The 144,179-nt window shown below is 33.2% G+C and overlaps 7 protein-coding genes and 4 pseudogenes across 9 annotated transcripts; 4 read left to right on the top strand and 7 right to left on the bottom strand.

Moving 5' to 3' along the window:
* Positions 1-1,057: 1,057 nt before the first annotated feature.
* On the top strand, positions 1,058-8,652 carry LOC142626858 (homeobox protein knotted-1-like 1). Its single transcript, XM_075800565.1, has 5 exons — positions 1,058-1,503; positions 1,732-1,842; positions 2,032-2,176; positions 6,513-6,772; positions 8,074-8,652. Exons 1-5 carry the CDS (start codon positions 1,264-1,266, stop codon positions 8,269-8,271), a joined length of 954 nt encoding a protein of 317 aa, XP_075656680.1. The 5' UTR covers positions 1,058-1,263; the 3' UTR covers positions 8,272-8,652.
* Positions 8,653-15,311: 6,659 nt separating this feature from the next.
* Positions 15,312-16,199, bottom strand: LOC142627933 (nicotianamine synthase-like; annotated as a pseudogene).
* Positions 16,200-19,912: 3,713 nt separating this feature from the next.
* Positions 19,913-31,880, bottom strand: LOC142627292 (TMV resistance protein N-like; annotated as a pseudogene).
* A 1,841-nt stretch (positions 31,881-33,721) lies between these two features.
* On the top strand, positions 33,722-34,522 carry LOC142627932 (glucan endo-1,3-beta-glucosidase-like; annotated as a pseudogene).
* A 37,691-nt stretch (positions 34,523-72,213) lies between these two features.
* LOC142629664 (nicotianamine synthase-like) lies at positions 72,214-73,612 on the bottom strand (annotated as a pseudogene).
* A 4,864-nt stretch (positions 73,613-78,476) lies between these two features.
* LOC142627111 (nicotianamine synthase-like) lies at positions 78,477-79,896 on the bottom strand. Its single transcript, XM_075800909.1, has one exon. The coding sequence runs from the start codon at positions 79,819-79,821 to the stop codon at positions 78,868-78,870; it is 954 nt and encodes a 317-aa protein (XP_075657024.1). The 5' UTR covers positions 79,822-79,896; the 3' UTR covers positions 78,477-78,867.
* Positions 79,897-93,354: 13,458 nt separating this feature from the next.
* On the bottom strand, positions 93,355-97,909 carry LOC142626886 (uncharacterized). The gene is made up of 2 exons (XM_075800592.1): positions 97,675-97,909; positions 93,355-94,325 (listed from the first exon to the last, which is right to left on the bottom strand). The coding sequence occupies exons 1-2, from the start codon at positions 97,748-97,750 to the stop codon at positions 93,598-93,600; spliced, it is 804 nt and encodes a 267-aa protein (XP_075656707.1). The 5' UTR covers positions 97,751-97,909; the 3' UTR covers positions 93,355-93,597.
* A 3,534-nt stretch (positions 97,910-101,443) lies between these two features.
* On the bottom strand, positions 101,444-108,106 carry LOC142629431 (uncharacterized). Of its 3 annotated transcripts, none has more exons than XM_075803422.1 (3): positions 107,839-108,106; positions 103,540-105,658; positions 101,444-102,031 (listed from the first exon to the last, which is right to left on the bottom strand). In XM_075803422.1, the coding sequence occupies exon 2, from the start codon at positions 105,624-105,626 to the stop codon at positions 103,785-103,787; it is 1,842 nt and encodes a 613-aa protein (XP_075659537.1). In that variant the 5' UTR covers positions 105,627-105,658; positions 107,839-108,106; the 3' UTR covers positions 101,444-102,031; positions 103,540-103,784. The 3 variants fall into 3 exon arrangements, 2 of the variants coding, with proteins under 2 accessions (XP_075659537.1, XP_075659536.1); XM_075803421.1 differs by having other exon boundaries at positions 103,540-105,641; positions 107,839-107,979; XR_012843057.1 differs by lacking the exon at positions 107,839-108,106 and having other exon boundaries at positions 105,352-105,488.
* Positions 108,107-111,003: 2,897 nt separating this feature from the next.
* LOC142628277 (lon protease homolog 1, mitochondrial) lies at positions 111,004-122,764 on the top strand. The gene is made up of 20 exons (XM_075802365.1): positions 111,004-111,475; positions 112,967-113,032; positions 113,210-113,401; positions 113,525-113,590; positions 113,935-113,976; positions 114,105-114,227; positions 116,028-116,126; positions 116,366-116,431; positions 116,532-116,618; positions 116,767-116,806; positions 117,146-117,317; positions 117,598-117,722; positions 118,392-118,522; positions 118,617-118,721; positions 118,967-119,080; positions 119,774-119,941; positions 120,110-120,211; positions 120,558-120,797; positions 121,259-121,777; positions 122,215-122,764. Exons 1-20 carry the CDS (start codon positions 111,155-111,157, stop codon positions 122,398-122,400), a joined length of 2,964 nt encoding a protein of 987 aa, XP_075658480.1. The 5' UTR covers positions 111,004-111,154; the 3' UTR covers positions 122,401-122,764.
* A 14,846-nt stretch (positions 122,765-137,610) lies between these two features.
* Positions 137,611-139,386, top strand: LOC142630046 (F-box protein At2g26160-like). The gene has a single exon (XM_075804116.1). The coding sequence runs from the start codon at positions 137,767-137,769 to the stop codon at positions 138,943-138,945; it is 1,179 nt and encodes a 392-aa protein (XP_075660231.1). The 5' UTR covers positions 137,611-137,766; the 3' UTR covers positions 138,946-139,386.
* A 340-nt stretch (positions 139,387-139,726) lies between these two features.
* On the bottom strand, positions 139,727-141,373 carry LOC142629433 (uncharacterized). The gene is made up of 4 exons (XM_075803424.1): positions 141,137-141,373; positions 140,999-141,060; positions 140,738-140,861; positions 139,727-140,334 (listed from the first exon to the last, which is right to left on the bottom strand). The coding sequence occupies exons 1-4, from the start codon at positions 141,210-141,212 to the stop codon at positions 140,294-140,296; spliced, it is 303 nt and encodes a 100-aa protein (XP_075659539.1). The 5' UTR covers positions 141,213-141,373; the 3' UTR covers positions 139,727-140,293.
* Between the last annotated feature and the right edge of the window lie 2,806 nt (positions 141,374-144,179).

The raw sequence follows: 144,179 nt of genomic DNA, 5'->3' as shown, positions 1-144,179 counted from the left end.
TTGAAATTTGTGTGTATGAAAAAGTGTATAAAAATGTATGTAAAGTTGTTTAAAATGTAAAAATATGAGTTTGAGATTGTATAACATAAATATCTGAATGTTTAGATCGTCATGATTTTTAAATCCTAGGATTTGATCGGATAAAATTATATAAGGAGATAGAACTTATCACCTAGAACAGAAAAAAATATATATTTCGATGCTCATGGCAACATATTTATCACCTTGAATTTCTATAATGGGTGAAAAGTAACTTAACATGGATAACAAAAACTGCAGAAAGAGAGCAATAAGGTGTTTAGGAGAGGAGTTTTAGATGAGATTTTTGTAGTTTTTATAAATTTATATAAGTAAAAAAATATGTATAAAATTATTTAAAAAGTAAAAAAGTTTGGATAAAGATTCTGGAACCAAGAAGCCTTTCATCAGAGAGAGGGAGAGAGAGAGAGAGAGAGAGAGAAGAAAGGGTGAAAAGAACAGAATAGTGTACAGTACGAAAGGGTCTGAACTAACCATGCATGTTGCTGTTTGGGACCCACAGATTGAGACCTCTAACCAATAGGGTTTCAAAACCTGTCAAGAATGTCATGTCAGAGTAAAACCTGGCCCTATCAGATAGATGAGCCTCTATAAATACGGGCTACTCACTCCAACTTTGTCAAAACTCCCACTGTTTAAGTCTTTCACCGTATACAAAGTCTCTCAGAGTCACAGACTCACAGTTTCTTGGCTCTCTATATTTTTCTTCCCTCTCTCTCTGTATTTCCCTTATCCAAATTTTCTTGGAAAAGAACATAGGTCTAGTCTCTTTTCCTTCCGGTTTTAGTTACTGTCTTTCTTTGGTACTCTTATATCAATAGGATTCTGAAAGATTTATTTTTTGTTGTAATGGCGGCTTGTACTAATCCCAGAAAGATTTACTGTTTCTAGTTTAGCTCATTTAATTGGGTCTTCCTTGTGGCTGTTTGTCATTGACTTCAACATAAAGAAGAAGCACTTAAGAGTCATTTCCCTTTGTTCACTTTGCTTAAACCTAAACCCTGTCTTTATCTTTTATAAAGTTTCCATTTTTTTCGTGTTAAGCTTGTACTACAGGTCTACAGCAATACCCAGTAGTGGATTATTCATATATTTGCTTAAACCGCATTGTATTTGTCTCAAACATCCTCTCTTTCTCTCTCTGTGGGATTCTTCTTGAAGTTGAAGTTTCTTTAGAGGGATATATAGCATAGGGACTTGCACTATTCTTGAATTTCAGTATCTATGGAAGAGTTTTACAGGCTGAATTCTGTGTTGTCATGTTCAGATGAGATTGTTAGAGTTGACAACATTGTTGATGCCACTGCTACTACTTCAGCTGGATTTCTTTGCCCTATGGATAACATGCTTCAAGTGGCTGAGACTGAGGTCACTGAGTCAGAGATGACAGATCTAATCAAGACCCAGATTTCCAACCACCCTCTTTATCCAAATTTGGTATCTGCTTATATAGAATGCCAAAAGGTAACCCTTTCTTTTATTGGAACACTATATATATTATTATTTTATTATTTGATTAGCCTTTTAGAATTGCTTTTATTGTTTCCAAAAACATATTTTTGCTTAATGAAAAACTGAATTAGTGAATAAACAAAGTACAATTTAAGTATTTTACTGCTTACTAAGTAGTATAGTATTCAAAGATTTTTTTTTGGGGTAATTATTATTTATTAATTTTTATGGGCATGAAAGGTTGGAGCTCCACCAGAAATGGCTTCTCTTCTTGAAGAAATTTGCAGAGAAAACCACTTATTAAGCACTTGCAGTGAGATAGGAGCTGATCCAGAACTTGATGAATTCATGGTACTAGTTTTTTTCTTTGCTTTAATTTTGCTTTTTAGACATATTATAATGTTTGTTTCGCTTCCAAGAAATAATAGTAAGAAAAGAAAACTTGGAATCTGGTTACTGTTTCCTTTCTTTCTTTTAAAGTTTTCTGTTCTCCTAGTGGCAAAGGTGCATGTTACTTACTGTTCACTATTGCTTTTAAAGGAATCATACTGTGAGGCTCTACATAGATACAAGGAGGAGCTATCCAAGCCGTTTGATGAAGCCACAACATTCTTGAGCAGCATTGAATTACAGCTCAGTAACCTCTGTAAAGGAACATTGACAAGAAACTTAGATTATCGCTCTGGTATGGTTTTTTTAAATTATTTTTTTGAAACTTTTTTAAACGGTGAGAGTTATAATTTCCTGTCTGGATTTTCACCTTCAAGTCATTGCTAGAAGTTAATAAATGGGTCATGTTGTTTTGTACTGGTGTGTTGAAGCTAGTGCCACCCTAACCATTTATTTTGTCTTGGAAGTTAATATATTCTATTTGTAAAGTTTATACAATAAAATTTGTATTAATAACGCAAATTTAAAGTTAATATATTCTCGTTGAATTGAAATAAAACTTTGGAAACCTCTAAAATGAGCACTATTGACTGAGTCCATACTTAATAATTAATTTGAGGTATCTTTTAGCTCCCCACCCCACCTTACCTTATCTTATTATTGTCACACTAAACTACTGTAAAAAATTTGCTTATGTACAAACACATGTTTTCACAATACAAATCATCATGAATTCAAATGCACCTCGCTTGATTTGTTTATGTTTCTTGGACTATAATATATACTACCAGAATCAGAGCTTTAGGCTTTGCTTGTTATATTTTATTAAATCAGTCTGCTTTGTGATCATGTAACATGGGATTAGCATCGTAAATTCTTTAGAGCTCCCAGAGTAACTCCACTGTAGAGTTCTTAAAATCCTAACCCTTCATGGTTGTCATAGTGATCATTATCTCTCATGGATACCAAAAATAATGCTAGTTAATGTTAGTGTAAATGTTGATGATGCGGCAAATTTTGGACCATTTATTTAACAATGATTGATTAACATTTTTAGAGTACCCTAAAAACCTTATCAGTTATCAGATCTCAATCTTGTAAAGAGTTTTTATTTTTATTTCTTGGATGAGTAATCATGTGATGGGCTTACCACTACTATTTTTCTTTTTCTTTTTCAAATAAAACATTCAAGAAGTTTATTAAACTGTGGAAAAATCAGCTAAGATACTAAACCATATTCATGAATATGTAGATCAGAATGGATCCTTTTTGATTAACCTAGTTTATGTAATATAATTGAAACCAAGACACCCTAGTGAGACTCTAATTGAATAGTTAATATAACATATAAAGACACATTTAACCCAAGAGGCATAAGCCCAATGAGTATGAACTCATCTATGTTATGCTAATTAACCACTCATTCTTCTCATTAGTATCCAATGTTGGACTTCACTCAAGAACTTACTGTAATAGAGTTCTTGAAAGTTGACATTTATCATTTATATATACTTAGAATTTAGTTTTATACTGCTATTTTAGACAATACTATTTATATGTATAACTTTGAATTGTTTGAAATATATATTAACTTGACCATTATGGGTAATTTTTATATGGAAGAAATAAGAATACCCATAAACATTGATAAACATCTTATTTGAATGGAAAATAGACATTTTATTTTCTATAATTAATCCTATAAATCTAGGTAGTTAGTTTTAAGGTTAAAAAAAAGAAAGTAAAAAGTTTCTTTTTGGATGGAAAATAAAGTAGAAAAAAATTTAAGAGTTGTATAACTGATTCCCACAAATTGTTAGTATTTTCTATCTAGAAAATAAGAAACTTTCGTGTTTTATGAGATTTGAGATGTTGATAGAATTGTAATTCTTAAAAATATTATCAAATGAAAACTAAAATTTCAAGAATTCTGGTGAGTTAAATATTCCTGGTCAAAATCCCAACCAAAGTTAGTATTAAAGGTGATTGCTTTGCTTCATTTATTGTATCACTTGCTATCTTTAATGGTGATAGGTGACTTTAGAGTCTGATGTGGATGATTTCCAACTAAAATTTTGGGAATAACTTATTGCCTTGGGAGAGGCTCTCTTCCCATCTAATCTTCCAATTACCTCCAAATTTTAGACAGATGTGAGTAGCATTTAAAAATTCAATGCTCTTAAAAAAAATTTATGTAAACCATATAAATCATATAAATATCATGTCTCACATTTGAATAAAAATATGAGGAGAATTGGAGGATTTTAAATGGGAAGGAGTATTCCCCTGGTTAAGCTTATAGCAAAGACATAACATTGATTATTTCAAACTGTCCTGAAGAATTTCAACTGGTTAATTTCTTTTCATCTTGGCTGCAAAAGAATTAAGACCCTCTCTCTCTCTCTCTCTCTCTCTCTCTCTCTCTATATATATATATATATATATATATATATTCTGTTATGGGAACTCCCATCTTGTTCCATAACTCTTTGCTTGTTTTAGCATTAAAAACTAGCATCCTCTTTTACATGGCATTTAATTGTAAACACTTTTTGAATGGAAAATAATTTATACTAATGCCATAGAAAACCTATTTAATTTTCAATCCCAGTAGAATAGTTAATAGTTAATAAATAAACTTATTAACTATTCTACTCAGAATAGTTCATGGCTGTGGTTATTTATTTATTTTTGTTATTTAAAGTGTGCTGTATCAACATTGGTAAAAATGCAACACCAGCATTGATGAAACTTGTCTTCTAGGGAAAATAGACTTTCAAATGTGCACATCAGTGCATGCATGCACAAATCATTGTGATTGTGTATGTTTTTTTCTTGATATTTATGAACAGTTTGACTTTATTTTTTAATAAATACATGAAAAATATTAAATGTATCTTAACTCGTTAACGCCTACTCAGGGACGGATTTATATATTGACTAGGGGCAATGCCCTCCAAGTTGTTTTTTAAAAAAAAAATTAGTATATTAATAGGTACTAATTTTAGCATTTTTGTTCAATAAAATTACATTTTGCCCCCCTTAATAATGCCATCAATTCTTTTAAGAGTATTGTTATAGTCACACTTTTTTACAACATTTTCTACAAAATATTGAGGTAGTAAATTTTTATTGGTTCGCACACTTGCATCACTTTTTATTTATCAATAACCACTCACTGTATTAGCAAATTTGTAAAAATTTTGTAGTTTTAGCATTTTCCACCTTTTAAAGGCCTAAAAAATTAATAGATTAAATCTAAAGCAAAATATACAAGTCCAAAAAAATTAGCCCAACAAAAAAATTATCATTAATAAAGCTAAAGAAATTAAGCCCAATCAATCTATTTTACCCAAAACAAACAACATAGCCATTAAAAAATTTGAAACAAAAATCCTTAGTGATAAAGTAGCAGAGTCAAAGGCCGGAGCTGCCGCATACAGCTAGCAGCAAAGCTGCCCTCCTGACTCCAAGTCCTGACTTTGTCCCTGCACCTATTGGTTATATTTTGCTCCTTAGAGCTAACATTGGTACCAGTAGTGAACGCATACCAAAATACCACCCAGAAAACTAACAAATGTGGAAAAGTTAAATATTTCGTCTGATTGTGTTTGAGTGCTTCCTCCTCCTGAGGGCCTGAACTGTTTGAATGGTAATGCTGTAGTGAAGTGTGTCATGTCTGTGAACCGTCTTAATTTGTTTATATAAAGTTGGAACTGAAGATGAAATTTCATTGTTCACTAGCCACTCTTAGCATGTTCAGAACTTAGTGCTAAACAAAATAGGCAAATAGAAAAAAATGGCAGTTTTAACTTCTGGAGGCAGTGTTTCTTTATGAAATATCCCTATTAGGTTATACATGAAGTTAAGGATTTAAAATCAAGATATTTGAAGAACATTTATTGGTATAAATTTCTTGACATGAACTCTAACATGATGTAATATTATTTAAGGATTTTTCTGTAACAAAAGTACTTTTGTTAAGCAGTTAATAATAACATCTTCCGCTTAATCATTTCAAATTTACAAATTAATGTCTCACATTTATTCATGTATAGAAAAAAAATTGCACTTTTCATACTTTATTTAAACTAAAAACTGAAATCCAATATCTCTTCAAATATTTAATCCGAATGAACCATTAGGGCTTTTAGTTGATGTATTAATTAATGTGGTGTAAGTAGAGACAAAACGACTAAAATTAGCCAGATGCTGCATAGCATTATTGAAAGTCATTTTTAATTGTTTCTACATGCAAATTCTTTTAGAGTTTCAACTTTAAATCATTTTTCTTTTTTCTACCCTCTTTAATGGATCACTGCTGAAGTTAAACTTCCAATAATTTGTATATAGATTGAATAATTTCTATTTATCTGTCATATATATCAAAACCCTGTGCCTGAGTCCACTGTAATTGATCTAGATAGATAGTACAAGTGGAATTAGGATGTTACTTTGCTTGCACTACAAGTCAGTCCTAGTACATTGAATATTTGAATCTAAACTTGTTACAATTTCAACGAGCTGTGACCATAAGTCTTGATATCTCTGACGACCTAATTGGGGTATGGATGTATTTGAACCTTTTTTCGATTACCATGTAACTTTTCTTTCTTTCTATGTCTATTCAGATGAAGGTGCAGTTGGGACTTCAGAGGAGGAATTAAGCTGTGGGGAGGTGGATGCACCCGAAAGTCAAGAGTACTCTTCTGGTGCTGGAACTTCAGGTGAGCAGGACCTTAAAGGAATGCTCCTTCGTAAGTACAGTGGCTATCTTAGCAGCTTGAGGAAAGAGTTTCTAAAGAAAAGAAAGAAAGGAAAGTTACCAAAGGATGCAAGAACTACATTGATGGACTGGTGGAATACTCATTATAGATGGCCATATCCTACGGTAATTTCAACACACACACACACACATATATGATCTCATGGGTGTTAACTTATCCTTAATTAGTTCTTCTTTTTCCCTCATATTTTCACAGATCAGTACTGGCTATATATATGATCTCATGGGTGTTATCTTATCCTTAATTAATTAATTTCTTCTTTTTCCCTTCATATTTTCACAGATCAGTACTGGCTTTTCTTAAAACTATAACATTGTACAATAAGTTTCCTGGCTGACTGAGAGTGCAAAAAAGTATATATATATATGGAAAAAATTGGAAATGAAAAATTAACTTACCAATAATCTTTTGACAATACTTGGTACAACAAAGGTATTCTTAAAACTAAAGACACCAGAAGAGAAGTACTTTGAAGCTTAAATGTTTCTGGTCCTGTGACTCATGAAACAAAGTTCACAAAACTAGGGAAACAAGGTTGTTTTATAAACAATAGAGGCTAATCCTTGTGCTAATGTTTTATAGGAATGAAATTTCAACTCGACTCAATGAATATAATAGCAATATTTTAGTTCTTAATTTAATATGCAAGATTTCAATTGCAGTTAAACAAGGAAGAATTACTTGAATTCAAGTTCTAATACCATTTTGATAAAATTTATGGCCATTGCTCTTACGGAACTAATTAAGTGGCTTTGGATTAGTCAAATTAGTATTGGACGATTGAAGTCTTAATCCATCCATGTGCTGTCAAAGAAGTTCCAAATATCTATGTTATAGAAATATGGGTTCGGGTTCAGGTTCAGCCAATTGTATAGTCCATATAATGTATCCTTAGGGTTAGTCTTATTATAAATACTAAGCAATGTACAGTAGTTTAATGCAATAATTTGCTCTGGGTTCAAGGCCAAAACCCATTGTACCATATTTCCTAGTTTGTACTATCTAAATTCTAGTTATACTAGTAGCCAGAATTGTGATACTCTGAATTATGCTTTATGCGTGAGTGTGCTGAGTCTCAAATTGATTGTCTATTAGGTCGATCTAAACTATATGAGCAATAACAAGGAGCTTTAATTATTACTTAATCAGCATATTTAGGGTATAGCGTAGATGTGGTACATCTACTTTACGATGTGTATTGTAACCTTGCACATTTTCAGTGAAATTAGCTCCAAGATTTATGTGTTCTTTTTATGCAGAAGATGTTTGAAATAAAACATAATGCTCAAAATAAAAATAACCTGTTGGACTTGGTACTGTCATCATATAATTTCAAAGAGACAAAGGTTATGCATTTTTGTTGTTTTCCCTTTTTCAAATCATAAAAGAATGGTTGATGTTTCAGGAGGAGGAGAAATTGAAGCTATCAGAGGCTACTGGATTAGACCAAAAACAGATCAACAATTGGTTCATAAATCAGAGAAAGCGGCATTGGAAACCGTCTGAAGACATGAGATTTGCTCTCATGGAGGGTGTTACAAGCAGTGCTAGTGAACCTATGTACCTTGATACTGAAGGTGGAACAGGAGGTGATGATATTTGATTTGATCTAACAATTTGGATGTAGTCCAAGCTTAATTATCTGGTTTGGGAAAAGCTAAAACTATCAAAATTTACTACATAAAACTTACAAACTAATGTGGCAATCAATGTGATTGGTGGGATTCAACCACCTTGCAATTGAATGTTTGAACTGTTTTTTGGCGATTGGTGACACATAAGTTTGTTAGATATATGTAGTAAAATTTGTAGTGTCTCTAGCATTATTCTACAAGTGAAGGTGCATAGCTCTTCTTTTCCTTCTTTCTTCTTTTTAGTTTTCCTTTTCTAGTAGATTTTATTGCTTATAGTGGCTATGTCAATTACCAATCATTTACTTTTACAAATGTAAAGAATGCAAGATCAGATTATAGTTATCTATCCACCACTGTTGTTTCTTTACCATCAATTATGAATCGATGTTCATTGTGATCATGAGTTATATCATTGATAGCAGGCAGCCCGTGTAGCGGGGTGTTGGACTTCGGGGTAGTAATATTTTGTTTTAGACTAAAGTTTACTTTTGGCCCATATTTGAAATTACTTTCATATTGGTCCATAGTGTTTCAAAAGTTTCATTTTGACCCTTAAGGTTTGGTTCCTGTTTTTAAGTGCCATATAGCACCTGCCACGTGGCACATATCATCCTTACATGTCAAAAAATGTTACATCACCATCTCTTCTGCAAAAAAAATAAAAAATAACATTTAGCCCCCAAAAAATACAAGTACTACTCATCTCTTTCAATCACAAAACCCTTAAACCCTGGCTTCCTCCATTACCTTCACATTCCTGGGTATTTCTTAAGCGTCTTATTCTTACTTGTGGAGTGTTTGTACAGCTCCATAACACTCACCGGATTGCACACCATGTCCTCACAGCCATGAACTATAATAAGCTTAGGCACCTCCACCTCTTCAAACCTCCCCTGCAGCTCAATCAATACATATCCTGATCAGCACACGGGCCAGCAAGTTGTGGTTGAAACATTTACAAGTCTTTCTGCAGGTTGAGCAAAAAAAGCAAAGTTGAGAACATATGGCATCAGCAAGTTTTGGTTCTAGCATTCATTTACCAGTTTTTATGGCGACAAAAATCAACTTATGAAGCTCTTGCCCTAACAAAACTTATTTTTAACCCGGCAATATTACTTAAGCTCCTGCAAATGTTATTAAAAAAAAAAAAAACGGCAATATTACGTTATGAATGAGAATGAGCAGTGTCAAGGCAAAATGTGCCCCTATGAAGAGTCCAGTAGTAACGTCTATGAGTTCCAACCCTAAAAAAACCTCCTAAATGCTTAAATCCTTGAACTCTTTTAACTCAGAAATTTCTTTTGAGTGTAGTACATTTGAAAAGGGTGACCATACAAAGTGCCTTTAGTGTGAGTGTGACCCTACAAAAGAAGCCTCAACTTCAGAAGTGCACCCTTTTCAGTAGAAAACCTACTTTTTTTTGCCTCAAAATTGGATTTCAAAGTTTTGGTTAAAACTTGATACTTCTTGGCCTCTCATTTTCATACGGACACCAATGAAGTCAGTAAAAGTTCTTATAATGGAAAGTATAGCAGTACACACTTGTAGGACGTGAAATTCTTCCCATACTAGGCTTTTTTGTATGATTATGTATGGTGCAAATGAACCAAACCCAAGTCGTTTATAAGCAACCTGCATGATTCATTTACAGCTCTAATTTTTGGATGGAAAACAAGTTACAATATGTGCCCAAATCTATTACTATAGTTAAGAGTCTTGTAACTCAACTAATTGACATCTTCTAATATTTTCAAAATATTCAGGGTTCAAATATTCCTCTCCTATTGTAATTATCAAATTATATAAAAAAAATCGTCATTATAATTTTAAAGTTTGTTGTGACTATTGAAAAAAATTATGGCATTTTTTGTTATCTGATTTTAATTTAAACTTTTTTGGTCCCATTATTTTCTCATTTTGGTCAAATACAAGTCTTAAGAGCATTCATATCCAACTATTCGAAAGTGGAAAAAGAGAGTTCTATACACAAAATCATTTCAAGTCGTTATCGTGAGGTTTCGTGTACTAAGAAATATGACTTTAATCATTTAAGTGTTAGAATTATGGTTACGTAATTAAAATCACAATATTCCAAAAGCTTAATTATGATGGTTAATCTAGCCACAAGGCAGCTTAAGACCAAAATCAACAATGAGGTTCTTACAAGGCAACAAATGTGATCTCATGACTACTCTAATTCAATCATATGTTTTGGCGGCAAATGATATGTGATATATATTATAGATTTTTTTTAATGAAAATTATTATAAAATGAATAGTGGAATGTATTATAAAAATGGATGACTAAACTAAAAAAGTGATTTTTATTAAAAAATTTGACCAAATTTTAGCATATTGGATGTGAATGCTTTTATAATAGAAATATTAACACAATGAATTTGAATAAGATTATACTCTCTAGATATGGGTACCAATGTGGGTCAGTACCAAGTAAAATTTACTTGCCATTTTTTCCGATTGTCCTCCCAAGGTGATTAAAGATATGAGACACTCAAAAGTATTGTGATTCTTTTTTTGAAATATAAAAGTCTTGTAACTTAATGGCATTGCTTGTTCTCCTTCATTTATTGTTGTAACTATGGAATCACAAAAGAAAATATATGAAACAAAATTTCGAGGTTTTTTTTTCTTAAAAAAGAAAAGTTTATAAGGTTTTTTTTTTTCTTTTTTCCCTCTTACTACCCTATAGAAAACACAAAAACCTTGAAAGCAATGTGTTTTAATTTTTAATCTTGCGTTAATAAATTAGATTTATCTTGGAGGTTGGAGTAACTTTTTTTGAGGTATGTTGAGAACAATCTCATCCAACTTTGTTGTTAGGTTAGTATACAAAAGTAAGTCTGTGCACTTAGGCCCACGCATTAGACCATCATTCAAACACTAACTTTTCTCTAGTAATTTCAATGTCACAACTTTATGCTACCCGTATTCTATGGGAATTGTAGTTGTGTAATATGGCTTGCTTTATAACTTGTCGTGAAACAAGCATCGTGTGCGTGGAACCCCTTGTTTCCAAATCTAAGAGGCATAACAAGATAGCTTAGAAAAGTGACTTCCCTTCAATCATGTTTTAAATCTTTCCAACTCACCTTTCTTTAGTAGTACATTTTGCAATCAAACTGATAGAAAAGTGAGCATAAATGAGGGATAAACACATAATGCTTTCATGAAACATGGATGAGTAGTAGATATGTGTGACTTGATTTTCATAGTAGAATGCTTTCAAAACAAATAAGCGAGCGATATTAGAAACACAAAATTTTATTTTGTTGCACAACTTATTGAGGTTGCAAATTGTGATTGATAATTTGATATATTACAATTATCGCATCATTGATATCATTTTTATTATATATTAATAATAATATGTCACCTTAATAATATTTTTTTAAAGAAAATTATCTTACTAGACTTATTGATATTTTTTTGAGCTTCATAGAGAATTGGTTTTCATTTATTAGAAGCCGAGATATCTTTGAAGCATGGTCAAGGATTAGAACATGAAACCAATTCTTGGCCCACATGAATTTGGAGTGCAGTAAGTTGTTTGGGCCTAGAAGTTGATTCTTAAGGTATTTATGCCATATAGAAGTTAAAAGGGCTCTCCTTGTGCAATGGGCTCCTTGACAAAGGCAAGAGGATGCTTGGGATTCCAAAGTAGAGTGCTCTAGCTTAAACTGGGCCTTAAGAAGATGCATTACGCAAACACTGATAGTGTTTGAAGCCTTGTGCATGAGCAAATCACTAAACCCCTTCCCAATCAATAATGATCTCATACACTTGTATCAAAAAAATAAAAATAAAATAATGATCTTGTATCAAAAAAAATAAAATAAAATAATGATCTCATACACTTGTATCAAAAAAAAAAAAAAAAATGATCTCATACACATGGTGTTTGACTGTATGTATGTATCATCTCTTTTACAACATATGAGCTCTACATAATTATAAAATCCATTTATCCACATAATATGTGAAAGATATAATATATTCGTCGGATATACAAGATATCTTTGCTAACTATCAATTTCGAAGATACAAATAGCAAAGGTCAAATTTTTTTATACTTTGGTTGGGAGTCGGTTCTTTTAATGTGTTTTAATTTATTTATCAATCTTATGTTGATCATTTTAGCAGTGTCAGGCATTTTTTTTTCATATCCTACAAGCTTATTTGACAAGCTCGATGAATGACAACAATTTTTTCATGAATATTACGAAAAGCATAACTTTGATTAATGCTAAATTTGACACTGACGATGCTAGCTAGGTATTCATGTCTAATTCAAAAAAATATATAACAGTTCTAATTGAGGATATAAATAATTTCAAGTCTACGCTATCAACTAACACAAGAAATAATAGCAATCACAAAATTCTTAATATTTTACTTTATCCATTTCTAACTAGTCAAGTTCATTAGATTAATCCCTCAAAAAAAAGTTCATTAGATTTAGTGTAACATAAATTTAAATTAATCATAACCCTTAATCACATCACCCAATTTGATATTGAAACCTGTAATTAGGTATCGTAATTTGATATTTGCACATTCAATTTGACATGAAAACATTAAGAACACCAGAATTCAAAAATCTAACCTTAATGACTTTAAATCTTTGATTATTCCCAAATCCATAGTATTTTTCTCCAAATTTTGTTATCAAACACTAATTTAGTGTCCCAATTACATATTATTTCATCCAGTTTATTTAAACCTTTACCATATTGCAAAATTCCTAATTTTCATAATAAACTTAATACCTTAAAAACCCATTTTGTTAGATCCCTTCACTCTGGTCAAAATATGACCAAATTGGGATTTCAATTTTTTAATTTGGATCCTAAATTACATTTTGAGCAATAAATTTAATATATTGAAAGTCAATACAAAATGACTAATTTAAGCATAAAACCCTAACCCTAATATATGAGATCTCTAATAATATGTTAACCAACCATTGTTTTGATTAACTGGTGGTTGTTTAAATCTTCAATTCAGGTCCTCAATTTCACTATTTCATGATCAATTGAAAGAAAATACAACTGAAACATAGAAATTCCTAAATAAGCACTAATAACCCTAACTTTAGGATTTCTCTAATTCCAACAAAAGCAATAGAATTTTAGGAAAATTGACATCAAAGATAGAAAGAACAAGCTTGATTTCTTGAAAATGATCTGCGTGATGGAATGAAATATGTGAAGGAACAAAAATAGGTAAAAAAAAGGGTGATTTTTTAAGAGTTTTTTTTTGCAAGGTTTGCCAAATCTTGATAACATTGACACTAGGGAGGATAGGGGAAGGCTAGGTTGAGGTCAAGGAAGGCCAAACAGCCTTTGTGAGTTCTTATTTTGGTATAGAAGGGCTTGATTTAAAGTGTTTTGGTTGTTAGAAAAGTTGTCAATAACAATTTGTCATGTTTTCCAAATTTCCAATAACTTATCCGGGAGAATAGGCTTCATAATTTTTTAATAGCAAGTGTAATTATGAGCTTATATATCTTCTAAGATGGTTAAGGAGATGGGGGAATATATATATATATATATATATATATATATATATATATATATATATATGAATTAATTTTGAAAATTTAAACTTAATTATTTGTATCTATTTTATTTATATTATTTTAATTTTAACATGTATATTGCATGTAAACTTTTGGGTTAAGTGGTATAACAATATTTGATCTTGAAGCATCAATCAGAATCTTCCCAAAGTGGAATCTTTTCGATAAATTGGTATTAGAGGTGATGATGCCATGATGATGTGCAACATGATAACAAGGTCATCAATATTTCTTTCGCGTTGGAGTAGGAATATGGTGCATATACGTGGAACATTATTAACAAGTGTGCATCCCATAAGACAAGCCCACAAATGCTTTCGTAAAATTCCAACAAAGTAATATTGGCCAATTGTGTTAGATCAAAGAAGAACGATGATGACGCAACATGAGGTTCCTACGGATTGAGGTGGACATATGGGGTGGTTTTGTGGAGATAAGCATGTGGGGTAGACATATGGTTCTTACAAACAACATTTAATGAGGGAAAGATTATTGAATATACATGTACAAGTGAATTCCAAATGGAAAAAGAGTAAAAGGTTTGAAAATTGATATAAGGAAAAGTAAAAGGATACTCTAAGAGTATTGGTTTAAAAATGATTTTTTAGAAACTTTTTATAAGAAAAAAAACTAACTTTTTTGAAAGCTTATTATTTTTTTTATGAAAGTGATATTAAAACTTTTTAAAAATTTTTTATTAACAAATTCTCTAAAAACACCTATTAGGACCCATTAATATAAGATGATTAGGCCCAAATTTATAGACTCAAACATTTGATTTAGTAGTATCACAATATGTTATATTAAGGTCGCAATTAGATTTTCTTGAAACTATCCCAATAAATTTAACTATTTGTAAACTCATATGTTTTTCTTTTAGTAAGATTATAGACTAATATGTTAGTATCATAACTCATAAGATGTGGTAAGTTTCCTAAAAATACGCTGAATTACATAGCTTCTCCATTTATCTTATATTAATTAATGTGTTACTTCAATGATAATAGGGTGAAATGTTATGCGTAGATTTTAATTGATCCATGCTGTCCCATACTGATATGTCTAGCAGAACATTTCTAGAAGTTAACTTCAGGAACATGTACACACGTAGGCAGCATTAGAATTGAGAACATGAGTAACCAAATCCAATTAATATCCAATTGGGGCTTACAAACTCCTAAGCTCATTTCAGTACCAACTAGTAATTCATTGATTACCTTTAAAAACAAAACATTAGAAATTGTCATAATGCTAGGAGAGGTGTTTATTACGCATATAACCCTAATCTACACTGTTTTGCAGTTTGCACACACGCCTCCAGAAACAATAGAAGTTGTGACTTGAAGTCATGATTTCGGACAAAGCTGTGTGGATTAACAGTCTATGTGCAACAACATATATCCAATATGATTACGTGTTAGACAGCATAATGGGGCCAAGACCTTGCTCAAGTGAGTTTGCAGGCAATGCAGATTTACGTGCAATGACAACCGAGTTAATAACCTCATTGGTGGGATGAAACACTGAAAGAACCTCGAATCCACGAAGATCACAAGGATCAAGCACTGGATAGAGAAAAGCACGAGCCCTATCTGCGCTTCTCAGCATCAAAGGAGCTCCTGGAGCCATGTACTTAGCCAAATGATCAACAAATTTAACCTTGTCCTCCTTGTCCATGCCAACTAGAGCTGCCAAGAAAAAAACTTCATAATCTTTTAGAGCATTGGTTACATTCATTATATTATTGGTATGGAAGAACATTCTTTTGGATAAGTCTGAATCAGATGAAAATAAGCCAATAGCCTGTGAATTGGCTAAAGGGTTAATATCATAGTTGTAAAAGGTGGTATTGGTAAGGTGTTTGGAGGCCAAGATAATTGAGGTAAGAGGAAGGGGACCTGAGCCCACAAAGGCAATTTTGCTAGGGGCATGGGTGTAGTGTTGGCTAAGGATATTGAATTCAAGGAGGCTAAGCTTGAGGTAATTAGAAATTTAGAATAGTAAGGAAAAATATCAAGATGGTCCAGTGGGTTTTCGTATGAGCCTAAAATGGTAGAGTAATGACTCTCCAAAAGTCCCTCAGCCTCACCACAAAACCTAATGAGCTTTGACCTCATTTCTTGCACCTTTTTGCACAGCTTGGTTACATCAATAGGGTTTGGTGGCATGCATATTTGCACAAGTTTTGTGAAGATAGTGTTGACATCTTTGGAAGGCTTGAGGCTGTCAAGGCTTGAGATTTGCTTATACAACTCGCAGACCTTGTGAACCAAATTAAGGCTCATCCTGGTAATACATGTCAGGTAATTGGCAGACTCTCCAAGGGAAGGTATTGAATTGAATGATAGAAAATTCAAGAGCTAGTTGCAGCTTCCAGTCCTCCAAGGGGGTCAGTATTTAAGGGTACTTCTTGGGCCTACATGGCACAGAAGGTTGGCCTGTTCTTACATATTTTTAATAGAATATTTTAACTATTTTCTTTCTTTCCATTTATTTTTTCTGAATAAAGTTATATGGAGCTGTGTTACGTGCATGTGTCAAGAAAGAAACTCATTTCGTGAATTTGACATGCCAAGTTAACCTACTTGATGTTATGCGTAATGTGCGATGTATTTTAAAATATTTTGTAAGAAATAATATCATATCTTATGTATAATACTTTCTATGTGCTATAATATTTGGAGAAACTTGGTGTAAGGACACAATTCGAGCCCCTAACCCACAATCTGAAGGCAAAGGGCCTGGAAGGCCTTTTTACAATAAATTTGTAAAGAGTGAGTTTGAAGTCTAGGTTCTAAAGATTGTTAAATAACAAAGAAAGATGGACTTTGGGCCCTATGACACAAATAAGGAGTTGTTTATATGAATATGAATAAAAAAACTCCTCATTGGACACAATCCGAGAATAGTTTATAATACTGCTTCTCAAGATAGATTATAATTGTGAATAGTCAAGTCTACGATCTCCTCTCTCTTCTTTTCTTTTTTCCCTCCTATTACCGAAGGCCCCTTCTTTCTTTTATACTCCCTCCTTGTTTCCCTTCTCATCTTCCACCTCATGGTTAGACCGCTGGTTTAGATACTTGTTCCATCCATTTTCCCTGAAATCTCTAGAGACAGGGGCCAAGTTTCAAACCTGATGTTCAGGTCCCATTTCTCCATTAATGTGGCTAGAATATCAGTTGCAGAGTTTTTAATGCGGGGCGGTGGTAGCAGCTTTATCTTAAATATTCCATCGCACTTTCTCTTATTCTTCACGTGTACCGTGTCTTCCCTAAATTATAGGAATTTCTATAACATAGTCTGGAGATATCAAACAACCCTTCTCTTACCTCGGCTTCACTAGCTGAGGACACAATCTTCCTCGAACATATTTATTCAAACATTATCACTTCTTCACCTAGTATTTTCTTATGGGTTAGCCTTCATACACCCTCGGACCATCCTGTGTCTTCAGATTGGGCTTTTAGCTCGAAGAATACTCTTTGGGCCAACCCAAATATATTCCTGGGCCCAATGGCCCTACACTTGGCATGTCAAATTCACACATTAATACATTGACATAAATGCAAAATATTTGATACGGTGGAAGGTTAAATGAATAGAAGTTTCATGAGGGGAAAATCAAATATTTATTTATGAGGTATTTAAAGTCCATCAATCATATTTATTGTCACATCAGTTTGTAAACTTTATATAGTAAAACTTGTAATATTCTTTGAGTAATGCTAGAGATATAAATTTTTTTAAAAAAAAATTCTACATCGCACATTACGCATAACATCAAGTAGGTTAACTTGGCATGTCAAATTCACGAAATGAGTTTCTTTCTTGACACATGCACGTAATTGCTCCATATAATTGATCTTATAACTTGGCAAGTGAAATAATTGAAGACAGATTTAACACTTAGGGTATGTTTGTGATTCACTTATTTTGCTGAAATTGAAAACTTTTTGCTGAAAGTACTATAGATAAACGTAAAAATTAGTTGAAATTGTACAATGAGACTCATGAATAGTACCAAAAAGTGCAGTGAAGTCAATGAATAGTAGGAAAAATATGCTAAATAGTAAAATAAGCTGGCAAAAAATAAGCTATCCAAACGGAAACTTAATAAAATAAATGGACAAGTGACATGTTTTTATTTGTGGAGTATATAGTAAAGCAGAAAGAGAGGGATGAAAGATTTGGACTCATGCTAAAAGTAAGTTTATGCAAGTAGCAAGTGATTGACATATACAATATCTAATACACAATTAAAATAAATTATGCTATCATTTAAATGCTTCTTTCCTTTTGTTTTTTTTTTTTACTTGAATGCTTCTTTCCTTTCAATCCCATACATCTTTTAATTTTAGCTACTGTAATTAGGATATTAGTTCAATACAGTTTATTAATTAACTTGAACTGTTCTCTATGATTTTAGGATTTTGCTTTTCTTTTTAACATTTTAGTGATTACACATAACTAATTTTAGCCTTGTAAATCCTAACTAAATCAAAATTGTTGAATAGATAACACCTTGGAGAGGGGTCAATTGAGAGCTAAATATATTACATTGGTTCAAATGTTATATATTATGGCCTCAAATGACCTCTCCCCAATGTGTTATCTTCTCAACAAGTAATATTAAAGATAATGGAGGTGAGTAGCGACTGGCCTAGATTATCATGATCTCTTTCATAGTTGGAGTAGGAGCATGTCTTCTTCACTGTTGGAGTAAGAATGGGGGTGCATATAGTTGCAGCCTAATAAGCGCTTAGCTTATTAACATTGTAGCGTTGCCCATTGATAAGCATGTGAGTTTGAAACGTGATTCCATGAATGATGTATAAAACGCCCATAGATGACATGCAAGGGAAGGAAAAAATCCATAGACAAAGAGAAGCTTAATTTATTCATGATCCATAAAGAGGTCTTAAAATCTATACATCAATAATTAATAAAACATATAAGGACTTAACCCAAAAATTTAAGTTTATGAATTTGGGCCTCAATATGCTATGTTAATTTCTCAAGTCATTTTTTTTCTTCATATTAAAATTCCACTCACATTTGTGTATACCCAATGAAAAGTAGAGTTTAGTGCTTCTTAACATACACACAGTTTTATTATCATTTTTTGATAGTTCAATAATTATAATGGGAAAAGGGATTTAAATTCTAGATGTCTCTGTTAAAAACAATAATAGGACCGAATAAGAACAAATGGACCAAATAGGACTGAAGTGGACAAAATGGACAGAACGTGACCAATTGGACCGAATAGGACCGAAGTGGACATACTGGAACGAAGTGGACCGAATAAGATTGAAGTGGATAGAATGGACTGAATAAGATCAAATTAGACCGAATAGGACGAAAGTGGACTGAATAGAACCAAAGTAGACGAAATGGGCTGAATAGAACCAAGATGGCCGAATGGCCCGAATAGAACAAAAGTGGATAAAAGTGGACGAAATAGACCGAAAAGGACTAATGTAAACGAAATAGGATCAAATAGAACCAAAGTCAATAGAATGGACCGAAAAGGAGTAAAGTGGACAGAATGGACAAATAAGACCTTAGTGGACAGAATAGGACCAATGTAGACCGAATAAGGATAATGTGGACTGAATGGACCGAAATGGACTGAATAAGACTGAATGAGCCGAATTAGACCGAATATAACTTTAGTGGACAGAATGGACTAAATAGGACCGAATAGGACTAAAGAGGACAGAATGGACCAAATAAGACTTTTGAAGATTTGTCAAAACAAGCTTCCTTGTTTAACAATAAAATGATATTATGCTTCCCAGATGATGGAATTTCCCATTTTACGTACCTTGATTTCTGTTCAAATCAATCTTCTACTGACTGTATCAATCATGTAATGTGATGTGTTCTTTCTATTGAAATTAATCTTCTACTGAGTATATCAATCATGTAATTTATTGCAATGTCGTCTTTAATGTTTACCAAGAAAAAGGGAAAAAACCTGTCATTGATTAATCACTATAAGTGGCTGAATAATTAACATAGTAACTTGATTGAAAAAAGTAATAAATGTTGACAAAATTCAGTTAATGCAATTACAAGCTGGTTTAAGCTTAACTAGAATCACTAAATACAACAGACTTTAGTGAGCTATAGTTTCTGTTAAAAGAGAGCTATTTTTCAAGAAAACTTTCCAAATTTTCTTATTAATCAAAAACTCGAATTTACAATAGGTCAGCTCTGTGTCTACACACACACACACATTAAAACAGAGCATGTGATGGTTCTGTATGGCTCCATCAGCTTGTAATCTCCACCAGACAGATGCAACCAGTAAAAGTTCCTAGATAAAATGCCATGGTCTGAAGTAGACTGGCTTTGCATTTTTAGACTTCGGCTGATACTTCATCTCAACAATCGGCACTATGCAGAGCCGGCTGAATGCTAGAGCAAAAAATGCGGTCACCTAAGGCCCCAAGCAAAAAAAAAAAGTCCCCCAAATTTTAACCAATAGAGTTATTTATAATCAATAAATAAAATAATATTTTTTTTACCAAATGAAAAACAAATAAAAAAGAGAGAAAAATACAACGTTCACAATATTTTTCACAACACTTTTACAACTAATGTTAAGTAGTAGGTTGTTATTGATGGCAAAAAAATAATTATAGTGATATTTTCAAATAGAAAACAAAAAACAACTTAAAACCTAGAATTTGTTATAAAAAAATATTGTGAATATTATATTTCTAAAAAATAAAATAAAAGTTGAGTTAGTAAACTTTTACTAGTTCTCATTTAAGTCTATCACTTACACCGTTTTTTTACTTACCACTATCAATCTGCCATATCAACAAGTATGAAAAATTTTGTCAAACTTTTTCTATATATAAAATTTCTAAAAAAAAAGAAAATTTTTTACGTAATTTATATTAATTAGTAGTAATTTTGCATTTAATACAAGATAATTAATTTTCACCTTAGGCCTCCAAATGCATCAAGCCGCCGCTGACACACAGTCTTTTTTTGTCTGGGGCAGAGAGTTTCTAGAAAACTTTGTAGTACGAACAGGCACCTCATAGATCCCAGACTGAAGCTTCAACAGTTATGTTGGATTGTTCCTCTGATGTAGTATTGACAACCTGCTTATGAAAGGATCGGAAAACAATTGCACAATTACGTATCATCTCTAGATTGGGTAACTTTAATAGCATAAAGTATGAAGAATGTCTTCCAGTTAGGTGCGTTAGTTTCATATGTCCTCTTCTGAAACATTAATTTGGTTTAAGAAACACAAAAGAAAATCAACTGAGTATAATTGCCAGATTTTTTTTTTTATTATTAATCTTTGTATTTGTTCTTATTAAATATATAATCTGTCCGAACAAAATTCAGTTTCATTTATTGAACTCGAGCGATTTGTCCAGCTCAATATGTGTTCTATGAAAATACCCCATCAAATAAATAAATAATAATTTTTTTATTGTTTATCAAGCAAATCATATATTCTATATATTTATCATAAAATGTGCAACGTGCCTTTAACTATTATAAATTATAAAGATCCAAATTAGTGTGAGGTAGATAAAATGTTTTCTAACTGTACTGATAAATAAATAAATAAATATATATATATATATATATATATATATATATATATATATATATATAGAGAGAGAGAGAGAGAGAGAGAGAGAGAGAGACGCAATACTAGCATAATTTATGAACTTCTATTAATTAATATTGGGAAAAGATGAGCGTGGTAATTACTTCAACCAAATGATGTACCTCACCCTAATAATAAATGTCGTATGGAGATTTTTCTACTTTCTATTTTTAGGCTTGTTAATTATTGTGGAAAAGCCTGCTAAGTGGTATTATATGTTCTCTTTTATAAGGAGAATCAAGTTTCTAATCCTCTCTCTTGTTGCTTTTCTATTACTATTATTTTTGGAAGTATGATATTGTAACTATAATTTTTTTTCCCATTAAAATGAAAACTATTATGGAAAAGATCAAAGAATATATACAACTGACCATGAGGATTTATAATCATTCTCGACCCCAAGGGGTTGGCTATGTGGTTCTTAAAGCCTCACGATATTTAAGGACTTTTGTGTTCAAAATCTCTTGTCAGCATCTTGGGGACTACCCTCATATGAGATTCTTCAATGTAATAACTTGGTGTGTATGTGAGACAAAAGAACTGCAAAAAAATAATCAATCTCAAAACTTTGGGATTAAGGAATTGTTGTTATTTCAGAAACAAAGTTACAAGAATGGAAATCAAAATCAAAGTACGTGAAAGCAATTATCTCAAACTTACCAACGTAAAGGGAGCTTCCTAACGTAGTTCATGCAATTGGATTTGGATGTGTAGCGATATGGTTGGAACAATTGCCATTGGAAATAGAGGGATTTAAATTCATCGTCTCCTAGCAATGCGACAGTTACTTCTTACGCTAGAGTCCAATAACTTGCACCAAGTAACACAAAACTCCTGAAATAAAATGGCCTCAGACACATATCAAAAAGGAAAAGAAATGCAAGTACATATATAACTACCAACTGGATCTGTAAGATGGAGAAAAATGCAGCTTATAGTCTAGCAAAATTTGCTGCTGCTCATAGGTCTTCCTTTTGTTGTAATAAGTATCTTCTTCCTGCAGCAGTTGTGGATGCTCGCAGGAAGGATACCTATTATGTTTCTCTCGTTTGAATAATACTCTCTTTTATTACCAAAAAAAAAAAAAAAAAAAAAACTATGGAGAAAGATGGTGACTTACAAAAGTTTATTAGACTTCCAAATTCATCAAAGCTCCGACTTTCACACGGATTCCTGACAATCGGAGTCATCACAACGAAATAAATCCTGAAACCAATTCCCCAAACGCAGCATTAGACTTCCAATTTGATTAAGGTTCCATATCCTCTCTGTGCCTGTCATGACCTTAGAGCTACCCTCTCCACTATGTCCAGGCTCATCACTGAAGCTACCTTCACTACAATCTCTGAAGCTACCTTCTCCACTAGGTCCAGCCTCATCACTAAAGCTACATTCACTACAATCTCTGAAGCTACCTTCTCCACTAGGTCCAGCCTCATCACTAAAGCTACCTTCACTACAATCTCTGAAGCTACCTTCTCCACTAGGTCCAGCCTCATCACTAAAGCTACCTTCTCCATCAGAAAAGAAATCCATCTCATTTGTTTGGCTGAGATCTTCAATGTCTTGCTTAAATACAAAATGGACCCCGCATTTGTTAATCTTAAAGCCTGTACCTTCTGTTTTAAATTCAGTCTGACAATCAAATTCATTCTCCTCAATTTCGGGCAACCCATTTGAATGTACATAGCTCGTACCTTCTGTTTCAAAATCAATCTGATGAGCAAATCCATTCTCCTCAATGTCGCTCAACCCATTTGAATGTACAGAGCTCGTACCTTCTGTTTCAAAATCAATCTGATGATCAAATCCGTTCTCCTCAATTTCACTCAACCCATTTGAATGTACAGAGCTCGTACCTTCGGTTTCAGAATCAATCTGATGATCAAATCCATTCTCCTCAATTTCGTGCAACCCATTTGAATGTACATAGCTCGTACCTTCTGTTTCATAATCATTCAGGGAATGCAATTGACTCCACCTAAATTTGGGCAACACATTTGAATGTTCATAGCCTGTACCTTCTGTTCCATAATAATTCAGGAAATCCAATTCACTCATCCCAATTTCGCGCAGCCGTTTTGAATGTACAGACCCGATAACTTTTGTTAAATCATTCGGATGACCAAATCCATTCTCCACAATTTCGTGCAACCCATTTGAATGTACATAGCGCATATCTCTTTTTTTGCCAGGTATAGTAAATGGACGATCAATTTTTTTTTTAGCTACAATTGGATGATCAAATTTAATCTCCTTAAATTTGTCCAACCCATATGAATATAAAGAGCCTGTACCTTCTGTGTTAAAATCAATCTGAAGATCAAATTTAATCTCCAGAGTTCTGTGGAACATGGGTATGAACTTAGGGAAGTATTCTCTACGCAAATAAATCAGCCAAACGTGACTTCGTATAGCGTGACCCATTTTTTCGGGAAGGGGAAATGATACGCACTCTTTCAAGGAAGTTGAGCTGTCAAGTCCACCATTTGGATAGAACGTAATGGAACAAACAAGCATATGTCTCCTTCTACCAAACAAACCACCTAGGCCAGAAGGAAGATACTCAAAAGCAGCGTACAATCCGATTGCCAAAAAATTCTCAAAATTGGGAGGCAGTTGCAGAGTCACTGAAGCCCCCGCACTTTGATAGCTAAACCATTTTGGGAATTTTCTTCCAGGAGCAACGAGGTCAAATCTACTTGTACTTGAGACGTCACTATAACAGAGATCCTGAAACATAAAAAACTTGATGAGAGAGAGAGAGAGAGAGAGAGAGTACCTGAAAGTGAAGTACTATCATTTTTAAAAACTTGTCACTGAAGCCTTGATTGTCAACCAACTTGAAGCAATTGAGAAGATAGATGGTCGGCGCAAAATAATGTCCCTGTTTTAATTGATTAGGAAATGTTTCCAGTGAGGTACAACCATTTGCCCAAATACTTCGAGTAGATAATGGAATTTGTGGCAAAGATAGCAGACTAGTGCAATTCTCAATATATATATCTCTCAACTGAGATAGCCGAATGATACTTTTGGGAAGACAAACAAAATCATTTTGGCTTAGATTTAGTTTTTCTAAGAGATGCAAGTTGTCAATATCATTAGGTATTGCACGAAGATTGCAATCCCTTAATTCCAGCTTGACTAAAGAACTCAAACAAGATAGGGAAGGCAATTCCCAAGGCACAGGATTTGGACTCTGCTTACACAATGTCCCTTCACATCCATAAAAACATAGTACTTCGAGATTTTTCATGAGAAAGATGGAGGAAGGTGGCTCTCTAATAGCAGTTCCAATAATTTCTAGCTTCTTTAGGCCTATGAGATTCCCAATGTTCTCCGGCAAATCTTCAAGTTTTGGGCAGCCAGATAGAGTGAGAGTTTTAATATTTATCATATTACAAATGGCATTTGGAATACTCAGAAGTTCCTTACAATCGCTTAGGCTCAATGAAGTAAGATTAGATAAATGCTCCACTGATGATGGTAGTTCTCTTATGGAAGTTTTATTCACATCTAGCTCCTTCAATCCTGTGAGATTCCCCAACTTCTTTGGTAATCTGTCAAATGATGAGCAACCAGAAAGAGTGAGCGCTTTTAGATTTGTCATACTACAAATGGTATCTGGCTCAAAAGGTCCTTGCAATCACTTATAGATTTAATGAAGTCGGGCCAATTAAATGCTCCAATGATGATGGCAGTTCTCTTATGGCAGATTTATTCACAAGTAGCACCTTCAAGCCTGTGAGATTCCCCAACTTCTTTGGCAATCTGTCAAGCGATGAGCAACCAGAAAGAGTGAGCGCTTTTAGATTTGTCATACTACAAATGGTATCTGGGAGACTCAAAAGGTCCTTGCAATCACTTAGATCTAATGAAGTCAGGCCAATTAAATGCTCCAATGATGATGGCAGTTCTCTTATGCCAGATTTATTCACAAGTAGCACCTTCAAGCCTGTGAGATTCCCCAACTTCTTTGGCAATCTGTCAAGCGATGAGCAACCAGAAAGAGTGAGCGTTTTTAGATTTGTCATACTACAAATGGTATCTGGGAGACTCAAAAGGTCTTTGCAATCACTTAGATTCAATGAAGTCAGGCTAGTTAAACGCTCCACTGATGATGGTAGTTCACTTATAGCAATTCCAATCACTTCCAGCTTCTCTAGGTATTCAAGATTTCCTAGATTCGTTGGCAATTTTTTAAGTGTTGAGCAACCAGATAGAGTGAGCGTTTTTAGAGATGTCAAACAACAAATGGAATCAGGAAGACTTAAAAGGGATTTGCAGTCTCTCAAATTCAATAGAGTAAGACCAATTAAATGCTCTATTGATGATGGCAGTCCTTCTATAGTAGTCCCAGCCAAATTAAGGTCTAGTAAGCGTGACATATTTCCCACAATCTCTGGAAACTTCTTCAACCTCAAACAACCGTTAAGACCAAAACTTTTAAGAGATTCCAAGCTAATCTTGCATGGAAGACTTTCAAGACATACACAACCATTCAGATCCAATGAAATGAGTTTTTTAAGATTTCCAAGTGATGGATGAATCTTAGACAAACTTGTACAATCTTTAAGAATTAGCTTCTCAAGATTTGGGATTTCAGTGGTGTCAGGGATCATGATCAAATCCTTGGAGTAACTGAGATCGATGTGTTTTAACGTCTTTGAACTCTGTTAAATATATATATATATATATATATATATATATATATATATAAAGTAAATAAAGAATATTAGATCATTTTGAACATAATATTTATTTTAAGAAAAAAAAGCACATTGTTGCATTAGTGAAAATCTTACCTTAATTCCCTTCCATAGTTGCTTTAAACTACTGGCACGCATAATGAGTTCAATGAGTTTATTTGGATGGAAACTTTCTGGCAAGGATTCCAAAGGATATTTTTCCCAGTTCATAAAACATAATTCATCAGAAAGATAATCTAGACCTCGGGGAAGGTGGACATGATTGATTTGAAGCAATCTTAAGTTTATCATCTTTGAGAAGACTTCAGCCTTCAGTTGTTCCTTTTCTTCTAAAAAGGATGAGCTAAGGAATATGCCTTTAACTTTTTGTGTTCCCTAGTAACAAAAGAGAGAGATAGAGAGAATAAGCATATTGTTAGATAAGAAACACTTAGCTGTATTGCCTAAATATATAAGATAAGAAAACTTAAAAATTGGTATGGTGAACTTACTATATTATGTTTCAGTACATGAAAGATATCATTACTAAGCCACAACCTACTTTGTTGTCCGAGCTCATAAAGGGATTCACGGCGAACAATTTCCCTACCAAAATCTTGTAGTATATCATGCATCCACAACGTTCCAAAACGTGAGATGTTTATGAGAGATTTTTCCTTAAGACTATCTATTTCTATGCTTATTTGTAGTATGCTTGCTACCCAACCTTTGTTCTTCCCTTTGAAGAAACAAGCGATATCTAAAAACAAGTTTTTCTCTTTGGAATCTAAGCCATTATAACTGATTTCAAAAGCAGTCATAAATTTTTTTGGAGGATCTTCTTTCAACTTAGCTAGGATATGTTTCCAAACAACCAGTTCTCTTTTCATTAAGCTAGCACCCAAAACTTTGAGAGCTAAAGGAAGTCCACCAGCATAACGAATAACATTTGCAGATAGCTCCTTGAAATCTTCTGGAGGGTAGTCCTTCTTGAAGACTTCCCTACTAAAGAGTTTTAGAGCTTCAATAGAATCTAGTTTATTAACCTCATATATTTCAGCTTCAGTCATATCATGTGTAATCAATAGACGTTGATCTCTGGTTGTTATAATGATTCTACTCCCTCGACCAAACCAGTCTCTCTTTCTTGCTAATGCTTCTAATTGTTCACGTTCATCTACATCATCAAGAATGATAAGAACCTTTTTTTTTTTATGTAATCTATCCTTTATCATATTCATTCCCCGCTGAATGTCCCGTATTTGGATATTGCTTTCAATCAAGATATCATCAAGAAGTTGTTTTTGTAGAGAAATTAGACCGTTTTTACAACTTTCTTCTCTAACGTTGCCAATAAAGCTACTGGCATCAAAATGATAATGAATCCTTTGATGCAGGACTCGTGCTAGGGTTGTTTTACCCATTCCACCCATTCCCCAAATTCCTATAAAACGTACATCTTCCAACCCAATGCCTAAATATGAATTTTTTATTTCTGTCACACGAGAGTCCAGTCCAACACAATCCTCGTGAACATTTGAGTATATAGAATTCAACTGACCATATATCTTCCTGACAATCTCTTCAATAACTGGTGACTCGCTCCTACAAAGAGGAATATTGAACAAAAAATTTATTGAGTCAGGAAAAGAGGCAAAAGGCTCAGAAAAAAAATACTTCATAAATTTCAATTAAATTACTATAGAAAAGGGAATTCTGTTCTCAAAAAAGGAAAAAAAAAAAAGGAATTCTAAATTTCAATATAGGAAGAAAGAAAGAAAGAAAAATAAAGATCAAACAAATAGACCAAACAAAATTTGCTCTACATAGTTGGGCATCTGGACTTATCATTTGCTTGAATACTTTAGCTTCGATTACTAAAGCCGTACTAGAGAAAACATAAGTTAGTGCCGTTGTGGAAGGCAGGAAAAAAAAAGTCGTAATTTGGTGAAAGTGATATGCGAAGTGGTTACTTGCCCAAAAATAGAAAAGGAGAAGGAAAAAAGATCTGCATAGTGGCCTTTGTTTGGAATGATTGAAAAGAAACAATTGTCTTTTTGAATCTGAAATTTACAGCCTTCAATAAAGCTTCGCATGGCTAGCATTATTTCAGTTTTAATATGATTCATAATTTTTTTGTAACTATTTCTAGTTCTTTTCTTTGTAGCATGTCATATTATATTAAATATAGGCTTGAAGCTTCACTATTTTTCTAATTCAGCTTTAGGAATTCTTTAAGCTTTCGTTGCTGCGAGAATTTTTTCTCTACAAAAAAATTGAGCTGTAAGTGATGACGAAGATGATGCCAATAATTTATTTATATGTGAAAGGAAAAAAAGAGGGGCAAATTTCACTATAAAGATTATCGAGTTCATTCGTAAGTGATGACAATTGAGAAAGATGATGCCAATCATTTATTTAAATGGAAAAAGGAAAATGATGGAAAAAAGGGGGCAAATTTCACTTTGAACCCTATAAATTAGGGAGAGTTCAAATTAAATCATATATTATCAAAAGTATCAAATTAAACATTAAACTTTTGAAAGTAAACAAATTTATTTAATTTTGAAAAACAAGTAACAAGTAACAGACACTTATCTTCCCCACAAGTATAAGAGTTTGTGGGGTGACCATCATGCTAAGGGTGTGTGGGTGGTTTTTTTCACATATTTTATATAAGAAAAAATAGAAATAATAAAGTATAAAAAGACATTAAACTTACAATTAATCTTTCAAGTATTTTAGCTATAAGGAGAATTGAGCTGTATATTAGTCATAATGATAAATGCTAATTATTTTATTATAATAAAAACTAATATAAAATTCTGATAAATTTTTTTTATTTTATTTTATTGGTAGGTATCATAAACGATTTAAATAGAGCTAATTAATTCTTAAAAATGTATTTAGATCCACTAGTTTTCCATTCCTAACAAAAACCAAGCATTTAGCCATCATATTGGACAATTAAAGGAAACTTATGGGCCCGTAAGTTTCCTTTAATTGTCCGATATGACAACCACCCGGGTGGGGGTTCCAACTCTTGAGCTAGTTCCCAATTAATTCAGTTAGATCTCTGGCTTTCAAAACTATGGTTATTTTCCCAACCAAACCAAATATAACATACTTCTCTCTCTGCATAGACTCCATTTTTCTGTTTTTATACCAAAGAGAGTAAATTTAACTCTATTAGAATTTGAACCTTAAAAGATCAGTTCATACAAGATCCAAGGACGGGTATGTCAGAAATTGTCTCAAATTCCTAATTTGGTTTGGTTTGGGTTTCTTTGGTGTGAAAAGAAAGTCTATTCCTTGTTCACCAATGATGGTATTCCTTGTCCACCAACAAAAGTATTCCTTGTCGAAGGTCTTCCATATTTAATTATTTACCAATACATAGGTGTTGTAGTCTTATAGATAGAAAATACTACAAAAAATGTTGTGACTGTGGCCCAAGGGTCCTCGCACATGGGGAGAAAGGCCTTGTATTGGAATAAGATTTGTATGGTAAAGATCTAAATCACAAGTCCTTGTAAAATCATAAATCCTAGTTCATGGTCAATGGTGAAATTAGGCATTTCATTCATGAAGACTATAACATTTCAATTTGATGATTTGTCTTGATCACAAAAGTGTAAACTTTTGATTGATATGTTCGTGTCTAAAGTGTGTAAGCATATTTAACTGAACCGCTGTGAGATTTATTGTTCTATTAACTATTGTCACCTATATTAAACTATAAATTCCATAACTGCTATTTACATAGAATCTCAATTCTAAGAGGATGGTGAACTCAAATATGAAATGTTGGTTGCTTTGATAGATACCAGAGTGCGATATTGCACGGTCAAAACCTTTGCATGTTAGGTAATCGTATGTAGTTTTGTGGGAACACACATTCTCAAGATAAAATCTGTAATCTCTTTCTAAAGACATTAAATATCCTCTTGAGATAAGTTTAATGGAAATTGTCCATTCAAAGTGTTTGGCCCAACCAATTCAGTAAAGAGTTACTAAAGTTTATATTTAATGAAATTAGATTTTATAAATATATGAATAATTGAAATATTTAACTTGGAACTCAAGGAAATAAGATGTAGTGATTTACAAAGTGACAGTAACTTTTATAATTTTGTTTCGCTATAGGTGATTATATAAAGGGGTCGAATATTAATAATAGAGCCTTGGGATAAATATTTTATTAATAATCTAGAGTGCAATTATATTTTAGTAGTTGAATAAAATATAAATAGTAAGTCTGAGCTTGTCAAGAGTTGACTAAAGCTCCAAAGCTCATTAAAGCTAGTGATTTCTAGCATCATGGAAGTAGATCTTGTTTTGTATGAGATACAGACGGTTTTCTAGCAAATATAACGAACAATGCCATAATAAATTATTAAGACTTTTTTTATTAGAAAAAATAATATATAACTATGGTACCTTATTAAAATTATATAGGAAAATATGAAGGTAAAAATAAAAAAGGCAAAAAAAAAAAAGAAAAAAGAAAAGATAGAGAGCATAGAAAAAACAAATGGAATTAATTAACGTGGGTCAGCCATAATATTCCAAGGCGGAAAGGCCTAAATGGTTATAATATATGCTTACTAAGTTACTATTGAGTTGAAGACATTGAATTGTATTGTATGTATACTAAATCCTGATCTAATCCATGTGTATACTAAATCTTGAAGTAATCCAGAGTTCTAATATTCGCAATACAAGTAAAATAAAGAATTCTTTACTTACACTTCAAGCAAAATAAGAATTATTTGCTAGAATTAGGACTGGATCTTGGTATCCTTTTAATTGTAACACTTTTCTATCTAAATGAATGGAGATATCAAGTTACCCACTTGACAAAAGTTGCCTATTTGAGCTTATTATATTTCTATCTAATATACATGGGAAATTAATTGAAGAATTCTCCAATTCGACTAGAAAATTATAGAAAGAAATGTGCAAACAAGTAACCATAAATTACGACCATTAACATCATTCTCCAAAAGTTTTCAGAAGAAATTCTTACCTATCACGTAAATCCCATCCAGCAATATTGGTAACTTCTACTAAAGCAGCTCTCCAGTTGTTCACTTCATCTATCTTATCCTTAAAACGAACACTAAGTTCAGCAAAGGGTCCTTCAAAAACCCCCCTCAAATGTTTCACATGACTCGGATCCACTTCATGAAAAACAGGCAACACCGTTAGCCCTGTCGTTTTCATACACTCAATAATTTTTGCTAGTTCAATCAAGCACCAGCTTGATGAAGCATAGTCTTTTGATAGAATTACAACAGCAAATCTGGATACTTTTATCGCGTCCAAGAGTCCAGACTTAATGGTTGTTCCTCGTTGAAGTTTTTCGTCGTCTTTAAAGGTACGTATGCCTTTATTAACTAAAGCAGTATATAGATGGCCTGCAAAATTATTACGGGTATCCTCGCCTCTAAAACTGAGAAAGACATCATATGTGTATCCAAAGTTAGAAGATGGAAAAGATGAAGAGGTGCTTCCCGTGCCAGAATCCATCAGAAATATATATTGGTAAATCTGGAAACACAATAATGATATGTATCAGAAATATATTCAAACAAATGATGATGAAAAAACAAAAAACACAAAGAAAATAAATTAAGAAAGAAAAGATTTGATGTGATTTTTTTTTTTTGTTGTTGTTAATTTCAAAAAGGAGAAGAGATAAGATCTGCTCGAAAATTAACTCTTACATGTTTAGGAAACTGCAGAAGTGAACTGAAAAGCTCAAGAAGTCTCTTGAAAAAAACGGAATTCAGTTTCTATATTGCGTCCCTTTAAAAGGAATGAATGGATACTGTTGTTTGTAAGTGAGAGAGGAAAAGGCAATCACACGGCTTCTGCTTGAAACCAGATCAACCAGGAATTCAGTTTCTATTGTGTCTGCGTCTATGGCTGGCTGAATGTAATGTAATTGTAATGGTGAAGTGCTGTACAGCTGTACATCATTTCAAATATAATATAAAATTCTATAATAATTTTGTTTTTATTTTGTAGGTTTTTTGTTTTTATTTTTGGTTAATTTACGGTTTTAACCTCATCTCTAATGTTTTTAGAATAAGGATAAACTAATTAAATTAAGAGTATTTTTAAAAGTTACAATGACAATAATTAACTTTTTGAATTCTTTTAATATATTGAGATAAAGAATGCTGAGTTTTTTTTTTTGTTTTGAGAAACTGGATACTGAGTAGTGGTTTGACATCTTTTTATATTTTCCATAAAAATTATATCAAAATTTTCTTAAAATAGTTTGTTAACAAATACTCTAAAGGCACCCATTAATAGAATAATAGTTTATTAAGTGTGTATATATATTCCATGAAACTAAGTTCCAAAATATGGTAAAAAGAGGTGTTTCCCTGACTCTATCACCCAGTCAATATTGTTCTGCTTAATCCCAATTTCATGGCCACATATCTTTCTGGCTAAGGAATGATAAATCCAAATTTTGTTTCATTCAAGGAAAAGTCATCTTTTTTTCAACAATGTCTGTCATTTGATTCAATAGCATTCCGTTACATATTGATATTTTATAATTGGAGGTTTTGAGATAGCAAAAGCTGTTTTTGGTTAGCATAAAAGTAATTTTAACAGTAAGTTCATATTTAAACTAAATATAATTTACTACATAAAATTTATTGTAAAAATATTGTAAAATGTAACATTACTCAGTGAGATAAGTTACATAGAGGCAAGGAACTCTGGATGTGACATGAAGAGAGAAAATGCCACCCGGCCCCGCCAAAACAAAAAAGCAACTTCCTGGCAAAACAACTTTAAATTATTGAACCTTATTGGTTGTTACAAAGGAAAATGAAGTGAAAGAGAGAAATTATATTTTGTTCCAAGTCTTTCGTGGGGTTTCAGGTCAACAAATCTTATAACCTGAGTAGGTGCAACTTTACCTCCCCTTCTTCCTGGTAGGTTGGTACCTCCCTAACAAAACGACTAAAAATGATTTGTTTTAAAATCCACTGAATCATGGCTAAAAGTATCCAAGGCGTTAAATCTTAAACACAATTAATTGTTATGGAAGTTTGAGTATAAACCAATTTTTCTGTCTCCTGACTGTGCTCACAGTGATTTGAACACTATGCAAGCCATTAACAACCTAACTCAAAAGGATTTTTTGAGATAATGCACAAGTTGACAATGAGAACAACGGAACACAATAGTTATTTCATTGATAACAAAAGGGGTAATTACACGTAACTTACCTGTGATTTGGGCGAAAATCACTTTGCCTACCCGTGGTTTAAAAAGTATCACTTAACCCACCTGTGGTATGTTTCATTTGTTTTCCGTAATCCACCTCTATTAAAATCAGGGGTAAATAGATATTTTTGCTCAAATTTTATGTCTTTCTCCTCCAAAAAAAAAAATAGCACAAAAATACAAGAGAAAGAAAATCAAAAAGGGAGAGTTTTGTGAAATTAATAGTTATGGAAAAACTTTCAAAATCACAACCCAAACTTCTCCCAATTCTCATCTTCCTATCCTTGTTCTCACTCCACCACTCTTCTGCCGCCACATTATCCCTCGACGTCAACTATGGAACAGCAACCAAGAACCTCTTACCACTTTCCCAAGTCGCCCACTTCCTGGAAACCCAAACCATCATCGACCGCATCAAGATCTTGGACGTCAACCCTGACATCCTCAAAGCCTTCGCCTACACCAACATCTCCGTCACCATCATTGTCGAAAACGGCAACATTCCAACTGTAGCTGAACTCCCCGCCGCCAAGTCTTGGGTCGCCAATAACATCCTCCCATTTCACCCACAAACCAAAATCATTCTCATCACCGTCGGTCACAAAATCCTCGCCACAGAAAATGACACCTTGATCAATCAACTTTTGCCCACCATGAAAGCTTTGAAGTCAGCCTTGGACTCAGCAAATGTGATTGATATTCACGTCTCCACGCCACACTCTCTTAGGATTTTAGCAAATTCAGAGCCACTGAGTTCGGAACATTTCAGACGTGGGTACGACAAGGTTATATTTCGCACCAATTCTTGACTTCCACAGGAAAACCAAGTCACCCTTCATGATCAACTCGTACCTGTTCTTCGAATACACAGATAAAACTCTGGACTACACGCCGTTCAAGCCAAACGACGGCGTTCTGGACAAAGTCACGGGCTTGACCTACACCAACATGTTCTATGCATAGCTCGACGCTATTTACTCGGTGACTTGGACATTGTCGTTGCTAAAACTGGTTGTGGTTATGGTTGAACAAGTGTAATCTCTGAGTGAAGAGATAATGTGAGAGGATGATGAGTTTTGTTTGGAGAAGGAGTGATAGGAGGCGGGTTTGTCTTCGTCGTCTACAAAGCTTAGGAGTTTCTTTGGTTTTGGTTTAGGTTAGGTTTAGGGGAACAGGCAGTTGTGGTTGTGGTGGTGTTGGTGTTGGGGACATTAGTGTTATTTTTCACAAAACCTTCCCTTTTGATCTTGTTTCTCTAACATTTTTGTGCTATTTTTCGTTTGAGGAGGAGAGAGACATAAAATTTGAATAAAAATACCTATTTACCCATGATTTTAACAGATGTGAGTTACGGAAAACAAATGGAACATACCACAGGTAGGTTAAGTGCTACTTTTTGAACTACAGGTAGGCAAAGTGATTTTCGCCAAAACCACAGGTGGGTTATGTGTAATTACCCTATAACAAAATCTACAATTAAATACTTAAGTTAATTTCACAACCCTATTCTTAGTTTATGTGAATCATTGACGCACTTAAAAACATAGATGTAATAACCTCAATATTCCGGGAATGAGAGAATTAATGTCTCTATTATGAAAGAATTTTTGTATTTATACATGTATTTTAATAGTTATTAATATCTCTTTGCTATTTGCATGTCGCAATATAATAATGCTTGGCTGTCAAAGTTGGATATAATCATATAATATTTCGAATCGGACGTTAGAACTTCTGAACTTTTTAGGATAAAAGTTGGAAGCTGTAAAAGTTATTTTTGTTAGAGATACCAAACATTGCCTCATTCTCGCTGATCTGAAAAAGCAGATTCAAAATCAATTATTCAGTCCAAGTGATCAAAACCAAACCTTCGTCGAAAAAGCCAAGGTCCAATCACAATTATTATAATAGTCTCATACGTACGAAAAGGAATATAGGATGTAATTGTCTACGTTTAGGTGTGAACATGGTGACATCTTTCTCAACATTATACTACGATGACTATTGAAGGGTTTGTTTAGATAGAACTTATTGCTGAAAACTGAAAACTGAAGAGAAAAAATGCCCCCCCCCCCCTTCCAAAAAAGCAACTTCCTAGCAAAACAATTTTAAATTATTGAACCTTATTGGTTGTTACAAAGGAAAATGAAATGAAAGAGAGAAATTATATTTTGTTCCAAGTCTTTCGTGGGGTTTCAGATCAACAAATCTTTTAACCTGAGTAGGTGCAACTTTACCTCCCCTTCTTCCTGGTAGCTAGGCTGGTACCTTCCTAACAAAACGACTAAAAATTATTTGTTTTAAATTCCACTGAATCATGGCTAAAAGTATCCAAGGGGTTAAATCTTAAACACATTAATTGTTATGGAAGTTTGAGTATAAACCTATTTTTGTCTCCTGACTGTGCTCACAGTGATAGGCATTAACAACCTGACTCAACAGGATTTTTTGAGATAATGCACAAGTTGACACTGACAACAACGAAATACCATAGTTATTTCATTGATAACAAATCCTACAATTACAATACTTAAGTTCACAACCCTATTCTTAGTTTATACGAATCATTGACGCACTTACAAACATAGATGTAATAACCTCAATATTCCGGGAATGAGAGAATTCATGTCTCTATTATGAAAGAATTTTTGTATCTATACATATATTTTAATAGTAATTAATATCTCTTTGCCATTTGCATGTCGCAATATAATAATTCTTGGCTGTAGAAGTTGGGATATATGATTTCGAAACGTACGTTAGAACTTCTGAACTTATTGGGATAAAAGTTGGAAGCTGTATAAGTTATTTTTGTTAGAGATACCAAACATTGCCTCATACTCGCTGATCTGAAAATGCAGATTTAAAATCAATTGTTCAGTCCAAGTGATAAATTCCAAACCTTCGTCGAAAAAGCCAAGATCCAATCACAATTATTTTAATGGTCTCATACGAAAAGGAATATAGGAGTCTACGTTTTAGTGTGAACATGGTGACATCTTTCTCAACATTATATAATATGATGACTATTGAAGACTATCTCAAATAAAGCAAGTGCGCTGTTATCTTTTTCCTAAATAATTCCGAAGGCAGACAAGCAATTGAATCAAAAGTCATAAAGTGAAGCAAAAATCACGAATGGGAAAATTGTGAAGATTCTTCTGTCCATGTAAGTCCATTTGGGAATGAAAATTACAAGAGGGAAGGCACGATGAAAAAGCAAAGTGATAACAACAGAATAAGAAAGATAAGGCTAGTCATTCTCAAGTGAAAGACACAATGGAGAAAAACCATCTTGATTTTTTTTTTTTCCTCATTTGCAATCCCCTCTATTTCTATTTCTTTATAACCTTTAATTGTATGTTCTATTCAAGTGTAATTTTCAAGTTTATGTTTTAAAATATTTCACCACTTTATTTAAAATTAGAATTATGGGTAAGCGACATCTATAATCGAATAGACCCTAGTTGAGTGTGCCTTACTCTGATACCACTTATTGGATTATAGATTGATCACAAATAATTAATCCAATTACCCAAGTTGATTAATTATTCAATATTACATGAAAATCAAATTAAGGCATAATTAAATCACCAAATTAAATTAGAGTACAGGGAAAAATAAATTTGACATGGTGATTTGATCACGATAGAGAAAACCCTCGCAAAGCAAAAACCCTATCAAATGAATTTCAGGTTATCACTCCTGAAGAATCTATTAATCAAGAATTAAGTGGTTACAAGTTCAAAGAATCCCACCCCTACTCGACTATCACAAAGTATCTACTCACCGTAGAACTTAATTGGATTTGTTCTTGTAGATACTTCTTACTTGCATGAATTTCAGTACGTGACTAACACTACAACAATTGCATTGTAGTTTTGTAGAGTTCTAAATATGACAAAGGAGAGACATTTAAAGAAAGGTACGGAAAGAAGAACACAAAAAAATTATTGAAGCTCTAAATACGTCGGCTGGATTGCTTAAAAACTTGATTGTATTTTATTTTTTATTGGGAATTTATAAACCACAAACGGATATACATTTAATCGAAAACAGAGTAATACATCTGCAAAGCAAACGGATTGTTGTTTTCCACATTTGTGAGAAAATAGTGCCCCACGTGCCTTGTACGTGCCGCATAATTAGTGTTCTTTACTGATGATGCCGAAAAAATCACCAGTGAGTTGCAAGCACTCCTCAAACCAAAGCAATACCTGCGAAAAGAAAATAGAGAACCTAATAGAGAGCACTGGTGTGGTGCCGGCCAAAAACCCTCCAAAGGTCAAGTTAGAATCTTGTTTCTTCAACCCTAGAATGCCAGAGTTAAGAATATTGTGCGTACCTTTCTTTGTGAGGGTTTTGGAGTATATATAGTAGCGTAGGGCCAAAATTCTCGCCTTGGTCAAGAAATCATTTCCTTCTAGGAGAGTGACTCGTGGAATTTTGTATCTCTTAGAGTTCTTTTCCTTATATGAATCTTCAATCAAGGCTAACGTGTAGTGCAAGAATTCTTCATATACACGTTGGCGTGTATTACAATCAAGGCCACGTCAGCCCCAATCATATAGTGTGATTTGAGGTAACTCGGAGAACGACGGGAGAAATTATGTGCATGCATTCTACCTGTCCGTCCACTACGCATCCGTCCTCATTGGTCGTATAACCCGTCACACTATCGTAGCCATTTCGTGGTGGTACCGTCATATTGGTTTTATCCCCGATCAGTTGCCCCCTCATTCCATGATACCGTCACCTCTCCCAAGCGGTTTCATGGAATGACGGTTAGAATTTTTGACGGTCAGGCTGGAACGCTGTCATAAATGCTCAAGGACACGTGGGGGGATTTTAATGGTTGTTTGCTGGAATCGAGGCGTCCCTTCGTTTATCGCGCCGTTCCCTCTATATATATATCACCCACCGTATTCACTTTTACACTTTTTAGAAAATCTTCTGTTCAGAGCGCAACCGTCAACCTTTTTCAGAGAGTAACCGTCTCCTTTGGAAATCGGAAAACAACGTGCTGATAATTTCTCCGTCGTGCGCTTCTCGCCGTCTGCTTGTAAGTTTTTCTCACCGTCTGCTTTTAAGCTATTCTTATACAATGTTTTATTCCTTGCTTTTCTTGTTGGTCCCGTCGTCGGTACAAATCTAGAGCCTTAGGCTTCCTTTACCCGTCATATGTAGGTGTTAGATGTCTAGTGAGGCGTCAAGTAGTCAGTCTTATGCCCGCGAGGGAACGGGTTACGAAGAAGTGTTCCCGTCAGGTCAAGCAGACCAAGACACCTCTAGCGGGGAAAAGGAACCGTCATCTAGCTCTCCTTCCCATGAGGAAGATGAAGGGCAGGATAGGGACGGGTCAGAGTATGACTCGACTGACAACCTAGATGGTGTCGACCCCCCGGTTCAATCCGTCATAGGCCCTGACGGCTTCAGGGAGTTCGTCCTGCTCCCTTTGTGGAAGGTGAATGACTTTGTGTCAACCATCAAGCCAGCGCACTTCAACACGCTGAGGCAAAAGTACCAAATACCAGACACCATATCCATCCGTCTACCATTCAAAACAGAAAAATGCTATTACTACGGTCTCGAAGACGTCGGGGTCTACGAGCAAATGCTAAAAGCTGGTCTCCGTTTCCCCCTAAGTGCATTGCATCATCGTCTCCTCCAATACTTGGGTCTGGCCGTCACCCAGATATCTCCGAACGCATGGAGGGTTTTCCTGAGCGTCGAAGTATTGTACGGTGTGATGTCCGACGGGGCCAGACGGTTAACGGTGGAGGAATTTTTCCATTGTTACCGTCCGTCTGAAATTACAAAGTCAAAGGGCATGTACAGCTTTGTGCCAAGGAGTCCGGTACTTAGGCTGGTGTCCGAGACCCCGGACTCAAATCGTAACTGGAAGGGTCGTTATTTCTTCCTTCGAGGGGATAACTGGATGTGTCGTCTAGGTGACGACGACTACATGCCGGTAGATAAAACGTGGGGGATAATGCCCCCGTCTGGTACGAGTCCATCCACTTAACAATCGTCATCCATGTTTTATGAGTTTACTCTTAACAATCTTTTTTTATTTTTTATTTTTTATTTATTTTATTTTTTTTTTGCAGCGAGGGACCGTCCACCTATCTCAACCGAACAGTTCGGCTTTCTGGAGAAAATTTTTCAAAAGACTAAGTTATCTGAAAGGACTTGGTCTAAGCTCGTCACATTGGATACGTTACATTGGTACTGTGATGGTCCTGAACCTACATCCGTTGCCTGCCGATACGACGCAGGTGTACGCAAACGTAAGTTCTGGAATCCTTCCGTCGATTTTTGGCTTTATGCAGTTCCTTTTTTAACCGTCTTCTTTTGTAGAGATGGACGACGCCAGGAGACGGGCTATCATTAAACAGCAGGCGGCAAAAAAGAAACAAGGGGGCGACGCTTCAAAGGTGGATCCGTCACAGACGGCCCCAAAGAGACCATCTTCTGAGAGATGGGACCGTCACTCCAAAAAACAGAAACTTGTGACGGGTCTACCTGCCGGTCAGGGGTCCGGCATGGTGAAACCGCCTCCCAAGCTTGGGATCGGCAAGGGTAAGGGCCTGATGACCAACCCGAACCCCGTGAAGGAGAAGCCCCCCGTCCTGCTTCGTGAAGACCCCCAATACGCTCTCCGTCGTATTGGTTCCATCATAACCGACGACGATTATGAAGATCTGGGAAATCATGCCACCGAGGCCATGGGGGAGACATGCCTCTTCAGCTTAACTCAGGTTAGTGACCATCGTATGCACATTCCGTCAGTTTAATTCCGTCTCGTTCTTTTCCGTCCTGTGCTTATTTCTATCCGAACTGTACAGGGTGTGTTAATGGCCAAGGGTTTGTCAGACCGTTGCTTGGCCCAAGAAAGAGCCCTTGAGCGAGTACTCGCTAAGGCAAAGGCGACGGCAGAAGAACTGGACGAGTTGAAGTTATGGAGGGTCCGTCATGAGCAGAAGCTGATGCTTTCCGAGCAGGCTCGCGAGAACTTGGAAAAAGAGGTGGAGCTGCTCAGGAAGACGGTGAAAGCCCACGACGACAATATCCTTCAAGCAAAAGCTGATGCCATCAGAGAGTATCGAGACTCCGACGCACTATTGATGGAACTTGGTTCTTCCTTTAGCGACGGGTTCGATGACTGCATCCGTCAGGTGAAGGCGTCATTCCCTGACTTGGACTTAGCTCATATAAATATAGATGCTGAGGCCCAAACCCCTGCTCACCCCGTCGAGTCTGAAGGGACGGAGGAACTCTTTGGCGAGGTTCCAAGTGATGACGGGGTCGCTAAAGCTGCAGAAGAAACTATCGTCGCTGATTCTCTCCAGCCGTTGCCTGAAGGCCCCGAAGAACCCGTCACAATTAAAGACTAATGCAATTTGTAGTGATAGGGAACAATTTTACTTTCTGTATTTTGTTCAACTCTTTTGGACTTTTTAATATTGAACTCTATTGTATCAGTATGTTTCGGACTATCCGTCCGCTTTCATCGAATTTACGCTTTTTTATTCGGCCTATTTATGTAGCTCTTAGTTGATCCGTCCATGGTATGGACTTAGCGCATTTCGATGTTCTTTCTGTGATCTGTCCACTTTGTGGACGTATAACTTTCACCTTTGGGGTGATCCGTCCACTTGGTGGACTTGGGATTTTCACCCTTTGGGAAGATCCGTCCACTTTGTGGACTTCGTAGATCTTTCATCCTTTGGATGATCCGTCCATTTTGTGGACTGGGAAGAACTTTCATCCTTTGGATGATCTGTCCACTTTGTGGACTGGGTAGGACTTTCATCCTTTGGATGATCCGTCCACTTTGTGGACTTTGTAGGACTTTCATCCTTTGGATGATCCGTCCACTTTGTGGACTTTGTAGAACTTTCATCCTTTGGATGATCCGTCCATTTTGTGGACTTGGTAGAACTTTCATCCTTTGGATGATCCGTCCACTTTGTGGACTTGGTAGGACTTTCATCTTTTGGATGATCCGTCCACTTTGTGGACTTTGTAGGACTTTCATCCTTTGGATGATCCGTCCACTTTGTGGACTTCGTAGAACCGTCATCCTTTGGATGATCCGTCCACTTTGTGGACTTGTAAAGTTTTCATCTCTTGGATAATCCGTCCACTTTTGGACTTCGTAGAATTTTAACACCATGCATTTCATATTTTCTAAATAGAAATTCCTCTCATTATATCAGTTTAACAGACCAAATTGTTCATGAAAAAGAAAACTTGAGTTTTAATAAGCAAAAACTATGACTGTTTAAAATTAAACTGAAAAAAAAAAGTAAGGAGGTAGATATTGTCTTATGACTGCTGCACTACTGGTAGTACTTTTTCAGGTGCTCCTTGTTCCAGGGATGGCCCAATTTCCTCCCGTCTAATGTCTCCAAGTAGTACGTTCCTTTCCTATGCCATGAGATAATTCTGTACGGGCCTTCCCAGTTAGGACCTAACTTTCCCAGGGATGCATCCTTCGTAGCGCCAAGCACTTTTCGTAATACCAGATCTCCCACCTTGAAGTCCCGGTGCCGGACCTTGGAATTGTAGTGTTTTGCCATCATGTCTTGGTACCGTGCCAGTCTCTATGCTGCTGCTGCCCTGAGCTCATCTACAAGGTCAAGCTCTAGACGCAATGCTTCATTATTCTCGCTCTCGTCATAGCTTTCCACGCGGTAGCTAGTTAATCCCACTTCTGCCGGTATGAGGGCCTCAGTACCATACGCCAACCGAAACGGTGTCTCTCCTGTTGGCATTCTTGCTGTTGTTCGGTACGCCCACAGAACACTTGGCAGTATGTCCGGCCATATACCCTTTGCCCCCTCGAGCCGGGTCTTGATAATCTTTAACAAGGACCGGTTCGTGACCTCAACTTGTTCGTTGGCCTGTGGGTGGGCGGGTGACGAGTAGTGATTTTTTATTCCTAGCTGAGAACAGAAGTCCCGGAATGCATCGTTGTCGAATTGCTTCCCGTTGTCTGAAACGAGCACTCTTGGAATCCCATATCGGAAAATTATACTTCTCCATACAAAGCTGCGAATGTTTTTCTCCGTGATAGTAGCAAGAGCTTCTGCTTTCACCCACTTGGTGAAGTAGTCAATTCCAGCCACTAAGAACTTCAGTTGTCTTGCTGCTATTGGAAATGGACCCATGATGTCCAATCCCCATTGTGCGAACGGCCACGGAGCCGTCATAGGTGTGAGCTCCTCCGTTGGCCGTCTAATGAGATTACCAAACCGTTGACACTTATCGCAGGCTCTAACGTACACATGGGCATCCTTTTGCATTGTCGGCCAGTAATATCCTGTTCGGAGTAGCTTGTGCACCAGAGACCTTGATCCCGAGTGGTTTCCACAAATTCCTTCATGAACTTCCCTCATCACGTAGTCAGCTTCCTCACGGCCAAGGCATCTTAGATATGGTCGGGAGAATCCTCTTTTGTAGAGGACGCCTTTAATCAGGATGAATCGGGCAGCCTTGACCTTCAATTTCCTTGCGTCTTCTTTGCTATTGGGCAGCTTGCCGTCCTTGAGGTACGCCTCAACTGGAACCGTCCAATCGTCTTTAGTGCTTACTTCCTGCACTCGAACATTATCTATTAGCGATGAATGTTGGACGAAGGACAATACCTGTATGGTCGGGAGAATCCTCTTTTGTAGAGGACGCCTTTAATCAGGATGAATCGGGCAGCCTTGACCTTCAATTTCCTTGCGTCTTCTTTGCTGTTGGGCAGCTTGCCGTCCTTGAGGTACGCCTCAACTGGAACCGTCCAATCGTCTTTAGTGCTTACTTCCTGCACTCGAACATTATCTATTAGCGATGAATGTTGGACGAAGGACAATACCTGTTCTGGGACGATCATAGGTTCGGCCGAAGCAGCCTTTGCGAGTCGATCTGCCTCTTGGTTCTCTTCTCTTGGGATCTGAACTATTGTGAATTGGAGGTCGCTCGTTCGACCCTTCACTTTCCCGAGGTACTTTCTCATTCGTTCATTCCTACAATCATAGCTCCCATCAATTTGACTGGCTACGATTTGAGAATCAGAATAGACTACCGCCTTTCTAGCCCCAGCCGCTATCGCAAGCTCCAATCCTGCCACCAGGGCCTCATACTCTGCTTCGTTATTTGTAGTGGTGAATTCCAGACGGATCATGCATTCGATCTTATCTCCTTCCGGGGTGTGGAGTACAACCCCGATTCCTCCCGCATACTTGTTGGAAGATCCATCTGTGTGAATTCTCCATGTGGGCGTCTCTTCTGCCCCCTGCTCCTCAGGTGTAGTGAATTCTGCAAGGAAATCTGCCAGTACTTGTCCTTTCACAGCCGTTCGTGGCTGGTATTGGATATCGTACTCACTCAGCTCGATAGCCCATAAAGCCATCCGTCCAGCAGTTTCAGGATTGTTCATTACTCTCTGCAACGGCTGATCTGTCAAGACTTTTATGGTATGTGCTTGAAAATAGGGCTTGAGTTTTCGAGCTGCAGTTACAAGAGCGAAAGCGAGTTTCTCCATCCATGGGTATCTCTCCTCTGCGCCTCTTAGCACCCGGTTGATGAAGTACACTAGCTTCTGTATCTTCCCTTCCTCTCTGATGAGAGCTGCACTTACCGCTGCTGATGAGACGGCAAGGTACAGGAACAATTCCTCCCCCGGCATGGACGGGCTAAGCAATGGCGGGGCAGAGAGATATGCCTTCAATTCTTCAAATGCCCTTTGGCATTCGTCCGTCCACTCGAAAGATCTCCTTAGCGTTCTGAAGAAAGGGAGACACTTGTCCGTTGCTCTCGATACGAACCTATTTAAGGCTGCTATCTTCCCTGTTAGGCTTTGCACTTCCTTCACCGTCCTCGGAGGAGATAGCTCCATAATCGCTTTCACTTTCTCTGGGTTGACTTCAATGCCCCGCTGGGACACCATGAATCCTAAGAATTTTCCAGCAGTAACTCCGAATGCGCATTTGCTTGGATTCAGCTTCATTTTATACGTCCGAAGAGTGTCGAATGTCTCCTGGAGGTCCCTCAGATGATCGGACACCTTTGCGCTTTTCACCAACATATCATCCACGTAGACTTGGACATTTCTGCCAATTTGGTGCGCGAACATTTTGTTCATTAATCGTTGATACGTGGCTCCCGCGTTCTTGAGCCCGAACAGCATCACCTTGTAGCAAAAAAACCCCTAGCTTGTCACAAATGATGTTTTCTCTTGATCAACTTTATCCAATTTAATTTGATTATACCCCGAGAAGGCGTCCATGAAGCTCAACAATTCATGTCTCGCGGTGGAGTCTACTAAGGTGTCAATGCGCGGGAGTGGGTAACTGTCTTTAGGGCATGCTCTGTTCAGATCCATGAAGTCAACACACATTCTCCACTTCCCGTTTGATTTCTTGATCATTACCACGTTGGCCAGCCAATCAGGGTAATACACCTCCCTTATGAAGTTTGCTTCTCGTAGCTTATGTACTTCCTCTGCCACGGCTCGATCCCGTTCGGGGGCGAACACACACTTCTTTTGTCGAACTGGAGGGAAAGAAGGTGATACGTTCAACTTGTGAACTATGATTGTTGGATCTATTCCCGGCATGTCATCATGGCTCCATGCAAACACGTCTTGGTTCTCTTTGAGGAATAACAGGAGCGCATGTCGGACCGTTTGGTCGACTGAGGTTCCTATCCGAGTGGTCCGGTCGGATCTCGAATCATCCAGTCGTACCTCCTCCAATTCCTCCACAGGTTCTGCTACTGTTCTCTGTTCCTCAATGTTCATTGCCTGTACATGGTCATCCATCTCCATCATGGCCACGTAACATTCCCGTGCAGCCACCTGATTTCCGTGTAGTTCTCCAACTCCGTGTTCAGTGGGAAACTTGATCATCAGATGGTAGGTAGTAGTAACGGCCTTCCATGCGTTGAGAGTGGGTCGTCCGAGTATGGCATTATACGCCGAGGAGCAATCAACCACTAGAAAGGAAACATCCTTGGTTATTTGCTGCGGGTAGTCTCCTAAAGGATGGACCCGGGTTCCTCCAAAGCCAACGAGGGGCGTGCATGCCGGGATCAGGCGCTCTTTAGCAATCCCCATCTGCTGGAATGCGGGGTAGTAAAGGATGTCTGCTGAGCTCCCGTTGTCCACTAGAACTCGGTGGACGTTGAAGTCTCCTACCTGTATACTAACCACAAGCGCGTCGTCATGGGGTGGTGAAGGCGTCGGGCCTCTTCTTCAGAAAACTCAATACTGGAGTCGTTCCATCGTGTTCTTTCTAGTGAAGAGCCCGTCGACTGGACACTTTGTACCGTCCGTAAATAGGTCTTTCTGGCCTTTTTAGACGACCCCGTTGAAGTACTGCCCCCTATTATCATCCGTATGTCTGCTACCGGTGGTCTGGGACGTTCGTTTTCCCATCTAGGATTCTGCTCCTAGGGTTGATCCGTTCTCTCCTTCCTCACGAACCTCTGCAACCTTCCTTGCCTGATAAGGGCTTCGATCTGTTGCTTCAGGTCGTAACAGTCCGTCGTATCATGGCCGTGGTCACGATGAAAACGGCAGTATCTATCTCTTGGCCTCTTGTTCGGATCTCCCTTCAACTTGCCCGGGAACGTCAAGCTTCCTTCATCTTTGATTTGCATTAACACTTGGTCAATTGGGGCTGTGAGGGGGGTGAAACTTGTAAACCTCCCCGAAGGTGGTTTGGATCTCCGGTCTTCTCGTCGATCTCTGGTTCTTGCCATTTTTCGTCCGTTATCTGGTTTCGTATCTTCCTGTCTTTCCCTTTTTCTTGGCTTATAGTCGTCTCTGGCCAGCAAGGCATCCTCCGCGTTCATATACTTCGTCGCCCTGTAATATACATCGGACATAGTCTTTGGGTCATTCTTGCATAGAGAGAACAAGAACTTACCCTCTCGTAGCCCGTTCGTGAATGCTGCCACAAGTATCTTGTCATCTGCCTTGTCTATCGAGAGGGATTCCTTGTTAAAGCGGGCTATATAAGATCTTAATGTCTCGTCTTCTCGTTGCTTAATACTCAGTATACATGCAATGGACCTCTTGTGTCGATGACTTCCAATAAAGTGTGATACGAACTGTGCGCCTAGTTCCTTAAAAGTGCCGATGGAATTAGGTGTCAGCCTACTGTACCAATCCCTCGCAGGCCCTTTCAAGGTGGTGAGAAAAGCCCTGCACATGATTTCATCTGATACACCCTGAAGATGCATTAGGGTTTTGAAAGACTCCAGGTGATCCAACGGGTCTTTGGATCCGTCGTAGTTTTCCACATGGGGCATGCGAAACTTTGGAGGAACGGGGCATGAATTCACCAACGCTGTGAAAGGCGAATCCGTTCTATGGACTAGGTCGTCTAGGTTGCTGGATACCCGTCCTCTAAGGGCGTTCATCATCACATCCATGCGTTCTCTCATCTCCTGCATTTCGGCTGCTATGTGAGTCGACAAAGTGTCTGAGACAGATGGTCGATTGGTTTCTTGTCGCTCGGGTCTAGTTGGAGCGTTGCTGCCCTCAGGTCTTTCTGCGTTCCTTCCTTCCGGACTAGCGCCCTCCTGGTCTTCCTCTGGTGCACTTGGGTGTGCGGTGCTTTGTTGCAATTGTTCTTCCAGATCATGATTCTGCTTGGTGAGGCGCTCAACTGCCGCCGCAAGTGTTTGGACCTGCCTCTCTAGAGCTGTGGCGTGCGGTTCGTTGCCTTGATTGTTGTTTGTTGCCATCGATCGAGTGAGTACCATGCAACTCTTTGTCTCAGGAATAGAGCGAGGCTGAAATAATCGAAAGATTTTCTTCCCACAGACGGCGCCAACTGATGATGCCGAAAAAATCACCAGTGAGTTGCAAGCACTCCTCAAACCAAAGCAATACCTGCGAAAAGAAAATAGAGAACCTAAAAGAGAGCACCGGTGTGGTACCGGCCAAAAACCCTCCGAAGGTCAAGTTAAAATCTTGTTTCTTCAACCCTAGAATGCCAGAGTTAAAAATATTGTGCGTACCTTGCTTTGTGAGGGTTTTGGAGTATATATAGTAGCGTAGGGTTGAAATTCTCGCCTTGGTCAAGAAATCCTTTCCTTCTAGGAGAGTGGCTCGTGGAATTTTGTATCTCTTAGAGTTCTTTTCCTTATATGAATCTTCAATCAAGGCTAACGTGTAGTGCAAGAATTCTTCATATACACGTTGGCGTGTATTACAATCAAGGCCACGTCAGCCCCAATCATATAGTGTGATTTGAGGTAACTCGGAGAACGATGGGAGAAATTATGTGCATGCATTCTACCTGTCCGTCCACTACGCATCCGTCCTCATTGGTGGTATAACCCGTCACACTATCGTAGCCATTTCGTGGTGGTACCGTCATGTTGGTTTTATCCCCGATCATTTACATTTCTTAATTACTCGTGCTTCTCCTTCTATCTTCACTAGGTTCAATTGTGGAAATCCGGAATTGGGCCGGTTGAATTGGTTTTGTAGAATTTGTTCAAAATGATTCTTGTTGTAGCAAAAAAACAAAAAGTTGATTTTTTTTTTTTCCAAATCCAGCCTGAAAAGCCATAAGAATGATGATCCAAGACCATGGGAAGGCAAAAAAACTCCATGGAAAGAGAGAGGGGTAAAGAACAAAAGATTAAAATGTGATCCTTGATTATTTTTTAGATAAATTACCTTGACAACATCAATTTACTGAACTTTTTTTATTTTGTAGCAATGAGACATGAGAGATCTAAAAAGTGAAACTGTGAGAGACTTTAAAGTGATAAGTTTGAAAGGAGAGACTTACAGCTCGAGTGTTAATGAGTGCTCTTTTTTTCTTTCTTTTTTTCTCTCTTTTTCTGTCTTGTCTGATGTCTCTCCTCCTAGAGCCTCGTTACAACTTCTTGAAAGAAGAGACTTACAACATTCACATCAGTCAATGTAAAAATTTTCATCTATTTTAGCTAATAACCTACTTTTTCTATTTTTAGTCAACCACTTTTCCAAAACACTCAAATTTGTTAATCTATTTTAGAAGATATTTCAATAAAATATTCATTTTTCATTAATTTTTTATTATTTTCTCTAATGGTCATACTTTTTTTTAATTAAAACTTATATTTCAATCAAACTACCAAAACCAATGGCTCACCCAATGGAGCCACTTATGCTAGAGGTCTGGTGGCCGAACCGTCGAAATAATGACTCCGACGATCACTTCTAGATGGGTGTCTTCGCCCACTGTGCCGCCAGCACCAGTGGCCAGATTGCTGAAATAGTGGCTCTGACGATTGTTGGTAGATTGGTGTCTTCGACAATTGTATTGCCATCACTAGTGAGTGAACAGCCGGAATAATGGCTCCAGCAAATGTTGTTGAATTGATGGTGAATGATATAAAATTTTAATTAAAAAAAAAATAAGTACTGCTTTAAATTAATGAATTTAATATAGACTTTTAATAAAATTCCAAATAAAATTATCAGTTTAGTTTGAAAAAAAAAAAAAAAAAACTCAAATTCTAGTTCTTTTGTAAATAAACTATATTGTACAAATCTAATACTATATATAAAAGCAGAAGTTTTTCCCTATAATTTAGGTGGTTGCGATATGTAGGAAAAAAGACCACTAAAATTTTTGCCATATTTACAATTAAAATGCCAAAAGTCACAGTGTTTCACTAAAGCACTACACAATCTAAAAATTGAAACCCAAAACACTACATCGATTGGCCATAAGAGATCAAAAAGTTTAAAAACATGATTTTGCAAACCCAAAACCTAGACTTTCGGTAAACAAAGAAGGCATGGAGTGGGGACTGGGGAGAGAGAAAAATCCGAGACCGCCAACTGCTTCAAGCTGTAAGACAGTTCAGCCCACCACCAGACCCTCTACCTTCTCATTTGGCCGATTAAGCAAACTGCTTCACTATTTTTTATATTGTTTTGTCACCACATCGAAACCTTTACCGGTAAGGTTTTTTGTTTTGTTTTAAAATTATATCATTTAAATATGATTTAGGCTTGGCTATTTCAATTGAATTGATTTTGATTTAGGCTTAGGTTTGGGTATGTGATTTTTTGAATGCGAAATTCTTTAAAAAAATATCATGTTTAAGGTTTCAAATATGCTCTTGATTTTTTATTTGTTCTTCACAACGTTGTTTTGTTAATCATCTTATAGGTTCTAAACATAACTCTGTTGGAGATAGTTATATTTACATTGTTTAAATTTGAGACAAAATTAAGAGATAAGAGAACCTAAGGTTCATAGAGAAATCTGAGGGTCACCCCTACGAAAGCCGCCACCCACTATCATTAAACCATTCCGTCACTGTCAGATTTCTAAAACCGCTACCGGTAATTTAAATAAATTAATTAATTAAGTAATAATTGTGTTTTATATAGGTTTTGGTTGGCTTAGTTTTGATATAGGTATCTGGGTTAATATTAGGCTTTGAATCAGGATTTTTTTTGCAGAAGAACATAAATTCATGCCATTCTTTTATGTTTTTTTAATTTAAATAATAGATAATTCCCTCTTCTTTATGTTTTGGTTTCCTACGTTCTTTTTTGTGGTTGTCAAATTATTTAAGCTCTCTCTCTCTCTCTCTCTCTCTCTCTCTCTCTCAACTAAGCTTTTCTTGCAGTTGTGATATAAATGACAAAGATTTCACATCTCTCTCTCTCTCTCTCTCTCTCTCTCTCTCTCTCAATTAAGCTTTTCTTGCAGTTGTGATATAAATGACAAAGACTTTCACATATCATATTGTTTGAGGCAAGTAATTTCTTTACAATGAGTATCAGCAAATTAACAACAAGCTTTTCAAATTCCCCCTTTTATATTATTTTCAGCATAATCATTTTGTGCGCTGCACAATGAACCAGATTAACAGCTTTTTTAAGACTCACCCAATCTTATATATCTCAAGGTCAAGGCATTTTTTCCTTTTTATGTTCTTTTCTCCTTATTCTTTGAATGGTTTTCTTGTTGTCTACTTGAATATTAGAAGGGTATAGAATCTCTAGAAAACCACCCCATTCTCCCTCTCTCAGATTTTGCCTTTTGTTATATGCAAGCAAAGTATTTAATAAAAGAGAAGTGTTACATTCATAACATTTTTACAATATTTTCACAACAAATGATAAAATAACTTCATTTTTTTCCCCTTTTAACTTCAATGGACTTTAATATAACTATATGAAAAGTTTGTTGAAGATTGTTGTCCTCTTGGTTCACTTTTTTATTTCTTTTGTAAATTTTATATTATTAAGTAGATTATAAATATTTAAAATAGTAATTAGTATTTAAAGTACTGTGGACTGTGGAGTAATTTATTTTTATCTTTTTTATTTTCTTTTCTTTTTGTATGGTACTTTAGTAATTAGTATTTAGTATTTATTTTTGTATGGTACTTTATTTTTCCACTTTTTTTTCCTTTTAAGTGGATTATAAATACTTAAGATAATAATTAGTTTTTAGAGTGTGGACCCTGGAGTAATTTATCTTTATCATTTTGTTTTCTTTTTTTATGGTGCTTTACTTTCAAGAAATTAAATACTAGGTAATTTTTTTTTCACTTTATTTTTTTGTAAATTTTATATTATTAAATGGATTATAAATATTTAAGATAGTAATTACTTTTTAGAGTATCGACCGTGAAGTGATTTATCTTTATCTTTTTGTTTTCTTTTTCTTTTTATGTGGTACTTTACTTTCAAAAAATTAAGTACTGGGTAATTTTTTTTTCACTTTTTATTTTTTATTGTAAATTTTATATTATTAAGTAGATTATAAACATTTAAGATAATAATTAGTATTTGGAGTGTGGACCGTGGAGTGATTTACCTTTATTTTTTCTTTTTCTTTTTCTTTTTGTATGGTACTTTACTTTCAAAAAATCAAGTACTGTGTAAATTTTTTTTTTTAACTTTTCTTTTGTAAATTTTATATTATTAAGTGGATTATAAATATTTAAGATAATAATTAGTTTTTAGAGTGTGGACCGAGGAATGATTTATCTTTATCTTTTTGTTTTCTTTTTCTTTTTGTATGATACTTTACTTTTAAAAAATCAAGTACTGAGTTAATTTTTTTTTCTCTACTTTTTTTTGTAAATTTTATATTATTAAGTGGATTATAAATATTTAAGATACTAATTAGTTTTTAGAGTGTGGACGGTGGAGTGATATATCTTTCTCTTTTTCTTTTCGTATGGTACTTTACTTTCAAGAAATAAAGTACTAGGTAAATTTTTTCTCACTTTTAATTTTTTTTTGTAAATTTTATATTATTAAGTGGATATTTTCTATTTGTATGGTACTTTACTTTCAAAAAATCAAGTACTGTGTAAAAAAATTTTAAATTCTTTTTCATAAATTTTATATTATTTAGTGGATTATAAAGATTTAAGATAGTAATTAGTTTTTAGAGTGTGGACGATGGAGTGATATATCTTTTTCTTTTTCTTTTTGTATGGTACTTTACTTTCAAGAAATAAAGTACTAGGTAAATTTTTTTCTCACTTTTAATTTTCTTTTGTAAATTTTATATTATTAAGTGGATTTTTTCTATTTGTATAGTACTTTACTTTCAAAAAATCAAGTACTGTGTAAAAAAAATATTAACTTTTTTTTCTTGTAAATTTTATATTATTAAGTGGATTATAAATATTTAAGATAATAATTAGTTTTTAGAGTATGGACCGTGAAGTGATTTATATTTATCTTTTTGTTTTCTTTTTCTTTTTGTGTGGTACTTTACTTTCAAGAAATTAAGTACTGGGTAAATTTTTTTTTCACTTTTTATTTTCTTTTGTAAATTTTATATTATTAAGTGGATTATAAATATTTAAGATAACAATTAGTATTTGGAGTCTGGACCGTGGAGTAATTTATCTTTTTCTTTTCTGTTTCTTTTTCTTTTTCTTTTTCTTTTTGTATGTTACTTTACTTTCAGCAAATCAAGTACTGTATAAATTTTTTAAAATTTTTTTTGTAAATTTTATATCATTAAGTAGATTATAAATATTTAAGATAGTAATTAGTTTTTAAAGTGTGGACAGTGAAGTGATATATCTTTTTCTTTTTCTTTTTGAATGGTACTTTACTTTCAAGGAATAAAGTACTAGATAAATTTTTTTCTCACTTTTAATTTTCTTTTGTAAATTTTATATTATTAAGTGGATTTTTTCTTTTTGTATAGTAGTTTACTCTCAAAAAATCAAGTACTATGTAAAAAAAAACTTTTAACTGTATATTTTGAAAATTTTATATTATTAAGTGTAGTATAAATATTAAAGATAGTAATTAGTTTTTAGAGTGTGGACCATGGAGTAATTTACCTTTATCATTTCTTTTTCTTTTCTTTTTATATGGTACTTTACTTTCAAAAAATCAAGTATTGTGTAAAAAAAAAATTTTTTAACTTTTCATTTGAAAATTTTATATTTTTAAGTGGATTATAAATATTTAAGATAATAATTATTTTTTAGAGTGTGGACCGAGGAGTGATTTATCTTTATCTTTTTGTTTTCTTTTTCTTTTTGTATGATACTTTACTTTTAAGAAATCAAGTACTGAACTTTTTTTTTTCTCCACTTTTTTTTTTTTGTAAATTTTATATTATTAAGTGGATTACAAATATTTAAGATAGTAATTAGTTTTTAGAGTGTGGACAGTGGAGTGATATATCTTTTTCTTTTTCATTTTGCATGGTACTTTACTTTCAAGAAATAAAGTACTAGGTAAATTTTTTTCTCATTTTTAATTTTCTTTCGTAAATTTTATATTTTTAACTGGATTTTTTCTATTTGTATAGTACTTTAATTCCAAAAACTCAAGTATTGTGTAAAAAAAATTTTAACTTTTTTCTTTGTAAATTTTATATTATTAAGTAGATTATAAATATTTAAGATAATAATTAGTTTTTAGAGTGTGAACCGTGGGATAATTTACCTTTATCTTTTCTTTTTCTTTTTGTACGGTACTTTACATTCAAAAAATCAAATACTGTGTAAATTTTTTCTTTCTTACTTTTGTAAATTTTATATTATTAAGTGGATTATAAATATTTAAGATAATAATTAGTTTTTAGAGTATGGACCGTGAAGAGATTTAACTTTATCTTTTTGTTTTCTTTTTCATTTTGTGTGGTACTTTACTTTCAAAAAATCAAGTACTGGGTAAATTTCTTTTTCACTTTTAATTTTCTTTTGTAAAGTTTGTATTTTTAACTGGTTTTTTTCTATTTGTATAGTAATTTACTTTAAAAAAAATCAAGTACTATGTAAAAAAAATTTTAACTTTTTTTTTGTAAATTTTATATTATTAAGTAGATTATAAATATTTAAGATAGTAATTAGTTTTTAGAGTGTGGACCGTGGAGTAATTTCCCTTTAACTTTTCTTTTTCTTTTTCTTTTTGTATGGTACTTTACTTTCAAAAAATCAAATACTATGTAAATTTTTTCTTTAACTTTTCTTTTGTAAATTTCATATTATTAAGTGGATTATAAATATTTAAGATAATAATTAGTTTTTAGAGTGTGGACCGTGGAGTAATTTAACTTCATCTTTTCTTTTTCTTTTTCTTTTTGTATGGTACTTTACTTTAAAAAAATCAAGTACTGTTGAATTTTTTTTAAAACTTTTCTTTTGTAAATTTTATATTATTAAGTGGATTATAAATATTTAAGATAATAATCAGTTTTCAGAGTATGGAACGTGGAGTGATTTATCTTTATCTTTTTGTTTCTATTTTCTTTTTATGTGATACTTTACTTTCAAGAAATCAAGTACAGGATAAAAAAAAAAATTCACATTTTATTTTCTTTTGTAAATTTTATGTTATTTAGTGGATTATAAATATTTAAGATAGTAATTAGTATTTGGAGTGTGGACCGTGGAGTAATTTATCTTTATAATTTCTTTTTCTTTTTCTTTTTGTATGGTACTTTACTTTCAAGTACTGTGTAAAAAATTTTAACTTTTTTTTTTGTAAATTTTGTATTATTAAGTGGATTATAAATATTTAAAATAGTAATTAGTTTTTAGAGTGTGGACCGTAGAGAGATTTATCTTTATCTTTTTGTTTGGTACTTTACTTTCAAAAAATCAAGTAATGGGCAAATATTGTTTTTCACTTTTTATTTTCTATTGTAAATTTTATATTATTAAGTAGATTATAAATATTTAAGATAGTAATTAGTATTTGGAGTGTGGACCGTGGAGAAATTTACCTTTCTCTTTTCTTTTTTTTTTCTTTTTTTTTTATGGTACTTTACTTTCAAAAAATCAAGTACTGTATAAATTTTTTTTTTGATCTATTCTTTTGTAAATTTTATGTTATTAAGTGGATTATAAATATTTAAGATAATAATTAGTTTTTAGAGTGTGAACCGTGAAGTGATTTACGTTTATCTTTTTATTTTCTTTTTCATTTTGTGTGGTACTTTACTTTCAAGGAATCAAGTACTGGGTAATTTATATACTATTAAGTGGATCAGAAATATTTAAGATAGTAATTTGTATTTAGATTGTGGACCGTCGTGTGATTTACCTTTATTTTTTCTTTACCTTTTTTTTTTATACGATACTTTACTTTCAAAAAATCAAGTACTGGGTAATTTGTTTTTTACTTTTTTTTTAAAATTTTATATTATTAAGTGGATTATAAATATTTCAGATAGTAATTAGTTTTTAGAGTCTGGGCCGTGGAGTGTTTTATCTTTATCTTTCTGTTTTCTTTTTCTTTTTGTGTGGTACTTTACTTTTAAGAAATCAAGTACTGAGTAAAAAAAAATTTCACTTTTTATTTTCTTTTGTAATTTTTGTATTATTAAGTGGATTGCGAATATTTAAGATAGTAATTTTTATTTGGATTGCGGACCGTGGAGTGATTTATCTTTATCTCTTCTTTTTCTTTTTCTTTTTATATGGTACTTTATTTTAAAAAATCAAGTACTGTGTAAATTTGTTTTTAACATTTTTTTTTTTTTGCAAATTTTATATTATGAAGTGGATTCTATATAATTAAGATTGTAATTAGTTTTTAGAGCGTAGACCGTGGAGTGATTTATCTTTATCTTTTTGTTTTCTTTTTCTTTTTGTGTGGTACTTTACTTTCAAGAAATCAAGTACAGAGTAAATTTTTTTTTCACTTTTTATTTTCTTTTGTAAATTGTATATGATTATGTGGATTGTAAATATTTAAGATAGTAATTCTTATTTGGAGTGTGGATCGTGGAGTGATTTATCTATATCTTTCTGTTTTCTTTTTCTTTTTGTGCGGTATTTTACTTTCACGAAATCAAGTACAGGGTAAATTTTGTTTTCACTTTTTATTTTCTTTTGTAAATTATATATTATTAAGTGGATTTTAAATATTTAAGATAGTAATTATTATTTGAAGTGTGGACCGTGGAATGATTTATCTTTATCTCTTCTTTTTCTTTTTCTTTTTGTTTTTGTATGGTACTTTACTTTTAAAAAATCAAGAAATGTGTAGATTTGTTTTTAACATTTTTTTTTTGCAAATTTTATATTATGAAGTGGATTCTAAATAATTAAGATTGTAATTGGTTTTTAGAGCGTAGACCGTGGAGTGATTTATTTTTATCTTTCTGTTTTCATTTTCTTTTTGCGTGGTACTTTACTTTCAATAAATTAAGTACTCAGTAATTTTTTTTTTAAATTTTTTTATTTCTTTTGTAAATTTTATACTATTAAGTGGATCAGAAATATTTAAGATAGTAATTTGTATTTAGATTGTGGATCGTCATGTGATTTACCTTTATTTTTTCTTTACCTTTTCTTTTTATATGGTACTTTACTTTCAAAAAATCAAGTACTGGGTAATTTGTTTTTCACTTTTTAAAAAAAAAATTTATATTATTAAGTGGATTATAAATATTTCAAATAGTAATTAGTTTTTTGAGTCTGGACCGTGGAGTGTTTTATCTTTATCTTTCTGTTTTCTTTTTCTTTTTGTGTGGTACTTTACTTTTAAGAAATTAAGTACTAAGTAAGATTTTTTTCACTTTTTATTTTTATTTTTTGTAATTTTTATATTTTTAAGTGGATTGTGAATATTTAAGATAGTAATTTTTATTTGAAGTGTGGATCGTGGAGTGATTTATCTTTATCTTTCTGTTTTCTTTTTCTTTTTATGTGGTATTTTATTTTCAAGAAATCCAGTACAGGGTAAATTTTTTTTTTCGCTTTTTATTTTCTCTGTAAATTTTATATTATTAAGTGAATTGTAAATATTTAATATAGTAATTATTATTTGGAGTATGGACCGTGGAGTGACTTATCATTATCTTTTCCTTTTCTTTTTTTTTATGTATGGTACTTTACTTTCAAGAAATTAAGTACCGAGTTAATTTTTTTCTTCACTTTTTTTCGTAAATTTTATATTATTAAGTGGATTATAAATATTTAAGATATTAATTAGTTTTTAGAGAATGGATGGTCGAGTGATATATATTTCTCTTTCTCTTTATCTTTTTCTTTTATTATGGTACATTACTTTCAAGAAATAAAGTGCCAGGTATATTTTTTTTTCACTTTCTATTTTCTTTTGTAAATTTTAAATTATTATGTGGATTATAAATATTTAAGATAGTAATTAGTATTTGTAGCGTGGACCGTATAGTGATTTTTCCTTATCTTTTCTTTTTCTTTTTCTTTTTCTTTTTCTTTTTGTATGGTACTTTACTTTCAAAAAATCAAGCACTGTGTAAATTGGTTTTTAACTTTTTTTTTTTTGCAAATTTTATATTTTGAAGTGGATTATAAATATTTAAGATTGTAATTAGTTTTTAGAGCGTAGAACATGGAGTTATTTATCTTTATCTTTCTGTTTTATTTTTCTTTTTGCTTGGTACTTTACTTTCAAGAAATCAAGTACTGAGTAAATTATTTTTTTCACTGTTTATTTTTTTGAAAATTTTATATTATTAAGTGCATCATGAATATTTAAAATAGTAATTGGTATTAGGATTGTGGACCATGGTGTGATTTACTTTTATTTTTTCTTTATCTTTATCTTTTTGTATGGTACTTTACTTTCAAAAAATCAAGTACTGGGTAATTTTTTTTTTTTTTACTTTTTTTTATAAATTTTATATTATTAAGTAGATTATAAATATTTCTGATAGTAATTAGTTTTTAGAGAATAGACTGTGGAGTGATTTATCTTTATCTTTCTCTTCTTTTTTTTGTGGTACTTTACTTTCTATAAATCAAGTACTGAGTAAATTTTTTTTTCACTCTTTATTTTCTTTTGTAAATTTTATACTATTAAGTGGATTGTAAATATTTAAGATAGTAATTATTATATTGAGTGTGAACCGTGGAGTGATTTATATTTATCTTTCTATTTTCTTTTTCTTTTTGTGCGGTACTTTACTTTCAAGTAATCAAGTACAGAGTAAATTTTTTTTCACTTTTTATTTTCTTTTGTAAATTGTATATTATTAAGTGGATTGTAAATATTTAAGATAGTAATTCTTATTTGGAGTGTGAATCGTGGAGTGATTTATCTTTATCTTTCTGGTTTCTTTTTCTTTTTGTGCGGTATTTTACTTTCAAGAAATCAAGTACAGGGTAAATTTTGTTTTCACTTTTAATTTTCTTTTGTAAATTTTATATTATTATGTGGATTTTAAATATTTAAGATAGTAATTATTATTTGGAGTGTGGACCGTGGAGTGATTTATCTTTATCTCTTCTTTTTCTTTTTCTTTTTCTTTTTCTATGGTACTTTATTTTCAAAAAATCAAGTACTGTGTAAATTTGTTTTTAACATTTTTTTTTTTTGCAAATTTTATATTATGAAGTGGATTCTAAATAATTAAGATTGTAATTAGTTTTTAGAGCGTAGACCGTGGAGTGATTTAATTTTATCTTTCTGCTTTCATTTTGTTTTTGCGTGGTACTTTACTTTCAATAAATCAAGTTGTAAATGCACAATTTGTACCTGGTCCAATCACTAGACGGACTCAGGCCCAAAGAGTCTTATACAATGAAATTTGTAGAGTGTGGGCTTGAAATCTAAGTTACGGATATTGGACAAAAAGTAAACAGACTAGATTGCCGTTACCCACGTATTCAATAGTTAAAAATAGCAGTGAAACTCTCCTCGGACGTAAGCCTAGGACCACTTGTATTGCCTTTCTTTCTTTAGGCAAAATATTACAATTGCAGTTCAAATCCCCTTTTTTTCTCCCCCCCCCCCCTCGTCATGCCTCTTTCGTCTTCTTATATTCATCTTCTTATTTCCTCTCTCTTCCACGTGTAGCCCAGATCTTTCAAATAGATACTTGTCCCATCCACCACCTTCTTGAAGTCTTCAAGCAATAGTTGAAAGGCTGAATTTTACTGTTCAGAGGTCATTTCTCCATTAATGCGGTCAGGGAGGTAGGTGCAGGATCTTTAATGCGGTGGTAGCAGCCTTTTCCCTCTGATACTTCTCATATGCCCTTCATTCCAATAACCATGTGGAACACGCCTTTACCCAACGGATCTTCCGAATTTCTCTCTCCAAACGCCCTGATGTGTCCCATGACTTTTACCTGACGCAACCGAGGAGACATTCCTCCTCAGACAACTTCCCCAATCCTAGTAGCAAGAGCTAACTTGTGGGCCATAAGGACCCTGCTCAGGTTGGCTTATCCTACCAAGTCAGGCCCAAGACCCAAATGCGTATTTTGACCACTCTACCCCCACACAAGTATTGAGTAGTTTTTTTTTTTTTTTTTTCTTTTGTAAATTTTATAATATTAAGTGGATCAGAAATATTTTAGATAATAATTTGTATTTAGATTGTGAACCGTGGTGTGATTTACCTTTATTTTTTCTTTTTGTATAGTACTTTACTTTCAAAAAATTAAGTACTGGGTAATTTGTTTTTTACTTTTTTTTTTTGTAAATTTTATATTATTAATTGGATTATAAATATTTCAGATAGTAATTAGTTTTTAGAGTCTGGACCGTGGAGTGTTTTAGCTTTATCTTTTTGTTTTCTTTTACTTTTTGTATGGTACTTTACTTTTAAGAAATCAAGTACTGAGTAAAAAAAATTTTCACTTTTTTTTTTCTTTTGTAATTTTTATATTATTAAGTGGATTGTAAATATTTAAGATAGTAATTTTTATTTGGAGTGTGGACCGTGGAGTGATTTATCTTTATCTTTCTGTTTTCTTTTTCTTTTTGTGTGGTATTTTACTTTCAAGAAATCAAGTATAAGGTAAATTTTTTTTTCGCCTTTTATTTTCTCCTGTAAATTTTATATTATTAAGTGGATTATAAATATTTAATATAGTAATTATTATTTGGAGTGTGGACCGTGGAGTGACTTATCATTATCTTTTCCTTTTCTTTTTCTTTTTGTACGGTACTTTACTTTCAAGAAATTAAGTACTGAGTTAATTTTTTTCTTCACTTTTTTACGTAAATTTTATATTATTAAGTGGACTATAAATATTTAAGATCTTAATTAGTTTTTAGAGATTGGATGGTGGAGTGATATATCTTTTTCTTTTTCTTTTATTATGGTACTTTATTTTCAAGAAATAAAATGCTAGGTATATTTTTTTTTCACTTTCTATATTCTTTTGTAAATTTTAAATTAATAAGTGGATTATAAATATTTAAGATAGTAATTAGTATTTGTAGTGTGGACCGTACAGTGATTTTTCATTATCTTTTCTTTTTCTTTTTCTTTTTGTATGGTACTTTACTTTCAAAAAATCAAGCACTGTGTAAATTTGTGTTTAACTTTCTTTCTTTTTTTTTTTTTTGCAAATTTAATATTCTGAAGTGGATTATAAATATTTAAGATTGTAATTAGTTTTTAGAGCGTAGAACGTGGAGTGATTTATCTTTTTCTTTTTGTGTGGTACTTTACTTTTAAAAAATCAAGTACTGAGTAAATTGTTTTTTTCACTTTTTATTTTTTTTGAAAATTTTATATTATTAAGTGCATCATAAATATTTAAGATAGTAATTAGTATTTGGATTGTGGACCATGGTATGATTTACCTTTATTTTTTCTTTTTCTTTATCTTTATCTTTTTGTATGGTACTTTATTTTCAAAAAATCAAGTACTGAGTAATTTTTTTTATTTTACTTTTATTTGTAAATTTTATATTATTAAGTGGATTATAAATATTTCTGATAGCAATTAGTTTTTAGAGTATGGACTATGGAGTGATTTATCTTTATCTTTATCTTTTCTTTTTTTATGGTACTTTACTTTCTAGAAATCAAGTATTGTGCAATTTTTTTTTTCACTTTTTATTTTCTTTTGTAAATTTTATGCTATTAAGTGGATTGTAAATATTTAAGATAGTAATTATCATTTGGAGTGTGAACCGTAGAGTGATTGATCTTTATCTTTCTGTTTTCTTTTTCTTTTTGTGTGGTACTTTACTTTCAGGAAATCAAGTACAGAGTAAATTTTTCTCACTTTTTATTTTCTTTTGTAAATTGTATATTATTAAGTGGATTGTAAATATTTAAGATAGTAATTCTTATTTGGAGTGTGGATCGTGGAGTGATTTATCTTTATCTTTCTGTTTTCTTTTTCTTTTTGTGCGGTATTTTACTTTCAAGAAATCAAGTACAGGGTAAATTTTTTTCCCTTTTTTATTTTCATTTGTAAATTTTTTATTATTAAGTGGATTGTAAATATTTAAGATAGTAATTATTATTTGGAGTGTGAACCGTGGAGTGATTGATCTTTATCTTTCTGTTTTCTTTTTCTTTTTGTGTGGTACTTTACTTTCAGGAAATCAAGTACAGAGTAAATTTTTCTCACTTTTTATTTTCTTTTGTAAATTGTATCTTATTAAGTAGATTGTAAATATTTAAGATAGTAATTCTTATTTGGAGTGTGGATCGTGGAGTGATTTATCTTTATCTTTCTGTTTTTTTTTTTCTTTTTGTGCAGTATTTTACTTTCAAGAAATCAAGTACAAGGTAAATTTTTTTTCCTTTTTCATTTTCATTTGTAAATTTTTTTATTATTAAGTGGATTGTAAATATTTAAGATAGTAATTATTATTTGGAGTGTGGACCATAGAGTGATTGACCATTATCTTTTCTTTTTCTTTTTCTTTTTCTATGGTACTTTACTTTCTAGAAATTAAGTACTGAGTTAATTTTTTTTCTTCACTTTGTTTTGCAAATTTTATATTTTTAAGTGGATTATAAATATTTAAGATATTAATTGGTTTTTAGAGTGTGGATGGTGGGGTCATACATCTTTCTCTTTTTCTTTTTCTTTTTCTTTTTGTATGGTACTTTACAATCTTTTTCTTTTTGTGTGATATTTTACTTTTAAAAAATCAAGTACTGGGCAATTTTTTTTTTTACTTTTATTTTTGTAAATTTTATGTTCTTAAGTGGATTATAAATATTTCGGATAGTAATTAGTTTCTAGAGTATGGACCGTGGAGTGATTTATCTTTATCTTTCTGTTTTCTTTTTCTTTTTGTGTGGTACTTTACTTTCAAGAATTCAAGTACTGAGTAAATTTTTTTTTCAATTTATATTTTCTTTTGTAAATTGCATATTATTAAGTGGATTGTAAATATTTAAGATAGTAATTATTATTTGGAGTGTGGACTGTGGAGTGATTTATCATTATCTTTTCTGGTTTTTTTTTTTTTTGTATGGTACTTTACTTTCATGAAATCAAGTACAAAGTAAATTTTTTTTTTTCATTTTTTCTTATGTTAATTTTATATTATTAAGTGGATCTTAAATATTTAAGATAGTAATTAGTTTTTAAAGTGTGAACCGTGGAATGATTTATCTTTTGCCTTTTGTTTTCTTTTTCTTTTTGTATGCTACTTTACTTTCAAGAAATCAAGTACTGTGTTAATTTTTTTCTTCATTTTTTTTAAATTTTATATTATTAAGTGGATTGTAAATACTTAAGATAGTAATTAGTATTTGGAGCGTGGCTCGTGGTGTGATTTATCTTTATCTTGTCTTTTTTTTTTCTTCTTCTTTTTCATTTTTTATGGTATTTTACTTTCAAAAAATTAAGAACTGTGTTAATTTGTTTTTAACTTTTTTTTTTTTGCAAATTTTATATTATGTAGTGGTTTAGAAAAATTTAAGATTGTAATTAGTTTTTAGAGCATAGAACATGGAGTGATTTATCTTTATCTTTATGTTTTCTTTTTCTTTTTGCGTGGTACTTTACTTTAAAGAAATCAAGTACTGAGTAAATTTTTTTTTTCACTTTTTATTTCTTTTGTAAATTTAATATTTTTAAGTGGATCATAAATATTTAAGATTGTAATTAGTATTTCTATTGTGGACTGTGGTGTGATTTACTTTTATTTTTTCTTTATCTTTTTCTTTTTGTATGGTACTTTACTTTTAAAAAAATCAAGTATTGGGTAATTTTTTTATACTTTTTTTTTTGTAAATTTTATATTGTTAAGTGGACTATAAATATTTCAGATAGTAATTAGTTATTAGAGTATGGACCGTGGAGTGATTTAACTTTATCTTTTTGTTTTCTTTTTCTTTTTGTGTTGTACTTTACTTTCAAGAAATCCAATACTGGGTAAAATTTTTTTTCACTTTTTATTTTCTTTTGTAAATTTTATATTATTAAGTGGATTGTAAATATTTCAGATAGTAATTATTATTTGGAGTGTCGACCGTGGAGTGATTTATCTTCATCTCTTCTTTTTCTTTTTCTTTTTGTATGATACTTTTCTGTCAAAAAATCAAGTAATGTGTACTTTGTTTTTTACTTTTTTTTTTTTGTAAATTTGATATTATTAAGTGGATTATAAATATTTCAAATAGTAATTAGTTTTTAGAGTCTGGACCGTGGAGTGTTTTATCTTTATCTTTCAGATTTCTTTTTCTTTTTGTGTGGTATTTTACTTTTAGGAAATCAAGTACTGGGTAATTAGTTTTTTACTCTTTTTTTTTTGTAAATTTTATATTATTAAGTGGATTATAAATATTTCAAATAGTAATAAGTTTTTAGAGTTTGGACCGTTGAGTGATTTATTTTTATTTTTTTCTTCTTCTTTTTCCTTTTTGTATGGTATTTTGCTTTCAAGAAATCAAGTATAGAGTAAATTTTTTTTCACTTTTTATTTCTTTTGTAAATTCTATAATATTAAGTGGATTATAAATATTTAAGAAAGTTATTAGTATTTGGAGTGTGGACTGTGAAGTGATTTGTCTTTACCTTTTTTTTTTCTTTTTGTATGGTACTTTACTTTCAAGAAATAAAGTACTGTGTAAATTGTTTTAAACTTTTATTTTGTAAATTTTATTTTATTAAGTGGATAAAAATATTTAAGATAGTAATTAATTTTTAGAGTGTGGACTGTGGACTGATTTATCTTTATCTTTCTGTTTTCTTTTTCTTTTTGTGTGGTACTTTACGTTCAAGAAATTAAGTACTGGGTAAATTTTTTTTTTCACTTTTTAATGTTTTTGTGAATTATATATTATTAAGTGGATTATAAATATTTAAGATAGTAATTAGTATTTGGAATATGGACCGTAGTGTGATTTATCTTTATATTTTCTTTTTCTTTTTCTTTTTGTATGATACTTTACTTTCAAAAATTCAAGTACTGTGTTAAATTTTTTTAACTGTTTTTTTTTTTGTAAATTTTATATTATTAAGTGAAATATAAATATTTAAGACAGTAATTAGTTTTTTGAGTGTGGACCATGTAGTAATTTATCTTTATCTTTTTGTTTTCTTTTTCTTTTTTAATGGTACTTTGCTTTCGAGAAATCAAATACTGTGTTAATTTTTTTCTTCATTTTTTTTTAAATTTTATATTATTAAGTTGATTATAAATATTCAAGATAGTAATTAGTATTTGGAGTATGAACCGTGGAGTGATTTATCTTTATCTTTTCTTTTTCTTTTTCTTTTTGTCTGGTACTTTACTTTCAAAAGATCAAGTACTGTATAGTTTTTTTTTTTTTTTTTTGAAAATTTTATATTATGAAGTGCACTATAAATATTTAAGATAGTAATTAGTTTTTAGAGCGTGGACCGTGGAGTTATTTATCTTTATCTTTCTGTTTTCTTTTTCTTTTTGTGTAGTACTTTACTTTCGAGAAATAAAGTACTAGGTAATTTTTTTTTTTCACTTTTTATTTTCTTTTGTAAATTTTATCTTATCAACTGGATTATAAATATTTAAGATAGTAATTAGTATTTGGAGTGTGGACCGTGGAGTGATTTATCTTTATCCTTTCTTTTTCTTTTTCTTTTTGTATGGTCCTTTTGTTTCAAAAAATCACGTTCAATGTAAATTTTTCTTTAACTTTTTTTTTTGTAAATTTTATATTATTAACTGGATTATAAATATTTAAGATAGTAATTAGTTTTTAGAGTATGGACTATGGAGTGATTTATCTTTATCTTTCTGTTTTCTTTTCCTTTTTGTGTGGTAGTTTACTTTCATGAAATCAAGTACTGTGTAAAAAAAATTTCATGTTTTTTTTTCTTGTGTAAATTTTATATTATTAAGTGGATTATAAATATTTAAAATAGTAATTAGTATTTGAAGCGTAGACCATGGAGTGATTTATCTTTATCTTTTCTTTTTTCTTTTTTTATGGTACTTTACTCGTAAAAAATCAAGTACTGTGTAAATTGTTTTTAACTTTTTTTTTTGTAAATTTTATATTATTCAATGGATTATAATTATTTAAGATAATAATTAGTTTTTTAAGTGTGGACCATGGTATAATTTATCTTTATCTTTTTGTTTTCTTTTTCTTTTTGTATGGTACTTTACTTTTATGAAATCAAGTACTGGGTAAATTTTTTTCTTCACTTTTTTTTTTGTAAATTTTATATTACTAAGTGGATTATAAATATTTATGATAGTAATTATTATTTAAAGTGTGAACCGTGAAGTGATTTATCTTTATCTTTTCTTTTTCTTTTTGTATGGTACTTTACTTTCAAAAAAATCAAGTCTTGTGTAAATTTTTTTTAACTGTTTTTGTTCGTAAATTTTGTATTATTAACTGGATTATTAATATTTATGATAGTAATTAGTTTTTAGAGTGTGGACCACAGAGTGATTTGTCTTTATCTTTTTGTTTTCTTTTTGTATGTTACTTTACTTTCGAGAAATCAAGTACTAGGTAAACTTTTTTTTCACTTTTTTTTTTTTTGTAAATTTTATATTATTAAGTAGATTATAAATATTTAAGATGGTAATCTGTTTTTGGAGTGTGAACCATGGAGAGATTTATCTTTATCTTTTTGTTTTCTTTTTCTTTTTGTATGCTACTTTACTTTCAAGAAATTAAGTACTGAGTTAATTTTTTTCTTCACTTTTTTTTTTGTAAATTTTATACTATTAAGTGGATTATAAATATTTAAGATAGTAATTAGTTTTTAGAGTATGGACCATGGAGTGATTTATTTTTATCTTTTTCTTCTTCTTTTTCTTTTTATATGTTATTTTGCTTTCAAGAAATTTGGTAATGCGTAAATTTTTTTTTCACTTTTTTTTTTTTTTTGTAAATTTTATATTATTAAGTGGATTATAAATATTTAAGATAGTAATTAGTATTTGGAATGTGGACCATGACTTGATTTATTTATTTATTTTATATGTTACTTTACTTTTAAAAAATCAATTACTATGTTAATTATTTTTAACTTTTTTTTTTAATTTTATATTATAAAGTGGATTATAAATATTTAATACTGTAATTAGTTTTTAGAGCATGGAGTTATTTATCTTTATCTTTTTGTTTTCTTTTTTCTTTTTATGTTGTACTTTACTTTCAAGAAATGAAGTACTAGGTAAATTTTTTTTTCACTTTTTTTTTCTTTTGTAAATTTTTTATTATTAAGTGGATTATAAATATTTAAAATAGTAATTAGTATTTAGAGTGTGGACCATGGAGTGATTTTGTCTTTATCTTTTCTTTTCTTTTTTTCTTTTTTTATGGTACTTTACTTTCGAAAAATCAAGTACTGTGTAAGTTGTTTTTAACTTTTTTATTATAAATTTTATATTATTAAGTAGATTATAAATATTTATGATAATAATTAGTTTTTAGAGTGTAGACCGTGGAGTGATTTATCTCTATCTTTATCTTTTTGTTTTCTTTTTATTTTTGTGTGGTACTTTACTTTCAAGAAATCAAGTACTGGATAATTTTTTTTTTCACTTTTTTTTTATTTTTTTTTTTATCTTTTGTATTATGTAGTGAATTATAAATATTTAAGATAGTATTTAGTATTTGGAGTGTGGACCGTGGAATGATTTATCTTTTTTTTTTTTCTTTTTCTTTTTGTATAGTATTTTAGTTTCAAGAAATCAAGTACAAGGTAAATTATTTTTTTCACTTTTTTTTCCTTTTGTAAATTTTATATTATTAAATGGATTATAAATATTTAAGATAGTAATTAGTATTTTGAGTGTGGACTATTGTTAGGAATGCTTTAAGCATATAGATAATAATTGTTGTATTGAGATTTAGTTAACTAGTTAGTTAGTTAGTTACAATTCCAAGCATGTTAATCACATTTAGTACATGTTGAAATTATTAATACACATGGAGAATAATAGAACCAATGTTAATCACATTTAGCACATGTTGGAATTATTAATGCACATGGGGAATAATAGTTACAATAAGATAAGGCCATATGGGCCAATGAGATTAGAGCTAGTCTCCTATAAATATATGATTGTAATCCAATATGAGATATCAATTGAAGAATAAACCAACTTCTTAGTGCATTAGTGCATCTCTCTCTCTCTCTCTCTCTCTCTCTCTCTCTTAATCTCTAATTCTCTATGGAGGGTGACTATCTCGAATCAAGTCAATTTCCCTACAATGCCCATCAATACCCCTATAATTCATACTCATCCCCATTAGGAATCTCTAGGTTCCTAACAATTGGTATCAGAGCCGTCAATCTTGAGACGGATGAATATGACCGGCAAGAAATCTTGAAAGATTTACGACAAATGGTGAATGAAGTTTCAGAGAAGGTAAAGGCCTTGACAGAATCTAGTGAGACTATTTCAAAGAAATTCAAGACCTTGGCTGAATCTAACAAGGCCATGAATGAAGAGCTCTCAAGATTGCAAGAGGTTTTTGAGAATTTGACAAAAGAGGAGCTACAATCTCTTGATTCGATCGACCAAGAATCCATAATACATGAACCTATTGCTGTTGGTGTGGAGCAAGAACACACTGTTGGTGCGAATACAAGTGATCCAATGGGGTTTGATGTTGGCCAAACTCATGCTTCAACAAATGGGGCTACTCATATAATTATGAACGAAGGCATGGACTTAACAGTCATGCATATTGGTGGCAATTCCATTAGATTTGGACTTTGCTATGGGGGCCACATCTTGCTCATTAGTGGCTATCACAAAGCCAAGGAATTAGATGCTTCTTTTCTTGGTGGTAGTTGTGGGATAAATGATGGATTCCATAGCCGAGATGATCACAATTTTTATAAGAAATTGGGTTCTATATTGCTGAAGGTTAAGTTCAATACAACTGCTTTGCGTTATGCTCCTATGTCATAGGCTGTGATTAATTGCTTTGGAGCTATTCGTGTAATCAACGGTCAAGATGCTTTGGCGTATTGGGTTAGTGGCTGGTTTCCCCTAATGAATGTGTCATTTTACAACAACACCTTGTGGGCAAGGTGTTTTCAAGGGGAGGAAAATGTTAGGAATGCTATAAGCATATAGATAATAATTATTGTATTGAGATTTAGTTAGTTAGTTAGTTACAATTCTAAGCATGTTAATCACATTTAGCACATGTTGGAATTATTAATATACATGGGGAATAATAGAACCAATGTTAATCATATTTAGCACATGTTGGAATTATTAATGCACATGGGGAATAATAGTTACAATAGGATAAGGCCATGTGGGCCAATGAGATTAGAGCTAATCTCCTATAAATATATGATTGTAATCCAATATGAGATATCAATTGAAGAATAAACCAACTTCTTAGTGCATTGGTGCATCTCTCTCTCTCTCTCTCTCTCTCTCTCTCTCTTAATCTCTAATTCTCTATGGAGGGTGACTACCTCGAATTTAGTCAATTTTCCTACAATGCTCATCAATACCCCTATAATTCATACCCATCCTCATTAGGAACCTCTCTAGGTTCCTAACAACTATGGAGTGAATTATCTTTATCTTTATTATTTCTTTTTCTTTTTATATGGTACTTTACTTTCAAGAAATCAAGTACTAGGTAAATTATTTTTTTTCACTTTTTTTTTTCTTTTGTAAATTTTATATCATTAAGTGGATTATAAATATTTAAGATAGTAATTAGTTTTTAGAGTATGGACCCTGGACTGATTTATCTTTTTCTTTTTGTTTTTTTTTTATATGGTATTTTTCTTTTAAGAAATCAAGTACTGGGTAAATTTTTTTCACTTTTTTTCCTTTGTAAATTTTATATTATTAAGTGGATTATAAATATTTAAGATAGTAATTAGTTTTTTGAGTCTGAACCGTGAAGTGATTTACCTTTTTTTCTATTTTTTTTATGGTACTTTACTTTCAAGAAATCAAGTAAATTTTTTTTTTCACTTTTTTTTTTCTTTTGTAAATTTTATATTATTAAGTGGATTATAAATATTTAAAATGGTAATTAGTATTTGAAGTGCAATTCGTAGAGTAATTTATCTTTATTTTTTTCTTTTTCCTTTTATATGGTACTTTAGTTTCAAAAAATTAAGTACAGGGTAAATTATTATTTTTTTACTTTTTTTTCCTTTTGTAATTTTTATATTATTTAGTGGATTATAAATATTTAAGATAGTAATTAGTATTTAGAGTATGAACTATGAAATGATTTGTCTTTATCTTTTTATTTTCTTTTTATTTTTGAATGATACTTTACTTTTAAGAAATAATGTATTGGGTAAATTTTTTGTTTTCTTTTGTAACTTTTATGTTCTTAAGTGGATAATAAGTATTTAAGATAGTTATTAGTATTTAAAGTTTGGACTGTAAAGAATTAAAGTGGTGTTACAATAATTTATTTTCGAGCCTCAATTAGAATCTTCCTAATGTAGAATCGTCCCAACAAAGTGGTATTTAAGGTGATAATGGTGTGTGTGGCAAGATAGCAGCGTCATCATGATTCCTTTTACGGTTAAAGTAGGGATATAGTGCATGTACTTGGAACACGAACAAGTGTACATCCCATAATACAAACTCACGTAATAAAATATCCAACAAAGTTTAATTATTGGTCAATTGTGTTAGGTCAAAGAAGAACAACGGCGATGCAAATTAAGTTCCATTGGATCAACGGAAAGATACTGGGTTTCGTGGAGAAGAGCATGTGGGGCAGATTCTTCGTTCCTGCGGACAACGTTCAATGAAAGAAAGATTGTCAAGTATACATGTGAGTGAAAATTCCACATGAAAAAGGGATTTTATTTTGTTTTAAAAAAATTAAAAATTAATATATATAACATGATTTAGCCCAAATCTGCAACATTTTGTTTTAAGTAGTATCACAATATATTATATTAAGGTCAGAATTAAAGTTTCCTCAAAATGTTGTCTTTCCAAAAAATATAATGGTTTGTATACTTATATGTTAGCATCATAAGATGGGGTACGTTTCCTAAAATTAGGCTGAGATACAATGGTTCGCCATTCGTCTCATATATTAATTCATGCGTTACTTAAATCGTAATAGGATGAAATATTATATGCATAGATTTTAATTGATCCATGCTTCTTATTCACCTTGTCCCATACTGATATCTAGCAGAAAATTTCTGAAAGTCAACTTCAGGAGCATATATACACGTGTAGGCAGCAGCAGGAATTGAGAATATGGGCACCAAATCCAATTAATGAGTATCCAATTGGCCTTCTATCCCTGGCTAACAAACTCCTAAGCTCATTTCAGTACTAACTAGGAATGCGTTGAATAACTTTGAAAACAAAGCATTAGAAGCTTTTGTCATAGTGCTAAGAATTATAATTTATATGCATTACTAAGGGTGAGATTACTAGAGCTTCAAGACCCAGCCAACAATTCTTTTTCAGATAAAGATCATTACTTTTTCCACTCTAATTCTACTTTTCGAGGGAGAGTATTGGAATGTCGGTTAAATGATTAAGTTTATCATTTATTAATAGTAAAGATTTTGGAATAAGTGATAGTTTTATCAATGGAGTTAACCATGCAAGGCAATATGTCTATATATATAGTAGCCCACTTGAACAATCAGCAGGAAGATTTCTTGTAGAATGAAGATCCAGCTTGACTCTAAGGACGAGGCAACTCAAAATGGGAGTTAGCGACTCCGATTTTTATGATCGTATACGATTGACCAGGCCTTCGCCGCAAGCGGGTGCAAACTATCAGGTATCATGTACAGTTGCCCCGATGAACGGTGGACGTAACTATAACGGTCCTAAAGTAGCGAAATTTCTTGTCTGGTAAGTTCCGACCCGCACAAAAGGCGTAACAATCTGAGCACTGTCTCGGATATATATACCCAATTTTATTTCAAACCCATCTATTTTTGGTCATATGATCTAAGCAAGAAAGTGAAACGTTAGGTTTTAAATATTTAGCATTAAATGTTTAGGAACTAAATTTATTATATGTTGGCAAACCGAGTACAAAAACTAGTCTAATATAAGATCTTAATGTCTTTGAAGAGTTTTAAACATTATTCAAGTTGATACAAGTCAAGATTTAAGAACATACAAGTTGCAGAAAGAAGAATTCAAAAACTGCAAGGCACAACCGATTGAGTGCATTCTTCGACCAATTGAGACATGAATTCTGTAGATTTTAAAGAATGTCCAAAAGCCCGCAAAATGTTTAGGGTTTGATTCCAACACTACTAGGTATAGAAGCAAAACCCTAATACACGTTTTTCAAGTCATGTGAGTTACATCTGTGAGATCTGTGAGATTCTATAAGCTTCTAACTCAACAAGCATCTACTGAAGATTAGATTGATATTGCATCTACCGGTGGAGATAAGTTGCTATAACAAGATCAACCATAGTTGATGATCTAAACCTTTGAGTGGTGTGTGCAACAGATTCATAATAGAAGAGTTTGTGGGTTCGGAGCTGCATGTGATCATGTGAGTAAGTACTACAAGAGGTAGCATTAGATTTAAGGTTAAATCTATTGTAAAAACTTATATTCTATTAGTAAATTGTTGCCTTGTGGATTGTTTAGGTAAAATCCTCTATAAGTTTTTTACCTTAAAACTGGATTGTTTCATTAGTTTTTCTAAGTCACCATACTGTTTGCGTTCTTTACTTTTCTGCTATTTGTAATATGATTAATATTTGTTTAACCTAGATTTGTTTAATTGAACTAAGTAACAACTTAGCTATAAATTAGGTTGAACAATCTGTGTTTACAGGGGTCTAAACATTAACATGAAATATTAAGGCTCTAATAGCATATATGAAGATGAAGGAACCTGTAATGGAAGAGCGCTGTCATTGCATGCAAAATCAATAGATGAAACAAAAATTAGTAGGAGGAAATTAATTTCTGAAACTCATTGAAGAGGTTCTTCTTATTGCTTGAAGGTGAGGATGCAAACACAAAGATCTTTCAAGTAGTACACATAAAAGCAATGAAGGATCCAATTTCTACTTAATTTATGAGTGAAATTTAAGATGCCAGCATATATACATGAAAGTAGTAAACAAATGAATAATACATGAAGGAAAAGCAATAGGATGATCCAGTCCAATAGTCCACTGAACCTTGGCTGAAGGGATTGAGGGGTTAAATCTCAAACACATTGTTATAGGGCCTAGAACTGCATAGGTTCTGAATATTTGCGCGCAATGATTATTGAGTTAATAACCTCATCCATGGGACCATGGTACGTACGATACACAGCAAGAAGCTCAAAACCTAGAAGTTCACAATGAACAATAACAGGATAGAGAAAAGCGCGAGCACCATGTGCACTCCTCAGAGCATTAAAAGAGCTCCTAGAGCTATGTACTTGGTCAAATGATGACAACTTGCACCTTCTCCTCTCCTCGTCTATGCCCACATACAAGAGCTGACAAGAAAGCAATTTCATAATGTCCTGCTTGGTTAACAAACATCGAGTTTGGAGTCGGGGCAGCATGAAAGCGTTTGTAACATTCGTTATGTCCTTGGTATAGAAAAGCATTCGTTTTGATAAGTCAGGATTAGATGAAACAAAGTAAACAGCCTTTGAGTTGGCTAGAGGCTCACGATCATAATTGTGAGAGATGGTCTTGGTCAGGTGATTGGAGGCCAGGACAATTGAAGTAAGTGGAAGGGGACCTGAGCCAACAAAGGCAATTTTTTTGGGGACATGGGTGTAGTGTTGGCTAAGGATGGTGAACTCGAGGCTAAGCTTGAGGTAATTGGAATAGTAAGGGAAAATATTGAGATGGTCAAGTGGACTTTCATATGAGCCCAAGATGGTAGAGTACTTAATGGTTCTCCAAAAGGCTTAAACCTCTTTTCTTGCACCCCTTTTACACAACTTGATTACATCAGTGGGACTTAGTGGCATGCATATATGAGCACAAGTTGGGTTAAGAGCATGTTGATAACTTTGCAGGGCTCAAGGCTCGTTTAGTCATACGACTCACAGACTTTTTGCACCAAAAGCCCAGCCCATGTTGACATGAGGTAATAGGGCTTCCAAACAAGACAACAACACCAAGCCTTTCCAGGGAATGGTCTTGTTAGACACACCATTCAGGACTAACTTAGAGACAATATATTGCCCTCGAAAGGTCCATTATTCAATTGCATTTGTGGGCCCAATTTTACGCACAAAAGAATAACTTCGTTCATGTTCGTTATTTAACTGCATTTGTGGCCCAATCATACGAAGAGAAGATCATTCATTCGTAATTATTAAAAACACAACATTCAAGGTTAACTTAGAGACATTCTATTGCCCTCAAAAGGTCCATTATTTAGTACTCTTAGGTCTTGTCTTTTTATTTTGGTCAAGAGCGATTGTCTTTTTAATTGGGTCTTGTAATACAGTCGCTCACGTCATTACAAAGCTCTCCATTAATATTGTTCAGTCCTTTTTGTTTCAATAAACACACCAGTTGTCCTCATAGATGCTTCTAAGGTAGATTGCCGTGCTCTTTCTTCTTGATTATATAACATTGACGTTTATAAATAAAATATATAAAAAAGTCCATTATTTAAAGGCATATGTGGGCCTAATCATATGCATAGAAGATTAACTTCTTTCATGCGTAATTATATGTGTATAAATTGTGAATCTGACTTTGTCTGACTTAGCAAACTTTAGATTATGTGATTATTTTTTAATTGAATACACACATAAAAGATTAACTTCTTTCATACGTAATTATATATATAGAAATTGTGGATCTAACTTTGTATGAATCACCAAACTTTAGATTATGTGGTTGTTTTTAAATTGAATACAATATTGTTAAAGCCTTTGAAATAGTGAAAGTGTATACGTGCACTTAATAATGTCTGTTAAATATTAATCATCCTAAGGTTTCTATTTTGTTATCTTATCATCGTTTTGTTTCCCTTTTTGTTTGGGAGGAAGCTGGCAGCAGGGCTTACTTAACCGGTTATAAAGAATTGGGGTCTCTCCAGCTTGTATTGTGGACGCTAAAATCTTAGCATGTCCAAAATGATGGATCTCTAAATTCAAGAAGGAAAGTGTATAATGGATTCAGAGAAGAATGGCACTTTCTAATGTTTCCCCACCACTAACCCTTCTTTACTTCCAATTCATCCTAGAAAATTAAACTGCGATTAATGGACATTTTCTTATAACCAAAAAAAAAAAAAATCTATGCATTCAGTATGGGAGCTTCAAGATTTTTGACAGCAATGTTACAGATTGAATGTGATAGGAAAAAACAATAGGGGTAGAGTTTGGACTCTACACTTTGTGCCATCCATCTCTTGGATATAGTCACAGATGGACAACATGAAACCAAGAATTGTTGCTTTCCCATATAACTTAGATATTAACAGACGAAGATAGAAAGCCAATGATACAAGTTATGATTACCCTAGTAATAACTGGGAAATCATGACTGCAAAAGCCAACCAAAAAGAACCACCACCACCACCCCTCTCTTTGACAGCAATGTTACAGATTGAATGTGATAGGAAAAAACAGTAGGGGTAGAGTTTGGACTCTACACTTTGTGCCATCCAACTCTTGGATATAGTCACAGATGGACAACATGACAACCAAGAATTGTTGCTTTCCCATATAACTTAGATATTAACAGACGAAGATAGAAAGCCAATGATACAAGTTATGATTACCCTAGTAATAACTGGGAAATCATGACTGCAAAAGCCAACCAAAAAGGACCACCAACACCACCCCTCTCTTCTCTCTTGCAATACTATGACAACAAGACATGTTATCCAAAATGACATAAAAGAAACATTGAATTCGAATGAAAAATATAAAAGATAGAGGGCATGCTATCAACTAAACAATTGGACCAGCCACGCGTCAGCACTGATGACATATTGAGGATTATAGACCCTTTCTTCTAAACTTAATTAAAGTCTTGAAATTGGAAGTCAAAATATAAATTTCTTGCTAGGCATGCCAATTTAGCTGTCAAGCCTATGTAAGCGTTGGAAAATTTTTACAAAACCTTTCTTTTAAGGGACAATGAAAATTGACAATAGGACCTTAGCAAGAGGATGAAACAAGCTAAAGAACATGCTTGCACGCATATATGTGCACGATGTCATGGTACATGTGAACTTTTTTCTAGATGCACAGATTACTAAGTTAACCAGATAGAGAAAATTTGTGAAAAAAAAAGATTGAACCCTTTTTATGTCATAAAATTATAGCAGCAAGAAGATCCAAAAAAAAAAAGAAATGTTTTGGAGTGGGTGAACAAGTTAGACATGCATGAACAAATCAAAGAAGTAATTTTCATGACCCTATTCTCATGTAGAGAGCATCACAAAAAGACATAATTGATGAGAGTTGCACTTCAATGGCCAGTTCATGATCCTCAAACATGTTCCCATGGTTGAGATCACTGAAGCCTTGGATTTAAGAGCTCTTGTCACTAAGCAGTAACATGGGACCAAGGCATTGAATATTTTGGCAAAGTAACAACTGAGTTAAGAAGTAATAACCTCATCATCAGTGGGACGAAAATGAAACACCAAAAGAACCTCAACCAAAGAAGATCACAAAAGAATCAATAAAACCACCCCCCATGAGCATCAAAAAAAGATCCAGGAGCCATGTAATTAGCCAAATGGATAACATTCATTATATAACTATATTATGGAAGAACATAATGAATTTGAGATGAGGTTATGGTGAGTTCAAGTTCAAGGATGCAAAACTTGAGAGAACTGAAATAGCAAGGGAAAATACTGAGATTTTGGTCAAGTGGGTTTTCATTTCAACTTAAGAAATGCCTCTCCATATTTAAAAGCAATCTGCACAGGTTGTACAAAGAGTATGTCGACATCTTTGCACCCTATGTCGACACTATGAGGTTATGGAGGAGACTGACAAAGAGTATGTCGACATCTTTGCACCCATTGGCAACAAGAACTTCTATGGAATGTTATTGCGAACATTCACACTAGTGAGGCTTACTATTCTTTATTATTATGATTATTATTATTATTTTGTCATTAAGATCGATGTCTTAAGCTCTTAGAGCACTTTACTATAATATACAAGCACAAATAATTCTCTTATTTTAGACCATTTCGAGGTAAATCTTTAGGATAATTATTAAATGATAGAGTAAACTCAGAGACAATTTTTAGTTCTAAACAGAGATACATTTTTCAGGATATACACTTTTTTTCTGTTATAAAGATGATCTCAAAAAAAATTAATATGATTTTTTTTTTTTTAATTTGGTGTCCATCATAAAGTTTTGGAATTAAAGTTTTGTAACCTTGTTCAACTTGCCAAAATCTGAACAGTTTTATTATTATTATTATTTTAATGTAATAGTTGGGTAAGGAAGAATTTGAACTATAAACATATTCAATTAAAAAAAAATATCCAATATATATCCATGTGATATAATGCTTTTATTAATGTCGATTGACTATTTAAAAAAAATTAAAAGGAAAATAAAAAGAAGAGCTTTTTTTAATATATAAAATATTCATTAAAATAATAATTATAAAGAATATAGACACTCTAAACTCTTCTTATAGTTTTCTAATATCTTGGTCAAATTAATTTTAAACTTTCTACGGCCAATATTTCTCAAAGTTCTAAATCACTTAAATTCATTGAGGGACTTGGCAAACTAGATGTGACTTGTAGCCAAATAGTAAACCATAATGATAAACAATAAATGTACACTTTTGCCTCCTTTCTCGAATACAAATCCAAGTTAATAGAACTTTTTTTGTATTTTTTTTTTTAATTAGAACTTGATACAGATTAGTTGATGCAATTATTACAACCATTCCCTGTACTAGTTTTAAGTTTAGACTCACCATATGTCCCGTAGTGAGCTATGGACGCACCCAAAAAAAAAAGCTTTTTGACTAGGTCACTGGGCACCACAGATAAATCTTGAGGATGTGTAATGTTTAAAAAATTTCTACGTGAGGTTGCTATTCTTTTGCCCTCCTTGTAGAAAAGTATTTAGGATCCTTTTCAGCTATTACAAATTTTACTTATGATTTGGACCTCATGGTGGTATGAGTTTGAGTCTATAAAAACGAGTCTTTTGACCACTAAACTGGTAGTCAATCGTTAGGTGAAAGTTTGCAAACATGAAGGTCAGAAATTCAAAGCCCAATGGTGCAGCAATTGTACTTCTGCGAATTACCTGGCTACTTATCACCAAAAATCCCAAAAATAAAAAAATAAAACATTAAAACTTAGGTATGGTTATTTAGTGTTATACAATAGGTTATTTAATTAAATTCAATTATGTGTCTACATTAATAAATGAATTAAGATAACATATTTTGCAATGTGTTGGTCATTGTAGTCACATAGTTGCATTTAATTGGAGAACTTAAATTGCCATACTTAAAAGGCATTATCATTTTATGTGTGTTAGCAAATGTTGAGTGATAAAGCTTAAGCTTTTGAAACACGGCAACGCATCGAGACATCAAGAGTGATTGGACTTGAGTTCAAAACAAAATATTTCTAATTTTATTGTTAAGTGTTTTCTTGAGAGTAAACTAAAGTTTCCATAGTTTTCATTTATCATGTATTACTTCAATTTCACTGTTACAATCTAACATGCCAAGTCCAAAATAATTGGTATAATTTATTCTTCGGTCATATTATACGCAAAAACAGGCAGAACCTTGATATCAAGTTTGTTAAATAGCTTTCCTCAGCAAATAAAAATAGTTTGTTAAATAGAATGTGTCCCTGTAGTTTTAGTTTTAGGGTGTAAGAATTTGGACACTAACCAAATAGTATTAACCATTCACCTCTTGGAGCTACTGACACTCAAAAATGAATAGAAAGCACTGTTGTTTCACAAACAACTTACTATCGGATTAACAGAAAAAGATGGGCACAATGATACATGTTATTGCACTTGCAATAACTCAAAAGATATAATTGCCTAGCCCAACCAAAAAAAGGGTCTCTCTCAATTGGCCTTTGTGTCTACTTTCCTTTCGCTGATAACCTCCACTCACTGATATCACCACAAAATATGCTATCCTCATTTAGACATCAAAGGAGAGAAACGTAACATTGAATTACCTAGAATGAGAAGATGTAGATAAAAGGCATGATATCAGCTAAATATGTCTTTTCAGGCCAATTGTCAGCATAGACACAGTGGTGAATTAGACCTTTTCTTCTTAACTAATTGGGGCCAAAGAATTGAGGTCAAAGTAAACATTGTGCAAGGCACTTGTACGCTTATTTAGAAGTCTTCAAATCGAAAGCAAGGAACTATGAAATTAGAGAAAGCAAGAATATATAACAATCAAATAAGTAAAACTCTTTCTTCATACAAATGCATTTTTTAGCTGCCATAGCATGTGAACTTTTTTTCTAGATAATACATGGAAAACTAATAAATGAAACACAGATTGGAGTTGAACCCTTCTTATTTGGAGATGTTTTCTAGAAGCCCTTTCTCACAACAAACTGGTATCGATCAGAGCTTCCGTTTCAACAATAGAAGATGCCAGAACACAAAATAGAAACATCTTTGTAGGAGGTAAACAAGTTAGACATGCACCAACATAATGAAAAAAGAAAAAAAGAAGAGCACTTTCATGACTCGATTACCATGTGCAGCAACATATATAGATAGACATCTTGAAGAAAGAAAGATGAATAATGAGTTTATGAGATTTTGTCCTCAATGGCCAATTCCTCAATCATATTGCCTTGGTTGAAGTGATTGAAGGCTTGGATTTCAGCACACTTGTTAGGCAGTATAATGGGGCCAAGACCTTTCTCAAGTGAGTGTGGAGGCATTGCATACTTACGTGCAATGACAACTGAGTTAACAACCTCATCAGTGGGATGAAACACTGAGAGAAACTCGAATCCACGAAGATCGCGAGGATCAATCACTGGATAGAGAAAAGCGCGAGCCCCATGTGCACTTCTCAGCATCAAAAGAGCTCCTGGAGCCATGTACTTAGCCAAATGATCAACGACTTTAATCTTGTCCTCTTTGTCCATGCCAACTAGAGCTGCCAAGAAAACAACTTCATAGTCTTTTAATTCATTGGTTACATTCATTATATCATTGGTATGGAAGAACATTCTTTTGGATAAGTCAGAATCAGATGAAAATAAGCCAATAGCCTGTGAATTGGCTAAAGGGTCAATATCATAGTTGTGAAAGGTGGTATGGGTAAGGTGTTTGGAGGCCAAGACAATTGAGGTAAGAGGAAGGGGACCTGAGCCCACAAAGGCAATTTTGCTAGGGACATGGGTGTAGTGTTGGCTAAGGATATTGAATTCAAGGAGGCTAAGCTTGAGGTAATTAGAATAGTAAGGAAAAATATTGAGATGGTCAAGTGGGTTTTCATATGAGCCTAAAATGGTAGAGTAATGACTCTCCAAATGTCCCTCAGCCTCACCACAAAGCCTAATGAGCTTTGACCTCATTTCTTGCACCTTTTTGCACAGCTTGGTTACATCAATTGGATTTGGTGGCATGCATGTGAGAACAAGTTTTGTGAAGATCATGTTGACATCTTTGGAAGGTTTGAGGTTCTCAAGGCTTGTGATTTGCTCATACAACTCCCAGACTTTTTGTACCAAAGGCTCATCCTGGCAACCCATGTCGACACTATGAGGTAATTGGCAGACTCTCCAAGGAAGGGTATTTTGAATTGGATGATAGAAAATTCAAGAGCTAGTTACAACTTCCAATCTCCAAAGGGGTCATTATTTATGGGCACTTGTTGGGCCCCACATGGCACAGAGGGTTGCCTTGTTCTAACATATTTTTAATAGAATATTTTGATTATTTTCTTTCTTTCCTTTTTTTTTTTTCTAAATAAAATTTTATGTGTAAAGATAGAAACTCATTTCGTTCATTTGACATGCCAAGTTAACCTACTAGTTGATTTCCTGCATGATGTGCGAGTATTATAAAATATTTTGTAAGAAATAATATCATATCTCATGTATAGTACTTATTATGTGCCTGCAATAATTTGGGAATCAACTTCAATTATATTACATGTTATTAGAAGGAAATGATAGTAAAACTATGAACCAATTGTTTAATTAAATTGACAAATATTTAATTATTTTCACTAATTCCCTTCAAAAAAAATTTATTTTCACTAATTTAAGCTTAATTATAATTATATTTTTTATTCTTGATTATAATTAAGTATTCCAAATAAATTTTTTTCTATATAAATTTTATAAAAACAACCATATAAATTATTTTTATATAAGCAATTATTGCCCAATTATGAACAATTAATACATGAAAAAAATGTATTTACTTCAATTAATACATGAAAATTAATTAATACATTGACATAAATGCAAAATACTTGATGAGGTGGAAGGTTAAATGAATAGAAGTTTCAAAAAAGGGAATTCAAATATTTATTTATGAGGTAGTTGAAGTCTATCAATTATATTCATTGTCACGTCAATTCATAAACTATATATATAAGACTTGTAATGCTTGTAATAATTTTAGCATTTTTTTTTTTTATAGAAATCTCATTCCTTCTCAAGGAATGGGCACATGAAAAAACCTTTGAAATAATAAATATATGAAAATAAATTAATTTACCCTATTGATACTCTGTTTAATTACATTGTACAAAATGTTCAAGTGATAACCTTGTGCTAATGGCTTCCTTTGTGGTGCCCATGTTTGGATAATTTAAAATATGAATATATTACATTAGTAAATTAAAAAATATTTAATTATTTCAAATTATTTAAACATAAAATTATTTTATATTTTTATTGGATGTGTTATTAAATTTTCTTTTGACTTTTGATTGTTTTTGTTTCAATTGTTGTCAAATGTATAATTATAGAATATTTTAAGAGTATAATAAATACGTACTTACTCTCACATAATTGTGAGTCTCAATAATTAAATTCATCATAAAACGCTTTATTCATATGCAAGTGAAGAGTACACATTTTATTATACTTTCAGTGTATTCTATAATTTTCTTTGTTGAAGCAACTAAACATAAGGTTAAATGTCATATTATTTAGACTAAATTGTTTCTCATTCAAATTCTATAAAAACAAACATTTAAATTCTTTTTTTATTAAAAAAAAAACATATAACTTCTTTTATATGAGTAATTAGCATCATATATGGATAATTAATACATGGAAATAAATTCAATTTTCAATAAATACATGACAATTAATACATGAATGGGTCATGCTAACGGGTGCCCTTAGGCCAATGGTTAACAATCCATTTTAGGAAAGTTTTGACACAATTTTTATGAGAAATGGAAAAAAGTTATCAAAACATTAATTACTTTTTTTTATTTTCCCATAAAAACTTTCTTTAAATGGATTATTAATAGTTGTCCTAAGGACATCTGTTAGTATTTCCCTACATGAATAGCATATCTCTTTCCTCCTAAAGGATGCGCCTCTTGGAAGTAGTTGGAACAACAGACCTCAGAACACTATGACTGAAATTCTTGCTTTTTATGTCTACTAGCCGATGTCCCCTAACCGATGTCCGCGCATGATATGCAATGGTATTTTGAAATATTTTGTAGAAAATTATCTTATGATCTATGTATATTACTTTATATGTGTTATGAACTTATGATGATATAATAAGGAATCAACTAGTAAAGTCTCAACTAGTAAATCTCTGATGGTTGAATAAAAGATTTTGGAGTTTAATCTCCGCCTACACCAAAAATTAATTGGTGTTTTGGTTTAATGATAAAGAAGAAAAACTCTCTCCAAAAAATAAAAACTTCCTTTATATTACATTAAATTAGATTTTCTTTAAAAGAAGGATATTTTATTAGAAAGAGAGGAAATGAAAATTGTCAAAAACAAAATAATTAAGAATAAAAATTTGTTACGTAATTTTTTATTTTAACTGATACCTTGGGGTATCTTGGCCCAAGCCCTTACCACTAGGCCAAATTGGTAATTTGCTACTTAATTGAGTGAATTAAAAATATTTAATTATTTTTATTAACTTAAGTGCACTATTTTTTTTTTTTATATTCTTGAATGCATGTTAGTAATTTTGCTTTATCTTTTGTAAGACTTTGTTTCAATTGCTGTTAAAGCAGCTACATTTGAGCAAGAATTTTATATTTCAAGTTAATTGTTTCTTTTTTATTTATATATGCACGATATGTTATACATAGACCAATAATAAAGCTACAATCTTTTTTCTTTTGTTTTTGGAGAATCAATGAAGCTTTAAATAAATCATTAATCAATACAGCTTCCACTGAGTGCATTTGACATGCGAAGTTAGTAAATATGTACGTTAGTTATACATAGACCAATAATAAAGATGCAATTGTCTCTGTCTGAGTCATATAAAACCTTCATCTACTCTATCCAGAAAACAAAAACAAAAACAAAAAAACCTTTCATCTACGTTCTTATCTTGCCCAATTTTCAAATCCGGCAATTATAATATTAATTTCAACAAAAGCCAAATGTGATATGCGAAAAGTAAGTTTACTATGCATGCATGTAGCAAGTGATTGCCATACAATATCTAAAGCAAAATTAAAATAAATTATGCAATTATTTAAATGTCTCTTCCCTTTCAACCTAGATTGTTCTGTTAAAGGCCTTATAACTGAATTGATATCTTCCCATGTATAAAACGCATAAAGTCTAAGAAAAAAAGATTTAAACTATAGGGGTTAGCAACATGCTGAAATTATCTCAAAAAAAGAAGAAGACATGAACTGCCCTCTATGATATGAGACTGAAACATTAACATTGATAACATAGACTCACTGTTGAAAGTTGTGGTGGAACTTTTTCTATCAAAAGAACCTGTAATATGTAAAGTATTTTTAACAAAATTATGAGTTACAAAGTTGCCTTCACGACGAATATGAAGAAAAAAAGACTTATAAACCTAAAAGCCTATAGAATCGTTTTAGCATCTTTTACCAAATAACCAATCGAGACCATAGAAAGAGACTCCATTGCTAGAGGATAAATAGAAATTTTCATATATTAGATAAAGTAATCAACTCATTCATCTGTTTGTCATCCCAAAAAAAGAGAAAAAAAAATACAAAATATTTAATAAAGTTTGCTCGTGCAATAGCAGCAACAGACCTCGCATGTTTCATGCCTTAAAAACTTTGGAAGTATATACGTGTCTATACGACACTAGGGTTAAAAACTTTGATCCTAACGACAATATTTAGGGCATCAAGCTCATTGTTTTATATAATAATTAATGGTACCTTAATGTAGTTATAGTTTTTAATAATTTAATTAGTTCTTTCATTTACTTTTTTTAAAATGCAAACTATATAATAGAAGCTTATATTTATAATTTGTATATACTTATAACACGTTGAAAACTATTCCTCTCAAAAAAGAAATAATAAAAAGGTTGAAAACTAGATTTACATCCTCAACTTCTCTCTCAAAAAAAAAAAAAAATTATATCCTCGAAAAGATGAAAAATATCGTTAAACTATAATTTTTCAATATAAGTACTAACTTAAACCTATTTAATATGATTAGTAGTTTCAATATATATTACAATTTTTTTGGTTTTTACTTTTTATCCATGTATTTCATAATCAAAATTTTATTTTATTTGGATCTAACTGCCTATAAAGTATTATGTCATTTAAAATTTTAAATAATATTATACTAGGTACTTTATTATCCTTACATCTTTAGATTGTAATATTTAGTTTAAGATATGGATTGAATTCTTAGAGATCTAGCCGAGGTTAGTAATGTGACTTGCATGCCTCATTGTGTTTGAGTTAATGAACGAATACTTTAGCCAAAAAAAAAAAGTCTTAGAGATACATATCCATTCAAAAATCAAAATTAATAGAACATAAAAAATAGGATAGATAATTTATATTGCTCCCTCCTCCTCGTGTATAGTAAAAGAATTAAAAATTAAAAATTAAAATAAAAGTCAAAAAATAAAAAAGAAGAAATATTTGAGGGGCAAGATTTGAGCCTTACATAAAAGCTTGTTAAGAAAAGATTCCCTCACTCCTCATTCTTTTCACACGCTTTTATAATTCTCATCTCTGATGTTTTACAAACCCACCAATAGATTTATGCTGCAAGTTACATCATTGCTTGTAACATTCAAGAATCATAAAATAATTAAGTCTCCTTTGACAAGGAAATCAACCATTTATTGATTTTCTTTAGCATTTTTAATCATCGGTATCACTCAGTTCACACTAGCTGTCCAAATAAAAACATAAACCCAGCTTGTCTTATCCTATTATCCAAGACATGAAGTTGGGTCCATTGCCACCCCAAGTAATAATTTTCTGACTGCAACTTCAACTAGACTGATTTGTTATTGGATTATACTTTGGGATAAACTTAGCAAAAGGATTAGCTTTCGGGTCAAATAGTTTTGGATAAACTACTTGATAATCGGGACAAACAGTCCAGTTTTGGATAAACAGGTAAAATGATTTTGGATAAACTTAGCAAAAGGATGAAAAGACTAATTTCGTTAATTTCAGTAAATTGGCCCTTTTTTTTTCTTTTTTGAAGAAGAAATCTATTATATTTATATGTTGAAATACAATGACTGAAATGTATATAAACTAACAAGGCTAAAGGGTGGCAAAACAATTTTGGGTCATATTTTGGTTAACACAACTGACTAGTTTAATAAACGAGTTGTATTCAAGTTCAACATGTAAACATGTTTGACCCATTTAGCTTATAAAGATATTAACTTCTGTTATTATTGCTTAATATGGTTGTAATTGTATTTTAATTTTAGATATATAAGAATTTATAATAGGTTATTCAAGTCAAGCATGACCTATTAATCAAATAGGTTATTAAATGAGTCGTTTATATCGATATTTATATGACTTGTTAATTAAACAGGCTAAATATATCATGTTAGGTCGATCTATTTAGTAAACAGGTCGTGTTAGGGTTGAAGATTTTTGGCCCATTTACTAAACAGGTTGGATTTGGGTCAACCCATATAGCCGAATACTCATGGCTCAACATGGCACGAACCCAACCCGCGAACACGAATTACCACCCCCAAAACTAACCTGATTAGTTTGTTGAGATTAAAACTTATTTATTGTTGTTGTATTTTTTAACTATATATTCATTGAACATTTAATATTCTTTAATTTGTGTCCTTAAAAGAAAATTCCTAACAAAATATTATTGGAGAGATAACACGTTAGAGAGGGGTCAATTGAGAGCTCTATATAATATAATGGTTCTAATGTTATATTATGGCCTCAAATGACCTCTCCCCAATGTTTTATTTCCTCAAAAAATAGTATTAAAGCTAATGGTGGTGAGTAGTGACCTGCCTAGATTATCAAGATCTCTTTCATAGTTGGCGTAGGGACAGGTCTTTTTTGCAGTTGGAGTAAGAACGTGATACATATATATACTTAGAGCCCAATAAATATACATCACATAAGGTAAGTCCACACAAATGATCTTGGAGAAATAAAGATCAACATTGTAGTGTTGCCAATAGTACTAAATGAAGAATGGCATATAGGTTTCCCATTGATGAGCATGTGAGTTTGACACTTGATCCCATGGATGACATGCAAGAGAAGGAAAAAACACATAGACAAAAATGAGTTATTAAGACTTGTTTGTGATCCATAGAAAAATCTTGAAACCCATTAAGAGAGAGAGGCAATAACTTACACTTTTTTTTTTTTTTTTGAGAAGGGGCAATAACTTACACTTGAAGGGGGAGATTACCAAGTATACAATATTTAATTTACTAAATAGAAACTTAATCTAAAAGTTTAAGCTTACAGATTTGGACCTCAAAATGCTATATTAAAAGTCCTATATATATAAAATGCTCACACGAGTATATCCAACTGATGTCAAACCTTCTACTTCTAAAAGGAGAAATATATAGCTACATGCATGACAAAACACTTGTTCAAACTAACAAATAAATCTAAACAGCTTACGTACGTACCTTGTGTGCTGCTCACTTAATGTCACGCCATCCCTTGATTCCTTTCATACTATCTTTTATTATTCTTGATATGTTCATTTAATATTATTAGCCATGAATTCTTGTAGGTTTAAAGCTACAAAATGCTCACTTTTATTTTTACTTTTTTAATAATTAAAGGCTCACCTTTATCCAAATAGAATATCTAAATAAGAACTTTAGATATTATTCTAAAACCAATGATTCAGTCTTGAAACAAAAATATAAGATGATGATCAATCTGTGATGATATAAACATATGAATACAATGTGGACCATAGTATTAATGTGGGGTTCATACAAATCTGTGCCACTGAGAAGTTGTCTTTTCAAAAGCTGGAAGGTCCATGACTTCCATAGTTTTGACACTTCAATATCTTAAGGATTCTTTTTTTTTTTTCAAACTTCAACTTCCTAAAATTTTTAGAGAGTAGTGTGTATTATATTAGTTTTATTCCTTTTTGAGCCTTTTCCTTCAACTTCAACGGTTCAAATGAGAAATCATCATTGTCTTTCGATAGTGCGAACAACAATTAATTGGATACTTTCTACCTTTGGAGATTATTCTAAAACTTTGAATAGATTAAGTTAATCTTACCAAAAAATAAAAAGAATAGAATAAGTTAATGAACCTTTGATCAATATTATCAACTCGAAATAAAATGCAACTATAAGAGAGATAGATCGAGAACTACATAAAATGGAAAATTGAGAAGGGGGGTTGAGGTGCGTTTGGATTAAGCTTTTAGTGAAAGTTTATCAGCAGAAAATTGATAAAGATACAGTTGTAGTTAAGAAAAAAATGAATTTTTAAACTACACATTACACACATGTACTAGAGCAAAGATATTAGACTGGTGCAAAAGAAAGATAAATGTGTTCATTAAATATAGATGAAATCGCCAAAATCATCTTGTTAGAAAGTATTACATTTGGCTCTAGTGGTTAAAGTAGTATGGATTAAAGGAGACCATTGAAGACTACCTTTGAATTTTGATACCATGTTAGAAATGATGAAATATGATACTATGTTAGAAAGGCGAGAAATAACTGTGACATCATAATAAAAGTATATGAGACACTACGAAGAAGAAAATAAAAGAAGGTAGGAGAAATTACCGTGGTTTAGCCTCAAAGGGTTACTTTTACATTAGAAAGCATTTGATAGCTAAATCTTTATTATTTAGGTCTTTTATTACAATGAATCCATTGAAAAGTATTTATAATAGGTCAAATCATAAACTAATATATATATATATATATATAGGATTACTATACCTGCACTACAAGTATGATTAAGATTACTTTACTTACATTTCAAGTAAGATTAAAACTACTATGCTTACATGATTATTCTGTTTGCATTCCAAATAAGATTAAATACAATGAATCTAGACAATAGACTTGATATTTTTAACAAATTCATCAAAATTTATAACCTAATTCCCATAATTCAAATAGAGTAGGGAAATGAATGAAAATCATTGATGTTGACATTAAGCCTCCATTTGGATACCACTTAAAAATGAAAATTATTTCACTATTCAACTTATTTTTACTACTATTTATGAATCTCACTACACTTTTTGGTACTATTTATGAGTCTCATTATACTATTTCAACTAACTTTTACTCTTATTTAAAGTACTTTCAACAATAAGTTTTCAGTTTCAACAAAACAAACGGATATTTCACAAGATGTCAATACAAAAGTACCAAGCATAGGCCACAAGATATCAAAAATTCAAATGTCATTCAAGTAATCGTTGTCATCACCTAAATTATTACTGTATTAGAATTAACTATATAGAAGTTATTGATCGTTTTTTTAGGCTAACTACGACCTAGTTAACATTAAATTTCCATTTAAATTAGAAAAACACTAATGTGATGGGTGCAAATTAGGAAGTATGTTTCAAAGGTAATAACTTAGCTTGACTTGTTGGCAACAACTTCCAATTTGGATAGCTCATTACTCAGTTTGTTTGCATCTGATCAATTGAAGTGTAATTTTCTGTCCAAAAAAGGTAATAACTTAGCTAGACTTGTTGGCAACAACTTCCAAATTTGGATACCTCATTACTTAGTTTGTTTGCATCTGATCAATTGAAGTGTAATTTTCTGTCCAAACATGCAAAGAAAGTAATGCCAACATAGTGCAAACGAGGCTTGTTTGCATCTTTTGTATCTGCTTGTTTGATCATGGATGCTATCGTTTAAAACTCTGCATTCAATGATTCAAATATATCACATTCCATGTCAAAAAAGGTGCCTAACTTGCAAGTTCTGTCACCATCTCCATCCAAACAAACCCTAAGAGTATATTTTAGTAAATTATGACAATATTTGTTATGGTAGTTAAAGAGAAGCATGATACATCCAATTTGAATAAATTAGAAAGCTACCTGCCACTCCACTACCAACAAAGAAGACTAATGCGACTACTCGACGTTGAAGTTGGGTTTTCTTTTTTGAATGATGCCGAATTTCAAAAGTGTGGGGTTTAGAAACAAAGGAAAATGACATATATATGGTTGAAAATGCGTAAAGCAAATCATTATTTGTTCACCATGATTCCCACCGTAAGTTTACACCATTGGCCATTGTAAAAGACACTTTTTCACTTTCCTAAAGAAATGTTCTTCCTCTTAACTTGTTAAATTTTTTATCGGGAATAAGTGACATGCAATTGAATTTCTACTACACAAAAATGAAATTTATTAATATCTTAACTTAATAGTAAAGAATAATTACCATGCAACGGATCTTATAAATTTATATCATGTCGTTTTAATATATAAAAAATTTCATAGAGATCTATTGTATTACCTAACTTTATTAGGTTCATAGTCAACCTTAAGTTACTTTTAAGTTTTAACATATCTAGCACTTTTTCATTTTATTTATTTTTTCAACCTATCATAAAGTCTTTCACCAATGCAATTTGTATTCCAAAGTTTGAAGCTCATGCCATGGTACCAAAGAAAATGTAGTAAAGGAAAGGCTTTCTTCCTTTACAAGAAATAGATGGAGGAGTGTTGGGACAGCCATCAAAATCAAAATTGGGACCATATTGATTTAACCATATTCGTTGGCTATCAATGAAAGTCAAATTCACTGTGCCATTTGGAAAATGAGAGTGTGGCAACCACACGATACCATGTGCCACACACTTACCCCTGAGAGTGATGGGCCTCCTGTAGTCTGTACACAAGTCTTTGACAACACCTCTAGAAGTCATCAACCTTGGGACCCGAGAGTTGGGCCCCTTGCTCCTCCTTTATCTTCTATTTTGTGTGCGCGATCACTTTGCTGTCCCATTCTAACAAAAACAAAATGTCCAATGACATCCCCCTTTTTTTCTCAATAATGCAATTTGGAAAACTATTTGATCATGAGATGTTTCTGTTTTTGATGAAGAGATGTTTCAAACTTACATACAAAGATATTTTATTTAAGGTCAGTTTTACATCAATCCATGAACTTAAAATTATTTAACATGAAACTCCTTGAAAAGTCGGATTTCAAAAATGTAGTTTTCAACACAAATTCGAATCAACTGTATCTAGCCATATAATTCACTGGGGCGGGTGAAGAACTGTTATTAAACAAAAACTAAACTAAAAAATAAAACATATTATTAAAAAAGTATGTTTTTTGGAACATAGATATCACTAATTATTTTAAGAAAATGTATGATTTCAAAAATGAATGGGATTGATCCACCTCTTATTAAAGGATCATCATAATTTGAAAATTCTTTTGATTTTTTAGATACAATATCCTTCCCATTCTTGTTGGAGATTCAAAATCACGATATATGAATTAAACCCTATGTAGGTATTAGTGCTCTCAAGTTATTACCCATGACATAAAGGAAAAAGTTAATAGATACCTTAAGAGCAATGACTTAGAAAATATTTTTAGAAATATTTTATAGGTAAAGAAAAAAAAAAACCTAATCTTTTTTACTATTTTTTTTTATATTTTTCATGAAATTAGTATCTGAACTTTCTTAAGATAACTTTTTTAAAACTTTCCTAAAATAAGTCCTTAACTCATTAACAGAACCCTAACATAAAAAACCATTCCAATGGGCATCATTAGGCAGTATATCTCTATTGGGCAATTACATTGCTGCCTGTTTTCTTAAAATCTCTCTCTAGTTGATTCAACAAAGTCATTTGGGTATCTTTTTGAGAGAAATGGGTATTGGTCACTTACACTTTGCAGTCTCAAAATCTACAGGCCCCCTATTAAGTCTTCAGGTAACATAATTTCCTGATGAACCAACAGAAAAACTCTATTTTCTTGTCATTTTTTGGAGTTGTAGACAAAATTAAAGAACTAGCATGCTAGTGTAATGTGTAATTCTTCTTTATTGACTAAAAATGGAACCCGTTGCCGGTTGTGTTCTAAGAAATCCAAATCAAAATTGGCAGAAGATCTGATATCATTAGGCCTAAGTTATGGAGGCTCAAGAATAATTTCACTTGTATCCACAAGCAGATATACAAGCCATCTTAATTCATCTCATATTCTAGTGTGTGTGACACACAAGCCATCTTAATTCATCTAATATTCTAGTGTATGTGACATAGACATAATACATGTTTAAAAATGATCATGTGCCACTCACGTGTTCAATTCAGTATACCACATATCACTCTAGTGTTCCGTTAGTGCACAAAACTTTGCTCTTTAATGTATGTTAAATATAAAAAACTTTCATTATCAGTCTTCAGTCTTTACTTGAACTCTATCAATCAAAAAAAAAATTATGAATTTGAAACCCAATTTCACATTCAATGACAGCCTGAGCAGTGATCAGTTTCTAATTTGAAACTGATGTTTAACTCCTCAATTGTTGAAGCCCCTCAGCCCACCAATGATATTAGAAGCCGTCAGCTCTTTTCATGAAACAGCTCAGAAAGACTTTACCATCTGATAATGAAAATTTTCTTGAGGGGCATGAGGACAACTCTATCTCTATATGATCCAAGATGAGCTCTTCAGCCATCATTGCTCAGACCAGTGAAGCTATTAACTCACCAGCATTCTACATTCCTTTTGTGTGCCACTAACCCCATAAACAAATGGTGTCTTTCTTCCTTCTTGAGTACAACCCTTAACAGAGGAGAGAGAAAGTTTTGGGAGGGAATACTTCCCTCCTAAAACCAACCCAATATAGCAAAGGACCAACAAATAAGCAATTTGACGTACAAAGACTAAACACCAAACTCACCTATGATAAACAAATAGATTTATACAATATGGGGAGGGTCAAGGGGGTTGGAGTACTAAAATTTGTAGAACTCATGAGTGTGGTTTGTGGCGAAGTATTAATGAAGGGTGGGAAAGCTTCCCTAAGCATTTTTCCTTTGTTGTGGGTGATGGTACCTGGATTCATTTCTGGCATGGTAGATGGGTTGGGGTTGATCCCCTTAAAACCATCTACCCTGAGTTATATGTGATTTCAATGAATAAGAAAGCTTGTATTTCTAATGTTGTGTGTCATCAAGAGGGGGATGATGTAAGATTTTGGAACCTAAGATTTTATAGGGATTTCGAAGACTGGGAGCTTGCTGCTTATTTTTATCTTTTTGATTTTATTCAAGCTCATCTTCCACGAGGAGTAGGCAGTGATTTTTTGTGTTGGGGTCTTAATGGAAATGGTAAGTTTGATATCCGTTCCTTTTACAATGAGTTAAGAACAACTCCCAACTCTATCTTCCCTTGGAAAGGCCTTTGGAAAGCAAAAATTCCCAAAAGAGTGGCTTTTTTTTCCATGGATGGCAGCTCATGATCGTATTTCTATATTGGATAATCTCATGATTAGAGGTCATCCTTTGGCAAATTGGTGTTGTCTGTGCCAATGCGGGAATATGTGGATCATCTCCTTATTCACTGTCATGTGGCAAATTCTTTATGAGTTTTTATGCTTCAGGCTTTTGATATTCAGTGGGTCTTGCCTAGCTCTATGGTGGAATTATTATTTTGTTGGAATCATTAGCTTGGGAAACATAATTCAGATATTTGAAATTTTACAGGATGTTTGATGTGGACTGTATGGATAGAGCGTAATCGTTGGTCCTTTGAAGATTCTGAGAAATCTTTAGTTGAGTTAATAGGCCTATGCCAGAGAAGTCTTTTTATTGGTCTCGGTGCTGGAGTTTTATAGAATGTTCTTCTATTGCTCGATTTTTTTTCTTCTCTTAGTTTAGTCTCTTGATTGGTTCTGTCGTGTTCTGTTTTGTTCTTTGCTGTGTTCATTCTCATGAACACATTGCATGTTTCTTTTTCCATTTTCATCAATAATAATTCTTATATTACCTATCAAAAAAAAAAAATTACCGTCTTAACTGCCAGTGCTTGGATTAGGACTAAACTAAAATCAGGTTATGACTCAGCCTACTTGAGGGGGTGTATGGACTCCCTTACCACATAAGCCTCACAAGCATTGGTTTTTCACTACCATCTCTACAACCAGGTAAGGTTCGACACATCCCTCCCCACCATTTTTGTTACAGAAAATAAAATGATTTATCCAATTAAGCTTGAAACCCAACTCTATTTTTCTTTTTCTTTTTTTTGTCACAACTCTCCATTGCTAATATAAATGAAGTTCCCTCTGTTACTCTGTATGATCTTAATGAAGATCATCCACTAAATAATTACTCGGCGTCATTAAATGAAGTTCCCTCTGTTACTCTGTATGATCTTAATGAAGCATCTTCCACTAAATAATTACGCGGCGTAGAACAACAAGCTCTAATACCAAAACTGATGTAGCGCAAATTCTCAGCACCCAGGCTGAGAATTTACCCATGAATCATCACCTAGACTTGCTTTAAATCACCGTCAAATAAAAGGGAAAAAAATATTAGGAATTCAGCATCTAGGCTTAGTTGCTTTAGATGAATTCAACATCAGATCATTGAAAATTTTCCAATTAAAATTTTATTCATCATAAACTTGTCTTTGTAAGAGTATAACAGCCTGCACATATGATATCTAAAATACTCATTTATATATATATATAAGCCCAATTATTGAATTATGAAAAGAATTGATCGTAGAAAATTAAATATAGGTATAGCACAAAATAAAATACTAATAACCTAAGCAACTAACAAGACCTAATATGAAATCCAAAGGACCAATAATAAAAATACAATTAAATTCAAAATAAAAATAAATTGTCTTCATGCTCCTTCCATCAACTCCCACACATAATTTTATGGTGACATTTATCAAGTATGACTACATGCAGTTGTAGAACGTGACTATTCGTAGATTTATACACAAATTTTGAATAAGTTAGTATAACACAGCTTATAATGTATCTATAATCAATAGAATTTCAAGAAAAAGAAAATCATAAAAGTAACCTAATGTATTCACCTAAATTCAGAATCTTCATATGATTCAGAGCTCTCATAAGCAGGAGTTTCATAAGCATTGGAATCTTCAGATGCCTCAGAACTCATATATGAAGGAGGAGCCTCATAAGTAGTTGTATCCTCAGAAGATTCAAATTTTTCATAAGCCGGTGTTTCACGAAGAATACTTTCTGCAGTTTGAACAAGCTGAAGCCAGTAATGCACTCCATTAGCCACATCATATACCATAAGTCCAAACCTACCTCCAACCCAACTGCCCAATTGACTTCCCACAAGATAGCCAAACCTCCCAAACCTTTGCTCTCCAAAAAAACCACCAGCATAAGTGCCAAACAATGTTCCAGTGCCTCTGAGGAACCCTTCTGTCATGGTACCACCATAGTAAATTGCTTCAAAAAAGTCCCATCCAGAGGAGATAATGGGGCCTATAATGCGCTTGGCTTTCCGGGTTGCCAACTTTGCGGCCTTTGCCCCTTCTTTCTGTGCTAGTTTGGCTGCATCTTTAGCAGCCAACCCCTGTGACAATGCGTCAACTAAGGCATTCTCAACTGCAATATTCCTTGCTTTTTCAACATGAGCAGCTCTAAAGTTGTAGAAGTACAGCTTCACGCCCTCTTTCACACCACATGCTACAGTTCCAGAGCCCATGTCGAAACAGTTCAAGAAAGTAAACTTCCCACTTTGAGATGAAGCCTCTTCCCCAACCAGCTGCCGACATTTTTCAGCTATAAAAAGTAAAAGCAAGGTAAAGTTTGTATATTTCTATTAGAACGAAATGCATAACAAAACAACCAAGTGAAGATTCGTAAACATATACAATATAAAATCACAAAACCAATTTAAAGATACAATCAAACACCATTTCTACATATTCTATTCAAAATTATTAGTTAAACACCTTTTGGTTGACAGCTTGGCCCTCTTTCCAGAAACAAAAATTGCCAATAAGGATTCAAAAAACTTTAAATCTTCCTCACAATCCCCTACTTTGCCAAAAGATATGTCACCATAAAGTAAATGTAAGAACTTACTAAAAATTTCTTCAGTTATATATATATAAAATAAACACCATCATGAAGTATTCCTAAAGGGATGAAAATATGGGAAGGGTCATGGTTGTCCCAAAACAGTTAAATGGAAAATAAGTATACAAGAAAATGTACAGGATTTTGGTAACAACTGGTGCTACTTCATTCAGAAAGATAAGGAAAACGAAACCAGTTGGATCCAAAAAATGTTCAAATTGCAATAGCTCATCTAGAGTAAAGTCCAACAAACCTATTGTCCAGAGATTATGAAATGGAAGTACGATCAGAGGTGCTGGTATACAATCAACTGTATGGTAGAACAATCAATGTAATCATGTTTTTTTTTTTTTTTCAGTAAATGACAATTTATAACCACTCACTACGTTATACCAAAATGATGAAAACATATATTGGCTCCACATAAAGTGCCACAGTGTAGCCATCCAACAGCGTTGGGAAAACGCCATGAGTGATTCTATGGAAAAATCTCACACACAATAAGCACATGTCCAAGAATGGGAGATTATTATTAAACTCCAAAAGATGAAAGAGACTTGTGATGCTTAAGACCTCATCGAAAAATCAAAATTTCTATCCCACAAACTTGAGCTCTCTACAACTCATTCTATTCCTAAACATAAACATCACTCCAAGAATACCTACTCAATGCACACCGATTGAGACCAGAAAGCCAAACTAACATAAGAAATAAAGATTCAGAATTTTTTCTTCATTCTTTACTTTCTTTCAATCATTTTCCTCAACATACATGCCTGCATAAAGTATGTAGCATCTTCCATGCTTTCCAAAACAGAGTAGCGTCTTAAAATTGAAATCAAGTAATAACCATCAACCATAGCTCAAATTATTGGCATAGTTTGTGATCCATCTTTCACCATTTCTCCCTAGTTTATACATATACACCTCCAACAATAATAAAGCTTAATATCCTTCAAAGCTCATAATTAAGCCTTTCATTGCAGTTGGTTATAAGCCTATTAATGCATGAGATTTCGATTATAATCCAATCCAATCATAATCCTCATGGTCAGAGTAGGAAGGTTTTGATCTATGTACTTAATTAGAGTTCAAATTTGTCCCAGAAATTGATATGACAAGTAATATATAGTCACATAAAATATGCATATATAAGCCAATCTGATATTCAAATCAAATAGGCTTTTGGAGATGAAGACATTAAGTGGAATTCAAATTGGAATTAACTTTCCACTTAATAAACCAGACTAGGGTCAGCCTCAATCCGGTTAAAATCCAATCCATTTGCAGGCCTAGGTGCCTAGGTGGTGATTCCTGCCTACATCACTAGCCGAAACCATTTCAGACCAGTGGGCCTAACTTTAAAACCATTAGCCAGGAATTTTGCAAACTCTTACACAATGTCATAGTTGTTGCCACTATCTTCCTTGGCCACGGTGACTTTTCCCCAATGCCTAGGTGTAATAGAGTATAAACTTTCTAGTTACACACGTGGTCCAAAAGCATTTCTACAAACTATGAAGGGGTCCCTAAGAATAGAGTAGATGGGGAGGTTGTAGATTCAAAATCCATTGGGTAATTGCAAAACTTACCAACAAAAAACCCTCTGCCAAATGCCTAGTTATAGAGTTCAATGTTCAAGCCCCAAAGTTATGAAAAACTGCTCCAACATGGACCACAAACAACATTATTAATAAATAATAACTCTAGCAGCCTAGCTATAGTGAGAAAAGGTTTAATAAATAAATAAAAAAATTCTAGGAGCCAGAATTACCTAAATTTATGAAATTTTACAACTTACAAAACTTCTGAACCATAAGAGACTTTATATATATATATAAAATTTCTGATCATACAACTCTGAAGAAGTAACTATGTAACACAATGACTTCCCAAGTTCCTTACTTTAGTTATTGCCCTTCATTTTCTCATATTTTCTCAGCAACCAAACAGGTGCACAACTCAAGACACAACAATACAACAAAGAAATCAAAACCCAAAATTATGAACTTTTAGAACTTACCATTAATAAATCATAAGAGCATTATATATATATCCCAAAACTATTGTAGAAGTACCCATTTTCTCAGCAAACAAATGGGCGCATAACAAAATACAACAAAGAAAGCAAACAACTTTTGCAGAAATACCCATGTAACACAACGATTTCTCAAGTTCCTTATTTTAGTCATTTCACTTCACTTTCTCCCATTTTCTTAGCAACCAAATAGGTGCATAACAAAATACAAAAAAGGAAGCAAGCAACTTTTGCAGAATCACCCATACATACATGCATATACACAACTTTTGGAGAAGTACCCATGCATTTGCTTCAAGTGCAGTGAGTTTACTATCTTAAACACATTTTAATTTTCTTATCAATAAAACTTTTATTAACTATCAACAAAAAAAAAAAAAAAAGTTCCTTACTTTAGTTAACTCCCCTTAACTTTCTCCCATTTTCTCAGCAACCGAATAGGTGCAAAACAAAATACAACAAAGAAAGAAAATTTTTACAGAAGCACCCATACATACATACATACATACATACATGCATGCATGCATGCATATACACAATTTTGGAGAAGTACCCATGTAACACAATGTCATCCCAAGTTCCTTACTTTAGTTAATTCCCCTTAACTTTCTCCCATTTTCTCAGCAACCAAATAGGTTCATAACAAAATACAACAAAGAAAGCAATTTGCATACATACATACATACATACATACATATACACAACTTTTGAAGAAGTACCCATGTAACACAATGACATCCCAAGTTCCTTACTTTAGTTAATTCCCCTTAACTTTCTCTCTTTTTCTCAGCAACCAAATAGGCGCATAACAAAATACAACAAAGAAAGCAAGCAACTTTTGCAGAAGTACCCATACATACAAGCATATACACAACTTTCAAAGAAGTACCCATGTCACACAATGACATACCAAGTTCATAACTTTAGTCAATTCCCCTTAACTTTCTCCCATTTTCTCAGCACCCAAACAGGTGCATAAGCATAACACACACACACACACACATAAAATACCTGTGATGCTGAGAGCGATGATACCGACGATGGTGAGCAGAACCTGAACGCGGTTACTCTGGAAATCGAAATCCATTACTTCCAGAAAAGCACTCAAAAGCAAAAATCCCCAACCCTAACCCTAATTTCACCAAATCAAAATTTAGCCAATTTTGAATGTGAATGTGTATATAAATAAAAATCATCAGAGAGAGAGAGAGAGAGAGAGAGAGAGAGAGAGACCCAAAGCTTGACCAAAGAGAGACTGCAAAGCTCAAAAGCTTGACTCACACGAGTCCACGGAAGAAACGCTGCGTTTTGAATTGAGCTCAAACGTCGCCGTTTAAAAACCAATTGGAATGTTAAGTCAACGGTTCAATTTTTTTTTCCCACCCAAATATTCTAAAAATAATGTTGTATTATATTTTGATAATATTGTACTTAATTAGATTATATCTTGTTGTGTTTCCCCTCAAAAATAAAATAAGGGGTAAGGTTTCTTTTTCTTGAATAAGAGATTTAGCTTGCATTTGGGTAATACGTTTTGCAGCGTTAGGTACTGTTTACGCGTTTTAAGCGTGAGATACACGGAACTATTGCAAACAAATGAAGAAAAACAAAGACCCACGGTACAATGTGAACAGTATTTTGCTATTTAAAAAATATTTTGTTACAGTATTTTCAGTAATAAGTTTCAGTTTTCAGCAAAATAAACGGTATCTAAACAGAAGCTTAGGGATGAAGCTACCTCTTAAAAAAAAATTTATCTTCCCAAAAAAAAAAAAACTTTATTCAATTCTTTGTCCTTAAAATATAAAATTTTCTATATCCATCGTTTACAGATTTAAAATATTGTACATTTTATTCTTTAGTCCACACTTGTTAAGTTTAAGGCACAAAAATATAGTTTCAAGAAAAAAAATATAACCTAAATAATATCATTTTTTTATCCAAAACTATAATTTAGGTTCTATTTTTCCATCTAGAAAATATGTATTATGTTACATTTTAGTGACGAAAATAGGAGGTATATTATATTTTTACCTCCTATATTTTAAGAATGAAAATAATATTTATACCTTTATTTTTTTTTTTTTACTTTACAAAGTTCAAAATTTTATAATTTTAGGTATTCAATAAATCTCACAAAATATTAAAATAAGTATAAATAAAGAAGATGAATTTGCTATCTTTTAAAGTTAGCCACCTATCTTATATAAATAAAAAGGGTTAGCCACCCAAGTCAACCAATGTGGTTAAGGAAATGGATTGGCTCACTCTTTAGCTAGATGCGCTAAATTTTCCTCAAATTTGTGAGTTTTTTTTGGAAGAGGTTCTACAAGATGTTGAGTTTGTATTACAAGCCGATTTGGCTAATCTTTGGTAATGAAAAGTATGTTTTTCCCTCCTTAAACAATTCTTTTTTTAAATAAAAGATAGGAAGAAGAAGAAGAAGAAGAAAAAAAAATATATAAAAAGGAAAAGGGACGCTTTTGTTTTAACTTCATATCACTGTGAAAGAATGACCACATTAACAGTAATTCACTAATTCTAAAGTGGGATAGTGATAATTGCAAATGTTGATACATAAGGGACTAGAATGATAGCCTAAATGTTAAAGGTAATTTTAACTTTAAGTAAACCTTTTTTTTTTTCTTGTTGGGTCCTCCCCAAAATATTGTTCTTCATCACCTTCATATGTAAGCCTTTATTTATTTATTTAATAAGTAATGGATATTTTATTCAAATTATAAATTTATAAAAAAAGGAACTTCATATGCAAGCCTGTTTCTTCTTTTAAACACCCCCCCCCCCTTCCCCTACTTGTGTTAAATTTTTATTCAAAAGGAAAAGGTTATAGAATCTATTTGACCTAATCTTGAAGAAAACTTTTTTTTTATTAAAAAATAGGGGAAATTACACTTTATCACCCTAAACTATGCATTGAATTACACTTTGCACCCTAAACTATCCGACTGCACACTTTGCACCCTAAACTATCACATTTTGCACCTCGGTGTTATTTTTGGTGTTATATTTAACAAAATCTTGGTTCATGTGACAATCACATGCTTCTTGCTTAGGTGGAATAAAGTTAAAAGACTAAAATACCCATCCTCAAAATCAATTAAAACAAAACCCAATTTTTTTTTCTTATTTCTCTCCCTCTCTCGTGCTTGCAAACTCTTCCAAAAATCCAAATTTTTATAAACCCTAAATCCCCAATTCAAAAATTACTTTGGCTCTACCACCGCTCCACCGTCCATTTTTTTTCCTTGAATTTTTGCATTCAATGATTGTAATTTTTGTTTTGGTTTTGGTTTTTATGTTCAAATTATTGGACGGTGTTGAAGGAGATCTGAGATTTGTGTAGGAATTCTTTGTTGGCTCTGTCAGTTTTGAGTTATACACAGGGACAGGCTGATAGTTTTGCTGGGAATTTTAATATCCAGAAAATGATTTCTTAGAAGTTCCTTGTGGATTCTTGAAGAAATTACCCATTAGTAATTACAGATAGTTTTGTACCATAATTCTCAGGAATTCTTTTTTTTTTTTTTCCTCTCTTTTCCTATTAGCTGAATCTGTTTGAATTGTGCTCAATTCATGGAACACAACTCATAGAAAAAATTCTATTTTTTCTTGATATAACTTATACAAGTCTGTTTGAGTTGTGTTTTTTGTGTCAAATTTAGATCAAGTTGAGATGGAAAACTGTAATGGATAGTGGTAGTCTCAGCAATCTTCAATGACCACGGCAAAATAGTGTACTTTTTTTGAAGAATGCTGAAAGTGCTAATTGTTTTTGTTTTAATTTATTAGTCCCATATATGGCTGAAAAAAATTGAGTTTGTTTTAATTGATTTTGAAGAAGGGTGTTTTAGTCTTTTAACTTTGTTCCACTTAAGCAAGAAGCATGTAATTGTCACATGCACCAAGATTCCGTTAAATATAACAGCAAAAATAACACCGAGGAGCAAAGTGTGATAAGTACGATAGTTTAGGGTGTAAAGTGTAATTTAGTACATAGTTTATGGTGGTAAAGTGTAATTTCTCCTGAAAAATAAAACACACACTCATTCATTTAGGGATTGAGTAATGCATACTCATATTATCACAGTTGTATCATTTTTCTGTCACTCATTTATGTTTAACTTTAGTCATAAACTTATCAAATTCCTCATGGTATACAGCACCTAGATTCAAACTCAATTCCCTCTTCAAATGAGAAAGTTGGTAAGAATTCACAAAGCATAATTGTTGGCTGCTAAGCAAATTTTTTATATTCATCATTAATATAAATAATGAACAAGTTGTACTGAATTTTTATGGTTTAGCCAACATGGTAAACAAATCCTCAACACAAAGTTTGGCCTCAACTTGGTATTAGAATTTAAAAATTATTAAAGAACAAAAAGAGACTATATTCATGAAGACCCAACATTCAAAGCTGACATGATAGATTGTGATTAGTGTAATAGTCAATCAACACTCAATGAAGGATCAAAGACAATAGAAACGTCCACGTCAAACTGATTATTTGCAAAGCCTTGATTGTGATTGGCACAATAGTCAACCAACACTCAAGCTTGGTTTGGATACAACTTATAGTGTCCACGTCTTGAGTTTTCTGCGTCTTTTTTTTTTTTTTTTTTCCTTCCTCTGCTGCTGCACGGGTTAGGGGGGACAAAGACTACTGTTCATGTTACTGTGCATGAATAGTAGCCGCATTTTGCTGACTTTCAGCACATCTATGGGTCCGTGTACTGTTCACGAGACCCACAAACTTCACTTTACAGAATTTTTTTTATTAAAAATGGGTCACACGGTACTATTCACACATTTAAAAATTATTTTGCTACAGTGTTTTCAGTTTTCAGCTGTATCCAAACGGATCCTCAATGAAGGATCAAAGATAATGTAAATGTCCACGTCAAACTGATTATTTGCAAAGTCGTGATTGTAATTGGCACAAAAGCCACCCAGCATTCGACAAAGGATCAAATGGGGAAGGGAATGTCCCCAGCTATTAACCATATTCTACCAAAGTTCACGAAGGATAATAGGTTGGTAGAGGAAGCAGACCAACATTCAGCAGCAGATTATAATCTTTGGTACTATAAACAGTTAACCGATATAATCCTTCAGATTGTACAATTTACGCTTTTATAGATGGCAACCTCGTTTGCAACTCGACCTTCTTCTAAGCCACAAGCAAATGATGCTATACATATGATTGACATAGCATAGCATGTTGCCATTTGGTCCCAACTCATCTCACTGATTGAGTTTTGCAACCAGCTGACATCATTTCTCAGATCCTCTATGATCTTCTCCTTGTTCATTCTTGATCGCTAACAATTTCACCTTTGGAAAGCACCTGCAAAAAGATGAAAAATTATTAACGCAAATGTAAGTGAAACCAAACTGTTAAACAAAATTAACATTAATGCAGGCCTCTCTTTCTGATCTGGTTCTAACTTTCTTCTTACTAGTTGAAAGCTTAATACAGGTGGGCCTGCCCTTGAGTTTCGTAAAAATGGAACTATGAGAATAATGAATTAGGGACCATTAAAATCATCAATAATTTGATTCAGGATTGTAATTTAGGGGTGAAGCATCAGATACTTATACAGAATTGAGAACTGTGGATTGGGGTCCTCACAGATGGAGTTCATATGAATATGAAACATAAACCAAACAACCCAGAAGAAAACAGTGTTTTCTTTTTCGACCTTGGGTCTGTTTGGATAGAACTTATTACTGAAAACTGAAAACACTGTAGCAAAATAATTTTTAAACGTGTAAATAGTGTCGTGAGACCCATTTTTAATGAAAAAAGTGCTGAAATGTGAAGTTTGTGGGTCTCATGAACAGTGCACGGGTGGACTGTTCACAGGAGAATTGGTCAACAACTACGGCTGAAAAAAGAAGAAGAAGAAGAAGAAGCTGAAAACGCGCTAGAGCTGAAAACGTGGACGTGTATCCAAATGGATACTAAGTGGAAATTATGACTTTAGTCACACCACACTCATAATTCAAACAAAAATTCTAGTTACATAATTTGTTTCATAGTCTGCAGTCATTTTTTCCAATTATTTTTGGAAGTACTGCTGCTCAGTTCCAATGTCATTCTAGCAGAAACTATGGCATGAAATGAGCAACCCATTCCAAGAACAGCATTGAAAAACGTAGGCATGAATCACACAATATGCCCCATGTAACAGCTACATGATTTGATTTCATAACAAGGAAAAACAAAAAGCCCATGGCTTACAAGTTACATCAAACTAAATGATAAACTTTCCAATAGACACCAACACAAACTCACTAATCAAAGAGAGATAGAACAAAATGAAAAGAAGAAATTAACACATTCAATGTGTATCCTCTCCCAATGAGATTATCACATCACAAGCTTCTCCTCATGCTACCATCTAAAAAAATTAGTTCAAGAAACTAGATACCAACAACAATGATGATGATGAAAAAGTCTAAATCACAAAACTTTGGGGGTTGGTTATGGATCCTCAAGAGGTTAATTGGGGTTGGGCCACATGTATTCTTTTCCACCATTCTACCCTATACAAAAACATGCTCTCTGTAGTTCCCTAAATTAAAAATAATACAATCCTCTCTTTCTGATCAGTTCTAATTTTCCTTTTATAAGTTGAAAGTAATTGATATTGATAGCCACCGTTGACTGGCATAAAAATGAAAGGAATTTTTTTTTGATATGTAATTAGAAAACTTTTATAAATGATAGAAAAAAGAGGAATACAAGGAGTTCATGATGATGTCCAATTCTGAATCATCAAGAAATTGATTCAGAATTTTACTTATGATCTACATTACACAGGAATTTCAGCTAGAAGTTTAGAAATACACCTGAATTGGACAGGCATGACAAGCTCCAAAAACTTGAACGGTGTGGGAAAATGTTCCTTGTGAGAAAAATGAAGCACATATACTGTGGTCAAGTTGTCTAAAACTGCAACAATCTTAACACATCAGATGCAATTAAGACTTGTATAACTTGTGACAGTGAGGATGCATTCTGCCATTTTGATGTACCAGTGTGCCCCATGATACATTGGTACTAGTGATAACAATTCAATTTGTCATTTCAATGTTCAGGTGCCGACAGAGACATTATAAAGATGCCCTTCTATGTCTGGAACAAAACCTTTCTCCATCATTTCCTCTCTTACTACTTCATAAGTAGTCCGATTTGGGTTCAAACCTCTTTCTAGCATCTCATTAAGAAGCCTGTTTGCATCTTCCAGCTTGCCCTTCTTACAAAAACCTTTAATCAACACGTTGTAGGTTACCACATTTGCCTGCCTCCCTTCCTTCTCCATCCGTGTTTTTACATTCACTGCTGCCTTGAGGTTACCTTCCATACAATAGCCATCCATCAAAGTATTGTATGTCACGTGAGTTGGGCTCAAACCCACCTTAAATATCTCATTCAAGAGCCTTGCTGCCTTTCTTGATTCCCCTTCCTTGCACAGTGCATCTATAATTATATTATATGTTACCAGATCAGCTCTCAATCCCTTACCCTCCATATCAGTTATAAGTTTCCTGGCTGCTTCTATATCCCCCTTTCTACACAACCCAGCAATTAAGCAATTATAGGTTGAAACATCAGGCAAAATCCCCTTCTCTAACATTGAACTTTGCAGCACAATGGCTTCCTCCATTATCCCATTCTTACAACAAGCATCAATCAATGTATTATACGTTATAGCATTAGGAGCCAACCCTTGATTCCTTATATCATCAAACAACTCTCTAGCTTCCTTAATCATTTTCTTCTTACAAAACCCATTTATAAGCACATTAAAAGTAACAACATTCGGCTTCACACCCAAGCCCAACATTTCATTCCGCAAACTAGTAGCCTCATCAAGCTTCCCATCACAACACAGGCCATTAATCAATGAGTTATACGTGATCATATTGGCTCTTAAACCCTGCCTTTGCATTTCCTCAAACACCTTTTTTGCAGCTGACACATTCTCATCCTTACAAAACCCGTCAATCAAAATATTATAAGTCACCTCATTCGGGCAAACTTGATTCGCCACCATGTCCTTCAAAATGGATTCAGCCTTATACATTTTTCCCACCCTACCCATCTTGCAATACCCATCAATGAGAGTATTATACGTAACCACATTAGGCGAAAACCCCCACGCCTTCATGTCCTCAATAACATCCCCAGCCTTATTCAACTTCCCAACCTTACACAACCCATTAACCACAACATTAAATGTAATCACATCAGGCTCAATCTTCCTCCTCCTAATCTCCTTATACACATATTCCACATCCCCAATTGCACTCTCCTTCACCAAACCGCTTAACAATGGATTACATGAAAACACAGACAACCTAAACCCATAATCCCCAGCTCTCTTAAACGCCTCCAATCCCAGATGGGTCTTCCTATTTCTCACATATGCTAACACTAACATATCAACTATCATTGAATTAGCACAAAAACTATTGCCACACATTGAAACCACATGTAAAATCAAAGAATTGGAATGAAAGTTCTCAACTTTAACAAAATTATCTAATAAAGCTCTCATCTTTGAGTACTTTTTGGCATTGGCAAGTGAATGTAAGAGTCTAAAAGACAGTTCAAGAGAGTGTGAGAGTCTGAACTCTTTCTGGGACCAGTTGAAGTACCTGAGAGTGAGCTCTGGGTCAGTCTCTGAGCTGAGCAAGTGGTGGAGAAGTGTGGTGGGGCTTGTGGGGTTGAGTTTGAGATGGGTCTTCAGCTCTGACCAGTGTTGCTTTGATATGAGGTCTGAGAGAGATGGGATGTTGAGAGATTGTGAGGTGGGGATTGTTGCAGTGGAGTCTGAAGAGCAGAAAGGCCTGGAACACTGTTTGTTTCTCGTGAAAATGGAAACTTTCCAATGTAGACAGTTGCCTTGGTAAAGCTTTGATCTTGGATTCATAGGGATATTCTGAAACTGTGGCAGAGAGATGACTGAGAAAAATGAATAGAAGCCGATAATTGAGAAGTTTTTTTTTTTTTTTGATAAGTATTGAGAAGTTAAGAAACAATGGAACTCCCATCCTTTTTAAAAAAAATAAATAATTAAAACAAAAAAATATATAAATGATGAAATGACAAAAATGACCTCAAGAGGTGAACTTTTACCCAAAGTGCCCTAAAGCTCATTCAATGTATAGCAATCCGTTTTTATTTGAATAATGATAATTGAATTTCATTGCTTTGGTGGTATTGAGTAATATTGATTATTGAGGCTACCTATATCTCTAGGCACATTTCTAATAAACTTTTGTGATAAGGGTAAGAATTGGGTCCAATGTTCAATTGCTTTGGATTCGTTGAGATAATAACACGTGGTTAAAAGTGGACACGTGTTACTATCTCAACGAGTTCAATACATTAGATGTACTTACCTAACCCAAGTCCTTATTAATACATAGTTTCTGTCGTTAAGTGACTTCCCACTACTTTACTTCTTTACTGTTGTTTTATCTTTTTTTTTTTTTTTGACAAGTAAGAAGAGAATAATATTAATAAAAGAAAAGCAAGAACATTACAAGGAGTTCACGGTAGTGAACGAAGAAAAGGGAACAAAAAGATAGAAACAGCCCCTAATCTATTCTAATAGAAGAAAGAAAATCCATAAGAGTAAAACAATCTGAGAAACTCCAACAACAAGACCAGTCAAAGAGGGTCTGTTAGCAAAGCTCTAATAACTGAACCACAATTTTGTTTTATCTCTCACATTAGGCTTATATTTTGCACAAGCATTCCATGTGCCAACTTTATCTCTCATATTGTTTTTTTACTAAAACAATTTCTCAATCATTATGATAGCAAATAATCATCTAGTGTACTTTGCGTGCCAAAAATCAAGGATTAATGGGCTCACAATCTATTTGTATTGTGGGCTTTTGGGTTTCCTACTATGGGCGGTCCTATGCTCAGTGGCCCAAATATTCTCCTATTTCTACGAACCCTTCTCTCACAGTGTCACTTTCCTTTCTTAATCTGATCGACTCTTTTTACCAGTTCTCTCTCTCTCCTTCTCCAGAATTGCCAACCCCTATCTCTCATTTCATTCTCCTATTTATAGCCTTAGATTAGTGAAAGTACCATGATTAAGCCCCCTTACTAGTGCTATTGAGGGTCCAATACTATCATCTTTAGGTGGGTTTCAAGTGGGAAAGTGGTAGTGGCATTGGAACTGATTCTCACCTCTAAAACCCTGCCTGGCAGCGATATCCCCAAAGGCACCACCGGGCAACCGGGCATAGGATATCTCCGAGCAACAATACCCCTAACCAGGTTAAAAAACGATTCCCCGGTGGGGGGGGGGGGGTTGAATGGCTTGGGGTATTCAGGCTGGCAAAGTCCTATTTCAACTTTGGGGCACAAATTGGGCCCCAGGGCGCTCGGATTGAGGCCAAAGGACCAAAAATGGGGGTAGGGTCAAATAACACGTCGTGAGGCTTGGGCCCGAATGGGGCTGGGGCCCAGCCCCACACAGTAACAATAATATTTTGTTTTTAACCCCAAATTATATATATACAAATTTATCTTTTAACTAAAAAAAAATTCTCAATCGTCATGATAGCCTATTATCGTCTAGTATAACAACATTATTTTTTTAAAAAAACATTACTTTAAGTCATACACTTGCTTGCATTAATCCTGACCCTTGTCAACTACCCTGACCCCTTGCAATCAAAAGACATTCCTTAAAATTGAGTATATAACCATAAAACTTTAAACTGAGTGCCTAAATTTCCCCCTTTACCAGCATTTTCTCAGCAGCCAACCAAAATGTTTAAACTAACTAAACATTTTGATAAAAGTAAAACCCCATCCAAAAAAGTTCAAATTACACCGAAGTTCCCCCAACATACCCATTTGATTCACATGCAATTAAGTGACTTAAAGCCTCACAAACGAAGAGAACACAACCAAATCACAAGGATCCCATTACAGAACAGAGTGATACCAGACCATTTTAATCACGAATTTAACAAATACCCAAATCACTACTCAAAATCTCAGATACCACAAAACCACATACCTTAACTCGTAATAAGTCTTAATAACCACAAATCATATCGCAAAAATCATTATAAAAAATAAAAAATAAGAAGAGAGAAAGAATAGAGTGATACCTGAGATCGGCGGAAAACCAAAGCAATGGGCTGAGGAAGGCAGCGGCGGCGGCTTCGGCAGAGATGAGCTGGGCTTCGAAGTGGATGAATCGGGTCGGCGATGGTGCGTCAGCTTCGGTGGCGGCGGTGAGGAGGTTGATGAATCGGTGAGAGTTTGTGGATGAGAATGATGGGACTCGGTGAAGCTAAAGCCTTTGTGGAGGATGAGAGGAGAGTTTGGGCGCTGTGAGAGCTGAGAGCTTGAGAAGGAGTTGTGCCTTTTTGTCTTTGTGTGATAAACGGAAGAAAGAAAATAAATAGAAAAAGAATTAAATAAAGAAAGAGAAGAAATAGGACTCAAATCCTCTAGAATTTCTAGGGTATTCTATCAAGTAGAGTTCATTAAATTCTAACTACTCTTTAATAAATTAATGGTCTAGATTCTGTCATGTCAGCATTTCATTAACAATCATCTTAATTGTTTTGTTTACAATATTATTTTATTATTTTAAGAATATTATTAATGAAATGCTGACATGGCAGAATTTAAACCATTAAATCATTAAAGAGTGGTTAGGATTTAATGAACTCTACTTGGTAGAGTACCTAGAAACTCTAGAGAATCTGAATCCGAAGAAATATTATTTCAATACTAGTGGGAATAAAAAAAAATAAAAAAAAATTCTGATTAGCTTCAGCCAAAAGTAGGGTAAAAAACTTGTGCGGTTAATAATATTGTTTATATATTTTTGAAAATATATATGAACGGAAAAGTGTGTAAAAATATGTGTAATACTTTTTAAAAATTAAAAATATATGTTTAACCACATAACCAAACAGGCTAAAATATTTAGATATACCTTTATTTTTGTATAACACTTTTTATATTTTGGTAAAGCTAAAATAACTCACTAGTGCTACTGCTCTAAATCTGACAAACAATGGAACTCCCAACCTTTTTTTTTTTAATAATAATTAAAACAAAAAGAAATCTAAAATGCTGAAATGACAAAAATGACCTCAAGAGGTGAGCTTATTACCCAAAGTGCCCTAAAGCTCATTCAATATGTAGCAATCCGTTTTTATTTTCCCTGGTTAATAATGATAATTTAATTTCATTGCTTTGGTGGCATTGAGTAGTATTGATTATTGAGGCTAACTATATCGCTCGGTACATCTCTAATAAACTTTTATGTTAAGGGTAAGGATTAGAGAATTCAAATCTTCTATCTCACTTTTCTTACTTCACTCTATACTCTACTAATAAAAACTTGTCACATGTTCACCTAATTAATTAAATACTATCATTATTGACTTATTAATGCTACTTTTATTAATTAATAGCAGTATTTAATTAATTAGGTAAACACGTAGCAAGTTTTTATTGGTAAAATATAAAGTGGAGTAGGAAAAGTGGGACAGAAGATTTGGACCCAAGGATTAGGTCTAGTGTTCAATTGTATTGAATTTATTAAGATAATGACATGTGGTTAAAAGTGAACACATGTTATTATCTTAACAGGTGCAGTACATTAGATGCAGTGACCTAACCCCTTATACTAACAGTCAAGGTTTTTTTTTTTTTGATGGGAACAGTCAAGTTTTTTATTTGCATATTTACACCAGAAATTTTAAAACGTAGTTTCTTTCTTTAGGTGACTTCCCACTACTCTACTTCTTTACGGTTGTTTTATCTCTCACATTAAGCTTATATTTTGCACAAACATTACATGTGCCAACTTTTTGTTTTGGGATTAAATCTAATATTTTTGCTTTCTTGATGTTGCCTTGTTAACCAAGAAAACACAAGGTTCTACTAGAAAGATCTGCTTAAATTTCGTTCTAGAATGTATAAAGTTGCAAAGAAGCTTATAGAAGTTCCAGAGTTACCTTCATTTGTTTAATACGTAGCTACAAGGAGGGTCCACAACTCCTTATGCCATCGTTACCCTTTGAAATTTGATTCTCATGCCAGTTTGAGAAGATGGTAGATTGTTTTTTTTTTTTTTTGGGTAAACAAAGATGGTAGAAATTCATATACCAATATATTAGTCCGTCTTCATACGTGAGTCTCTAAGGATTCATATCCCATGCAATACCTAGAGTATTGCACGGGGTGCAATTCATTTTTCACATTTTTAACTTTCATTTTTTGCTTCTTTAAATTTTTTCTTAACTTTTTTGAATCAATGGTTGAGATTGAAAGTTACTTTTTGCAACTATCAATCCCAACCAATCAAAGGAATTGCAACTAGGGTATTGCACCTGATATGCATTCGAGTCTCTAATTAATAAATCGATTGGAAATATTTGTGGTTAACCAAAACTATTTTTTCCTCTTTGCTGGTCAAGTGGGCAATTCTAAATATTGAAGATTCTTATTAAGAATTGAGGCAAAAAAAAAAAAAAATTATGCCTTTTTATTTTTAATTTGTTTGAAGTTCAATTTTCGTCCTTAAATTATCAAACATTCTTCTTTATGCTAAATTCTAAAAAATATTTATACTTTTATCATTGCATCCACTTCATGTAATTCTTCTATTCTATGAGTCTAACATGCCTAGATGACACTATTAACTAATTATTTCACATTAGTTAATTTTATCTAATATGCACTAACTTTTTTTAATAAATTACACCAATCGCATTTGAAATTTATCAAAATAACCCTCTTCCCTCTAAAAAATTCAATAAACAATACAACGATATAAATCTTTTTGTAACACAAGGAATATTTAGTGTGAAAGACCTTGTTGTAATGATCTGAAGGAAGCACATAATTATAATTAGGGACTTATATACATTACACAACACAATTTATATAAACATACACACATATATATACACCCATAGAGAAAATCTTAATAAGAAGTCTCTTTTATACAAACAATTCGAGAGTGTCATATTAATAAACTTCTCTTTGTTTCTCTTAATAAGAAGTCTTCGAGGGAGTGTCAAATTGATAAACTTCCTTTTGTTTCTCTCCGTTAAAAATACTTGGAAGTGTGACTTGAATTACAAGACTTTTGACATTAATTGTTGTAAATATAATCTTAGATAATTTACCTAAAATGAAAATAAAAAATAAAAATGAAAGGACAAAACCGTAATTATGTAAAAACAAGAGGAGATTTTCGTGAATTTCTCAGTAACATATACATTCACAAAGGGGTTTATGTAGGGCTTTAAGAAACACAGAAAACCTCGTAATGCTTCTTCTTCTGCTTCATCATCATCTTCATCTTCATCTTCATCTTCTCCAATAGGTCACACACAATCCTTCAAAATTACAACTTTACCCTTCACTCCCCACCCTATTTACCTCCACAACCCACCAATGTTGAAGCTCCACACCAGGCTCCACTCGCTAACCCCATCACTCTCCTCGAGTCTCCGACTCGGACCCACCTCCGACTCGGCGAGCCCAGTACTCAGGGCGGCGCTGAGTTCGCTCAGGAGCTTGACTCGGAGGAGTAGAAGCTCTGATTTGGTGGGTCACAGAGCGTTTTTCTGCTCCGATTCGGACTCTTCCGGTGATGGGTCGGATCGGGTTGTCCATGTTGAGAGTAAAGCTGTGGACTCAGAGGGTGAAGAGGCTGAGTCCAAGTCTTCATCGGCAATTGTGCCCACTAATCCTAGGCCTGAGGACTATCTCACTGTTAGTGTTTTTTTTTTTTTTTTTGAAGTTTTGGTTTTTGTTTTTGTTTTTGAAAATGGTGTTTGAATTTTGAGGAAATTTTATGCAATGCAATGATGATATTAACCATTCATGTATAGTTAGGAAAACAAGCTGGTTAGCCTAAATAGATGGTTAGGAATAGGAGCTGAGGAACCCAAATGTTGAATTCTTGTTATTAGAGTAATGCCAGAGAATATAGAGACACAAATAAATTTTGTAGCTTGCTGAGTCAGCAAATCATGAATCACTTTCACATAACCACGACTGACATAACTTTTATTGTACGCCAATCACAACAAGTGTAATTAACTGTGCAATGGGCTCTAGCTCAAACGGCACCTCCTCCCACGACCCTCAGTAAGAAAGGTTTGAGGGTAAAATTGCGAGTTCAATACCCATTGGCTGCATGTGTTAACTTAACAATAAAAAAATAGCATGTGTAATTAATAATTATACACACACACAATACACAAGGAAGTTTGAATTGAACTAATTCAAATGGTTGGAGTGGCATGAAAGGTTGTATATAGTGCACAAAACTCCCGTTTCTATGGGTTTTATGAGAGGTGATTGGTAGGCAATACCTTAATTTTGGAGAGGTTGATTCATGAACTCGAATTTGTGACATATTGTTTGGGCAGAGGGTTAGAAGTAAAAGAAATTTTTTGTTGCTTTTGTTTTTTTTTTAGAGTTGGTTTTGTTGGGGAATTAAACAAAGTCAAATTTGGGGAATTTAGCACATGTAACAAAGATTGGTTGGTTTATGCTTTGTAAATTGGTTGAGTTTTGGTAGTAATTGTGGGTATTGGTGTTGAAGCTGGTGACTTTGTGTGCTTTGCTTTAAATCAAGTATCTCAAATAGTACTTCAAGCTGGATGCTTTTTAGTTTGATAGTCAAATGATTATTTTTAGAAATGGTTTCATTAAGGTGTGCTCAAGGAAATAGGTGGGTCGAGACTTGAATATAATTATGGATTCATTTCTTTTAGCAGTGCAGGAGTAAAACTCCCAGGCTATTATGTGGATTGCAGAAAGTTTGATTATAGCTTCACATTTAAATCTTAAGGCGAACAAATTTATAGGAGGGTTGATTACATATTTGATATTTATCTGGCTGATCTAGGTCAAAGTCTCAAGACAGATAAAATGTTTACAATTACCTACACTAGCATGCTTATATCAGATGATTGCATGATTGGACATAAGGGGCGCCATACTAGTTTAGGAAGGTATAATTCATAAGGTCATCTAGTTGTTAATAGCATGATGGTGTATTGCTGTCCTGCATGCTGATTGTTTAAATATTATCAATTCAATAATGGGTTCTGCTATATTTTTGAATGTTTTTTTTTTGTTTAGAAATTTTCTTTCTGTAATATTTGTTTTTTTTTCTTTGGTTTCTATGCAATTTAGGTTTATGAAAATTAATTAAATCCCTCCTTTAGAATGAAGCAAACTTTTTGGTTGCAGGTTTTGGCCTTACCACTGCCACACAGACCACTTTTTCCAGGATTCTATATGCCAATTTATGTTAAGGTATGGCAGGCTTCTGAACTAAGAATAAATTGCTCTTTGGATCCTTGTTTTCTGAAGCTGAAGCATATCATAGATATTTTGCTCTCACCTGTATATAATGGTATAAACTTTTGCTAGAAAAGGAACTTAGAAGTTGGAACTGTTGGTTCCCTAACACATTTAATAACTTGTATGCAGGATCCTAAATTATTAGCAGCTTTACAAGAAAGCCGCAAACGGCAAGCCCCATATGCTGGTGCTTTCCTTGTTAAAGATGAGCCAGGTACTGATCCTAGTTCAGTATCTGGTTCTGAGTCAGAGAAAAACATATATGATTTTAAAGGAAAAGAGTTATTGAATCGTCTTCATGAAGTTGGTACACTTGCCCAGGTAATTTCTTGGTTGGAATTTTTGGTATAATTCCCTAAAAAAGTTTAGATTTACCTGAAATGTATCTATTAGAAAAACCTATATCAGTGATAATTCTGTTTTAATTTTATCTTGATGTACCAGATTTCAAGTATCCAAGGAGACCAAGTGGTCCTTATTGGTCATAGACGACTTCAAATCACAGAGATGGTAAGTATGAAGGAACCATATTCACTACAAATTTTATTGCCCAGATGCCTTAACAGAGATTTTAATGAACTCATGAAAACATTTCAAGACTTCATGAAGTCACCCTGTCATTCATAAGATTAAACTTAAAAAAAAAAAAATTAATTATATCCTTAAGCTTTTCCTTTTGCATTTTTTAAAAACATAATATGTGAATATTTTTTGAACTTCGAAAAAAATTATGGGTAAGGCAACCTACCAATCACCTCTATTAGAGCTCACAAAAGTGGGAGCTTTGTGCACTGAGTATGACCTTTTTATGTGAAGAATTTCCTGAACTGAATAATATATTGGCTTTTGTGCAGGTTAGCGAGGAACCACTTACTGTAAAAGTTGATCATCTCAAGGCAAGCTGTCTATATCGTAAATTTTTCTCAATTCTTCGATAAATTTATTTGTAGGGTTAAAGGTTCCACATCCATTATATATACATTTTTTTATCTTTCATTTCAGTGGGTTATATTTTATATTGCAGGATAAACCATATAACAAGGATGATGATGTCATTAAGGCAACATCATTTGAGGTTATATCAACCCTAAGAGATGTTCTCAAGACTAGTTCCCTTTGGAGAGATCATGTTCAAACTTATACTCAGGTTTGTTCCTTTACTTATTTTCTGGTTTGGCCCCCAAGAGTTCTTTGTTCTGTTGTATGCTAATAAGCTTCAATATTGATATTGTCCTTTTAATGACTCTAAGAAAGCTTGTATCTATTTATAAATTGTACTATTTATAATAGTTCCGTAGGCTTTGTATTATTGTTACATTTGCTCCTATGGCCTCCTCATCCTTTCCATCCAAATGCTCCTTGTTTGGTACCTAGGTTATAGTGCCTTTTGGTTTAGTCCCTCTGTGGCTTCGTAAATTCCAAAATTTTGATCACATCCGACCTTTGTAATAATTGTATCACCGGTCTACATATAGAGGAAGAAGGAATGGAAGAGGAAGGGGGAAATGTAGGTAAAGTTTGGGTAAGTTTTGTGGTTGGTTAATGATTTTATTGACTACAAATGACAAAAATGTGTTGGCAATCCTGGGTTTGATTTAAAACAAAAAAAGAAGAAGACAAAATCAGCTTTTTCGCCCTCTCTGATAATATAGTTGAAAACTTTATCCTCCATGAAATATAACAATTAATTTTTTTTTCTTTCTAACATAATCTTTAATGCTTAAACTATTTCAACAAGTGTTTCTCTATTTTAGCATCTAGAAAAAGCACTTGTGGAGTTTGTAAGTGACTTTAACCTAGTGATGATACATATTTCTTCTGGCTACTTCATCTCTTTAATGAAGTAGTCTTTTCTCAATACAATTTTTCTTACTTATCAAAAAAAAAAAAAAAACACCTAGTGACAATACGGATCACCCTCTCTCCTCAATGCAGGCTGACAATGTTGTATTTCAAGTGTACAATACTGAAAGCCACAGAACTCAATCTACTTTAATCAGCTTGCAGAATAATGTTGCTAATAACATGAGCCAACGAACTATGTCTTCAACAATAATGGTGTGTTTATTCATTGTCAACCTGAAAAGAAATTGTTTTGAAGCTAGATATCAAATAGTGTGTAGTTCTGCCTACAGTGCTAGTTGTCCTTTGAGTAATCACTTCCTCGATTAATATTTTGGTTGAAATTTCTACCCTTCTTAAGAACTGCTGATTATGTTCTCATGGTCTTCTACCCTAAACATAAAAGGAGGTGAAGGATAAGGTTACAATTTCAATCCCTTCTGGTGAAGGGCTCATATATATAAAGAATTGCATGAAACTGCCAATAATGTCCTGTTTGCAGCATACTCTACCATTTATGTTCTATCAAAGAACATGGTAATTAAAGACTAACTCAGCAGATGATTTTTGGGTCTGAAATGTCTTTTCCTCCTTTGCTTAAGTTTACGAAAAGAAGATATGGGGGCCTATCACCTACCTAGTTTGTATAAAGCAACTTTATCATCATAATCATTCACATTGATGATAAATGTGGCTACCTTTATATCTGTTTCTTATTTCTCATCATCTTGGCATTGATTCTGATATAGCCTGTATGAATCAATCACTTCCAAATTGAATTGGTAATTGCCTCTGAATAACTGAAGTAAAATAAAACTCTTATTTTTATTGGCTCCATTTGTGGGCCATCTGTTATGATCCATAAAAGCTAATACTTGTATGATGGAGAAAGACCCCCCCCCTTCCCCCCTTTTCCTTTGTTTTGACCAAGATTGTGCTGTCTTAATAATATTTTCACAACAATGACTGATGTAGTTTGATACTATTTTCTGTAAATGTCTTCTCTTATTGATATTCTTTGTCACTGCATTTTGTATTCGATTCAATCACATTGCTTTTATAATTTGAATGTGTTAACTTTTCTCCTTTCTCTTTGAATCTGCAGCATATAGGAGATTTTAATTTTCCAAGGTTAGCAGATTTTGGAGCTGCAATCTCTGGTGCTAACAAATTACAATGCCAGCAAGTGCTTGAAGAGCTAGATGTATGTAGAAATTGACACTTCTTAGTTTTAGTTACTGATCTTGAAGAGTTTGGTATTAAAACAGACTAACAGAGTATAATTTGGAAACATTCCCAAACAGGTGTTTGTATATTGTAAAAGATGTAAACATCCAAAACCTCTTGCTATCTAGCATCCATGAAACATGCACTTTTGAATCCTGAAATTTGAGATTGCTTCATCCAAACTGCTTTTGTGAAACTCTGTTATTTCTCATTCAGGTGTATAAACGTTTGAAACTTACACTTGAATTAGTGAAGAAAGAAATGGAAATTAGCAAGATTCAGGTACTTCATTCCATTGTTTATGCGTTGATCATATGTGTTAAATTTTTTAATCATAATTGTATTCTAACTCAATCTTTTCCTCTATGGGGTTATACTTAAGGAATCAATTGCAAAAGCAATTGAAGAAAAGATTAGTGGTGAGCAGCGCCGCTACTTGTTGAATGAACAGCTCAAGGCCATAAAGAAGGTACTTTCCCCACTACTATATATCTATTACACATGCGATGTATCTTAGTTCTTATTTGTGGTCACATTGCTGCATCTTTAGAGAGTATCAATTTGCTCTGTTTGAACCTTGGCCAATCTTCTAATTTTCATGGCTCGTCTTGATTCAGGAATTGGGGTTGGAGACAGATGACAAAACAGCACTTTCTGGTTAGTTCTGTTTTTCTTTCCTTTGAAATAGTAAGTAGGTTGTTTCCCAATCCAAAAGATACACTTGATAACTAAGACAGAAGGTCGATTGGGAATTGAAAACTTTATATTCAAGGTCTGGCATATTTAGTTCCCAAGGATGTATTTGTAGAAACTGAAGGTCATACTTTGTTCTAATTGGATGATCTTAACTTTTCTTATTTGAATCAAGAGTTATACAGATCCAATTAAGCATCTGTGCAATCTGTTGGTGGAAAAAGAGAAATGATATGTTGGTTCAATTTGTAATTTGTTTATTTCATCATTTTGACTTGGTATCACTCTGCTACTGTGCTGCAGCCAAATTTAGGGAGAGGCTTGAACCAAACAGGGATCAGATCCCACCTCATGTTTTGCAAGTTATAGAAGAAGAGCTTACAAAGTTGCAGCTGTTAGAAGCCAGTTCAAGTGAATTTAATGTAACTCGTAACTATCTAGATTGGTTGACTGCTCTTCCCTGGGGAAATTATAGGTTTGTTGACTTGTTCAATTTCGTTGTTCTTAACTTTTTAATGAATAATAATTCTTAAAATGCTTTTGAGATTTCAAAATTTCCATGCTCATATCTATGCCAAGGCTGATGAAGGATTTAATAATTTGTTGGCATTTAGTTTCAACTACAATTTGAAATGGAGAACTGTGTACTAACCCCCATTGAAAGATATTCCTAAAGTTTTTTGTCCAGCCTTCTAAAACGGATTTTATCTAATTATATAATAAACATTTATTCTATTTGCCACTGCCAAATGCAGCGATGAGAACTTTGATGTTCTTCATGCACAACAAATTCTTGATGAAGACCATTATGGTTTAGCTGATGTAAAGGAAAGAATATTAGAATTCATTGCTGTTGGAAAACTAAGAGGAACTTCACAAGGTTGGTAACTATCTTCTCTTATGATTGTTTCTAGAACTTAATTTAAATGTTTTAAGTGTCTCCCTATTGCTGCCAATGGGTTATATGGCTCAAATGGCACTTCCTCCTCCCATAGTAATAGGATGGAGGGTGAGGTTGTGGGTTTAAGACCCACTGACTGAGTTACTACCTGTTGCCATATTTCCTGAGTAGTAATGGGTTTTTTTTGTCCCTTTCACATTCAGCAAATATAAAATATTTCTCATTATGTAATTGTCATGTTCAAAATAAATACAAAATGTACGTGGCAGGATTACTTGCTCTTCTTCTGTTTGTGGTTCAAGGGTGATTTATTGAGTGTGAGTAGAGCGGGGATTAAAAATGTAGAAATAAATTTGTTTTGATTTGTAACGTCAATCTTGGGCATAATATTTTCATTTTGTAAGGCTCATTGCTTTGTCAGTACTGCCCCATTTCTTCAGTATTAATTACACTAAATTCTACAAACTGGCTGGTAGCTTTCCTTTATTCTTTAACCCAAAAAAAAAAAAAAAAGCTTTCCTTTCTTTTCAGATACTGATCTCTGCATTAATTTTGAACGTACTCCTTTTAAGGTTGTGATTTTTTTTTTCATATTTCTTTTAATCAAAGTTAGTACATCATAATTGATATTTTTCTACTGCATCATAGGAAAAATAATATGTCTCTCTGGCCCACCTGGGGTGGGCAAAACGAGCATAGGTCGTTCAATTGCCCGTGCCTTGAATCGTAAGTTCTTCCGGTTTTCTGTTGGAGGATTATCAGATGTTGCTGAAATCAAGGTAATTAAACATTTATTAATGCTAAAACAAAAGTTTATGCGCTGTATTGTGACATTATGCTTCTTGTATCATTAACTCCTAAACTTATTTTCAGGGGCATCGACGAACCTATATTGGTGCTATGCCAGGAAAAATGGTGCAGTGCCTAAAAAATGTGGGAACATCTAACCCTCTTGTTCTGATTGATGAGGTTGACAAGGTAAATATATGGCTGGCTGGCTTAATTAATCTTAGTTCTAAGTAATTTTGTTTTCTGGCTTCTTTTTATAGGACAATATGACTAGTTTTTACTTGTTTGTTAGCACATGGATGGTGTATTATGATAACAATCAAATTCCTTTTGTTTTTTTCTTTTTAAAAAAATCTGTTTGCAACAGTATACTCCCCCCTCCCTCTAAATAATGAAATGGTTTTAATCTTCAAATCTGCTGTTTTTTATGGCAGTTGGGAAGGGGGCATGCTGGTGATCCAGCAAGTGCAATGTTGGAGCTTCTTGATCCTGAACAAAATGCTAATTTTCTAGACCACTATCTTGATGTTCCAATTGACCTATCAAAGGTTAGTTATTGTGATTATGCGTAGACATTTGAGTTTGTATTTCTGCAAGAATTTTCTTATAATTAGGTGTTCTATATTATAATATTAGATTGGTACTGTCCTTCTTAAATGGACTTGGATGCAAGAGTATGTGGTGGCAGTATTATTAAAGTATCCAAATTTGTCATTCTCTACCTTATTTGTGAAATGAAGAGTGTCTTAAACGGCATGCACAACATCGCAACTCTACCCAATTTATAATGTGCATGCAACAAAGAAGCTGAGTGAGGAGTAGATGAGCGAACTTGTGAATTTGTGACATTTTAGGGCATGTTCCTCTCTTTGTTGTACCTGTGCCGTGTCAGACAATTGGCCATCATGAAGGGGAGGCCACTACTTCGAATTCCCCTTCTCTCTTACATATAGGCCCTCATCAAGGGTAGGCCACTACTTCGAATTCCCCTTCCCTTTTCCATTGGGACCAAATCTTACTAAGCTACAAAAAAGTGTCTGAAAATAGGCATATGTTGAAAAATATCTTGTACTACATTTGTGCCTAGAAGGGTTCCTCATACATTTTTGATTGTCCATGTAATTCATTCTCAACATAAATTGTGAGGATAGTCTTAATACTAGCTGTATATTTTGAGTTTACATATCATTTGGATGATGTTGGTGCTGCTGAACATCTTCTTATCTTGTGTCACATTGCAGGTTCTGTTTGTGTGCACTGCAAATGTTGTGGAAAATATACCCAATCCTCTCTTGGACAGAATGGAGGTCATTGCTATTGCTGGATATATTACTGATGAGAAAATGCACATTGCAAGAGACTATTTGGAGAAGAGCACACGTGAAGCGTGTGGAATCAAACCTGAAGAGGTGTTTTATCTCTCTCTTACGCTCATAACCTGCATGCATGTATTGTCATTGAAAATAATGGAGCAGCAGACACATGTTTGTGTAACTTACAAATAATAATAATAATAATAATGGAGCACACCCAAATTTTTTTCCTCACTGAAAGTAAAAATCTAAATCTATTTCTAGGTTGAAGTGACCGATGCAGCTCTTCTTGGTCTAATAGAAAGTTACTGCCGAGAAGCAGGAGTTCGGAATCTCCAGAAGCACATAGAAAAGATTTATCGCAAGGTTTGTTCAACCATCCACTTTTATATTTTGATTACGAAGTGGGGGAACTTTATAATAGTGAAATTACAAATAAGAGATGATGGCCCATAACAAGATGTTATGAATACATGATTTAAAACCCATGCTTCAATTAGTTTGTTTTTAAATATCAAATTGGGATGAGCAATATAGCTATAATGAATTATAATAGTTTATAGTTGTGTAATTTATACCCCTTTCCCTTTGTGTTGCTTCTGTGTGGGGGTCAATTGGATGGGATATAGGATACACAGCTTAAAATCTTGCTGGTTTGCTTAAATGTATAAAGATTGTCTGAAGCTATCAATTTTCTGCTATGGACTGCCAGATAGCTCTCCAACTTGTAAGACAAGGAGCGTCAAATGAACCTGCAATTGCTGAAGCTCAAGTTATTGAACCTGAGGAAACTCTAGTGGGATGTGCTGATGAATCTAGTCAAAAATTGGTTGAAAGTGAGACTGGAGCTGAACCAGTAGAGGATAGCAGTCATGAACAAACTGCTGAAACCTCTTTAGAGGCTGATGCAGTGCCAACTGACCTCCCAGTTGATCAACCTTCAGATTCAAAGGTATCAAAGAAATTAGGGATCTTTTGGAACCGGGTAACAATAAAAGATATATCGCATTTTGAATTTAATAGGGTTGAACTAAAAAAAAATATGTTTGTAGAAAGTTGTGTTCCGACCTGAATTTGTTTTTATCCTATATGGATTTGTTTTTTCTTTTTTGGGTCAATATCTGGAATTCATTACAAGAAAGCTTTGCAAACCCCCTACCTGGAACACCTAGAAAGCTTTAAGGATACCTTTACTTTTACTTTTATAGTGAATAAAGTGAAAAGGTTCAATACTAAGGACCAAAAATTTTGATAGTAACCACGGGAGGTTTGCAAGTCCCATGTATTTTTTCATGTTTACCTGTTAAACTGCACTTTGTGACTTTTTCTACTGTGGTTAAATACCTTTGAAGCTAGATTCATTTTTTATTCACTTTGTTCAATCATTGCAAACCTTTGGCAATCTCTTCCCAGGATGTGACAAATACCAAGACGATCCAGGAAAGTGAACCAACTAAGACAGTTGAAAAAGTTGTGGTTGACACATCAAACCTAGCTGATTTTGTTGGAAAACCGGTTTTCCATGCTGAGCGCATCTACGATCGGACTCCAGTTGGAGTAGTTATGGGTCTTGCTTGGACTGCCATGGGGGGGTCCACCCTGTACATAGAGACCTCTCAAATTGAGCAAGGAGAGGGGAAAGGGGCCCTCAATCTCACCGGCCAACTTGGGGATGTTATGAAAGAAAGTGCTCAGATCGCTCACATAGTTGCAAGATCAATATTGCTTGAGAAGGAGCCTGATAACCCTTATTTTGCAAATTCCAAGCTTCATCTTCATGTTCCTGCGGGGGCCACCCCTAAGGATGGGCCTAGTGCTGGTTGCACCATGATCACATCCTTGCTGTCCCTTTCCATGAAGAAGCCTGTCAGGAAGGATCTAGCAATGACTGGGGAAGTTACTCTAACGGGGAAGATTCTTCCAATTGGTGGGGTAAGATAAAGAAACCACTGCATGCATATCATTTCATCTGTCATTTACATTCTGCCATCCTAAATAAATTCTTTACTCATAAAACTTTTGTTGTTTTACATAATGGTGCATTTCCTTAACGGTCTTTTGAACATTTTACCCAAGTGGGAGGGATGTTTATTCTTAAGTTTAGTCTGATTGTTTTATTTCATGTATATATTTGGCATAAATCTGATATTCATGGCAAGCATGGATTTTTTATTTTTGCGGCTTTCCTGACTTTTCTGAAATCAAATTCAAAGAAAATAATTATTACTTTAACTCATTAAATGGAGACTTGTGGGTCCTCTGGATTTCTGATCATTTTGTGACCCATTACTGATTGACATGCTTCAATGGTGTGCACATTTTGGTTCATCTCAACTCACGAAACTTTCATTCTTTGTGGACAAAATCAGGTTAAGGAGAAAACTATAGCAGCCAGAAGGAGTGAAGTAAAGACCATCATATTCCCTGCAGCCAACAAGAGGGATTTTGATGAACTTGCAACAAATGTGAAAGAAGGCCTTGATGTTCACTTTGTAGATGACTACCGTCAGATATTCGATATAGCTTTTGATGATGACCAGAAGACAGGAAAATAAGCTTTCCATGCCCACCAGCTTACGACTCCATTTTTTCAGGATTCTGGGCGGGTTCTTTTTGTGAACCAAGCTAGGAACCTACCCAGATTTGTAATATATCAATTTTTCATCCAGATGATCTAGGGATGCAATAGAGCTGAGATTTGTTCATTGCTTGGGTGTCACATGATGCACCTTTATTTACTTCTTTTCATTCGTGTACATTGGAATCACCCATTAGAAAGAAGTATAATATTGAAGTGACATCTGTGGCAGCTGAAAAAGAAATAAGTTACTGACATTGATTTTTTTGTTGAATCAAACTTACACTCCCATTTTTTTTGGGGAACATAGCATGAGTGAAAAACATTAGTCACTGATAAAACATCTGAAGTACTTCTAATTGTTGAACTAGGGGGAATACAACCCCTTTATCCCAAGTTATCTAAAGTCCTATTTGGGTTGGGGGGACCTCATTCATTGAGGTTCTTTGTTCCAAGTTAATCCACTCTGAACATTTCGTTTAGTAACAATGATTTCACAAGAACCGTACTATTCATTTACCAAATTTGTTGGTGTGTGTGTGGTTTTTTTTTATATTTTTTTTAATTTTTTTTTTCAGAATGCTTATCTTTAGGTCCAAGTGCGTTAACAATTTCTGTTAATTCATAATGACTCTTTTTTATATGTTCCGTAAGTTTTTTTTTTTTCTATGCTTTGTAAATAATAATAATAATTGTACAAGACATTTATTTCCTTCATTTTAATGACTGTTAATAAATAAACCAATATGATACTCAGTACATTTTTTGTGCATTGCAGGGGTTAGAGACTAGTCTATATCTATATATATACTATATATATACTAGCTTGTAATTCCATGTATATGCATAAATATACTTAATTAAAAGATATATATTAAAATGCATGGTATAATTCTTACATATATAATTTAAATATTATTTATGGTCATTCATTTTTTTAACTCTTTAAAAAGTCTTGTAAGAATATTATTAGGTAGAAAATGTATATTGTCCATTTTTTTAATTTTTTTTTTAATTTCATTAATTTTAGACTCCTTGGTTTTTGTACGCAATAACTTACTTGGATGGATATTTATGATGTGATTTCACATTTGACTCTAAAATTAAGAAATAAAACTTTCTCTAAAATAAATAATTTAGGACACATGACACAAAATTAGTCTTCAATTGTAGAATCCAATTAAATTCTAAATCATATATATATATATATATATATATATATATATATATATATAATGAGAAACCTATATTAGTTTATTTAGAAAGAAGTGAAAAATTAATATTAAGATATGTATAATGAGTTTGGAGAGAAGTGAAAAATTAAGGTATACAGTAGTGGTCCAATATGAGACATGTTATTATTAAGATATATATACTGAGTTTATTTACAAAGTACATGTCGAAGCCTATAAATGAGTCTATAGTCAGATTGTTTTGTATCAAGCTTTATAACTCACAAGCTTGTTCAAGAACATTTTTGCTTGGGCTCGGCTTGTTTACTAAACAAGCTTAAAACTAAAGCTCAAACTTGGCTTATTTATAAACAAACAAACATGAATGAGCTTTTTATTGAGTCGAGCCCAAATTGTTTATGAACAGCTTGGATCATTTATAGCCTTACGAATTATTGTGATTATTTTTAATTGTACCGTGCATATGCATGACGCTACACATTAGTATATATTAATAGGTAAAGGTCAAAAAAAATTCTATTACTAGAATCCAATTTTGTGCTATGTGTCCAAATTTATGTGTGGGTCATACTATAATTATCAACTTAAGTTTGTACCATATATCTACTTAAGTTTTTAATCTTTGTGTCAAGTGAGTTAATGAGTGCAAAATACTAAGAATCTAATATTAATGAACTATAATTTTTTTATAAAAAAAAACCCAATCACATATACTCAATTAAAATCACCATGCAACAAAGATCATCACATGTTCTATTTTATAGAAAAAAGAAAAAAAAAATCATAAGTAGTACTAAAATTAGGTAAGAATTTTAACATGTGACTAATTACGTTTACTATAAAAAAAAATTTGACTAATTATTTATATTGTTATGATAAAAATTGTGTTCAATTTTAAATATATCTATATGTATGCATGTGTCACATGCTATTTTTTAAAATAATTTAACTAATTATTTATATTTTTATAATAAAAAGTGTTATCATCCTTGCAACAAATTTGTTCCTCCTTGGAAGGGAAAAAGAAAACTCAACAGACACTATCTAGAGAGAGGGCGTAAAGAGAGAGAGAGAGAGAGAGAGAGAGAGAGGAAAATGTAGCAAAATTGTATTTGACTTTCTCGAATATGTTGAGGAGTTTGTAGCTCTATTGATATTGACAACAGAGTATAACATATTACATTTGTTTTAAGTATATACTCATATACATCTAAACGTTATCAATTGTCACTCAAATCCTTATCATTATTTTGGGTCATGATCAACTGTGAGATTGGCTAGGACTCTTGATTTCTGTTCTTATCTTTATCTCGATAATCTTAATGTTGGTTGAGCATTCCCATTGGCAATTGCAAATGGGAAATGTAGGGGAAAAATAATTGTATTAGCTATACGTAACATACTATTACGCCACACTACCTCTTTAGCATTGCCACTTGAATGATTGTCTTGTTCATAAGCCATCATCCCTTTCTTAGCCTCCTGTGTCCAACATTTCAAAATGTGTTGGCTTGGAAGTTTAGTCAAATTTTTTAAATTGAAGACCCGCAATGCATGACAACAAAAAATTCCCAATGACTCAAATTTCTTGTAAGAACAAGAAATATTGTTATTGAACTGATCAAGATGTACAATGCGTACTCTTTCACTATCTTCTTCTTTCACCTCAAAGACATCAATTGTATCTTGACAATCAACTTGCTTCCACTCTATTGCAAGACTATTAAGGAATTCATATTCAAATAATCTGAATATCTTACATGTGTAAACTTGAGCTGCATGACCCAAAATACCACTCTTCTTAACTGTTCTTTGCCGGGCGTCTTGCTTGCATCGAAAATCTTCATTAAACTCTGAAAAATGCATACCTGCCAACACACTTTCATATTTAATTACAAAGTTAGTGACGCTTATTGTTGTATCTGCTATATTATTCAAAACATGGTTTGTGCTTTCACTCCTCGAAGAAGCTTTAAATTCAGCTGTGAAGCTATCCTTAGTGAATGCAGTGCTCCATTTATGTCGAATTTTGTACATCATATTAAGCTAGTGATAATCTTCAAGATTAAACTTATGCATCATTTTATCCCATGTGTTTTGAAATTCCAATTCTGAATCACAATATTTTTGACACTTGTTCCACAAGGACTGAAACTCCGAATTAGAATTGAACTCTCCAAAGTAGGAAGGTGCATTTTTTGAAATATGCCACAAACATAGTCGATGATGTGTGTTCAAAAACACATCCTCAATAGCATTTGACATGGCTTGATCTTGGTCAGTAAAAATTGTTATTGGAGATCGATTCTCCATTGAGTCTAAGAATGACTTGAACAACCATTTGAAAGAAGTAGTAGTTTCATCCAAAAGAAATGCACATCCAAATATTACATTCTGCCAATGGTGATTAACACCTACAAATGGAGCACAAATAAAATTATATCTATTGGTGCAGTAAGTAGTGTCAAATACCACAACATCTCCAAAAACAATCATAATCAACCCTTGATCTCCCATTTCTCCAAAAAAAATTTGACATGCGATTTTCTTGATCTACTTGAATCGTGTAAAAAAACATGGGATCTTCTATCTGCCTAGACTTTGAGCATCTCCAGCACTAATCGTTGACATCTTTTTTCTGTTCACATGATTATGACAATCATTTTCAGTGAAGCTCACATTCTCACTCCTTCCAACTTCTTCTGTTATATACAAATAAGTATTCTTTGTACTTATACCAACATTCACCATGGAATCAGTTAAACCTGCCTTAGGTTTTGAAATAAGACCACCAGATTTTAACAAATGTCTCTTTGATGGTAGTGCAAGTCCATGATTATGCTCTGGATTAAATGCAGTAACCCTTCACACATCATTTTCAACTGTGAAACAAATAAATGCTTTACAGCCAGTTCTAGTCTTTAGTTTCTTCCAATTTTTCTCTTCACAAGGATCTTCATCTATTTTAAAACTCTCCTTAGAACATAGAAATTCACGTTGCCTTATGTTCTTTGTCCCATTTAAATATCTAGGCTTTCCTTTCCGTATTCTAAAACCTGTTCGTAATGCATAATTATTGTACAAATTGTATGCTTCAACCTCAATATATGCCACCTTATCCAACAAATTGTCATCACTATTTTCTAGTCGTTCAACAAACAAATAATCTTCAATTCCTTCAATATCACTTGAATTGCAAATAACTATAATAATTTTTATGAAAAATATAAATGTTAGAAATAAAATATTAAGGAATTTACAATACAATAATTATCTCATGTGTTCTTAAAGGCCTAAGGTATGCTTTATTACAAAGCTTCCCCACTTTTAGGCACAAATATAATTAGAAATTAGACATAGTTACCAATATAAAGATGAATATATTATTTATTCCTATCATATTATATGTGTATATATATATATATACACACACACACACATTATATATAGATATATATTTATATACACACATGTAAATTTAGAATATAATAAATAAATAAAAACATATATCACTACACATATTTATTTGGGAGCAAACACCTTTATATATTTTATTTGGGAGCAAACTTATCACAACAAAGCAATAAATTCATACCTCAATACACTTTTATATATTTTATTTGGGAACAAACATACCACAACAAAGCATTAAATTTTTCACCAAAAAAATGCATTAAATTCATACCTCAATACATTTTTATATGTTTTATTTGGGAGCAAACATATCACAACAAAGCATTAAATTTTTCACCAAAAAAAAAAGCATTAAATTCATACTTCATTACATTTCTATATATTTTATTTAGGAGCAAACATGTCACAACAAATTATAATACATTCTTTAAAAAATGAAACAAAACACAACAAGACAAAATAAATTATACCTCCATTACTTTGAAAATTGGGTTCTTCCATGCTTATGTGACAAGATTTTGTCTCTTTACACTAGAACTTTTCACTTAATTTCACTAAAAATCACTCATAAGTAACATTTGTTTGTGGTCACACTTGTGTACCTGTTTTTTGTCAGCACTAAGGAGTAAGACTTATGGCTTTTGTTCACAAGAGTGAGAACCCTAAAAGGTTCTCTTTGTCCTGAGTCCCAATTGGAAAATAGCTAGCTAGCTAGCTCTCTTTTTTATATTTTATTCTTTTAATAATGTTAATGTTAATTGGCTGTCTAACGTTGGGGACTTTTATTTTTTATTTTTTTGAGAATTAACGTTGGGGACTTCGAGAGTGTGCTGCTATTGTTGATGAGCTGTACCATGTAAATGATGTCAGCATTTTCACCTTACATGTTTTGTTCTTATTGGCTGGGACTATAAGATCAGCTTGGTGACCTTGTAGTCCGGGACTAGGTAAGAATTTCCCGTGGTGGGGAATAGATGGTTAGGGGAAAATTCTTAGGTAGTCCCGGAGTATAGTGAAATGGTGCTCTCTCCTCTCACATTTATGGTGGGCCCCACCATAAATTTAATGAACGGGTCCCATCATGAATGTGAGAGTAGGGAGCACCATTCTCCGTGCTCCGGGAGTACTTAAGAATTACTCGATGGTTAGGTGGGGGGCTCACATGGGGGATTTAAAAAAATTCTCTCTCAAACTGGCTGGGGCGTTACCATCATCCTTGAGAGCATTAATTATCATCTCTGATTCCAGGACTGCCTTAGAGATTTTCAGCTCCCGCGCAAACTGTAAAGCCCTTATTGCAGCAAGAGCTTCCACTTTTGCTGCTGTGTAGGCCTGGGAGATCAGCTGAGAAAGAGAGGTGAGGTGAGGGGGGTTACCATTGCACACGCTGCTGAGTTGTCCTAGGTTTCAGTGGAGTTTGGACAGCCATAAATCCATCTTACCGATCCTTAGCTAACTGGGCAAGTTGGTCAAGATTGCAGTGTGGTTGCTAGACTTGAACTTGGTTCCTTTGGTTCCAAATCGATCAAGTAATCATTGCAAACAGCTCCGGGTTTTTCTTCTTCTGCAGAATCCATAAAACTAGCTCGTTAAAGTTAGCAAACACAGTCCCTCTTCGGCAATCCCAAGGAGTAATGTCAGACCGGACTTCATCCAAAACTAGACACTCCCACAACGCGTGTAATGTTGTTTCTAGGCTGCTTTACACCGGTCACATAGAGGATTATCGATGACTATTCGTCGACATAAATTAAGGTTTGTAGGCAAGGAATTTTTTCAGGCATGCCAGAGCTGGTTCTTCACTTTATTTGGAGACATTATTGCCAAATTAACGTCATCCATTTAGACACATAACTAATATAGCATCAAGGGTCACCAAATGACTAATGAAAATGAGCTACAAAATCAAATATGAATGGCAAATCGAGAATTTTCAAATGTAAATGGTTATAATAAAAATAACAAAGGTGTATGTAGAGGTAAAATCCAAAGCAGAGGTTCTCAAACCAAGATTTGTTCCATGCCAAATGGCTCTAGCACAGTTACATCTTAAAAAGAGGTGAACTGCAGTCTCTTCCAAATCATTACACATTAAACATGTACCTGCTACTCGGATACCTCTTTTCCTCAAATTATCAAAAGTAGGCAAACAATTATGCAACAATTTCCAAATAAACATAAGAATCCTCACAGGTAATTTTACTTTCCAGAAAAAACTTCAAAGTGATTTGTGGATCAGAGTATATGCTTGACTGACTTTGTATGTTCTTGAGGTAGAATGCTACCAAATCAACTTGTCATTATTGCCCTGGGTTTTAGGTAGAGGGATCTGCAGAATCTCTTTAGCCTCTGAAGGTTGATAGACTTTTCTAATTAGATCACAATTCCATGTCCTGGATTGATTATCTACCAAGTCTGCCACTGTGCCATAATGAAGACCATGATCCCTAAGGACTTGATTTGGGCATTGAAACCAATCTGGATGGGAGAGTGGAATTTGATTCCCATTCCCAATCAGCCAACGGCCTTGATGAAGGGAAGTGTGTTGACAATCAGTGATATTCCTCCATATCCAAGAATGGTGTGACTTAGGTTGGTATTCTCTTAAAGAACAAGTAGGGAAATATTTTTTCTTGAAAGTCCTAGTCAGAAGGGAATTGGGGTTTTCTTGAATTTTCCAAAACAGTTTTGCTATCATTGCTTGGTTGAAAAGGCTAAAGCTTTTGAACCCTAAACCACCAAACCTTTTTGGTTTGCATAGCTTATTCCAATTGACCAAATGCAGTTTTCTAGTTCCAATGTCATGTCCCCACCAAAAAGACCTTACAATGGTGTCCAATTTCTTGTATACAGAATCAGGGACCCTGAAGCATGAGAAGGTAAAGAGAGGTAAGGACTGTAAGACAGAAGAAATTAAGGTTGCCCTCCCAGGTTGGGACAAGAGTCTAGCCTTCCACCCTTGAAGCTTATTCTGGACTTTGTCCACTAAGTCCTGAAAATCACAAACTCTCCTTCCTCTAAGTTTAAAATTAATACCTAGATACCTACTAGGATGTTGAACAAGGTTGACCTATAGAGAGTTGGCAAAGCTGACTTGTTCATTTTGTGGAGTATTAGGAGAAAAATAGAGGTTAGACTTGGCAAAATTGATGCATTGACCAGAGAGAGAACAATACCACAGGATAATCTGTTTTAGATTAGAAAGGGATGAAACATCATTTTGAAAGAAAAAGAGAGAGTCATTAGCAAAAAGGAGATGAGTCAAAGAGACCCCCTGCCTTCCAATGGCAATACCCTTGATCAGTTTCCTATTTTCAGCTTGTATAAGAGCAATGGAGAGAATGTTGGCACAAAGGAGAAAGAGATAGGGGGAAATGGGATCACCTTGTCTAATGCCCCTAGTTGGTTGAAAGGATTTAGTTGGACTGCCATTAACAAGTAAGGTATATTTAACTGTAGTTCACCCAAGCGGGACTGAAGTTCATATAACTACTTGAAGGAAAGTCCAATTGATTCTATCATAAGCTTTACACTTGTCAATTTTCAAGGCTCCAAAACCTTTTTTCCTTTCTTTTTTCTTTTTTAAGGTATCAAATATTTCATGAGCAAGGAGGATGTTATCAGTGATACTCCTACCTTGAATAAAAACATTCTGGAAAGGAGATATCAGTTTATCCATGAGAAGTTTAAGCCTATTCACTAGGATTTTGGATATGATCTTATAAGTGACATTGCAAAGACTAATAGGCCTGAAATGGGAGACCTCCTCAGGATTACTCACTTTGGGAATAAGGGTGAGGAAAGTTTGGTTTAGTGATTTAAGAAGGGAGCCAGAGTGAAAAAAAAAAGCCTTGATAGAAAGAAAGATACCCTGCTTTACAATGTCAAAAAGCAGGAATTCCAGCAGGTCCAGGGGCTTTATGGGATCCCATTTGAAAAACAGCTCTTTCAATTTCATCTTCTATTACAAGCAAGTCTAGGATATGTTGCTGGTGTTGATCAATTTAAGGAATGGGAAGGGTTTGAAGTTCATCCAAAATGGATTGCAGGGATCTAGATTCTAATTCTGTAAATTGATTCTAAACATGACTAGCCAAAGTATTTTCAATAACCTCAAAGTCCTCAATGTAAGTCCCATCCTCAATCTTAAGATGCAGAATTTTACATCTAGCCCTCCTTTAAGAATCCATTCATTCCTTGAATTAGGGCCCACATGATCTCTTCCCTCCTGTAAATTGGTGTTTCTATCACCTTGAAGAATCCATTCATTCCTAGCTTTTTGGGCCCACATGATCTCTTCCCTATTCATTAACACCTCAATCTCTTCTCTCAGTTCCCTTTCTTTCCTAACATCAGTTATGGTTTGGATATTGTTCTGCATATCCTGAAGAATTTGTTGTTTTCCTTTAAGTTCCTTCTCAATTTTCCCAAACATAGTTCTATTCCATTCTATTGCCTTCTTTCTAACAGTACCCAGCTTATGTTAGAGCTTAAAGGCCCTAGACCCCTGTGTCTGAGCTTCCCAAGCCTTTTGAATCATATCTTTACATGCACTGTGTGTTAACCACATCCTCGCAAATCTAGAAGGCCTCCTTCTATAAGGATGTTGCATTTCAAAATCTAAACATAGTGACCCATGATCAGACCTTAAGATGGGGTGATTACATAAAGCATAATGAGGGTATGTGTTTACCCACTCCACGAAAGCAAAAGCTTTGTCAAGTTTCTCCATCACAAAAGTCTCATCCTCCCTTCTATTTATCCAAGTATACCTTTGGCCTTTAGCCTTTAGCTCACATAATTCCAACTCATCTATATATATATATAAAACCGAAGCCTTTAAAGTTCCTACAATTTTTCACGTCAACATTTTTAATTTATATTTTTTTAGACTCAAATAATCATTAATTAGACTATAATCATTAAAAGAAACATGTTAGGATTCAAAAAAAGAGAGAGAGAGACTCACGCTATAACTCTTTTCTTCCCACCTCAAAACCCTAGCAAACCTCTCCCTCTCTCAAGTTTAAAAAATAAACCAACCATTCTTGCAAACTTTCTCTCTCCAAGCGTCGGAAGCCCTAAACGCTCTGTAGCATCCCCCAATTATGGCTTCAAGATTTACCACACACCCTCATACACATGGTAAGTATTTTGCAATCCATCTTTTGCTTATCAGATCCTTGAAAGAAAAAAAGAAAAGAAAATATAGTTTTGCAATCCATCTATGTTATCTTGATATTTCTTTCTCCATGAACCCTAAACTGCTAAACGTAACGTAATGGGTAAGGCAATGGGTTCCATGTCTGTTTTTTGTTTTTAATTTTTTAATTATGTGAAAACGTTTTTTTTAGATAATTGTTAAAAAATTAAAACAGGATTCATATGAGGAATAATCTGATCCTATACTTTTCTTTTTCAAACAACAAACAATGATGAGGTATATTTGATTTTATAATTTATATATATATATATATATATTTATTTATTTATCATTGGCACTTGCCATCAGCAATTTTTGGACCAAGTTGACTCATTCTTTGGTCACTACCATCGAGAAATCAAATCAATGTTAGGGTTTTTCTATTTAGTTGAAAATTTTATTTGCTTATTTGTTTTTTTTTTACTGTGAATCAACGCAAAAAAAAAAAAAAAGGCATGGAATTGATTTCTAGAGTTTTCATTTGTGATCTAATTCAACTAATCTAGGAAAATTTTTACTTTACTTATAAAAACAAATCTAGGAAAAATCGCAGATTATCTTATTTCTCAATAAGTATTAAAAAAATTTCTGTTGTCCATTTAAAAATTTCACATGTAGATCAATAAAGTTATATATCTTGACTGTATTTGCTAGGTGTTCAGCAACAAGTTTAACTTGGCATTTTGAACCTATGGCTGAAATTTATGATGTTCTTTGGAAGTTCAAATTTGAAATCTTTTCTTCATTCATTGTGGTTTTTCATTGAGTAATTTCTTTCTCTCTTACTCCTCTTGATGAGATTTTTTCCTTTACACTAAAATTTTAACTGGTTTGGTATTTGACTAGAAGAAAGTTTTTTAGCATGAAGCACCTATTTCATTCTATTTGTCCTCACCACAAGGAAAACATTAAGGTAAGACACATAATCTATTTTAAAGGATGAGCTTAATTGTTTCTTCTATATAACCAAAGCCTTTAACATTTTTTAGACATCAGCATTATTTAAATAAAAAGAAAACAAAAATTCTGATAGGACTCAAAAAAAAAAAAAGAGACTCACATATATATATATAACTATTGGGATTCAACATAAAAGATAATGAAATTAGATATTATAATTTTGATATTGTTCCATATTTTGAATTGTCTATATTATTATTATTACTACGAGAAAGTCATATTGCTACTCAAATTTGAAGCTAAGTGTGTCTTTCTCATATCATGGTTTTTGTTTATATCTTTGCAGTTTTTATTAGTTTTGAGTGTGTGTATATATATAACTATTGGGAGTTTTGCTTTGTTAATTTAAGAATTGTAAATTATTTTGTAGGTTCCGGTAATCATGCACTTGCAACTCAATAATGTTCTATGTTAGACAACACTTCTAAACTATGAAAAAATATAGAAGTTAAATATTTCTTCATTTTTAAAAAATATTAACTAGCAAAATGTCTATTTACTCATTGTTAAACTTTTTTTTATTCAATAACTTTTCCGTGCATCGCACATGTTTATTTAGAAAAGAATCAGCTCCTACAATACTTCTAGTGTTAAAGGAGAGTTTATCCTCATGACACAGGACTTGGTCAAAGTCCCCAATACAAAGCCACATTGGTTTTGCTAGGAGCTTCAATTGTTTCATTTCTGACCAAAATGCTTCTCTTTTTGTGTGATCAAGTTGGCCATAAATAAAAGATATGGATAGTGTGGTACCTTTGTGGTCAAGAAGATCAGCATGGATTATATGCTTGGAGCCATATTGGATGCTAAGCTGCACATTCTGATGCCAACCAAGAAGCAGACCACCACTCAGACCCTCCATTGGAAATTCCCAAGCATTACTAAACCCACAGTTGTCCAAAATTTCTCTGCCTTTGTTCTAAACTAGCTTTGTCTCCATTAGAAATACAATGTCTGGCTTGTGTTCCTGGGCCTTTTTTTGGCATTGTAGAACTGCAGGGGGGTTGCCCAGCCCCCTGCAACTCCAGCTGAGGATCCTCATGGCTGATTGGGAAGCTGTTGAAGGCCAACTTCCCTAAGCCTTGAAACTGATTCAGCATGGAAGACAGGAGTGCAGTTATCAGTGGAGATGTTTGGGGTTACCAAAGTTTGTACTTGAAGAACCTCTTCATCAAACAAAGCACAACATAACCTCTGCTTTATATTTCTACCAAACCTGCCAATCTCTTTTCTGATTCTTTTCCTTGAGCTGATTCTGATGGTATCAATTTCAGTAGTTGAATCCCATGCTTCACTGCAACTTAAGTAAGTGTTTTGTGGAGATGATGGTACAGAACTAGTGATGGATGGTGATCCTGGTCCTAGGTTGAGCAGTTCCGATGGGCTAAAATCTCCCACTGGAACTTCAATAGGAATGGGCTGACTTTCACGGGTTGGGCTTGCATGCATTTCTTTCTGAAAGTTTGTGAAGTCAAGACACTGGTCAACATTTGTATGGGCCTCCCTTGTAAGTGAATCAATTAAACTAGGCCCATGACTTGAGCCCCCTAGTTCAAATCTAAATCTCCCTCGGTTGACCCTTTGCACTAGAGACTCTATGAAGGAATCAGGGGACTCTGGAATACACCCTTTAGCCCATCCTTGGTCCCGCCTAGCTTCTGGTCTTTCTTCATTCAAAGCATCTAGATTGAACATCACAGCAGTGGTATCACTCTCAGTGTCAGAAGCTTCAAAATGTGAATTGCAACTTTGACCATTTGTTATAAATGGACCAGATCCTTCAATCCAGGTCCACTTGAGGTTTGAATCATTGGATGTGTCCAGGGTGGCCTCATAGAGAAGTTGGCAGTACTAGAGCTGTTAGGATTATATAAGTCATTGGTATTCCTAGGCTCAATGTCAGGAACATTGAAGTGTTCTCTAATGATAGAGTTAAGGGGGTCAAAAGTGGGAGAGTTCACAGGTGTTGGAGTGGTTGTCTGAATTCTGTTATAACCATTTAAATTTGCATCTTGCAGTTGATTGAGAAGGTTGGTATTTCCTTTAGCCTGGTGATTAGTAGAGCTGATATTGAGGAGGTTAATGGCAGAATGTAGGGAAGATTCATTGTGGTGAAATTGGTTAAGTGATGAGGGGTTAGAGGGTAAAGGGTTAGGGAAGTTGTGAGGGGTTGAAAATTGGATGTTGGTGTTGTTGCATGTGGTGAGTGTGTTGAACTGGGGGTACTAGGGTCAAGGAAAGGAGGATTAAGGTTGATAGGATTTGCATGAACATGTGCTTGATTGAGGAACCCATATCTAATCTGTGTGGTCCACCTTCTTCTGAGATTATGATAAGCTCTAAGATCATTGGAGAATTGGGGTTGTAAGGCATCAAACCTAAACTGTACTTGATGGAGGTCTTGGATTCTAAGCCTCTGTCTGAACAACATAATTTCAATATCTTCCATGCAATGGGTGCATTGACCTCGAGAGTGCCCAATGAGTCCACATTTGGTACAAAGCTTATGCACCCTCTCATAATTGCATCCAATCCATACCCTTGATCCATCATCCAATCTGAGCATAAATCCAGCAATTACAGGTAACCATGGATCAATCCTAACCTTAGCCCTCATGAACCTAATATTTCTTGGCAGCCTATCCTCCCAATCCACCCTTTCTAGTATTCCCATCATTTAGCCCTTTTTTTCAACTCAGGATATTGGTATTCTAAGGGTAAACCGTGGAATTGAACCCAAAAAGAAATGAAATTTAATTGTAAATGACTCAAAACCAAGTTTGGTCTCCACCTCTCTAAAACTAATAAAGCTCCAGAGACAGCCCACGGTCCCTCATTGCAAATATGAAGCAGAACCTCCTCAAATTCAAAGTGAAGGACATAGAAGTAAGACTGCCTTCCAACTACAGAAACTTTCTCTCTAATTCTCCATGCGTTATCAATTATATGTTGTAAATGACTTACCGAGAACTTTCTATAGTCTAGAATAAAACCTATTGCACAGACATTCCAGAAGTTGCGTTGGATTGCAACTTCCTCAGGATCGGGGTGCACCAGAGGGCCATGTCTAGCAAATGGCATCTCATCATCTTCACTGGATTGCAAGGCAGACTGCTGTTCTTCAGCATAAAGATCATCACTGAAGTCAGAGTCACTGCTATCCGTCCAACCATATTCTCTAGCCTGAATGTGAGTTGCCATAGAAAAGGGGAGAAGAGTTGCATGCACCAGATGTGAGCAATAGAAGGGTAGACGAAAGGAAAAGGGGATGTTTGTTTTATTAAGTTGACAAGGTACCTCAGTGCCATGCCTCAAACATGCACAGCCTTGGGAAGGCAGTACACCAAGATGAGTGTAGTGGGACGAAACAGAGCAGTAAAGGAATGAAAGGATGGTTAACCACCAAAAGAAAAGAAAGTAATAGGCAGTATAGAGAAGGACAGAGAAAGGTAGAGAAAATAAAGGAAATTAAAGGAAGGACAGGAGTGGAAGTCCAAAAGAAAACAAGAAGAAACGACGGCGATGACTCAAGAAAGGGAAAAGGTGACTCAAAAGAGGGAGAAGCTCTCGACTTGGGAGAGAGAAGTTTCGACTGATAGTTTTTTATTTTTGTAATGCATAGATAATTACGTGCAAGTGTTGCAGCCTCATTAGGAGACCCAGACCCAATGTTAATTCTAGATTTATTTAGTGCTTTTTAAGTTTGATAAATCCTAGGAAAATTATTTTGTCTTGAGTTGTGACATGGTGATCTGTTCCCTACTTTTTGAGTTGAGATAACCTTATACGATGAAAAAGTAAATTTTCATCTCAATTATTGAATAAATAAAGTAAAATAAAAAAGTTAAAAAATAAAATTTGTAAAAGAAAAAAAAAAGGATAGGGTAGTTGCACCCAATCCAAATCCTTATTAGATCCCACAAAATCTAACAAGTGACTCACTCACACGTGAAAAGAAGTAATTTGTGAACACATGGACTCTACTTACCTAATCTAACCAAAATTTGAACCGGAATCCTTACTCTATTAGAACAAGGTATATATAATATGGGCTAAAGAAACCCTAATTACTCTTAGCACTCTCTCGCTTAATCTCTCGCTCTCTTCTTCCATCGGCAAATTACTTTTCTTCCAAGGTCTGCTTCCAAACCAAACACAGTCCTAGGTAAGTTTCGGTTTCTTCCATCAGCAAATTATGTTTCCTTTTCTTTTGTTAATTTTGGTTAGTGGGTACTTATGCAATATTCTTCAAATTAATTTTTAGTTTTATTTTTTTATAAAATTTTTGCCTTTGAATCATATCAATGATAAGTGTATTATTGATTTTTTTTTCATGAAAAGTTAAAATCTTTTCTATCTAAGGTAGAAAATAAGAACATGATCAAACTCTTGTAGCATTGGTAGCAGGCGTGGTATATGTCAGGCTTTGAAACTAGAACTTCTCTTCTTGTATTATTTATAATCAATAAAACTAGAACATGATCTAACTAGAATATGTTATAATATTCTTTGTATGCAGACATAATAAAAAATTCTAAAATTTTGTTTGTTCATTATTGTTTTTCAGATCAAGATGTCTAAGTGGGCTGATCTTCCACATGATATTCTCATTGAAATAATTCGTCGACTATCTATCTATGATGATTTTGTCATCTTTGCTGCCGTCTGCAAATCATGGCAAAGTGTTTATTCATTGGAAAACCCCCCATTATCTCCATTATCTCCTAGATGCCCTTGGCTTTTACTTGCAGAAGAAAATGAACAAAGCATTAAAGAGAGTCGTGGCTTTTTCAACTTAACTGATAGTAAAGTTTACAATTTCAAGTTGCCCGAGCTTGTTGGAAAAAAATGCTTTGGAACATCTTTTGGATGGTTGCTCAGTATAGGCACCGATTTCGAGATGAATCTCTTTCATCCATTTTCTAAACACCTATTAAGTCTTCCACCTCAACCTTATTTTTCCGATTCTGATTCTGAAGTAGATGATCGCAATTTCGAACTCGACCCTATAGATTACACTGATATCTATGTTTATAAGTGTGTTTTGTCAAGGAATCCGTGGAGCTTTGTAACTCATGAATATGATTGTGATTGCATAATCATGGTTATCTATAGTAATTATCATACATTGGCCTTCACTAGACCGGGAAATAAAGCTTGGATTAATATAAAAAGTCAATCTCGATGTTTTGATGACATTGCACTCTACAAGGGAAAATTTTATGCTATAGACTGTCATGGTAAAGTTTTTGTTTGTCAAATTAATGATGACATTGCATTCACTGAACCTATTGCATTCTACAACGGAACCGAAGATTTTATCCCAAAGTATATTGTTGAATCGTCGGGAGATCTTTTGTTGGTTTCACGTAGACGAGGAGGTAGTTATCTTTTGGAAGAAGAACTCATTGAGGATAATCCAATTGTGACAATTGGATTCACAATTGTAAAATTAGAATGTTCTACTGAAGTAGGAAGTGAAGATGAATACGAGTGGGTGAATATTGACGGCTTGGGAGATCAAGCATTGTTTGTGGGTGGCAATTCATCGGTGTGTTTGTCTGCATCAAGATTAAATGGATGGAAAGCTAATAGTATCTATTTTACAGATGACAATAGAGAATTTCATCATTTGACCTTAAATGGTGGAGGGTACGACATGGGTGTATTTAGCCTAGAAGATGGCTCAATTAAGCAGCATTACCAAGGCAAATCCCTCTCTTACTTTTCTCCTCCAATCTGGTACATTTAACTTACATCTACACAATGCATATTTTGGTTTAAATATTTGAAGCTAGTGAATGTGTAAAAGACCTGCCTTTGTTTCTTGGTATCTTATTAATCAGTTTATTGAACAATACAATTTATTATTATTATTTTTATATAAAAATTTTCAATTGCTATAATTTATAAGTTCTATTCGTTTAATATTATGAATAACGGAGCATATGGACCTTGCTTTTGTCTATTGATGTAGAAGGCATTAGTCCTCAGTCCATTCTTTTGCTTTTGGATAAATTGTCTTGAATCTGCCTTTCTCTGGTTGAAGTCCTAATTCATAATCTATATATATTTTTTAGAAACTTAGTTCTTGTAATCTCTATAAATTACCTGCAACGTTCATGTACATTGCTTGTGGATCAAAAGCCTGATCTCAACAACTGTGAATCTGTGATACTCTTCCTTTTGGCTACACTTCGTTGGTTTCACTAATAAAAAGGCCTCAAATTTGGATGGCAGAGTGACATTGGTAGATGTCATGAAATGGCTTGAGAGTTGAGACAATCCAATTCTTAAATGTTTTATTTCTTAATTCTTTAGTTTCTATAAGCGTGTCATATACTCGTTAGAATACACTGAAGATAGCAGATGATACAATAATGGTTTCTCGTCACTGCATAACTTTCCAATTATGAGTTTTAGGGTCAGCGTTCATATGTAATTGTCATAATGATAGAAAAATTAAAAAGAGCTACCATCAGCAAATAAGAAATGTGGAGAAAATTAAACAGTCAGCAAATAAGATGTGCCTTGAGTATTCAAAAAGAGCTACCATCAGCAATGAATTTTTACTTCTAAGTTCTAAAGTTCATATAATAGCATGGAAGGTTCTTTCCACTGAAACATAATCAGGTGAATCATCAACCATACCAAAATTAACTTAAATTTAGATCAAACAAGAAATGTGGAGAAAATTTTCCATTTTTGTCTAAAACTCAAATCTGTCATATGATTAGTGTTTGTTTCTGAAACTCTGCATATTCAGGTTATTGAGTGTTGTTTTTCAATTTTATACATTGCTTTGGGAAACTAGGCCTTACTAAAATGCATTTTTGTTTCATTTAATAGCTGCAGAAAAGCCTCCTTTTAGTATATGTTTACTGAATGGAGTTATTAAGCAGGTTACATTGATGGTAGTATAGTGGGAACGTGACATCTGTGCCTGAAGAATTAACCAAGTAAAGAAGGATTATGAATACAAATAAGTGATAGTAGTAAACAACCTGAAGTGGAATCAGCTATACATAGAGGGCAGGTACAAACTGAGAAGAATATTTGTGAATTACGGTCCAACCTCCCTTCTCCTTCTGGCCCTCCTTTCATATTTCCATTGTGGAATCCCTAAAAGTGGTCATGAGCTCTGAGAGGGAACACACACAACACAAAATCAAAATTATAAACTTATCCCAAAGAGCATAACTCAATCAATGTGTCTTCCTTATTGATCAAGTTTAGAATTTATTATAAAAAGAAAAAACTTTAGTTCAAATACAAACTATAACAGCTAGTGATGAGATAAAAAAAGGAGAGATCCCCACATTGCAAAAATGCCAAGGGACTTCATTTACAACTTTCCATTAGCGTACCACACTGGGAATCAACCAGCCATCTAATTTTAAAAAGTTTAGGATAATTGGCAAAAGTCAAGGAAGTGATTGATGGAGAAAAGAATTCATTCTCTATTGGAAAGCCTCCATATGTGACTACATTATCAGCAATTGAAGTAGTTTGCACTCCATTTCCAGAATATGAGCAAGTCCCACCTAGAATTATGAGCTGAAATATATGGGGACTCTTAGGCTCAATAGGCCACTTATAAGCTTGTCCCTGATGTTTGACAAGAAATGTACTTTGCTCTCCACTTCCAAAAGTCTGAACATGAATCAGCTAAAATGAAAGAAATGTTGTAATTATAAATGCCCATAATTCACAAAAGAAGGAAAATTATATTTTTGAGAGCAAACGAAATCAATGTGAAAAATGAAATTAAGAAGCAGCAATTGTCAAATCTGTAAAACCAAGACCTCAGAATCCATTAAGTCGCAGAACAAGTGTCCTGCTTCCTTATTCATCATACAACAGCTATCTAAAAATATTAAGAAAAAACATCAGCATAAGTTAAGGAATGGTGGGGTTACAGTGCTTTAGGACAAATGAAATACCTGCCCATCTGTTGTAGCGCAAGTGACATTGTCTAAATACACACACGGAGGAAAGAAGAGGATTTTGTTCTTTCATTTTGGGTATATTATTGGATTTAGCAATCTACATTGACAAAGGGAGAGGCAAGTTGGTAAAGTTTGCATAGGTGCTTTGAATGTCTCTCTCCAATCTATTACAAGGGGTTTATGATACATACAACTAAGGGGAAGGGAATCCAAATGTCTCTTATTGCATTATGATGCCTGTGCAAGATCAAATCATTTAGCAAGGAAGTGGAAAAAAATCATATTAAAAACAAAACCGGGCCAAGGCCCAAGTCTAAGGCCTCTCACCAAAATTTTTTTAAAAAAAATCTCCTGAGGGGAAAAGGCCCCATTTCCCATTATTATAGGGTTAAATTTTTATTAAATTATATATATATATATATATTTTTAAAGATTGTGCATTTTTTTTTAATTAGTGATATTAAGGATACTACAAATTTTTTGAAGTTTGTTTTTATAGTGCTTTTAGTGCATTTTTTCTTTCATTTTTATTAAGACTCTTAAAGTACGAGACCAATAGAACCCTAAAATGTTTCATAAATGTTGCAAATGTATTAAATCATCAATTATAGATTAATCTCCCATGATAGTTTGAAACTTTAATTTTAGTAAACTAATATCCTACAAAGCCACACACCAAATAATATCTATCTCTCTCTCTTAAAAACAATATATAAAATTAAAAATTAGATCACAACTTTACGTAGCTATGTCTTGTCATATATCCAAAATAAATTATATTTTTTAATCATAATATATTTCTATTTCTTTTTATTAATATTTATCATTTAACTATGATATTCAATTCTCTATATGAAATTAACATTAGTTTAGTTGGTATTATTCATCAAATTATGAATTTAATGTATCAAATTAACATTGATTTGATTAATATTAAATAATTTTGTTTAATTAATATTTACATATTAAAGGCCCCACATAAAATTTCTGCCTTAGGCCCTAAATTATATTGGGTCGCCCTTGACTAAAAATTTATAAATTTGTGAATGATTAAACAATTTTTAGTCATGGTCTTACTATATATTGAAAAATAATAAGTTAATTAAACAAGTTGTGAACAAGCTCGAGTTTGTTTAATAAGCAAGTGAACCAAACTTGAATATATAATCTTGTTTGGTGATAAAGTTCTAGCTTGGCTCATGTACAAAATTAAATTAAATAATGAACAAATTTGAACTTCAAATATTTAGCTTAATTCGGCAAGTTTAAAGCCCTAATAGAAGATGCACAAGTTAGCTTTAAGGTTCTAGACAGATCCAGCTTAGTACACATTAAAAGAAGAAGAAATAATATGGCACATGCACTAGCGTGATTAGTTAAAGATTTATAGAGGGGATGAAAACATGGGCTGCTACCTAGTCTGGTAGAGCGTATTATGGCTTCTGATTTAGCCATGGTTTGAGTAATAAAATATCTATATTGATTCTTTTAAGAAAAGAAAAGAAAAAGTACTCTAATTTTATGTCCTTTTTTATAATTAAAAAAATACCACTTTTTGGTCAATTAAAACTACTTTAAGCTCATATAGAAGTGTCTCCAATCCATTTAAAATTATCTAAATTTTCTCAACAAAATTTATTATTAAGATTTCATTTGGGAGTTCATAAAAAAATGAAATGGAATGAAATGAATATAAATGAATGGAAATGAATAAAATGGAATGGAATGTATTAAATATATTTAAGTAAAGGAAATGAATGGAAAATAAACTAATGGAATGAAATTAAGTGTGCGTTTGGATACCGCTTATTTTGCTGAAAACAATATATAGTAAGACCATGAAGGACCTTAAGTACCTTTTTTTAAAGTAAAATAGTAAGAAATGAATTGAATTATTTTATGACAATATTACTATTAGAGGCACATTAAACTCCAAAAAATATCTCACATGAGATGTTCTAAATGTCAAAAAATTTGGCTTTGATAACAATACCGTACAAACAAAAATGCTAAAAATAAAAAAATTATTCTAGTTTTTTTTAAAAAAAAATTGATTTAGAAATGTGAGTTTGACTTGAATTTAGTACTTCAAAGCACTTGATGAGATATAAACACAATGCGTATTCATAAATAACCACATGTCAGTTTTCGAGTTTTGTCCAATACTTTTGTTCACTGAATGGAGGCCTAGTCTTAGAAAGATTACCTATTTGATATCATTTTCAAAATAGATTTTTTAAAATTTTGGTAAGTTGATACGAACCCTTAACTCTTAAGCACTTGCATATAGGTCAAGAACTACTTAGCCCATTAAGGGGGAACGAGCCTGAATTACCTAACAACTTATTTTGATGGGTAAAGTTAGTTGCCCATAGGTTTTACTGGTTAAAGACTAGTCTAAAGAGCTCTTCTTTAAAAATGTTTTCTTTATCATTTTTTTTTAAGATTGGATTATTGGTTTGTTAAAGAACTCATGTCTAAATAATCTTAGCTTTTATAGTAATCTAGATGATCCATTTCGTATCAAAGCACTTAGCAAAAGTAGAAAGAAGTTCCTTTCCCTACTTTTTTTTTGTTTTTTTGAGAATGCTTTCCCTAGTCCCTACTATTTGGCTGGTGACAACAAATTTTTTTTTTTTCCAGTCTGCTGTAAAAAATTAATTAGGATGTGTAACTCCTAGTTCATATTCAATCCTTCAATGCCTTCTTAATCCTCCTTTGCAATGGGCTAATCACGTAACAAATCCACACTCCATACCTTGATTTCTACTGTCGAAGATGTATGTATTCAAAGGGCAGCAATGTTGTGGTTGAATTTTTTTCCAGTCTACTATTTCTTGTATATATTAAATTAATAATTGATATAAAATTAATTAGGAGTTGCACAAAGTGTAATTTTATTCTAACCTTATATATAGTTTAAGTATTTTTTTTAAATTATTATTATTATCTATATATAATAATATAAAACCAAAACTTTTGACTTTTTGTTGACCTTTTAAAATTTTGACATGTCAGCTTTGCAAGCTCCACAATT

The sequence above is a fragment of the Castanea sativa genome, chromosome 3 (genome assembly GCF_040712315.1).
Source record: "Castanea sativa cultivar Marrone di Chiusa Pesio chromosome 3, ASM4071231v1".
Lineage (NCBI taxonomy): Eukaryota > Viridiplantae > Streptophyta > Magnoliopsida > Fagales > Fagaceae > Castanea > Castanea sativa.
The sequence above is the reverse complement of the archived record's forward strand: the minus strand, read 5'-3'. Positions and strand labels throughout refer to the sequence as shown.

Bases quoted from the DNA above. Each gene is read 5' to 3' on its own strand.
- LOC142628277 (XM_075802365.1), top strand. From the start codon at position 111,155: ATGTTGAAGCTCCACACCAGGCTCCACTCGCTAACCCCATCACTCTCC. The intron at 117,723-118,391 runs GTTGGTAACTAT...ACTGCATCATAG, and splicing joins ACTAAGAGGAACTTCACAAG to GAAAAATAATATGTCTCTCT. The intron at 119,942-120,109 runs GTGTTTTATCTC...ATCTATTTCTAG, and splicing joins GTGGAATCAAACCTGAAGAG to GTTGAAGTGACCGATGCAGC.
- LOC142629431 (XM_075803422.1), bottom strand. From the start codon at position 105,626: ATGAATCCAAGATCAAAGCTTTACCAAGGCAACTGTCTACATTGGAAA.
- LOC142627111 (XM_075800909.1), bottom strand. From the start codon at position 79,821: ATGGGTTGCCAGGATGAGCCTTTGGTACAAAAAGTCTGGGAGTTGTAT.
- LOC142630046 (XM_075804116.1), top strand. From the start codon at position 137,767: ATGTCTAAGTGGGCTGATCTTCCACATGATATTCTCATTGAAATAATT.
- LOC142626886 (XM_075800592.1), bottom strand. From the start codon at position 97,750: ATGGATTTCGATTTCCAGAGTAACCGCGTTCAGGTTCTGCTCACCATC. The intron at 94,326-97,674 runs GTATTTTATGTG...TACTTTTTATAG, and splicing joins CATCGCTCTCAGCATCACAG to CTGAAAAATGTCGGCAGCTG.
- LOC142629433 (XM_075803424.1), bottom strand. From the start codon at position 141,212: ATGAAAGAACAAAATCCTCTTCTTTCCTCCGTGTGTGTATTTAGACAA. The intron at 141,061-141,136 runs GTATTTCATTTG...TAATATTTTTAG, and splicing joins GCGCTACAACAGATGGGCAG to ATAGCTGTTGTATGATGAAT. The intron at 140,862-140,998 runs GTCTTGGTTTTA...CTTTCATTTTAG, and splicing joins GCGACTTAATGGATTCTGAG to CTGATTCATGTTCAGACTTT.
- LOC142626858 (XM_075800565.1), top strand. From the start codon at position 1,264: ATGGAAGAGTTTTACAGGCTGAATTCTGTGTTGTCATGTTCAGATGAG. The intron at 1,504-1,731 runs GTAACCCTTTCT...TGGGCATGAAAG, and splicing joins CTTATATAGAATGCCAAAAG to GTTGGAGCTCCACCAGAAAT. The intron at 2,177-6,512 runs GTATGGTTTTTT...ATGTCTATTCAG, and splicing joins AAACTTAGATTATCGCTCTG to ATGAAGGTGCAGTTGGGACT.